We start from the raw sequence: 144,179 nt of genomic DNA, 5'->3' as shown, positions 1-144,179 counted from the left end.
CAGATAATAGTAGCCACAGAGCCTGTGGCCGTTACAACCTTCACACATGCCCGCCATCTTCACTTATATTACCTTTCGCACAGCATTACTATCAACCTGGGGTTGTCTCCACGGGTGTCGACTGTAAAAACAATGCAATCTGTCAACAAACATTCTTGGCGTGTGAGGCTGAGCCACGTCGAAGAGGTGAATTGTTCCAGCGTTTCGCTCTGAATTGCACAGGCATCTTCAGGGTTGAGAAAGCAACTGAGTTGAAACTTTGGTACAATCTACCTCTTCAACACTGTTCGACCTCGAAGGCTAAGAGAGTTTGTTTGATGGGCATTTTGTTTACTTGCCATCAGAAAGATTTGAGCTAGTCTTCCAGTACCCACCAGTGTTGTGTAACATCTAATCTCGGTAACAAGCAAATTTATGAGTTCGCATTTTTCAAATACACATATCAAAACACGGACACGATATTTAATATACATTTCTTCTAAATAATTCTGAGCGTGATAAATATATTTGCATATTCTGTTTTCAACTACATTTATTGACGTGAATCACACTTATTTTCCGCACCCGCCGCTAGAATTCGTTGCCAAAGCAGCTACGTCGAATATCGAATCATTTGATTAGCGTACCAAAATTTAAATTATATAATGAAACAACTCCGACAAAAGTGAAAAAGACTCGAAAAAATACTAAACCCCGGCTTTAGACCTGATTTTTGACCAATAATTGTATTAAAATACTGCCCATCTTGTTAAAATTCATTAAACACTAAATACTGTAAAACTTTTACTTTGTGAACTTTGCTTTGCACCATCCGCCACAGATGGTAGCACCGTGGTTACACATTTCCGTTCCACACGACATCGTTGCAGTCACGGTATTTCTCCTAACAAACACCATATACCGAGAGCTATGATGTTATACATCAAAAACAGCGCAAAAAATTGATGTTAGTTAGCAAATACGTGTAACTTAGGTAGCCTATTTGAATGGATACTGATTGTAGTCCACATTAATAAATCGTTGGCATAAAAGGATACAAATCCCTGCATTTTTTGTTGTATTTTTGTCTCAATTAAAAAAAGTTTTTGTGAGAGTATAGTTGGCAGCACGGTTTTTGTCGCCGGCCGGCAGCGAAGATTATTTGCACTGTCGTGAAACCACTATAAATTTAGCTGTCAACTTTCGTTGTCGGGCACGTAGCACCGTGACACGTAATTGTTCCTTGTGCATTTCAGCTATAAGAGGAGTACCTTCCACACGCATGTGTTTGATAAAAACGTATTGAGGCCACCTCGTACTGCTGAATTTCACTTCGCGGTCTGGACACCCAGTGGACCCGCGAAAAGTCTCACGCGACAGAATGCTGCCCGTAACCTCTTCTAATGATTTCAAGAATTCTAATGTTCATCGTGGTAAAATGAAGGAATTTATGAGACAACTAGCCGTGGGTCCGATTGCAAGTATTTGATCCTCATTTTAGATATTTTACAAAACTGACTTTCATTTATAAACAGAAACCTAAACACCAATTTCCATATTTCTAACTTCAAAAATGACAAATTTCCGTACAAATTATCATCAAATATTTAACCCCTTTAGAGGATAAATTTTCAAAAGTCATCTTCTTAGCTTTCACCTGTGTCATATAGAAACTTCAAAGCAAAATTTAATACTTCTAGACTTACCGGTTTAAGCTGTGCGTTGCTTGTCATTCAGTTGGTCAGTGTTAGAGTTTTATTTAGTAGATGTTGTGTAAATTTTAATTTAACTGAACGGCGCTTGGATCCGGGCTGTGTTGGTGTTGCACAAGAGCCTAGCGGCAGGATTGCAACCCCTAGACTACAAGTATACCAATGTTCAACGTAAATATCAAATATTCAAACCACAAGAGCCAAACACCTTTCAAGTTTTGTAGTGCTGTCTCTATTCCAGCATTTTTCGCGATGATAGTGAGAGAAAAGGACGAAGTTTCTTATTAATAATATCACCATGATCATATATTGGCATGGATCCAAAATTAGGACGCAATTATTATTTGTGTAGTCTTTGTAATTTGGTCCAAAACTGCATTTTATTGTTAGTATGATTAGTTTATTTTAACACGATATTTAACGTTGGGAAAAACATTTAACTGATTTTTTCTTTTATTTTTTCATCATAGATGATTATATACGTAAAGGTTAAACTCGGGGCTCATGAATTTAAGTCATGCCCAAAGTTGACATCGAACCAAGCATCCTAATTCTTGAGAATAAATGTAGGGAGAAGTTCCATCCGTGTATCGTTGTCAGTTTTGCACAAGAAATTTTCTACAGGTGTTCAAAAACCCAATCACGCATCTACGTATGTTGGCACGCACCTATACCGTGTTTGTCGAGGAAGGTCTAACATTCATTAGCCCCGGGTCAGATGTCCGAATAATTCGCGTTCGTTCATATTTGGTTACGTTTCTATCGTAAAGGCAGATTTTAAAAATGGACAGAACCATAGGAAAAGGGGGGAGGGGGCCCGGTAAAGTTTAGAGATTTTTTTAAACATGAGATTACCCTAATAGAACGAAATTACAAGTTTAGGTATTAATAATAGAAAAGCTATATGTAACATAGTGTAGGCGTCATATTTATAGCTGTGGCGACGGTAACGTTTACATCATTTAGATTTTCTTAAGTGTAGGACTTGATTATTAGTAGATTAAATGATGGTGAGGACCTTAGTTTCTCCCGATGGTTCTGGATTGGTTTAGACGTATTTTTGGGAGGATGTGTTTTCACACGTCAACGTGATCTTTACTAAAGGTTTAGGTAAACGAAATTTGTTACACTCCAAACTCGTGGAAATGTGATAATTATTAAAAGGCAAGTCGTTGTAGCTACCGCCCGCGCCTTATTGTTTGTGGTGCCGTGAACCGACGGAGCACGTGCTCCCATCCAGTCACGTGGTCCCAGCCGACACGACACGGGCTCCTGCAGCCACTGTGAAAATGGATGCGCCATTTCACCGAAAATTGGAAGTGTTTGGGGAGAAGCTACAGTGAAGGTCTGAGGCAACTCATCCAAGCATAGCCGCCACCACTCCCCCTTATCTATCAGGCTAACCTGTGGCTGACTCGAGGAGTGCCATGTTCCAAGAGCATCACAAGGCGCTTGATTAGGTCCGCCACGTGTCTGAGACTCCCCAGGACACCAGTGGCTTGGCTGAAGTGCATCCACCCTCTCCTAGGTGTCCAGGATAGTGTCGCTGTTCACCGCGTCACCACATGTCTGAGACTACCACACAACCGTGGCCTGGCTGAAGTAATTACAGCCACTCCTAGCTGTCCAGGCTTGTGTCGCCACTCACCGAATCACCACATGTCTGAGACTCCCCAGACAACCCGTGGCCTGGCTGAGGTGCATCCAACTTCTCTTAGCTGTTCAGGCTAGAGCCGCCATTCAATGTTTCACCACTCTTCTAAGACTCCCAGGCAACCCGTGGCCTGGCTGAAGTGCATATAACTTCTCCTAGCTGTCCAGGCTAGTGTTGCCACTCACCGCGTCACCACATGTCTGAGACTACCGGACAACCGTGGTCTGGCCGAAGTGCATCCAGCCTCTCATGACTGTCCAGGCTAGTGGTGCCACTCACCGCGTCACCACATGTCTGAGACTACCAGACAACCCTTGGCTTGGCTGAAGTGCATCCACCCTCTCCCACCTGTACAGGCTAGTATCGTCGCTCAACACGTATGCTCCTCGCAGGGCAGGGCGCCTTTCTAGCAGCTCCACTGCCAAGTGCGAGTCTGACAATGCCAATTTTTAGTGACTCTGTGGGTTTCAGACTATACTTTTTGGTTCTAATTAGCTTTCAGTAGCGTTGTCAAGACGCTGGAGTGTTGGCTAGCCTCAGTACCTTCCCCACCCCCCTGTACCCGTGCCCAGAGGGTTTACAGCCGGTTAAGGCCCGAGTGCATTTGACCCCGCCAAAGTTCCTCTCAGACCTCTTTGAGACAGGTCTTTTGGGACCCGGCAGACACCGGTGCTCTTTAGTTTATGTTCCGGCCGCTAGGTGGCAGGAGCGAGCGGCCTGAGTGGATCGCGGCGAGCGCGTCGCTGTTGCGAGGTTGGGCGCGCGGCGGGGCGCGACGCAGGTGTCTCGGGAATCCAATAAGGCGTCGTGACTAGACGAAGATGGCGGCGGCCGATACGAGGCGGCTCGCGAGTCGCCTGATCCCTGGGAATACAGCGGTGGGACGGAACTGGTTGAGCCCAGCGTCTCGTACACCGTTGGAGACGGATAGAGGCGATGAGATGCTAACTGGGCATCAGCTGAATGAGTGAGTGGGGGTGAACGGGAGTACCCCGAGAAAATCCATCGACGCGAGGCAACGTCCGCCACGTTTGCCTACTTGTGAAAGATCCCGTGTTCGACTCAACCGGGAAAGGACCCCGTACTGTCTTGGTGGGAGGCGTGTGATCCTAACAACTCGACCACAGCGAGGCCACCACGCACGCTAAAAGCGCAACTTAATGCCTCGCATCTTAAAGTTACAAATATTTTGATACAACCTGCAATGAAGCTTCCTTGATAATTTTTTTAACATGGCATAGGACTAAACTTTGGTTACTTGAAGTCAACGCTTGTGAACCAGTGTGATTATGTTTATAGTACGAGTAACCCGTGTGAAATAATAAATTATTTCCTCGTGGCTCTTACAGACTAGAGCCTGTTACTAAATATGTGGTTGCAACAAGGCATAGAAGGTCTGGGAGATACTATTTATGCCTCTACATGCCAAAACTTGGGATGAATATTTCAAAATTAGGATTATAGCAAAAATATGGAGCGCTCGATGGTGTGCAAGAATATGTTCATGTATGTGATTAAGGAAGTTGGGCGGTAGGCAAGTGTGGGAGTATGCAAGAGTGATTTAAATTTAACATTTCATCGAGTGCCCCACTCCTGAGCCCCCTCATCGCCTTCGTTGCGCTCTTTTGAGGTAATCCCCTCAACTTACCTTACCAGCCATATTGAAATTTTTACTTCAAAAATGATAATGAATTCTCGGTTACTGAGTGCACATAATTTGACGTTAACTTTCCCCACGAATACGCCGTTATGGGGGTTGAATCATGAATTATTTTGCTTCAAACCTTTCATGTATTTGCTCATTATTTTAAAAAAAAATTCTAATACCGCCATAATTAATTGTTTATAAAATAAATTTTTTTTCTAGTGAAGTCGATGTCAATTCAAATATTTACGTTATTCTGCAATTTACTGAAAGCATGGAATCATGGGGTATACGGTTTCGGATTAACTGTTCGTATGTAACCTTCGTTTCAATTCTATTTATTTTTAGTATGCTAATAAAAAATAGTGTTTCACAAACCACATAAAACTGAGTTTTTTCTCAGGTTTTTGGTAATGCATGATTTTTATTGATCTTCGAATGTTATACTAAAAATAAATAGTTTTAAGACGAAGGCTACATGCGAACGTTTTATCCAAAATTGCACACAATACGATTTCTTGCTTTCAATGCAAGCTAGAACTGGCATAAAAGATTGTTCTGTAAGTTCATAAGAAATATTATAAAAGGACTTATTTAGCAATAAAAGCCTTTAAAAAAACTATTAAATGTGGTTATAAAATAAATTTATTTAAAACCACTTACAAAAACACGGAAAATTAGAAGAAAAAAGTTAATCAGAAAATATCCCTTTAAGTTGGTGGCTGGAGTAAGACACTGGGAATCGTTTCCGTAGGACACTGATTGCCGCCTCCCGGAGTCACTACTGGCAAAGTCTGGGATGGCTCGGCATGGAAAGCCGACTCCTTCCTAGAGACGACAATAACCAATACGAAATAATGGAAAATAACCCTTATATTGGCGCAATAATTAATAGGGACAAACATACCTGAATTCTACTACACATTTTTATTTTTATTTTTAGAATGAGTTATTTTGTACTTTACAACCCACTAAACCTTCCAAAATAGTTTGAGGAGGTTAAAATTGTCTAAAATATATAAATATTCGCTTTTATGAAAACCACTACTAGACAAATTTGCAGATTCGTTTCCACATTAAAAATAAATCAAGCTTCAGCTTGAGTCGAATAACAGCTTTCAAATCTGGTAGATATGATAATAACGATTTGACATACAGAAGTCATAATGTAGGGTCACCCCATTAAGTCCCAGGGTCATTCGTGGCATTACAGAAAGACCAACCAATAGTAGACTGATTTTGTGTGTAGAGGCAACGCTAAGTTTCCTCTGCCGTTGCTTCTTCAGTATTGTTAAGAGCCCGATTGTTTTCAAACACCGGCAATACGAAAACATATTTACATTTTTCTTCTTTTAATAACATCTTTTTTTTAAGAACTATCGGAAACTTCTTGAAACTAAGCTACACCTTTGTGAATAACGTTTCTTTCAACAAGGTGTTTCACCTGAAAAACAAAAAGGTTGACAATAACCATTATCTCCAGTAATTAAATGGACAATGGGTACCCTTATTTTGGCATTTAATTTTTAAAGGAATAAGCTGCAAACTATTTTTTTAAATATTTTACTAACAAGTGTATAATAATTAATTAAAGGGGGAGTCATATTTTTTGAACTGTCAGATAAGCCGTTTCCTTAAAATAGAGCCTGAAAGGAAGGCAACACGCGCTACTCACAATGCATCAGGGCGGTGGGACACCAAGGCGGCGCCACAGTAAATAGAAGAACAAAAGATGCAAGATACACAGATTTAACTACTTTCACACATGAATGTATTTCCAATGTTCACAACATGTAGACTACGTCTGTAGCCGATCAAAATCCACAAGCCACCCATATTTCCAGTTAACTGTTAATATTTGACACGAATGCGTGGTGTTGTGTGGTCGGTGACAATTTTATTTGGTCCACACTTTTTACAAAAACGACTGGCATCATGTACCCAGCATTCCTCAACGAGAATATCTTCATAAATCCTCAAAACCAAGCTCTGCATCCATAAAAAGACAGATCGCCTATGATTGGCCCTTCTGCCCAGCCAACCATAAGAGAAGAGGCCACTAATTGGCCAGCAACCCCAATCAATCACAGGGACCCAACTCCGATTGGCTAAACCAACCAGCCAACCAGAATAAAGAAAGGCTCTGATTGGTCCACAGCTGCAGCGAATCAGGAAAATCTCCCCTCTCAAGCGAGAGTATTTCAAGGCAGAACAATTTTCAACTGCTACTCTGAAGCTGGTGACTGCAAGATCGACCAGAACGTCTGTGAAATGTTTGCCTTCAACGCGGCTACAACTCACAAGCCAAGCAACTGGAGACTTCGTGAATTCTTAGAGAAAGGTTCCTCCTCAGTATTCGTCGCGTTACTTAACTGCATCATGACGCTTCCGCTCACGTTGCAAGATATGTGCGGGTGTGTTTGACAGACATATGTGGAGTCAGCAGGATTGGTCGTTGTGGTCCTTCGACGTGGTCTGTAAGATCACCCAATAAAGATCAACCTTGAATTTTTTTTTCGTGAGGAGTAACGTGATATGTGTCACTGGATGTCACTCGAGATCTCGTACAGCGAACAAGCACATGCCATGCCTGGCACGTCCGACAATAGCGGCGATGCCGTGCTTGTATATACTGACGCTCGTGGTCGAACAGTTCTTGTAAACAGTGAGAGAAGTGCACAGTTGTAACTTGTTCAATTTAGCCACTTAAATTAATTACGTTCATGTTTTGTGTTTCCACTTTGCCGTCGCGTTTGGTGCATTTCAGCCGCATCGCCTTAGAATATCCTCTGTAGTGCGTGTTGTATGCTCGTCAGGCGCACGTATTTAGTGTCGGACTCTTTTATGTACGAAATATTCTAAAACATCTAAGCTGAGAATATTTCAACAATACGTCCTTTTCTTTTTCGTTTCGATAGTTTTCGGCACGACATACTGAAAAAAAATCTCTGGTCAATTGTGTTATATGAATGTAATAAATTGTGTTATATGAATGTTGTTAAGAAGCATTATTAGCCGATTTATGGCTTATGTGCGAGTATTCTTGGCTTGCCACGTCAAAAGTGGAATTGCTATCGTCATTATCAGGGTTACAGTAGGAGACTCGCTCTGACGATGGAAACTGCAATGTAACGACCAAAGATCGGTGAACTCGTCACTTTTGACGTTGATAAATCCCATGAGCCGAGAAACATCACACAATGGCCGGAAAGCCTGAGAGCAGCAAGTATTTTCCATTAAATAGTTTTAAAATTGAATTTTTGATTATACATAATACCCTTCGTGGACATTTTAAATAAAAATGTGTGAATAACTTAATTTCTCATTTTTAAGTAAGGAATTGTCTGTCGGTCATTTTCGGGGTTGTTTACAAACATACCATGTATAGTAGATGTACACACAGGCACTTATATATGGGCAAATACAAATCATAACGACGTACAGTATATAAAATATTTCCTGCAAAAGAAATATATACACACACACATACACACACTCTCCCACACACACACCTACACATACACACACACTGTGAATACCCATACTTGTGTTATTGCTGATCACGTTATTGATCTTAATAAATATGTGTAACTAACAAATGTCCAACCAACCATGTTTGTTTTTTACTTCAGAATGAATTATATATGTGTATTCCTATAGTGAGTTGTAATAAAATTGTAGAACTATTCCCAAAATTAAATATTAGCACATCCTATCCCAGTTAAATTTCATTAGGATTGAAGAACTCATACAAGCAGTGCGTCATTTCAATTAAAAATCCTGCTATATTTTTCCCCCATAAAAAACACGGTCAGTCACTTATACGAAATTCTGCCAATTTTAATTCTTGAAGGACTGACACAATGCTCTTAACTCAAATGATACTCGCTAAATTAAAGTTAAAATGAAGGTTAAAATAACCATGGCTTACATTTTGTAATTTAGTATTCGCTTTAATACAAGTATAATGCCACGTTTCGATGGATCCAAATATTGCGACGGTTTGGAATAGTTACAAGAATATCTAAATTTTTATAAAAAAAAATGTCGAATTTGTAATATAGATTGAATAAAACGTACATATTTTATACATCTATATATAGCCTATACATATATACTAATTGCAGTCTAGCAGCGATCTCTGTTGTAACCACGCTATTTTTTATACTAGTTAGTAGTAACTGTCTAAGGCACCCGTTGAAAAATGATGAATATAACAAACATTTTAATATAATATACACGAAATATTTATTAAAAATTTAATTTCTTTTAAAATTGTGCAAAAATAATAATTTCTGATACATATATGAAATGACTAGCTGCAGTACCCAGCGTTGCCCGGGCTGAACACAGGGTGAAGGGCAACTGTTTAGAGATCAGATGTAGTTAGTAATTGTCTTCTTAATTTGAATGTCAAGTGTGCAAAATAATTTATATCACTTTCAGATCCCGACAGACGTTCTGCCAGTTTATAGTTATTTACCTGGTCTGTATGTAATCTAGACTCTATAAAGCAATATATAAAAAAACTGAAAAATAAGGGATTACTAATATTGAAAAAATTCTATTATCTAGCTAATGCTCGGCATGCATTGCAATGCCTCATTCAGTTTTATTTTGTAATATGTTTGAAGTAGTTACACATATACAAATAATCTGTCCATGTCTCTAAATATATATTTATCTCTATATACATCTATAGTCCTATATATATGTATCTCACTATCTGTATTTATCTCTTTATATCTACATATATACCTCACACTATCTCTATGTATTCTATATGAGGGTACTTATTGCTTCGTTGTTAATATCACACGGGTGTTTTTTTTACTTGTATGGGAAAATTAAGAATGATATGGCATCTAGTGCGTGGCAACAATGTTAATAGGCAATAGGAAATAAACTTTTAGCGCCTGCGGCATTGTCAACACACACTTCGTACGTGTACTGCATGTTGTATCTAACCCCCTCCAACGCATTTGATTCTAAATTGGACTTTTAGTAAGGATTCCTAATGTTATTGATAATATAATATAGCCTATAGCCTTCCTCGATAAATGTACTATCCAACACTGAAAGAATTTTTCAAATCGGACCAGTGGTTCCTGAGATTAGCGCGTTCAAACAAACAAACAACCAAACAAACAAACTCTTCAGCTTTATAATATTAGTAAAGATAAAAAAAATAGACAAAAGTTTGTTTTTATGAAGAAGAACCTTTTTCCGAGAGGTTAATTTTCTCTCGTCATCCAATAATCTTTCTTGCTGTGGATTCGATTTAATATACACCAGGATGGCAACTATATTGGCAGTGCGGTTCGTATGAAAGCGCTATATTGAATAGAGTTCGCAACAACATTTGCATGCTACAATTAAAATGTGTCTTAACATCTATTTGCGATCAATTTAATCCTATCATTAGAGCTGCAAAATTTGCATAACAATGATTGGTAGATTCATATTTCCAAGAGAAGACCAACAACTTGAAATATATTAAACAGATATACGCGGCTAAAACGTGGCAAACTAAGCCCCGGATCGCTAATTTATCACTGAAAAATGCTGAAACTATCGGCCTCGTCCAAATATGAAGCTATGCCCCCATACATATTATTTTTGCGTTCCGGACTCGGCAGCAATGCTATGAGGAGCAGGTTAACAAAGAGCAATGAAGATGTTACACTGTAAGCGCGTGCAAACAGAATTCATAAAGCGTTATAGAGTGAGTCAGTCAGTGAGTCAGTGATGAGCGTATTTATATTATTCATATATGATTGGTGACCATTCAAGTGTAGATGGGCCTTAATAAAGACCGCACGTTCCCTCCTTGAATGAGTTCTGGATACGCCACTGGACACTGGACCGCAGCCCGAGCCATCGCCAGGCATTCAATAATGGATCCAGAAGTTCAACTCGGTGGTTTGCACTGTTTGTGCTTTTATTTGTTATTTCCCCCCCCCCCCCCCCCCCCCCCCCCCCGCGGAAGGAAATCAATTTATCCGGGAGCAACGTGAGGGCATTACGCGCGCTGGGCTCCCTCGCCCGTGACGGATGTGGAAGTTAAGACCCGGGGCGTCACGGTCCGCGGCGCGCGAACAGTGCTGCTATCTGGCGGCGCGGCCGCGCACCAGCTCCCCCCACCACCGGTGGAGGGGGTGGAGGGGGCGTGGCCCGGACCGCAGCGCGCCGTCCATTACCGCTGCGCTGGGACCGCGACACTGCGCCCTGCAGCCTGGCGAACAACGGCTGTTTGCGAGCAGCAGCCCAGACACACTGCCTGGCTTTCCTCGTGTATCACCCCCACAAAACAAACGGGAAGAATTTCAAATCAACGGTAAAAGTGGTTTTACCACCCCTTCCCAAATCAAATTCTGCGTATGCTCCTGCTTCAGAATCCTCACAAGGGATGCTCATGCGCATCCTTTCAGGGTGCACTAAACTCGAGATTACTACATCCATTTCAGGGCCATAACCATTTTTTATTTTGTTTTAATCGCTAGAAATTTTATGACAGCCACGCTAAATTAAAATGTTGTAATTATAAATGCTCGTTTTTTTGTTTATGTTTCGCTAAACCTCAGTAGATATTACGACCCAAAATGTCTCCGTATATGTGGTGTTAGCAGTAAAAATATTCGGATATCATTCATCCCTTATAAATACGTCTTTTTTAATGTGTCTGCATTTGATAAGGGATGAAGGGACTTGTACGCTATGGCCGCAACCCTAAAGGCCTTGTGACACTTTCAAACTTTCGCTTCCAACACCATCCGATATATTGTGTCAAAGTTGGGAGGTTTTTGTGACACCGAGAACGTCATAGCGCAGCCATGTTTGTTTGACAAGTTGGATGACTTGAGTTTCCACCAAATATTTTGCATATAGGACTGGTTCTAAAATGTTGGATGTTGAATGTAATTAGTAGAGACCTGCAAAATTCGCGGATTCATTCGGTGATAGGCTAGAATTCAAACACATATACCCCTTAGATATTTTTACTATTGGCTTACTGTTCATCTGGACGAATCTCAACTAGTTATAAACCCTCAACCAAAGAAGGATCGAATCACAGACAAACAAGCTGAGACGACTTACAAGTCGGCAGCCAATGAACTTGCGTTATTTGCCCGAGTGTACAGGGGTATGTGCAGTATATCCTGAAGGCCATCGAAACCGCGAATTTTGCAGGACTCTAGTAACTAGCCAACCAATTTGGTGCCTAGCGAAAACGAAAAAAAAAAAAAAAAAAAACTGTCTGTTTCGGTCTCAACGAAACTTTAAAATGGCGAAGAACACATGGGCAATAAAGAGGTTATTAGTATGAAATAACTAAAATAAAGTTAATACGAATTTCACATGCAAAATAATTTTATGTGTAAAAAGTTGATCACGTGTCTGTAACTTTAAAAAGATAACTCAACATTTATTTTATTATATGTAACGAGTATTATTGTGCGTTAAATGTATAGATGTTTTAAAAGTTCAGAAAATCATCAAGAGCATAACAAAACTCTGAAAATTCCATCCAATACTGTAATGCAATATTTAATTTTAAAATAAGATAGAAATTGAAAAGTTAGCGATAGCTCAGACCAAAAATAAATTTTGATAGTGTAATTTATTCAAAACATATGTGAGGTTATCTGTCCAAAATTATGTGATGGAGAAAATTGGAAATCATTTTTCATCCGATATTATCATTCCAATTTTATTGTCAAATATAGTTGGAGACAAATACATACATATTTGACAGTGTGACAGAGCCTTAAGTAATTTGGAAGCAGCCAATATTACGCCAGCGAACGTCAGAGACTCATTTTAAACAAGCATTGCACTTGTGATGTCGTGTCCTAACGCTCCTGGAAACTGGAACCGACAGCTATGTCCAAGTTCCCGCCCTTTGCGCGGTAGTTTCTTTACTGCCCCGACCACACTTCTTCCTGGACCACCCTTCTGTTTCCTGCACTCAGCCTGCTTGCCTAATGCGTGGTTACTGCGTCCCGCGGCACTGAGCCCATGGTGTTCCCAGTGTGTCTACAGGCGTTACCTGGGGCCAACTCAACTAGTTGTTGTCCAGATCTAAGATAGGGGAGTTAGTCATTGCCATGGCTGGCCAATCTCCACTTGGCACGTGATGCATGGCTGACCCCTGCACGATTAGGCATTTAGGCTTCGACCTGAGACGCAATTAGTCATCCCTGACCCAGACCCCTCCCAGTAAACTTAGCTTTAGTTAAGTTGAGGGGGAAAAATTTCGTACACATGTGCAGTACACTAGGCTGAAATAAGTTGTTTTCTACGTGTGCTGAAGGTATGTGAACCACAGTAATAAATAATAATAATTTCGCAAAGTAAAAATTAAAAATAAAGCTTCAATTGGTTTGCTTAACTGGTTCAAAATTTAGTTTGCACGCGGTGCACGTGCAGACTTTTATGGAAGAGGGGTGGCGGGGTTATTGGCTGGGGAGGGGTTTTTTTGTCTGCATAACACGGAACCACCACCACTGAAGTTGAGCACACGACTACGGTCGTGCAAGTTGTCAGAGCACTAACGGATACGGACAGTACCAGACGCTCTATAGCAATAATTTGCCGAGGTGAACACATTTCGAATACAGCTCAAAATAAGGTGGCATGGTAGTGCTGTAACTGAATTTTAGGGCTGGAATTATGTGTGGATAACTTTGAGAAAACTTAGACACTTAGGCATCGGCTGAACCTTTTCTACTTCAGAAAATTATATTTATTCAAAAAAAGGCTACCAAATGAATATAATGTTTGAGCCTTGAATCTATTCAAAAAATTGTCATTCTTTTCGTTTTCAAAAACCACTTTACAGTGATAGTGATGAATCGAAGATCCTATTAGATTATTTTACTACAATTACCTAATTTTCAAACAATTATAAAGATAATTATAAAAAATACTACTTCATCAATTAATTTTTTTTATAAATTTATAGTCGAAAAATATTTCATAACATCAAAGTAAAAGTCATTTGTTAGAGACCTCAAATTTAAGGCGACCTATTAAAATATAATATTGATTGTAAAATTACTTCTTGTTTGACTACAGTCTTTGTGAGACGACATTAGAATATAAGATAATCTTAAATGTAGTAAGTTAATCTCGAATAAAATACGCTTTTGAGATGCTATCGAATTAAATACGACACCGAAAAAAAAAAGGTGACCTCGAATAAAATAAGACCAGAAAAAGATTGTTACGAATAGAAGTTGACCACAACTACATTACTTTTTAACATGATTTAGATTTGTGAATGATTTATTATAAAACATAAGTGTCAATGTACGAGGTGTGATTTAAAAGTAACGAGAATTTTGTAATTTCGCGGATTGTATTTAGTGCGATTCACGCAATTTTTTAGTTTTTGTGTTGGCATACGTGTCAGAAAAGTATCGGTACATTGTTAGCCATATTGGATGTTTAGTTTGTTGTCAACTGTCAAAAAGGTTGAATTATTGTTTTGGTATCATCGGCGATTTGCTATATTATTTATTCGTTTAAGAGAATGGAGCAGAGAGTTTGCATTAAATGTTGTTATAAGAATGGAGTAAAGTGTAGCAGAGTTTTGTAAATGTTAAATATTGTTTTCGCAACAGGAACACTCAGCTTGAGCGAGGAGCAAACGCAGGTCACGCGCCAGCAAGCGCGGCTGCCTGCAGAACGCCAGCGTGCTGCGGGAAGCCGCCAACCAGGCGTCTGGGGCCAGACTCGGCAGCATCCCTATCCCCAGAACCGTCGACAGGGTCCGTGTGTGATGGGACGGGAAGAAGGGTGGGTGTCGAAATCCCCCGGTGCCGGGTGCCTTTGGGTTACCGGTTGAGTTTCGAGATTTTCTAATGCTTGGGGTTTACCTTGATAGGAAGAAAATTTCAAGTGTAATGCTAATGGGATCGTCACAGGAAACCGCGATATGCACATATCACGTTTACAGTTATGGTCACCAGGGCCGCGAATCTGTAAGATTCTCAAGGGGGTCCCCGCGAAATTTTTTTAACGAATTTACAACATAAACAAACATGGCTACCACCGCAGCCAAGTGCTCGGCTTCTATCGGTCGCACGGAGCAACGTAAACGGAAGAGCTCAGCATCGCCGAGCTAATCCGTGCGGGTCCGTATCTTATCTGCGTGCTATTGTGGAAACTCTGTTCCGTGAGATCCGTCTACGTGTCCGTGAGGGCTTGAGTCCCAAACGCCATGCACGCGTCTAATGATGAGTGGAAGCGAAGACACGGGCGCGAATGGCTCTGATCGCGGGGGAGGCGCTAGTTCCTCCGCGGAGTGGTCGAGGCGGGCGGCTGGCGCGCGGACAGGCAGTAACGGTCGAAGAGACTCTCCGCGCCTGAGCGGGACAGGGGGACGGGGGTGGGGGGCGGTAACCGCAGAGGGACGGCAGTCCCGCGCCATCCGTCAGCCCCGCGGCGCGCAGGCAGGTGCGCCCGACAGGCCGGCCACTTCGCCGCGACTAATGTCCCCACTCGGCGACCTGCAGGCCTGCCAACCGCCGCGCCGGAAACCACTCAGGTCCTCGTCTGGGCGCGAGCACCGCGGCGATACCAACACTTGGATCCCAGCACGCTGCAATTATGGCTCCGTCTCGTGCGCCGTCCTCAATTTATAGTTTTTTTTTATCGTCATTACTTTTTATTTAAGTGTTATTTCTAATAAATTAAATATATACCTTTCTTTCATTTGTTGTTCCGCCACAGATATTTTCAACAGATATTCAATTTTTGCACCAATGATATTGCACTAAGTAAATATGTGCTGGAGAGGTTTGTGCAGAACAACAGATGCAAGGGAGGTATCTAGTTAAATATTAGAAATTTCCCTTAAATAAAAGTAATATCGAAAAAACGAGAAAAAATCAACACGACGTGTAAAACCGAGTCTCTATTCATAACCGCTTAACATAAAACCGGAACTTTGCCTGTACCGAAAATTCTGGACCAATTAACAAGTTCTTTGTCTGGCAAAATTTGCAATGTTTGATAAATAATTTTAACTAATATAATTTAGTTTACATTGATAAAATTATTTGTGAGAATTCAAACGCGGACACACCCTGTATAGCTGTTTGTATCACAGTCGCAGTTTCTTATCACAGCATCAACATAACGACTATCAATGGGTTTGTTAGAGAACTTTATTAGTTATTATTACATTTCTTAATATTATAATGATGAAGAAAACTCTCCAAGTCGTGTGTTAATAGATATGTAACAAGTAACATACTTGAAGTAACTTGTATTTGAGAGAGATATTTTCGGGTAGCTTTATATTCATTTTTGGCATTTTTTCAAAGGAATATTAGGAATTATTGAGGTTGTATTACAATCGATTATTTAACTTAGTGTCACGAACACAGGAGACAAGGACACGACGCGCGCCAGATACCTACCCGGGCGCCTGGCGGCCCCGCACGGCCACTGACGTCAAGAGCGCATTCCTTCTGGGATTACAGCGGCCCGGCCTCAACTCCCCTTTCCCCGCGCCCCCCCTTCCTCGCCCCGGGATGACGCGACCAGGCACACCACTCCAGTCGGTTCCAGAAAGACTGCCCAAGGTATAAAAGCGGCGACGCCGGCCTCCGCGGGAGCTCCGAGAGTTCCAACAGGCGAGTGGAGTGAAGTGCGAGTCCGGTGAGGTGGACGAGAGAACCACCCCCCCCCCCCCCTTTTTTTTTGTGCAAGCGGCAACCTTGCTTGTGCGACCGAGTGGCGCGAGAATCTTTGTGTTGACAGATGCGAGGTAAGGGCGAACTACTGTTAAGCCTAGCTCCAGTGGACTGGACAGATAAATAATTAGTGATTTGTGAAGAGACATTCTGTGTGGTAATTTAATAAGAAATGTTAATATTAGTAGTAAATAAAACTTTACAAAAATTAATTGGGCTAATCGTACGAACCCGTTTTCCCCACTCGTAACAATATGCAATGCTAATCAGTTACGTGTTCTTGGATATTTAGCTTAATTCGTGTTTTAAAATTCTGATTATAAGATCCTGATTGTTAATGGAAGAAACGTTATAATCAAAATATAAAGGAATCTACTTGACTCATCATTTAAAAGACGGTTCATCGACATTCGGATTAAGAAAATAAATAAACTAACTGCCTTTTTGGTTAGAAAGTACAAACACTGCTGTGCATCAGCAACATGCATACAACACTGTTTAAAACTGTTTGCGTTATATGTATGAAGAGTGTAATCAAAGAATTCAAAAACTTGTTTAGATTACTGAAGGAAAGTAGTATAGTTTGGAGGCTCCGGCGCCAGGCTTCTAGGATGTGGATTGTGGATGGGGTCAATGACCAATCGCTCTGGCATCACGGCGGACATTTTGGACTCAAAATTCCTCAAAATTACAAAAAAAAATACCGTTATCGAGGGAAAAATTCCGCTTTGAGGGAAAATTTCCCGCTTTTTTCCTCAAAAATTCAAAAATTAGGAATTTGAAAAACCTCAAAATACTTTCGCTTAGAAAGGAAGAAAATTCCTCGAGATGGCTTAAATTCCCCATGGTCAAGCCGCCCCTAAGCCGCTGGTGGGGAGCATTGACCTTGACCTCGACCAAAAAATTTAAATTCTTTAATTTTTAATAAAAAAAAATTCCGAAAAAAATATTTTTTTAAAAATTTACTTATTTCAAATGTTTAGTTACGTACTTAATCGGTGAGGTCAAAAATAAAAAATGTCGATAGATCCTTTCTCCATGGAAGCCACCGGCAGACTGACCTCCCACCACCAATACCAAGCTATATATCATGAGCTAGTATGACGTCATGTCCACCATATTGTTTTCGTCTGCTGGAGGCTACCATTTTGTTTTCGTCTACTAGAGTGCGCTACCGTCATATTAGTTAAAATTTAACCCACTAGAGTGCAGTTATCATTTATTATTATTATTGTGGAACCCACCATCTTGACATTTGGACGCCATATTGGAAATTCGTAATTATTTGGCTATAAATTCGGGTAGCGACGACCCTCGTAATCTGGCCAGGCGCGCATGTGGACCGTCAGTGGACCGCAAGTGACACGGCGTCATTGGCCGTGCAGGGTCGCCAACCAGCTCAGAACCTGGCACCGTGGTTTGGTCTCTTGCGTTCGTAACAATATGTCAATACAGATTAAACTACTACTAAAAATGTGTAGGCAACCAGAGGCGTTAATTCGTAATAACTTTTTTAAAAATACAATCACCACTTTAACAAACATGGCTTACATTATCAGCAAATGGCGATGATTGAACTATGTTGCACAGCTACAGAAATGTACCAACATCGCTCGCCATTACAACCATGACTAGTAACATAAATAAAATATGAAGAAAAAGAAGATATACTTGAAAATATTATACAGTTATAATACTAATAACTCTAGCCCCAATAATAAAATTCGTTATTACCAAAATATCAAACAAATTTATGTGTTGAATAGGACTGAGCAGGGGGCGTTTACGAGTTCAACAATCGCCTTAAAATAGTAGCCGAGATGTCCCGTCGGGAAACCACAGCGAGTGGTCTTCTTCCAGCTGCTCGCCTGCCGAGTAGCGCCCTTCTTCCCTCGCGATGCTCCACGTGGACTTCCATGGCGGTGGCAGCTCCCGGGACTCCAGCATCGACTCGTTCGCCGCGATTCTCCAGGTGCGACTCCAAAGCGAGTCCAACTCGCTCGCTCCTTCGACACACTGGTTTACCCTCGTGTCAGTAAAAGTCTGCTGCACGGTCCTAATTGCCTGCGGTGTTTTAATGACGTAGGAATGACATGTTCCAGGGCGATGACACTGTCCGATATCTACTCCTCGAGAACTATTGACCAACCAGCCCTTCTTGCTCATTGCCGCCACGCTTCGTCCTTATTCGCGAGTCGAGTAACAATTTTTCTTCGTTGGCGCCGACATTTTGAGATAGCTTCAGGTACTCTTTCTACATAACTAGAACCTTTGAATTCCGAGGAGCGAGTTTTTACCATTTACTCGCTGAGCGAGTCTACTCATAGAGAGAGTGGTATCCTCCAAACGTAGAGCGAGTTATCTTCGAAGGTCGCTGGCACCCTCCACTGCTGCTGTTCTAAGTCCGTCTTTATTTGTAACAGAAATGGCGCTTACCGATGTACGATAATAAACGTACGTAGTCCACACTTCCAGACCGTCATCGATTCGGGCAGCGTGACGTCTTGTAGGCGGGCGGCGACCAAGGCAGTTGCGGAGCGGTCTCTCTTCCTTTTCTCTCGTGCTCTCTCGCGGAGGGGTATGTATACCCGCCCTGGCTAGCGAACATCGGCTCCCAGATCCGACCAGAACGATCGACGACAGACTCAGGGATGAGCTGAAATACACTACGCATTTAGCGGAGAGTGGCGGAATGGTATGCCAGCAGGGGTTAACACAAGTCAAAACCGGGAGGGAAGGAAGAGTGTTACATGCAAGTGCCATACCCCGCGCATTGAAGACTCTTTCTACTCTGTCCAACTCTTCATCCAGACCAACCACCGTATCCTGTATTCTCCCACACTTAATGCATGCAAATTTGCACCCCGCATGACTGTGCCCAGGGTTTTCCCTGTGTCTATGCAGGTTTTACCTGGGCCCAACCTATCTCCAGTTATAGCCTAGATTTAAGAGTGAAGGGAGTTAGACATGGCATCAATCGCTGCCATGGATGGCCAATCCCCTCCTAGCACACGATGCATGCGACCCTCTCCCTGTATGTCTAACCACAGCATGACTAGGCGTATAGGCTTCGGCTTGAGACTCATCTAGGTCCCTCCCTAACTCGGACCTCTCCCAAATACACTTAGTTTAAGTTAGGTTAGGAAAAAAATTGTGTTACATGGTTAGCATTATTAAAGAAATATATAATACAAGTAAAAAGGCTATGATGTTCACCTCCTATTTAAAAACTCTTAAATTGTTTAAAATCGAAAACTAAGATCCATAGTTAAGAAAAATATACAAGATAGGTGATACAAGATCAGCTGTTGAAACCCTGGAATAACAAACCACAAAAGCATACATGTTGAGAACGATGATCTGACCAAGCCTAACCCCCTGTTGATGACGTAAGTTTTTTAATACAACTTTTTTTACAAACCACTTGCCAAAATAAATTATGATATTCGCCACTGCATATTTTGTTCAAAAAATAAACACACAATTCGCTCTTCCTGTGCAGTAATGTAAGCAGTGTAAAGAATTTAGACACTGCTGACACAATGCACATGTTAGTCTGAGTCTCATGGGCCGCTACGTCTTCTACTTTACCCTGGTTTCACAGTGGTCTACCTTTCATTCGTAACACCACCTGCCAACCACCTCATTGTCTGCCCAACTGACAGACTGCTTATCACAGAACTGACACATCATCCACTAGGAGAGCAGATGTAGCTAGGAGTAGGGCATCAGAAAATAACAAACAAATGTATCCAGTGTTAGTTGTGATCAGAAGGAAAGGACTCCAACCCCTAAAGACCCTCCCCCTCCAAGTAAAATCATTTTACACCTTCATATTTTATTTCTAGTGCTGTTTATCCCCTGACATGCCTATGAATACCAGGACATAAGTATAATGCCACTTATAAGTTTCATGTACATAAAAATATTTAAAAAAACTTATATAAAAATTACTTTCAGATGAATTATAGAAGTGAATTTATTTGCTTGTTCCAACAAGCCATAAAACTTCCCAGATATGTAGTTACTAAGGATACAAAACTAAATTAAATATTTTTTATATGGCAAAAATCTTTAGTGTACTTGAATATAAGGTACTTTATTTTGTTATCTTACAAACAGTTTAATCAGTAGGTATAACTAACAGTCAGGATTAGACCCTGTCAAGTTGGCAATAAATAAAGAAAAGTAATTCTGACTTACGGCTTGGTCTTACATGCCATGGCGATGTTTTCGTTTTTTTTTTTCCATCTTTTATTTAAGAATTTATTTATAAAATATTCACTTGATACTTCCTTTGCATTTTTTGTTCTGTCACAAATATTTTCAACGCATATTCACTTAGTGCAATATAATGGGTGTAAAAAGGTGTGAAAGTCTTTGTAATTATCACCACTTGCATGCTTTTTTACACCCATGATATCACACTAAGTGAAAATCTGTTTTGAAAATATTTGTGGCAAAAAACAAATGCATGGGAGGTATTGCGTTAAAATTGTAATAGCCCTTGAAAAAAATTCATAACAAAAAAAATGAAATATAACACGTTGTGTGACACTGAGCCTTAGAATCTTAGTTTAAAAATGACTGGCCATAGCATTATTTTCTTTTTCCAACTGTTAACATATTTGGTGTAAAAGTAATGTACCTACATATTAAATGTTTTGTTGTTTTAACAATTTAAAAATGTTTTGTTGTTTTAACAATTTAACATTTCCACATGATCAAAATATGCACACCAGGGTGGTCGTTATTTTTCAAAGTCTTAATTTCAAATCGCCCCCCCCCCCCCCCCCCCAATTTTTTTCCTTCTGTTAAAAGATGAAAAACGAGCCCTCACTCATTAGGATCACAGGTCGGGAGTCTGAAGTTGGGAGGACGAAGTGCTTCCCGGCGCGAGCCGCGACACGCGCGGGCGTGTCCGTGCAAGTCTCGACATGTCCGTGCAAGCCTCGACATGTCGGAGCCTAGCTTCTCTCGCACTTCTCAGATCTATATTTCTCAGCTTGTCTCGAGCTGCTGTGCGTGTTACAGGTCCCCGCTATGAAGCAAGTATGTGTTCCAATTTGAGAAGTGCCGATATAAACGTTTATTTAGTGCGTTCAGTGTCTCACCAAATTCGTGGTTGCAAGCTACCCTCAAACAAGCAAGTCCTTTCAGTTTTATTTTATAATTTACGGCTAGTGAAGTTGTTTCTTGCCGAAAGTCCTAATTTAGTGATAGGGGAGTGTTTAATTTTTTGAGAGAAGGCAAGGATCCCTACTAGATCACTGCAACATTGCCAGGAAATACTCATTAAATTACATTCTCATTGGCGTAACCTACAAAGGAGTTCTCATCGGTCATCGGAAACGCAGCGTGAGGTTGAGAATGAATTCATATTAGATTTAAATAATTTATTTGATATCGCGCATGCAAATGCTTTGGAGTTAAATAAAATAGAATAAGATAAAATATTTTTGCAGCTCCAAAGAGAGGACGGAAAGGGATTGACAAGAAGACGACAAAACGGGAGAAACGGTCAATCGAGAGAGCCATTATATTTGATGAAAGGAGGGCCAAAGAACAGGCACACCGCGAGGGTAATATTAAATTTCACTTTGACGCAGAAAGTAGTTATGAAGAGTCTGATTTATCAGACATACCTTCATCTAGTTTGTCCCTACCTTGTCCCACCCAAATAACAGGACCCGCCGAAGAAAATTCCGATGAACCGGATAAAGTAATGCGCGGTCGGAAATGCATTTTCACATCGAAGTTAATGGAAGCCTTGGATCATTGCCAAATAAGTCAACGGAATGCAGTATTCATTTTAGAAGCAGCAGTTGAAGCACTAGGCCTTAACATAACAGACAAAGCTCTCAATAGGACTTATCTACAAAGATATAGAGAAAGGTTTAGGAAAAATAACTATCTGAAAATTAAACAACTATTTCAAGAGGATGTGCCTAAGTTTGTACGTAACTGTGCATTGGGACGGTAAGCTACTTCCAGCATTGAATGTGCGAGATCCAAAGCAAGAAAGGCTGTCCGTTATAGTTTCCTATGATGGTAACAAAGAAAAATTGTTGGGGTTACCGAAATTAGAAAATAGTTCAGGAAAAGAGCAGGCCTCAGCTGTTTGGACTGTTCGGGGAGACTGAGGATTGCAAGAAAAAGTTCAAATTTTGTGCTGCTCCGATACTACTGCGTCTAATACAGGACGTTTCATTGGCACTGTAACGTATTTAGAGCAATATGCCGCAAGAGAGCTAATATACTTCCCCTGTAGACATCACATGTACGAGCTAGTTTTGAGGAGTGCCTTCGAACAGGAGTTTTCAAAGGCTTCGTGCAGTCCTGATATAGGTAGTTTATTTCAAAAAAATTAGAGAACAATGGAATACATTGGATCACGTAAATTATATCACGGGGTAAACTTACCTAAAAGAAATATTGGATGAAAATGAATATGCGAACATCACAAATTATTTGTATGATGCGCTGCAAAACCAAAATTTAAAACATGATTACCGTGAACTGACTTAATTGTGCATAGTTTTTATTGGAAAGGATCCGGAACAGAACTACAAAATTAAACCTCCAAGAGCTCTCCATCATTCTCGATGGATGGCGAAAGCTTTGTATTCCTTTAATTTTTTTTTTTTTTCCAGTCATCAGTTAGCCTTGAATGTGTCTGAAGTTAACAGTTTAAGAAATATATGTGTGTTCTTAGTGAAACTTTATGTAAAGGCCTGGCTGGAGTGTTAGTTAGATGTACAGGCGCCATTGAATGACTTACTATTTATAAAACAATTGAAAAAATATGAAACCATAAATAAAGGTATTTCGTCTGCTGCACTGACACTTGCAGTCACTTATGGTATTTATCAGAAGATTTGGCTATTTTAGCACTTTTTGATAAAAATGTTGCTGTATCATCAAAAATAAAAATGGTTGAAAACTTAAAACGGGAAAATCTGAACACGGAAAGAAATTATTCCGTTTCTCCAAGCGATACTTTTCACATTACAGGTAAGATCATTTCTGTATTTATTTTTGATTGTGAAATTTATGAAAATATTGTAAACATAACGGAAAACTGTCATTATTAACCATGCTTGGCTCAAAAACTATTTTTATATGGCATATACATAAAATATTATTGTTATAGAGTAGGTCTACATTAAAAAATGGTTAGGGATTTTTTTCTTTTTGTTTCAGATAAAAATATTGAAAACTTCATTTCTCAAAAAAATTTTAAAATTTCCTTAAACAATTGGAAATCAACACTAACTTTTTGAATCATAGCCCAGACTTTTGGGACGCAGACGATGACTACGGTATTTAGAGTCAAAAAAAAATAAATTAGTAATTTAAGAGTAGAAAATGACACGGCAGAGAGGGGCGTGAAATTAATATAAGATTTTAACGGACTGTTCACAGCTAATGAAGAACAAAGACAATTCCTTTCTCACAGTGTTGAAGACCACAGGAAGCAATTCCCTGATTGCAAAAAAAAACTTCATTAAAACGAAAATTTGTTTGTTGGAATTTTTATTTTACTAAGCACCTAAATGTTCATTTTAAAAAAAAATGTATTTTGAAAATAAAAAGATATCTATTAGCATCTTTAATTTATTTGCATGTTTTAATTTGTTAACATTTTTTTTTCCCATATTCAAGGCCGATGTTGCACGGGCTGAATTTAAATTTACTAAAGGAATTTTGTATATTGTCATTTAACGGAAAAGGGGAAAAAATAAGGGGTGGGGAACCTAGAATTACGAAGTTATTTATTTCCCCCCCAAAGGCTGTGTCGAAGATTATAGGAAGACATTCCTGGAATGCAAGAAAAAAAATCAAGACGTAAATTTGTTTAAGTTTGAATTAAGATGTTTTTATAAACATTCCAAATCTGTATTACTTTTACTAAAAAATTATTCATTGAAAAATAATAAAAAATATAACAGCATTTTTAATTTATTAGCGAGTTTTAATTTTTAACCCTACATTGTCATATATTCAATGGCGATGCGGCACGGGTTAACGTTAAAATTTTCAAAAGAATTTTTGTGTATAGTCATTTTAAAGGGAAAGGAAAAAAAATGAGGGGTGGGCAACAAAGTTTTTTTTTCCACCCCTATAAATAAGGACCACCCTAATGCACACGCATCACTAGGTCCTTGGCAATGTTTAATATTTATATCTGACGGAGGGATGCTAAGAGCAGTTTTTTAAATATGGCATCCAAAAATACTGTATTCTCTATTTCTTAAAAAAAATATATATTTACCCTATTTTCTCGTTACTAGGAACCAGATTAAATGGTCAATTGCGATAAAACCAAAATTACACCAAAAAGTGTGTCAATACACCATAACACCAAAATGCAAGTTCATACACCATTTAACATCAAAATGAAACTAAAATAATAAACTTAAGCACCGTTAATTATCAAAATAACAAAAATTTAATTTTTGATATAATAAATTAAATTATTGTAATTTATCTAGCAGGTTATTTATACCAAAATGTATGTAGTAAATACAGTGGATTTTTTTTTATCTTGCAACTGCTATGGTAACTCATTTTTACATTATGGCATTGGTACATTTTTCAAACACACAAATACTTGCAAATTTATTTTTTTTTATCTGAGTAGTGAAACATGCTCATTAAAAACTAGTATATTGCAAAAGTGCAATATATAACAGCATAAATCATGTGTCATATTTGTTCAATATTATTCTTTATTTATGAATCAATAAAATTAAAAAAATAATAAAAACACTAACACCAAAATCTCCTGCTTCATAAACAAAATTAGCCTAAAAATGAAACCAAATAATCTTGTGCCTACTCACACTTATACTAATGTACATAGGAATTTGGATACAGGCCATGTTTGAAGTAAATTAACATTTTCCATCTTAAAATTTTTTATAAATTTAATATCATAATTTCAAGTTATAATTTCTGGGACAACTGTCCACTTTGCAAATAGTTATTACATTCGGTGTGCAATATTAATCAAATAGGATCTGTACATATATTGGATTACACTTCAGGCACATGTTCCAAATGAGTTCCTTTACCAGATACAAGATGCAGTGCATAAACAAGATCCAGGCCACAATGCCACCTCCCCCTTACTGACTTACTGTAGGCATGTCCAACATATGCTAACATCCTTCAAGGCAACAAATAAATGGCTCTACTCCCAACTAAGACAACACCAGCAGGGTCTAAACCTGGCTGTTAGTTATTTGCAGTAAAGTTATGTGCAGTTATATATATTATATACACAGTTATATGCAGTTATCAATCTGTTTTGGATACAAGGTCTGGTCTTCGAACACTGTGAATGGTTATCTTGTTGACTTTGACTTGTATCACGGACAGTCGGTAACCAAAAATACTGAAGTAGAGAAATGTTTTGGTAAAGCAACAACTGTATTAGTACAAATGATTGAAAAGCTACCACCTACATGAAAAAATATCATTTCCATTTCTTCTACAACTTCTTTACTTGTTTCAATTCATTTTATTTTCCTTAGAGAACAAGGTTACGATAGCACTGTACAGTAAGAGGTGTGCCATGCTCTGCCATACGTAAATATGATGGTGTCCTAGAGTGCAGGTGGCATGAAGTTCTATAGTATGTGCAGCATGAAACACACATGGCATTCGCCCAGGTACGAATCTGCAGAGGTATTCTCAGCAAGGAGACACATGCAGGTTCCACACCCTACTCTCCTTCACAGAATACAATAATGTCTGGGTGGCACTGATCAGACGGATCAAAATGTCAACCAGTACAGAATGAAAATTCACAATAGAAATTGGTACTGAACACTTTTTTCATGGCTCTTGGACCTCAGAAATTCGTTAATGCCTGGCTACTTCACCGCAGAACATGAAATAGACCACACATTAACTTTGCAAAGAAATTGTACAGGTCAACTTGAAATATATGCAAAACCTACGAAAGGACCGGAAGAACACTTTTGGGATCAGCAGCCAATGATCTCCGTTTCGACAGACTAAACCATCCAATTGAGAAAATGCCAGATCTCAAGCATCAAAGGTGTACTGGGCACACATGCAAAACATCCGCTCGTGTTCAAGGTGCTAAATGTAACGTGGGATTGTGTGTGCACTGTTTAATTGGCTATCACACACAATAACTGTTTAAGAATTTCTATATATTGTGGATATCAATACTGGTTTTTCTCCAGTTAATGCCTAGTGTAACATATATGTTACAGCAAGTTGTAAACAAAAAAAAATTATTTGCTTCTAATTTTTTTTGTCTTATGTAAGTACAAATATTGAATTATTTCAAACAATTAAAGGGAAAATTTATTTAGTCATTAAAGGGTTAAAAAAAAAGTTATTTTAAATTCTTTATTTTTCTATTTTTCAGGGGGAGGCGCTGCAAATGCCATTCTTCCCAGGCCCCCCAGTAAGACTCCTCTCCAAAATATTAAGGCCACCCTAAAGTAAATGGCCAAGGGCCCTGAAAATTCTAGGACCGTGAAACTGGAATGCACTCTAGCAGTATTAATGCAAAAGCATAAAAATGTACTGACAGGGCTATTGCTGGGTGTAGGGAGGCGATGACAAACTGTTTGCCGATGACCTGTAGCACCAGGGTCATGTGTTGCAAAACAGTTTGCTACATCAGGTGCAAAGTAAATGCCCCGCAAATTTCAAGGACCCCCCCCCCCCCCTTTTCACACTGTGTGTGTGTGTGTGTGTGTTTGAGGAAGGGGGGGGGGGAGGGGCGCACGTGCGTGCATGTGTGTGTGTGTGTGTAAACTGACTGCAGAAATTCCTAACCAGTAAATCAGTTTCCCAACCCACGTTACAATCTAAAATAAAATCTAAATATGTGGCTATTAAGGAAAAAAACCAGGGGAAAAACAAAACAAATATGAACAATAAAAAAACTGTATGACAAGTGAAATGCCTGTCTATTTCTAGCCTTGAGTACTAGGTGGATCTATGTAAATTTATCACTGTCTGAACAGCGAAGCGAATTGGTGCCATCGCAAGACACTTGTCTCTCAGTCTGGACGGCCTGGGTGTGAATACCAGTTCCGCGGCCCCGCTCTCACAAGTTAGATTTTCCAGTTTTTCTCAGAATCAATCCAGAAAAGTGCTGGTAGGGCTCCTTACCGCTCAGGGCCGACTTCTTCCTCCAACATCCCTGATTGTAACTGGTGTTCTGGGTTTCCTTTTTTTAATGATATAGCTGCACCAAGATGTAAAAAAATTAACTAATTCATATCTATTTTAGGATGAAAACTAAACAAATCCTGTTAAATACATCCAATAATAATGTTCAACTGAAAATGTTAGAATTATTATTCTTAATTTTAACTGTCTAACGAACTGTAATGTTTCTGATTATATTCCGAGTAAAGTACCCAATAAGTAAATGCATAACATTGTATTTTTATTTTAGCAAAATTGAATGAATGACTTATTGCATTAGCATTTCATAGACATTGAGGTCACTGGAGGCGAACGAGGTATAGAATTGAGAGATGTAGCAGCGATGAAATTGCATTGTTCAGATTACGGTCTAGACGGAGTCAATAATTGACTTATTTTCATTCATATTCCACTCTACAATCAATCCACAAGCAACATTAAACAATGAGCAGCTAGAGATAATATCAGCGCACATATCAATTAGATGAATAAAAAAAATCCAATGCCAAAATCCACAAGTTATTATTTTTTAATTCACAAAGAATTTGCAGTGTTTACACAAGTAACTAGCATTTCTGCAGCAACAATGTATTAACGAGGTCATGTTTTTAAAACTGAAACATACTGCAATTTTATGAACATTTCACAACACTTTTGAGTAATGAGAAAACATTATTCAAAGCAAAATCCAAAGACAGAAAATAATCAACAAATATTTGAGATGTTGCCATCTTCAGTTACATTTTATTCACTATAGAAAAACTAAACAAATAACACATGCCATAAATATACAGCTAGCTAAACTTCATGATTCATCTTAGGCACTTCTGCAGGCAACCGAAGGCTGTTTCCAAACCTTCAGGGTAGTTTCTCCACAAGCACTACACAGAAACACTACAACACTAAATAGTGACTAACGTAGTGTTTCTTCTACACCAATTCGCTCACTAATTTTGCAAAATGAGACGGTATCCTTCACGCACTTTTGCCAATGTTTCAAAGTCAATTAAATTACAATAAAACATAAACAACTACACTTATACTATGAAACAATATAAATTATAACCTCAAATAGGGCTGCACGAATGACTCATTTTTAGTTTCAGAAACACTGGAACATCTTAAACTTACATATTTTATACTTCAATACCAAAATGTCATTCTTTATCAGTCTATGGTGAACAGCGATAATACTGAAGTAACACCAAAATACAAGTAAACACCAAAATCCCACATAAAAACACAAAATGCAACAAAACTAACCAGAAATTCCTAATTTAATCTATTAAACTTTTGAAAGTCAATTCATAAATCTTTAGTTTTGGCTTTGATTAAAAAACACCATTACTAATGTAGCATGTACAAAAACATGTTTAATTTCTAGTGTTATTTTTTCAAGTGAGCATATTGAAAATATTAGACAGAGACAAAAATTACTGGAAAAATTAAATGTCAAGTAAATAGAAGTCATACAATATCTGAAACAGTGATAACATATAAATATGGCTTGAGGCCTACAGAGAAACCTTGTGCTTTAAACATTGCATATTATTTTAGGTGATTCATATTGATTGTACTGTAATTAGACCTGTGCGAATATTTGAACTTAAAATATCAAACTGAGTAGTTTTTTACTTGTATGCTTTTCAATTTTGAATACTATCACTTAAAAAAAAAAGGAATGGTTAGTCATTTACAAATACGGCTGTGTGGGATTTCGAAAGTCTGGAAAAATTTCGAGATCACAGAAGATTTTCTCATTGGGTGGGGACAAAATTTCCACAGGACTTTCGTAATGTTTTAGGGTTATTTATGTGGAGTTTCTTGCTACATTTGGTCACATAAATTTTGAGAAGACTAATACAGCAAAGCAAGATTCAACACAGTAATTCGAAACCATTTACTAACACCCACATTATCAGCTAAAGTATTTTATGAGAAGTCTCTCCGGCAAGTCGTTACAAATAGATTAGAACTGACCGCATACTAAGGATAAACACGGTAAAAATAAAAACACTGCGCGGGTGTTAAAGTTGAAAGTTTTCAGATCAGAGGGTAGAAACACGGCATGCCGGCTCCCATGATTAGTTTCTTTCAGAACGTGGCAGCGAAGAGAAAAAACTTGTATAGCTCTCGTCAGGGGCAGATCCAGGATTGACCTCTGATTAGGGCACCGGTAGTGTGGAACTAGTATAATACCTATTTATTATTTCTAAAGTCATATTATCCATTACACATATACCCTTCTAGGGGAGGGGGTACATGCCCCTGTGGCCCTCCCCTCTAAATCTGCCACTGGATCTCGTGGAAAACATAGCAAAAAATTCAAACAAACAAGTTTTAAATTTTTTTTACATCTACATCATATTTAAATCTAGATTAAAACTGCTCCCTCTGCATTCTTTTTTATCCCATCCTCTTAAAGTTTCTTCATACATACTACAATTGCCTTACAATTTGCTTTGCACTGTTTATTAAAATATCTCTTTTTTGCAGATCCTATTTTGAATACTACTAAAAATTATGATTCATATTTCCCTTTCAAAATTTGAATATTTCAACTAAATTTTACCTATAGTAATTGTAGCCGACTTAACCTAACCAAACTTTCAATTAGTATTATTTATCTAATTTCTCAGAAGCCACTACACTAAATAGTTACTGTTTCTTTCAATATGTATTTATGATATGAGAAAACTAATTTTTTAGTGGGATTCTAATTCTTACTATTCAAATTCGATATTCGTATTCCATTTAAACTAAAAAAAATTGATATTTGCACAGATCTAACTGTAATAAGATAGTGACAGTAAGTTTTAATTTTTTAATATGTATGTCAGCACCAGAAAAAAATTTCAGCCAAGCAAACACTAGCATTTTTTTTACACTGCTAATGAAGTTACGTAATTGTAAAGACACAGATTATGTTTTGATACATAATACATGACATACATCACAAATTGAATGATTTAATATATATTATTGCACAATACTAGTACAAAAATCATAAAAACAACAAAATCTAAAAATGTTCACAACAGGATTGGTCAAAACATAAAACCATTAAACTTGTTTCTTTTTATAAGTTTTAAATTTCTACACTTTTAACAATGTATACATACTGAAATGTATGACCCATGGCAATGTTTACTCTTCAATTTAAATCATTTTTGTTCCTTTCATGGATCAATATCATGAATACCAACAAAATACACATGCTGCACAGAACTATAAACAAACAGATGTCACCATGATATTCTGATTGACCAAATAAAGTTAGTTTTCATACAGCCTGCGAAAACATACATACCTAATGAGAATTTTTTTTTACTTGAGAAAATATTTAAATTATCTTCACATTCATTAATGACACTTATTTGACACTTGGAAAGACAAAACAGCTGCAACTTTCTTTGAACTCACGACCTCCGTTGCTTACATAGTTATAATTAAGTAGGCCACAACATCACATCTCAAAATGGCAAAAATTTAACTAAAAAAAAAACACTAAGTCGGACAGCTGAAAATAACAAAACCAGAAATGTGTTGTGGCTGGAGCCATGTATATTTTGTGAAAATATTTTGATACTAACTGTTAAAACACAACATTAACTTAGTTCAATTTCTTTTAGACACGTGTCTACTGTCGGCACACGAATCACAGCAATTCAGTGTGGAAGCAAATGTGTCCTGAATGGCCTATTCAAATAAGGCAAAGGTTTCTCTTGGAGACAGCCGCCAATCACTAGGCAGAAACCGCTGGCATTGCCATACCTTATTGTAGTCCAATAGGTGTTCAGATTTTTTTGCATTAACTGCCTGCTCCTAGTTGTGGCCAAAATTATTACACAGTGCATACTATTTTACGCAGTACCATTAAATACACTTTTCCAGTAGAACCCTCTGTGGTTTATCAAATTCTTCCCATGCATGCATCAGAAAACAATAATATTAGGTGCAAAGAAGTGTGTATAATATTTGTGCAAACAAGACCACATACACTTAATTTTTTTTTAATACTAATGACATTATACAAAATAAAAAGTTAATAGTTTTAAAAATTAAAAAACAATTGCATATGAATAATAAATAGACTGCTGGAGCACGCAAAGGGGCCATACTTACACTAGGCGCAATATAACTCCGAGCTTGAGCTACGTCACACATGAGGAGTGTTGACTGCAACACGTGTGGGGGGTCGGGTGGATGAGGAGGGGGTATAAGCAGATACGGCGACCTTGCACAGCAGGTAGAGAAAAGCAGAAAACATTGACCACTTACCACTGACGTTCCAAGCACTACCTCAGTTCTTCAACGCCGCACTGACTGTTCCATCCGAAGAGTCTGATGTGTAAACGTCACTGCTGTCACTGTTTGCATCACTTAACTGAACAATCGCTTTATCAATTTCAATGTCAAAACGCACATCCTTATCCCAGTATTCGTTCTCGAGTGTCTTGACGTGATTGCAAATCGGTATCCAATCTTCTGGACCCATTCGGTTAAATATTTCCTCGCAAAGTTTTTTTACATTTGCCAAATTGCAAGTAACATTTCTTGAAGCGACTTCTCCTTTAACTTTAGCCCATATGCTATCGGATTCAAATCCGGATGATAAGGGGGCAGACGAAGTAATGTGTGGCTACTATTTACCAATAATCTGTCTGCCGAGTACTGCACTTGCGAAGGTTTGTATTTATTTATGAGGTTATACAAGTTTGGTTTGAGCATGTCGCTAGTAAAGGAAATATTCTCCTTACTTAACCACTGCTGCATTTCCTTTTGTCGAGTTGGAGGTAGGCGTTTTATTTATTTTTACATTGTGATAGGGAGCATTATCTATCACAACAACACTGTTTGGTGGAAGATTTTGTATTAATTGTTCGGTGAGCCATTTTTCATATTGTTTGTACAGTCGTGCGAGACACATCCGTCGCATTAGCTGTTCTCAGCTGTGCTTTCTCTAGTGAAATGGAGGGTTCCTGCAATCGCGCTTCATTTTCCATAAACTGCAGAACGTTATAGACGATTTCCCGCGCCTGCGAGTGCAGTTTTTTACTCTTAACTTTTGACAACACTGGAGGCATTTTATGTATAAAGTTGTACTTTACTGAAGTAATGCACTACATATGTAACACTGGCTCTGAACAAAAGTGATACACTACATGCAAACAAACCTCAGATCCAAACTGTAAACGAAAACGTTTAGTAAGTACCAACATATTCGTCGGATTTCACCGAAGGACTAAGTTTTCACTCTGTGCAGTAGCGTGTAGCCCCTGTTATCAAGTTACGCATTATCTCTCACTGCCGCGCCACGTCTGCCTTCTCCAGTGTCGGGACTCACATACACACAACGATTTTCTAACCGTCACCCAGGCTCGGAGTTATGTTGCGTCAAGTGTACAGGTCCCGCCTACCCAGGAACACTAGTGTGCAGAGATCTTGTAGAAATCACGGAATTTGTAAACTACCGTACTCAACATATCCAAGTGGTGTCTGTTTACAAAAACGCCCTGAGGGCAGATGCATAGTTGTTTTTCCAGATTAAGTTTTTAAACTGTATTTTTAAAAGTGTGAAAATGCCTGAAATGCAAAATTCCGAAGTACTTCTTAGAAATGAAACACCTGGTACAGATTCTTGAAAGCACTCAAGGGCCTTGCATTACACCTCTTATCTTCAATATCCCATCATATAACGTTATGGATACCACTCCAACACCATAGCTGTCCTATGCACGACGATAAGGTTGTGGGCCAGTCCACAGCCTTTCACTTGGAGGCCACACTGCTCTAGACCAGCAAACATCTCACTTATCATCCCAACTCGCAAACACACACACAACCCTGCCTAGGTAGGCTTCTTGAAGTGAAAATTTATTTCATATTTTTCACTACCAGAAAGAGGATCTTGCCTTATCCAGTAACTAGGTACAATATTAAAAAGTAGCCTGCAGACAATAAGCAAGTGATACTTCTACATGTGTACCACCATTTGTAATTTAGCTGTTACCAAAACCTAAGTACCTAACCCAGCACTCCTGACATCACATTGTTCTTTTGCTGAAAAAGTATCAAACATGTTACATAATGTAATGGGTACTTACTGTAAGTAGTCAGTTCTTATATATGCAAACCTGAATAAGGAACCACAATTTTGGTGGTTTGTAATGAGTTTTTATCTAAAGTAGGTAAACTGGTAATTAGTTCAACACCCAAAACTTAAGATTTTTAAAAATTTGTGCATTAATAATACAAATATTTTCATGTGCTTTTACAAGCATTACATTATTAAAAATGAGCATTAGGTAGGTACCAATAAAATGAACTTCCAGTAGTTTATATACATCAAATAAAGTAGCTTTTGTTTCACGAGATAGAGGCTAATAGAAATAAATATCACTGGTTGATGAAAGCGACACATGCCTGTTCCAATATAAATAACTCCATGTTCCACATTGCACAACTATATAAACACCAAACACACAATAAAAACAACACAGACCCCATGTTCTCAATATTTTTGGATGGAAAGTGGCGAAATTTTTTTTTTGGCAGGAAATTGTAACAGTTGCTACATTTAAGTCCTTTGAAGTGAGGGACTTTCAGAAATAGTTTTTTCTGCTGTAGCCAATGCCTGTTATGAACAGTGCAATTGGAATAAAAAACCAGTTTCAAAATAGATTTTAAAAAAGTAACAGTTAAATATAAAAAAAACAGGGTTGTCTGTAAAGTCTGTTTACGGACGATAATTTTACGTGATAACGTATTAAGAAAACATTGATGAAAAAATGCATTCTTTTTAATTTTCAAATAATATTTACAGTTTTTGCAAATTTAATTTAAATAATTTGTTTAAATATAATCATGAACAATTAGTTAAAAAGCCCGCCTTAACCCGTTTGATATTATAGAAGATTTTCTCGCACGGTGGTTGGCCGGTTCTTGCACGCTCAGCTCAAGCGGACGTGACAATTTTTCGTGCATGCCGCTCGCTGGCGTTCCATCGATTTATAAGACGTTATCACGTCAAATCCTCTTATAAAATCATGTGCAAACTTTTATGAGACTGCTGTTTAACATAAATTCCTACTTTAGCTCATGGGATGTACTTAAGTTCAACATGTAAACAAGAAGTAATCTAGTTTCAAGTTAGGCATTGAAGTTGTGAACACACTTTAAAAATTGCAGACAATGTCAGTAGGCAAGTGGACAATAATATTTCAATGCTTAGCTGCAATTAGGTACAAGCCATAAAATTTAAAAATGTAATTTTTATTAACACACAAAAATTTCTTAAACACAACCTGGTCTTTGGTTCTCCCAGCAAAGAAATTTTACTGTAGTTCTATTAAATGAATTCATACACCAAGGCATATTCAGCATGTCACAAAAAAAAATCAATGACCGATGAATTTATTAACAGTATCCAAGTAACTTGAACAACTTACATGTACACAACTATGTCAAGTCCTTTGATCTTGTCCCACAGCCTTAACAGTGCCACCAACTTCAGAACCAAAGCAACTTTAAGATGATTGCCACACTTCCTGGGCAAGTACAGATGTGCAGCCACTCAAGTGTGCGGACGTATGCGGAATACCATTCTGTAGCATTTTCCCAGGTCTTTTACTTCAAATAATGGAGTAATTTTAGTTTTATAGCATAAAATATCTCTAAGTCTTGGCAAAACAAACAAGGGTGATAATTTTACAAAAAATCTAGAGAACAGTAACAAACTGCAATTTTTTTCTTTCAAAATATAATCAGTAAAAGGTAAAAGAAAAAAGATAAGTTTGGTTTTCCAATTAACAAAAATTAGACAGAAGCTAATCAAGCAAAAGTTTAATACTGGGTGTAAATAATATTCCAAAAACTACAATCTATTTAATGAAATCTCACCACTTAACACATAACTGTATCCAATAAAGTGCAATGTGATAAGTTTAAAATTAAATACAATTTGAAAATAAATCACAACTTATGTTTGTTTTGAACAATGAGGTGGTGAAAATTTGTGAAGCTAGGTACTATTAGAGTAACAGGTACCAACAAATTCACAAAAGCAGGTGGTGTGAATGTTTATACATATTTGATATTAAATAAAGACCAGTCTGATTCCACCCTTGAATATGCAAGTGTAAAAAAAAATTTTTTTTTTGTATTTCAAAACCAAGTAAAGTTTACTATCAAACTGCAAAATATAATTATTTAAAATACAGTTGGCAAGTAAATTATTTAATTTAAGTTTTTTTTATTTTCCTCAAATGGTCAAACAATTAATTTCCTTACCTGAAATGAGGCATTAAATGTGCAACAAATATGCGATGAAATAGGGTACTTGGTAAGTAGAATAGTGTTTTGTTTAAACAAACAGCATGCTGGTATGAACACACAAACTGTACCTAAAATGTACAACAATTAGGCAAAAGCAAAAGCTGAGGATATTAATATTTTCAACAAAGTATAAACTTCACAGGGCAGTTTTAACAGTGTGAAGTGCATAAGCGTTCAGAGAATACAATCTTCTGCTTGTGAGTGAAACTTAACACTGGCTTGTCATGATTTGCAATTCCACAGTTCTGAGGTTTTTAAAATTATTTATATCACAAAGTTATGAGAGTACCTGCACCACCAACATACCCATATTAAAATTTGTAATATGAAAATGAATCAACTTTCACATTGTACCAATATAAGTTAGAAATATGTACTATATGTTATATATTTTCTTTTTTTTTTTGTACCAAATTTTAATGTCAATCCACATTTATCCATGCACTTTTTGGATTAGCATTTAAGAACAAAACCTTAAAACTTAAGTATAAATGGAAAATATGTTTTCTACATTCAATGCTTCTTTAAAATTCTAATGTGAATGTCAGGTTGTCAAAAGCAACGTACATGAACCAGTGTTTTTTTTTTTTTTTTTTTAACTTAACAAATAATGGAAAAACTTGGGTATTACACTATCACCTAACTAACAAGTTATCAAAACTGACTATCAATACATTGTAACATGCTGGTGAGTGGAAAAGTGGAACTTAAAAGGTTATTTAGTCTCTCCAAATAAAATTACACACACTTTATTTTAGCACCAGTGATATTTTTACAGCAAAGGTAATTATTGTAAAACAAGAGTAACAAAAGTATCAAACAGCAATAACACAGGTATAATTACCCTTCCTTTCTTCTTTACAAAACAATAGTCAACACAATATCATTCAAACTATAATTACAATGTCACTGTGATCAAAATTTATATCAACACTATTTCATCATGCATCTTCACAACACATCTCCACTTCTACTAAAGCACATAAAACAACCATTTCTTTATTCAGTCTTAAAGGCATCTTAAAATAATTGGTCATAATACTTGATACTACATCCCTTCACTTGTTTATAACAGCTAGCTCAAACAAATCTGCATAATCATACAATAGGGCCTATAATGTTTAGAAACACGCACCAATCTGAAAGCAACATTAGTAAGTATTGGTTAACTTACACACTACATTACGTGCTAGTGAACTGTGCAAACAAAAGCATAAAAATACACAATTATAAAATTAATCAGTGCAATGAAAAAAGTTGCATTACTCGCAAAACACTTTAATCACGGAACATACCATCCCAAAATATAAAAATACATTATCTTTTCTGAAGCTATAACCTAGAGCATTCCATATATACAGTTAATAACAGCAGCACGCATAAAGAACCATTATAACATTTATTTAAAAATTCTAGAATTGCTGAAAAGATGAGATTCAAAAAGCTTTTTGCAGGTAAACAGTATAAATAAAAATTGTTTTAATCACGAACCATTATTCATAAAATTAACAAATCCATTACATTACTGTGAACATTTAAACCACCTATTTAAATGACACAATATTTTAATGCTGAACAGTATACATACTTTGACAAAGTCAAAAGATGTTAAACCTGAAATAGTGTGAATGAGCTGGTTACCAGGCAGTGCTTAAACGTGTTTCCCGTTCTCGAGCGGCACAAATATCTCTACGTCGGCTTGCGCGGTGGCCGCAGCTTTCTCGCGCATCATCTTCCGCCTCTGCTCCATCATCTTGCGCCTCGCGTCCTCGCGGGCCTTGCGCGCAGTCTCCACTTGCTTGGACGTCTCCTGACGCACGGCCTTGGGTGCCGCCTTCTTCGCGACCGACTGGCGCTTGCTGGGAGCGGTGACGGTGGGGTCTGACGCCGCTTCCCAGTGTGGCTTGGCCTTCACAGACAACCACAAACATCACTCCTGGCTGCATGTTCACCTTGTTCCCATGTCCATCATCTCCACAACAAGGCGGAACACAGTTTCACGAGGAACATCCCTCTATCTTAAGATTCACTTTTTATTTATTTAATTAGTATCTTAAGCTATCTCATCCATCAAAATTATTGGCAAAAGGCAAAACAATATTTTTTTCAAGATTCTTTACAGTAATCTTGCATCAATGAGCAGGAATTGACACTTACACCAGAAGGAAATCATTGGTTTTATTCCTTGGGCTGCCTTAGTAGTAAATGTGATAGTTACAATTGGTAAGGCCTGCCATCAAGATTAGTTTCTAAATTCTGTTTGTGGCTTAAAAATTCTGTTAAAACCTTTAACATTTGAAACTAGAGGTTAACATTTGAAACTAGAGGTGGACGGGAATGACATTTTTAATTCAGGACGGAATTCTGTCAGGAAAGATATAAGATGATTGGGATTGGGAGCAACAACATTGAAATTATGTACGTAACTTGGTAGGCAGAAAAAAATATTTATCAGTAATATATCTAAAAAAACATCTTATCCATCCTATAAACCAATAGTCCAAATGATTTAAAGTTTTCAAAAAAATATTGATACATACGTAAGTAACAAATAATTAGAGGTGGGACAATACCACACTTTCGATACTCGATTCTGTATTGTTTTTTCAGTTTGATACTTTTGATACTTTTGATACTCCAGGGAAAAATATTTTCCCATTAAGTAACTGTTATGTCCCTCAACACATATTTAGGTTGCAGTCCTCACTCCCGTATACAATCACCATGAACAACGACCGACACGCTGGCCGCCATCATTACAAACTGTCCTCTATTTACACTGCAGGCCTACCAACCTAACTACCCCACATTTCCTATATAACACTTCCCCCCTTAAGATTTCTACACATAGTCTTGCAGCTTCCCCGGTACCATCCTCGCCCTGGTGGATCTCCTGGGCGGTTGTGCGCGTATCAGCTCCATCTACAGTCCCTCCCATGGCTCTGGCCCATGGTCACGATGATGTGCAAACCCGCTGAAAGGGCTGCTGCTGTGGTCCGGTGTTGATGCTCCCACTGGTGATGTCCCCAGCAGCTGCTGCTGTTTACCCTTCCGCTCCTTCCAATTCTCTGCCGGTTGCTCCTGTACGGTCAATGGTACCTGTGCCGGCTCCATCGGAATAGGGTGCCGCTGTATGGTCGCTGGGACCTGCGTTGGCTCTGTCAGAGCCATCCCGTCAGTCGGCATGAGCTGACGCAGGGTGGTACTGCCACGATTGGTCGCAGCACAGCCATCAGTACATGTAACTGACACCGCCTGGCTTGATGGATGTGCCACTTTGTTGCTCAGCAATTGGTCCACGTGACGTCTATACACGTTGCCGTTCTTATCTTGGGTTGTGTATGTCACGGGCCCTTGTTTGGATACAATGGTTCCTGGTATCCACTTACGAGTCCCTCTATAGTCACAAAGAAGCACCTGCTGCCCAACTAAAAAAAACCTGCCCCTGTGGTGGTTTGTGACCTCTTGGGTCTCCTCACCTTGAAAACTTGGTTTGGGGGCGTATCTGGTCCAGCACCGTTCTTAATGGTCTCCCCATTAGGAGTTCTGCCGGTGTCTTATGAGATTCTCCCAGTGGTGTTGTGCGCAACGCCAACAACATTCGAGCGACTCGTGTGTGCCAGTCTCCCGCTCCCATTTTCCGCAGTTTATACTTCACCGTCTGCACCATGCGCTCCGCTTGACCGTTTGTGGCTGGATGGAATGGTGGTGTGCGCATTAGTACAACTCCATTCTTCGTTAGGAATTCTTCCATCTCTCGGGACACGAAAGCTGTCCCGTTGTCTGAGACCAGGTACCGGGGAATCCCATGGCAACTGAAGATCTCTCGTAGTGCCTGGATAACTGCACCTGATGACATGTTATGCATTGCCTTCACTTCTGGCCATTTTGAGTGCGCATCCACCACAATGAGGAAAACCTTCCCCTGGAAAGGACCCAGGAAATCCATGTGTAGCCTAACCCATGGCTCACTCTCCGGTGCCCATTTCACCTCCTTCACTTTGGGCGGGTTGGCTCGCTGCTGCTGGCAGATTGCGCACTGACCTACCATTTGCTCGATGTCCCTGTCCATTCCGGGCCACCACATATAGCTCCGGGCAACCATCTTAGACTTGACAATTCCGTCATGTGCGGCATGAAGGACCATCAACAGTTCCCTGCGACGCCCCTCTGGAATAACCACCCTATTGCCCCACAAGAGACAGCCCTTGTGAAGGGATAACGCCTCTCTCCTGTTCCAATATGGCCGCAACTCCTCAGAGTCTGCCTTCCTGCCCTGCCAACCTTGGCTTGTGTGCTGCTTTACTTGACGGAGGACAGGGTCCCTGTCGGTCAACTGCGCCAGTGTCTCAGCATCGATTGGTGGCTCTGGCATGGCTTCAAGCATGAGCACATCACCAACAGTTGGTACCTGTATGTTTCCAGTGGCCATGGGTAGCCGGCTGAGGGCATCGGCATGGGGTATCTTGGTTCCCGGCAAATACACTATCTGGAAGTCGAACATCGAGAGCCATAAGCTCCATCGTAAGAGGCGTGGTGACAGAATATCTGGTGTTTGCCGCTTGGGGTCCAGCAGTCGTAACAGGGGTTTGTGATCTGTCACGATAGTAAAATGCCGGGCTGTGACATACTGTCGAAATTTGGTCACACCAAACATCACAGCCAGTGCCTCTTTATCGAGCTGGGAGTAGTTCCTCTCATGCCGGGTCACAGTGCGCGATCCAAAGGCCAAGGGCACGTCTTTGCCATCATCGGTAACGTGCGCCAACACTGCACCTACTCCATAATCTGATGCATCACATGTCAGCGTTAAAGGCTTATTTAAGTCATAATGAGTAAGCACCTGATCAGACTGTAATAGGTTCTTCGCTTTGCAGAACGCCTCAGTATGCTCCGACCTCCATACCCACTTCGCTCCTTTGTCCAAGAGACGATGTAAAGGCTCCAGGACTGATGCCTTATTCGGCAGGAATCTTTCGTAAAAATTCAGAAAGCCTAAAAATGCCTGCAGTTCCTTCTTACATGTAGGTACTGGTGCCTCACGGATGGCTTCCACTTTCGCATCTGTAGGGCGCACTCCTACCCGATCGATTCTGTACCCCAAGAATATGACAGACTCTGCCGCAAATACACACTTTGCCTTCTTGAGTCGTTATCCTGCTTTGTCTATTCTCGCCAACACTCCCTGAACTCTGTCCCAGTGTTCCTCCATGTCCTTCCCAGTGACCAAAATGTCATCCAACATGACCACCACACCTGGAATACCTGCTAGCAGGGTTTCCATAAGCCGCTGAAAGATCGCTGGGCACCCGCTTACTCCAAAAGGTAAGCGCCTAACCCGAAACAACCCTTTCACCGTATTAACTGTTAAAATTGCAGCTGTCGCGTCATCCACCGCCACCTGCAGGTATGCATCTGCTAAATCTAGCTTCGTAAAAACTGTCCCTCCCGCCAAACTTGCAAAAGCCTCATTAATGGTTGGTAATGGATAGACATTTGCTCTGCATACTTTATTCACTGTAATTTTATAGTCACCACAAAGCCTGACCATCCCATTCGCCTTCCAAATGGGTACAATAGGCGTCGCCCAATCTGAAAATTCCACTGGCTCGTATACACCCTGATCAACCAGTCTGTCAATCTCTGCACTCACCATGTCCCGCAATGCGAATGGTACTCCCCGGCTCCTCCGGAAGATTGGCGTTGCTCCAGGTTCCAGCTCCATTGTCACTGGGGGCCCTACGTATTTGCCCAGCTCTACACTGTCGAACACCCGTGCATGGTGTTGCACTGCAGGGGGTACTTCCTGATGTGATATTTGGTAAATGCCTGCTACTTGTATACCCAGTGGTTCTAACCAATTCCTGCCCACCAGACTAGGCCCCTTCCCTTCCACCACCAACACTGGTAGTCTACATTCACTAGTCTTTGTCTGTACCAATACTTCAAGAGTCCCCCTAACCCCCAACTTTTCCTGCGACCACGTGTGTAGAACCAGGTTTGCATCTGTTAGGGCTGGTCGATCGGGCCACAGTTTCTTGTATGTCTCAAAACTGATGATCGAGAAATTTGCGCCAGTGTCAATTTCCATAGGAAGTCTCTGACCATTCAGCCACACATCTAAAACAATTGGTGGTTCACTCGTACAATTGCTCGCCGACGTCTGAAATACCTTGTAAACTGCTCCATCCTCTTCGTCACTGTCTGGTTGGTTTGTAAAGTTGTAGGTGCCAGCAGTGTCACTGGCACTCTTACTAGGCCTGCCCATCTTTCGGTCTCGGGACCCCCCATTCACTCCTGTATTACCTTTCTTCCTCTTGGTGATACACACCCTTTCCAGGTACCCTCTTTTATCACAAAAATTGCACACTGTCTGGATGTGTCGGCATTGGGTTGGGCTGTGGTCTCCATTGCACCTCCAACACGCGCGCCTGTCAGCTGCAAGTTGTTGGTCCACCTGGGCTTGACTCCGCTTCTGGTCGTTCTTAACCACCTTTTTGTCGTACCTGATGCTGATGCGTCCCACTTTCAGCACTGCCCCAGCGTCTGTGCCCTGCTGCACCTGTAGATCGTGGACATTGCGGCCTGTGGCTTCAGCCGCTGTGGCCAACTCAACCGCTTCCTTAAATGTTAAGTTGTCTTTTGTCAAAAGTGTGTGTTGCACCTTTGTGTCCCGCGCACCACACACCACCCAATCCCGCAACATAAGAACCAAATCCGCAAAATTGCAGTGTATGCTGAGCCGTCGTAAGTCCGCCACGAATTCCGCCACCGATTCACCTTCGCGCTGGTTCCTATTATGGAATTTGAACGATTCCACAATCTCACTCGGTTTGGGTTCACAGTGTTGCGTGAGTACCGCCAAAATATCCGGAAATGCCACCTCGGATGTTGACTTTGGGGCCACTAATGAGGTCACAAGGTTATAAAGCTCTGCCCAACAAATGGTGAAAAATATCGCCCGTTTTTCATCACTGTCTTTTATTTTGTTCGCCACAAAGTAGTATTCCAATCGTTCCGAATATGTGTGCCACGTGTCACGCCCTGGAACAAATTCACCGAACGCGGGAAACATCGCCATCGCGGTAGTTGTTTACGTTTCCCACACGCACGCCCGGGAAAGAATAATTTTCCTCGTCGCCACTGTTATGTCCCTCAACACATATTTAGGTTGCAGTCCTCACTCCCGTATACAATCACCATGAACAACGACCGACACGCTGGCCGCCATCATTACAAACTGTCCTCTATTTACACTGCAGGCCTACCAACCTAACTACCCCACATTTCCTATATAACAGTAACAATTATTACAAATAACATAAATTAGTTTTAAACTATATATAAATTCAATCTATCATACCAGCATTATGTCAGATTAAACTTAAATACATAATGTGTAAATAATTGCATTATATTAATGAAAGATATGAATTCATCATTATATATACATATAATAAAAAAACCAGAAATGTAAAATACAGTCCATAATCAAGTAAAGCTGACATGAGAAACAGTGGCCTTACAAAATGTTTGAAGTCCTTTCTTGGAGAGAGGGGGGGGGGGGGGGGGGGGGGGGAGTCACTAAGCCTAAATTAGAAATAAAAAAATTAAGCTATTGTAAATAGAAAATCAGATATTTTTGCTTGTTTCATTTTACAAACACCTTTCTGCAACAGAACAATTTTCAATAAAATTTTAACTTGAGAAACGTAAAATATAAAACAATCTGATCTTAAGAAAACAATAACAAACGGGTATATTCAGTTCAAAGATTAATGAATGCACAAAATATGAGATCCGTGCCTTGGTAAAGCAAGTGCACCATTTTCATAATCATTGCTAGTTTGCGCCACTAGTCTCCTTGGTGCTGGCCATAGATGCTACTAACGAAGTGCACAGTCTTCCTGATACTATCCATATCTATGATGCGATAAAGTTATTTTCTTATGTTTGCAAAGGTAAACAATGAACTTTTTCTAAATAAAAGCATTAAAACGTAGTTTATCAGGAGGAATATAACAAAAAATAATTGTGAATTGTAGGACTTTTCCGCTTCGTAAAAACGTATGAAACGGGAAATTAATGATTTTATAAGTGTATGTTCCGGGAAAGTAAACCATTGTAAATATAGTAGTACTTTCGGCGGGACCAAAATTAATCGGTGTATGACACGGGAAAATGTATGAAACGGGAACGTATCATCGAGGTTCTACTGTAGTTGTATTTTGTACGATGGCGACTCAAAACTTAATTCAATACAAATGAACAAGCATTCCAGTATCGAAAAAATGTATCGAACTTACAGTTTCGATACTCGATACTTTGCGATACCGTCAAGTATCGAAGGTATCGAAGTATCGAAAATCCCATCACTCAGAGATTGTCATAGAGTATTAAATTCTGTTCTTTAATCTATCATGCAGAAAAATAATTTGTTCTGCACGTTCAGGAGTTAAATTAGCTCTACGATTGGAGATGGTGTTTCCAACAGAAGAGAAGCATCTCTCGCTGGCAACCTGTGTGGCTGGAATGCTTTAGTAAAATTGCTTAACCTCAAAATTAGTGTCAAATATCTGTAACTTGTCATTAAAGTTTAATCAATTGAAAGTAATAAAAATAAAAGCATTTTACTTAATTAAATTTACACTCGCAAAAAAAAACACACAATAAACCTACATGGAAATTAAAGTCTTTTTCAATATCCTGAAGTCTGAAATATGTTTACTCATGTCATCAAATGTAGAGCTGTACTGAAGAAGCCAAATTTGCCAATACATATTTAGCTGAATCGGCATTTCTACAAACTTCCGATACGCTTGTTAATTTTCGGCCGATATTACTGAAAAACGAAAGAGACTGCCATAACCTAAAAATCCACGAGTACCTTTTTTACCTTTCGTAGTAGTACTGCATTTTTTCAGATCGCATTATTTCTTAGTAACATGTGCCAACCGTACATATCAAAATTTAACATCTATTTTTTTTTTCAATAATATTCTTGAATTTTAATACGTATGTCATAAATAAATACATTACCATCACGGTAAATATACAGCTCGGTTGTTAAGGTAACTATAGTGCAAATGTGGTAGCTATCATGCTTCTGTAGTAATTATAGTATATACAAAGAATCTTTAGTTCTTTTTATGGTAATTATCTTAAGATAACTATTGGGTTTGTACTGTAGTTATGGTACATCATCCATATATCTTTGTAAGTTGTTGTTCATTTGTCTTTTCTTCATATTTACGTGTGCCATTACTATTTAAGACAGGAACATTCAGAAACGCTTTATACGGAAAAACCTACCATGCGGGACCTCGTAAACGAGTTTTATTGTTTTTTTTTTCCCGTAAATAGTAAAACACTGTCACAATGCTTTCCGGCCAAATAACATGCTGCTGTTGAAGCTCGAAATTTTCGAGCCGAGCTAGAGTTTTTTTTTTTTGGACTAAGCATTTTGAATCCATTAAAATTAATCGGGGCAAGTTCTGGTATTCATGAAACCGAACCGAAATTGAAAATTTTGGGTACCCGCACACCCATAAAAAAATAATAGATATTTTATAAATCTTTACATTTTATTTAAGGCAACACTGTTTGTAAAAAAAAAATATCTGGTGATGACATGTTCTATTCTTCAAAACAAATCACAAATTTATTCAACTACCATGAACAATCATTTCGTTGAAAATATTTTAAAAGGCAAACAATTTAAGTAAAGAGCAACACAATGAGTCACCTGTCATTTCCACATGAAAAAAAATTTACCCCAAGGTCAGAGATATTGCTGTAACATTAGTGCCTATTTAAAATTATTAGGCCTGTACGGTTCCTCAATTTATAGATTCCGGTATTCGTTTACTCTAAAATACCAGACCTAAAACCAATTTCAATTCTTCGGTTTTGGTTATAGGTATTTTTTGTACGTTTCTGTTACTTCACGTAGCGATAACATTTATCATGCAGGAAAGGTAAACACAGTCTTTCAAGGTGACCAACGTCTCTCGATGTAATAACACACTAAAAATGCCTGTCAAGAGTATAGTCTAAAATAAATTTGGGGGCAGAGAGTTTCAACAATTCTTAGGCCATAATTTCTTCATTAAATGTTTTTCTTATTTAAAGCATATATTTAAATAAAATTCCTGACCTTCAAAGTAATTTGCTCCTTCAAAAGTTTTATTTCAAATACCAAACACAGTTGAAACAATATGGCATCTTACAGTTACTTTCATTGCTATCATGATTTGATGACTAAATATTGGCCTACCTATTCCAAAGTTTGAGGTTAGCTGGAAAATAATTTAAGAAATAAAGTTTTAGGCCCATGCAAAGAGTGTACTCATCTTTTGTGTATTTTTTAATTGTTTTTAGTAACCAAATTATGTCACAAAACCTCAATCATATTTAGTATTTAATATATAATATTTTTTTTAAAAGAACTGAACACAAGTACCGATAAAAAAGGTTCTTGATGTAAATACCAACCCGAACCAAACTGACCAATAGAAATCAAAAACTGAACAGTCCTAGATATGATGACTTGCCAATTCAAATTAAAAAAAAAAAAAAAAAAAATTCTTAAAAGCTCAGAGAAGTGTCATGGCACACCACAAAATGGGAGTGGTTTGCCATCAAACATCTTCGTTGAACGTAACTATTTACATAAAATTTCTGCCTAATTATTGTAAATATCTGAAAGCCACTGTGATGTCAATTTGTTTCAATTTTCAAATATCCACTGGATATGGATAAAGAGAGAAGAAAAAAAAGACAAGCCTGCTGACCTCAACCCAGTTATTTGCACGCAGTTCGCTGATCTCTGCAAACAGGCCATCCACTTGATCCACCTGCAGCATCACCATATCCCAGAAGCCAGCCAGGTCCTCGCTCGTGGTCGGGAACGGCTCGTCCGAGCTCTGGGCCTGCAGCCACCCGCATCACATGACCTCACACTACCAAAACATACTTCAAACTGAGAAACTGTTGTTGCAAGCCACATTTCCCAGCTAGCTCAAAATTGGTCTGGATTCCACATACAAAAAAAAACACTCCAAGAATGTGTTCATTTCAAAAATACTGTTCAAATTTCGTAAACACGTCACTCTAAATGGCTTGTGATGAAAATAAAGTATCTTGAAAACAATCACTTATTTTTATGCTTTTTATCATCCATTGAAAATTCACAACAGCACAAAGACCGCCATCTTCCAATCACAACACTGTTCCAAATAATTAAAAACACAAAGCAAAAACAAAAACCAAGGTTTGTTGCTTCCAGAAAGACAATTTACTTGAAAAAGGTACCGAAATGTTCAATGAAAAGATTTATTGCAGCTAACAAATCTCATGATTTCACACGAACTCACGATACAAAACCAATACTTGCATACTTAGATGACCAAACGATTCACATTTACCTAGTTATGGAATTAACACCAACAACTGCAGTCAACGAATTCTAGATGAAATGTCCAAAAATGTAGTATATAAATCGGCAGCACATTGCATCATCAGTCTTTCAAACAAAGGATAGTAACAATAGTACTATAGAAAAATATATGACTATTCACTTGAAAACTTAACCAAATAGGTAACAATGACCTTTAGCAGATTTAAAAATTTTAATTTTGTAAATTAACAGGAACTTAAAAACATGAACATATGAAAAATAAGGGCAAAACAACACATTCCTTACATATGACTACCTCTGAAACATTAACTCAGCCATTATTTACAATAAAAGAAAACATAACCAAGTACTGAAAATTATATATATATAAAAAAAATTATTTAACCAATAATTCATATGTAGAGATGGTAAGGGCTTGCAACACTACACTGTTAGCTCGCAATTATTAGGACCAGAAGAAGAAAAACACAGGATTATCACGCACATTCTTGATAGTCATGCACAAGAACATAAAACCCTACTAACAAATCTGTGCTACCAAGAATTAAATTATCCCAAAAATTCACAGCTTCTGGTCAGCCTTCAATAAATGGACATGGGTTGAACAAACAAATGAACTACGCATGGATGGTTTGATGTTTCATCATCAGATGCATTAAGTAGGGAAGGAAAGGGACAGGAGAACCACAAAAGATGTTTCCCACCGGCAGAAAGGCTCGACACAGGCGGCAACAAGCAGCTACTCACGAGGTTCTTGTGGCACAGCCCCTCGAACTGCTGCAGCTTCTGGGTCATGAGGAGTCGGGCCTGCCCCGCGGCCGCCCGCAGCTTCCCCAGCGTCACCTCCGACAGGTGTGCTCCCGCCTCGAGATCTGCCTCCACGACCCGTGCCTCGCCGTCCAGCCGTGCCAGCTCACGCTTCAGCAGCTGCCGACCCAGCGACACTTCAGCACCCTCCACACGTGCCAACATGGCATCACAAGCCATGTACCCTGGTTGCCAACTGAAGTCAGCAGCAATATTTCACTGATCAGGTCTAGTCTAGAAACCAAACACACTGCTATTTCAACCAACGGTTTTGCTACTTATGGAGTGATAGGCGAATACCACTTCTCAACTCTCAAACTAATTTCATTCTTCAACGAAAGCCTCTAATCAAAATCTACACTTCAAGAGTCAGGTATAAAATAATACTGCATTTAACTGAATATAATGCTATTAAAATTGTTTTTAACTAAACATGGGGGTTGCATTATAATCACAAACTTGTATCTTGCCATTGGGAATACATAGCTTATTTGAAAAACTACAGGCTCTGCCACTTAAAAGTGTCACTTCTGCTGTTACATACTGCCTTCTGAACCTCCACTTAATTGAAAAACTACGTCTGCCTGTAAACTGTATCCAACAATTGTAGTCTGGGGCTTCCTGAGCCTCTACATAGGTGTGACAGATGACACTAGCTGGATGAAGAGGGTGTAAATGGAGTTTGTCACTGGGTTGTTTCTGATTTTCTTCACTGTGGCTGCTGGGATGCCCTCCCTCTTCAACTTACCCAGATGTCCATCATATATCAACATTCTTTGCTTTCTGAACAGCCAGACTACTTTTGAACTACAGTCAAAAAACACAATGTAAATAAAAATCACTGACAAAATTGGCATCAGAAAGAGTCTAGTAACATGGAATAAACTTAATTTAAATTTTGAAGTTAAATTAAAGTTAAATGCTTAAATTGTGATTTCCAAACCATTAAGTCATTTCATTAACTCACTCAAAAATTTTGGGTTGGCATTAAGTATATTCAATTGCATTATGCTGGGGTACATACAGTACCAATATGTACAGGAAAAATTTTTTTTTTAATTGTTTTTAAATTAAAATAAGCAGTTATAAATAATTTAATGAGACCTTGTTCTGAACTCACATAAGTTATTCAATATAATAACTTCTATACTTATTTAAATCAAAAATGTGTGTACCCTGTTATCGCGTAATCGTCGCACCTATATTTTAGGCCGTCAAAATTGGGATAAAAATAACTTCACGCGTAAACGTCGCATGTTGTTTTTGGTCCCGCTATTAGATGCCGAACGCTTTGTGCAGGTATCTTTTCTGTATAAAACAATGTATTTTAAAGTAGAAATCTAATATTTATTCGGACATTAACAGTTACAGTGGAACCTCGTTAGTACGAGTACGGAATACTACGAGACCTTCGTTGTTATGACAGTTTTGCAATGCACCGTCAGTTTGACTACGTAAATCATACCAAATTAAACCAGTTATTACGAGTGCCTCCTTGTTGGCCCTTTCGTAAGTACGAGTGATTTGAATGGCATCTTCAAAATAGGAAAAACACAGTCAGTTGAAAAAATAATGTTCACGCGGTAAACAGACAGCTGCGTGGCTACGCAGGCGCCAGACGGACTGACAAGTCTAGCGGCAGCACCACTACTTCCTGCAACTGGCTGCAAATGCCGAGCCTTTCCGAAGTTGGCCGATCGGGAGCGCCTACCCCCTGGATGTTTTTTATTTTTACACACGCGTTTTATCTTTCCAGCCACATAGACTGTTTAGTGTGTGTGCTTTTTACTAAATGTTTCATCATGTACCTTTGTTTGTTTTCAGTTGTTACAGTGAGTGTTAAGCTATGAGTAACAGTAAGCAAATTTGTATGTGAAGAATGTGGACAAGGGTATGATTATAAGAAATACTTCGCCAACACGTGCGAACAAAACATCCCGGGAAAGTTGACGATGTATCTTTTTCAGAGAACGAGAAAAAAAATTTGGAATTCAAGTGCAAAAGTTGCGATAGGTAATATAATCTTTTTCGAAATTTAAGATACCATAAACGGAAATTTCACAGTGCGGAAATTGTTTCCACAAACAGTTTCAAGTGCTCATTATGAGAGTTCAGACCTAATACGAAAACATCATTTCTGGACCATCTGGAGTCGGAACACAGTGCTGGTGTCAAGTCCCAAGATCTCAAGTTTTCCTCTTTCGAAGATTTTGTGAAATGGAAGCAAAATGTTGAAAAGGAAACATTTTCCAGGTATGTGAAAGAACGTGGTTCAAAACGGTGTGCTGACAATTCTACTACGCATTATTTAATATGCCATCGTTCAGGCTATTACATGTGTCAAAGTACAGGTCAGAGGCACCTTAACTCAGGGCAGTAATAAAATCAATGGGACATGTCCTGCAAGCAAGTAATAGAATATGAAGGTGGAATGTGTAAAATTAGTTACATTTCAACACATGTAGGTCATCAAAATGATATAGGCCATCTCAATCTCTCTGATTCGGAAAGATGTGATTTAGCAACAGACCTTGCCAATAAGATTCCATTCCATGCCATTCTAGACAAGATACGCGATTCAGTTTATGATTCAAAACTAGAAAGAATTCACCTCCTAACCAGAAAAGACCTATATAATATCGAGCAGCGTTATAACCTAAGTGCAGATTCTGTGGGACACAGATGATGGGACTAGCGTGGAGGCGTGGGTTACCGAGGTAAGGGCAAGTGATAAGTCATGTGTTTTGTTTTACAAGCCTCAAAATACAGTCACTGAACTGCATCCCGAGTTAAAAAATGATTATTTTGTCTTAATTATTATGAACAATGCTCAGTGTGACTTATTGAAAAAATATGCAGTGACTGCATTTGTATCGATGGTACCTATGGTCTTAACAATTACAGGTTCAAACTGATTACATTACTCGTTTTAGATGACATGAGGCAGGGTTTTCCTTGCGCATTTCTAAAATTGAATAGAACTGATCAACATGTACTATCAAATTTTTTTTGAGTACATAAAAAAAGAAGCTGGAATAATATGCCCCAAAGTTTTTGTCTGACATGGCTGACTCATTCTTCAATGCATGGGTTTTAACCATGGAGCCACCGACTGAGACTTTACTGCTTTTGGCACGTGGACAGAGCCTGGTGGAAAAATCTGTCAAAAGTTAATGGTAGAGAGAAACAGGCCGAAGTCTACAAACTCTTGCGAACATTGTTGCAAGAACGGGACCCTGCTGCATTTGAAATGATGCTCCCTGCTGTAATAAACCAAATGAATAGAGATTTAGACACAGCTGATTTTGGGGCATATTTCAGTGAGAACTACGTAAAAAATGTTCAGTCATGGGCATATTGTTTCAGGTTGAATAGTGGCATCAATACAAACATACATATAGAACGCTCGCAGAATGGATGCCTTTCAGTCAGGAGGCCGTTCCGGGAAGAGAACAACTCAAACAAAATATAGTGCCACAGAAAAGACTGTTTCCTACAAAACGAAGATAAGTGAGTCATTGTGCTGGAATCGTGAAACCAAATGAAACAGAAATTCAAGACATCGCAATATCATTACTGCAAAACAACTAACATTTATATTTAACTTGAAGTGTCAAACTTAACTTGTATCAGTTAAATAATTGTAATATGTTCAGTGGTATGTTAGTATTTCTCATATTATTAATTCACTTTGTTAAGCATTTACAGTGAATTAATCTTATTCAGTATTATACTTATTATTTGAAGGACGAAATATCTCAAATTACAACTATCCATTTGTTTAGGATAACCAGTAAGCTTCATTTTGGTGCACATAGTTGAATAATATTTTGTTTATGATTGAAGCCACGTGTTTAGTGGGTGGCATTTACATGTATAACTAATATTATATATTTACTTCAAATTTTTATATTTCATTAATTTTACAATTATTTTTTTATTTATTTTGTGCTTATAAGTGACAAAATAGGTTTAAAGGTTTTTGTAAATAATTTGTTTTTTGTTAGGGTGTAAAGTCTGCGTTAATTGGTGCAAATAAAATTACATAATTATGCTAGTCATTCTCAGTATAGTTTAAAGTATAAACTTTCTTTTAAAGTAATGTAAATATTATTTAATTTTTTAAAAACAACTTTAGAAAACAATATGCTTTATAACGTTTTTTCACTACATTGGTCAGTGTTTGACGAACCTAAGTAAACTAAATTGAAAAGACTACGGTAATTACATTTCATATGCAAGTTGTTCTCAGTATTGTTTAAAGTTTCAACTTTCTTTTAAAGTACTGTTTTAAACATCATTCAATTTATTGAAATAAAACTTTAGATAACAATATGCTTTATAACGTTTTTTCACCACACTGGTCGGTGTTTGACGAAGCTTAGTAAACTAAATTGAAAAAGTATAGCGTTAGATCCTGCATTAACATCATTGCGCTCGCTGAACTCCGAGCACGCTGCCGGCCCCGGAACGAGCGTGAGCAGTGCGGCATTTGCAGGAAGTAGCGCTGCTGCCGCACGGACAGAGTCCTTAGCAGGTATAAGAAATGATCAGGACTGGTGACAAAATGCACCCTTTCCCCCCCCCCCCCCCTCACTCTTTCTCTCTTGACGGCACCAGTTGATTCCCCTCCCAGCGGACACACTTCCTTTCTTAACTTTTTTTTTTCACGGCTTCACATACCTTCCCTTCGTGGACATGAACGGCGCCCGTCTTTGTATCAGGCCATTACATTCGCGATTAAATCAAAAAATGTTATAGATACAAAAAATTCCATAGAGACACTTTATATTCGTAATTTAATTTGCTATAACTTTTATTAAATACGTTTTTTCACTATAGTGCACCGTTTTCAAGTTACGGTGTGAAATTGAAGACTGTTTGGAAGGTCCAGAATCTAACTTCACTTTAATTTTTTTTATTCGGTTATAACGAGTACTCGTTGCAAGAATTTTTTCCGCCATCGTCAGCTCTCGTAGTAACGAGGTTTCACTGTACTTATTTAATTAACGGAAATACGAAGTTGTCGGACGTGTACATTTTTCTTCTTTTAAAGAAGTTTTTAAACGTTATTACCTTTATCTATTCGTTTGCATCGTCACGATGTAACATTTACAAGAATGTAGAAAGCGCCAGTTGGTATCGTTCGTGTTTGGTTATGTTGCGTCCCGTAGTCGAATATCGTAATCTCGCCAATTCCTGCAACGCGCGCTCTCTGTCATCTGCCGAGTTAACTACATTTGATGGCCCACATTTTTTCGTGGCAAGTGTGTACTACGACATGTTAGTTCACATCACAGATTCAAGTGGTTTGTGTTCGCGTCACAGTTTTGGTTTTTCTATTTAAAGTTGAAGGAAGATTTTTGTTGCACGACTTATTAATTTAAATTGTTTGGTGTGCTCATTTAAACATCACTTTTTAAATAAACCTACTTTCCATGAATGGGTTTTGTTTTCATAAATAACTAGAGGTGGGACGATACCACAGTTTCGATACTCGATTCTGTATTGTTTTTTCAGTTCGATACTTTCGATACTCCAGGAAAACAATTATTACAAATGACATAAATTAGTTTTAAACTATATAAATTCCCTCTTTATTACAAAAATTCAAACTGCAAACAAGTTTAAAGATTTGAGTATAAAAATCAATATAAAAAATAAAAGCAAAATACAAACTATGTATCTCCAAGAGAGTTAACCCTTTATTTTCCAGTACACTTTTTTTTACCGCGAACAAATGTAAATAAAGATAGCGCTCTCTTAAATAAAATTTCCGCAAACAATGATAGTTCGCGCTGGTGGTGCCAATTATTTTTACTATTGCGACGGATTGCGAGTGGAGTCAATTAATGTGAGTTTTGTGTGCTCAATATTTCTACAATTTTTCTTCTTCAAATTTCCTGTGAATTCAATGTCAGAAGTGTTACGTACAAAAAACGTAACTTCTTGAACACAAAACAAAAACAACTTAACCTTACTTTACTGTTTGTTTACTATTGGCAAGTTGCAGTAACAACTTATATCATTATAATTTATTCTGATGTAAGCCTATTGGTTATCATAATTACGGCTAATAAGCTGTTCTAGTACATTAGAACCCCTGTCATACACTTTTCAACAGAGGGCACAAAAATGGTGTATGATGCGGGAAAGTGTATGAAAAGGGAATGGCAATATAAAATATTTTTTCAATATAGCATACTAGCACAATGTCAGATTTAACTTAAATACATAATGTGTAAATAATTGCATTAGAAACAGTGGCCTTACAAAATGTTAAGAAGTCCTTTCTTGGAATGAGGGAAAAGTCACCAAGCCTAAATTAGAAATTAAAAAAATTAGGCTCTTGTAAAGAGAAAATCAGAAATTTTTGCTTGTTTGTTTCATTTTACAAACAACTTTATGCAACAGAACAATTTTCAATAAAATTTCAACTTGAGAAACGTAAAATACAAAACAATCCGATCTTAAGAAAACAATAACAAACGGGTATATTCAGTTCAAAGATTAATGAATGCACAAAATATGAGATCCGTGCCTTGGTAAAGCACGTGCACCATTTTCATAATCATTGCTAGTTTGCGCCACTAGTCTCGCTTGATGCTGGCCATAGATGCTATTAGCGAAGTGTACAGTATTCCTTATACTATCCATATCTATGGTGCGATAAAGTTATTTTCTTACGTTTGCAAAGGTAAACAATGAACGTTTTTCAAAATAAAAAGCATTAAAACATAGTTTATCAGGAGGAATATAACAAAAAAATTTGTAAATTTTAGGACTTTTCCGCTTCGTAAAAACGTATGAAACAGGAAATTAATGATTTTATAAGTGTATGTTCCGGGAAAGTAAACCATTGTAAATATAGTACTTTCGGCGAGACCAAAATTAATCGGCGTATGACACGGGGAAATGTATGAAACGAGGTTCTACTGTATTTGTATTTTGTACGATGGCGACTCAAAACTTAATTCAATACAAATGAACAAGCATTCCGGTATCGAAAAAATGTATCGAACTTACAGTTTCGATACTTGATACTTTGCGATACCGTCAAGTATCAAAGGTATCGAAGTATCGAAAATCCCATCACTATAAATAACTTTATCTAACAAAAAAAATTTTTTCTTGCATAATCGTCACACCCCTACTTTTCAAACTTGATTTTAGAATAAAATTATGAGAGAAAACACTGTGTCGCACCCCTACTTTTCAAACTTGATTTTAGAATAAAATTATGCGAGAAAACACTGTATTAATTTTTTTAAAAATAAATGCGGGTGCCAGTGCAAAAATCGGAGCATATTAATACAGCAAGGTACTAATTATGCCAAGTTTGAAATAAACTATTCCCAAACTTATATCATTATGAATATCTATAATTCCCACTAAAATCATTTAAACAGCTCGGAACATAGTGACACTGATTACCAAACACTAACTTGGTTCAGCTCAAAACAAAATGACAATATGCTTGCAATAATGTTAAAGTTAACCAAAAAAATCAATACCTGCAACCTAATTTATTTTGTACCTGTCTGTATTGAGTAAGTGAAGTCACAAATATCTCATCTAGGTCAGATCCAAGAGCGAACAAAATGGGACTCTTTACTATGGTATCTCCTAGATGTATACTGAGATAGAAGCACAAAGTTATTTTGTAAAATGGTGGCAATACATAAATATGTAGCAAACAAAAATTCAAATGTAATAATCAGAATTATCACATTTACTATGAGAATTTGAAAATCAGGATGATAATAGTTGACAAATACATTAACATTTTCATACATGAATTCTTTTTACATACCTTTTGGTTTCTACAGCATGGAGTATAACTTAAAAATAGCTTTTTAGTATTTTAGTAGTACGTATTCATCTGTTTATCATACAAATGTGAGCTCGACTTGAAAAGTGTTCTCTAAATGATGGTTCCGGAAACGCAGTAGTTGGTGTGTTAGTTTTCTGACCCTACATGACAATTAATAGTAGTAAAATAATCACCAATCTTCTATCCTTACACAGTACAACCTAAGTTCACAGAGTTTCCTTAAGTAGCTATAGGAATAACTATCCATCAGATATTTAAAATAGTCCATTTTGAAAATAAGCTCTTGTCGATACAGCACTGATGGGTATCACAATTGAAACCACTTTAAGTCGGTCTGTCAATTGAAAATCATTTCAAATGAAGGATCCCTCAGCATCCAACTCTGACAAGAATATTTCACTTCAATGTCCAGCTGCACAATAATTGTATAAAATCAATATTCAATTATTCTAAATAATAATTTTTCGTTTAATGTGTACTACTGACAATATTAATACTTTCAATTAAGACTTAATAATCACATTTGTTTCAGTTGGTCAAAAGTGTACTGAAAATGTTCTAAAATGCAAATTTTTCTATAAACAAAATTTTTTTTTGTCAATTCTTAAAAGAAAAGATTTCAAAACAAATTAATGGCCTTTAATTATACACAGTAAATTAAAGAGAAAATATATAGTCATGGAATAACAAATTTTGTTGATAAAAATGATATTACTCTATGAACCAAGTTCATTCAAATTATATATCATAGCTTTTAAAACTTAAGTCTACACAGTTATACATGTTCAGGAAGTAAACAATTTTTTTTTGTCACAAATTTTCCCTGAAGTGCTACACAATCATTCTGAGAGTACTGTAGCTGGGAGCAAACATACATTTCTTTAATAGTTCTAAAGTAGAGGTGGGACGATACCACCCTTTCGATACTCAATTCTGTATTGTTTTTTCAGTTTGATACTTTCGATACTCCAGGCAAAAATATTTTCCCATTAAGTAACAATTATTACAAATAACATAAATTAGTTTTAAACGATATAAATTCCCTCTATTGAAAAAATACAAACTGCAAACAACTTTAAAGACTTGAGTATAATGTGTTCATCATGATAGTGACTGAAACCCTATGAAAAGGTGGGCAGTTTACAGTCAGAAATGGCCCTCAGTGAATCATTTTGAAGTTATGGTGTTTTAATCCATTAAGAAAAGGCAATCACAACATTAGGGAAAAAAGAAAATTAAGGAATGTTACTAGTTGGATGTGCAGTTTGTTTTCTGGATTGCCAAAGGGAGCAAAAATTTGTGATAGCTGTAGAATAGAAATTACAACATTACAAACTGCTGCTGCTGCTTCTTCTACTCACCAGGATAACGAATCAAGTTCAGATTCTGATAAAGATCCCAGTTTTTCTGCATCCTCAGAGGTGATTGGTTCATTAAATATTTCACTACAAGGGCTAGGAGAATCTCCTATTAATAGGAAAAAATTCAAATCAAAAAGTTATGCAACCAGAAAAATTAAAACAATTGACTCCACAATCAAAAGGAAACTTTTTGAGTTGCCAGATAATTTCTCTGAGGATGATGTTGAAGATTTAGAGGAATCAGTTTTGCAAAACCTCAAAGCCAATTTCTTGAGTTCAACTAGTAGGAGCAAGAAGTTAATGATATTAACCTGTTTACTACCAAATTGGGGAGTTAGAAAAATAATGTGAGAGTTTGATGCGCCAAACTACATGGTAGGACAATCAAAAAAACTCTTTGCTGAAAAAGGAATGTTAGAAAGTCCTAACCCCAAACCAGGCAAACACCTCTCAGAAGATGTAGTTGAAGCTGTCCATATATTTTATGAAAATGATGAAGTCAGTAGAGCGATGCCTGGTGTTAAAGACTGCATAATAGTCACTGAACCTAATAAATATAAATCAAAAATATCAAAAAGACTTACTTTGTGCAATCTGAAAGAGGGATACACTTTATTCAAGGAGAAATTTCCAAATATTAAAATAGGTTTTTCAAAATTTGCGGAGCTTCGTCCAAAGCATTGTATTTTAGCGGGTTCTAGTGGGACACATGCAGTGTATGTATGTACAATCCATCAAAATGTCAAATTGATAATTAAAAATGCAAGATATGTGATTTAACAAATGGAGAATTCAAAACCTACAAACATTGCCTACCAAAAATGGTACGCAATCCACCAACAATAGATTGCAATATTGGACAATGTACATATTGTCCTGGAACTGCAGCAATACGGACCGTCCTTGAGAAGTCATTTGAAGAGCACCTGATACGAAAGATCACATTTCGGCAGTGGATTTCAGTTGACCGTTGCAATTTAAAGACACTGCAGAAATCATCAGCAGATTTCATAGATTTACTCTGCGACAAGCTGTCACTCTTAGTCCGCCACAACTTTATTGCAAAACAACAGACCTCTTTCATGAATCACTTAAAGGAAAATTTAAAAGAATCTGAATTTGCCATCACACTCGACTTTTCAGAAAACTACAGTATGGTTGTACAAGATGAAGCCCAGACTTACCACTGGACTAAGGGACATGCCACAGTTCACCTGTTTGTGATATATTATAAAGGAGAAAAAAGAATTGAACATTTGAACTACGTTGTAATTTCTTTCTGCCTAGAGCACAATACAGTTGCTGTTTACACATTTCAAAGAAATTTGATTGCTTTTTTGATTACAAAATTTAAAAACGTTCCTCATAAGTTCTTTTACTTTTCAGATGGGTCTGCTGCCCAATATAAAAATAAGAAAAATTTCATCAATTTGTGTTTTCACAAGCAAGACTTCAACATATCAGCTGAATGGCATTTTTCAGCCACAGCTCACGGTAAAGGGCCTTGCGTGTTTACTTTTATTCGATTGAGCGCTATAAGTCGATAAGACCGTGTTAAAGTGAGATATATCAATATTTCGTCAACTAGCTCGTTGCTGTCCACAAAAAACTACAATTTCCAAACAGAATAACGAAAACTGCTTACGCTCGATACATTCCTATGTTATGTTCGCGCTAAAGAATCGACTGGTTTTTGTTTACGTGGCAATTACGAGACCTCTGTCTGACCGGGTTAGGTTCAGGTTCATGTTGCTAGGTAGGTAAGGTGCAAAGAGAAAGTTCGAAGTTTGAGAACTTAAATGCGAGCAATGTGAAGTTGAAACATGCTCTCCAACTACAACAGTTGCCTACTGGACGTGCAAGAACGATTCGTCGATTTAATATATTTATTCGGTTAGTAGTATTTAGTCGAATGTCGAGAGTCTTGCGGTGCTGTTATTCTGTGATTATTTAGTCTAGTCGTAGATCTGCTTGTTTACTGTTTGCTTTGTCGACTGCGTGTAGTCCGCGAAGGTTTAATGTAATGTTACAAAATAAAACGTTTAGAATGGTGGTTACAATTTACGACCGCGAGAAAGAATTCTCGCATGAAGTATTGTAACGTGCGCATTGAGTGGGCCAGGAAGGATAAGTGGCAGCGCTTCCCACAAAAAGAATAAAGCGTTCGCACAAGCTGCAAAACAATCTGAAGCAGCAAATACGTCAGGTGTTTAACGTCAGATTTCACTCACAGACGTAATTTCCCGCACGAAAAAGGCTAAAGAAGACAAACAAGAATTTGTTATGTCAACAGATTGTGCTGTCATGGAAGCCAATATTCCTTTAGAGAAACTTGATCATCCTAAATCAAATACATTGAAGGTAGGCCTACTTTTAAAAACATCCATTGATTTACAAACTTCATGATTTTTTATTATTGTTTTCACAGAAACTTGAAACTACACAAATTTGTAAAAAAAAAATTAAATTCCAGTCAATGAGCATAACATTTCAATACACAAGAACTGAAGTGCTTTCTGTACCTAAATAAAACTGAATAAAACAATTCTCATAATATTTTTAACAATTCTGGTTTTAAATTCCTGAAATTCTATCCAAATGGAAATGCCATAGGCCTAACTATATAACATTCCTGACTTTTCCCAGGTGCTGGTGATTTAAGTAATTATTAAATTATTGTTTTTTCTGCATGACTTCAATAAAACTAAAAATTTTAAAGATCACAAATTACCTGAGTTTTTAAAAATAAATTAAAAAAAGCATTAAAAAGAAAAAATATCTAAAAGCGATGAAAATTTTACCGAAATTAGTTTTAAAAATGACGAAAAATACACCGAATTCAACAAAAAAAATTGACGAAATCTGCCACTCATTTTCACCGCAAACAGGTGGCTCTAGCTATACTGCAGTTGTATATGACAAGAACTGGTGGCTAGCTTATGTTATGGAGAAAAACGAAGAAATTGATGAAGTGAAAGTAACATTTCTCCACCCTGCTGGACCATCATTCTTTTCTTATCCAGGGAAACCAGATGTATTATGGATTCCTCTCACAGATGTGTTATGTACAGTAAATTCTGTGACACCAACTGGAAGAATTTATGTGCTATCTGAAAATGACACTTTAAAACCAATGAGGAATTTTTCAAGTACTGTAATTGAAAATTGCAATCAAACATGTGAGTGCTAATTTCCTTTCTTCAATTTATTTCTCATTTTAAATTATTGTGCAGGGGAATCTTGCATATATTGTACTTCAGCATAAAGTATTTCTCATTTTAAATTAAATTCCCTGTAAAATTTAATTAAAAAAATTGTTCAGTTTAAGATACTTTCAGTGTACAGAATATAATTATCTGATTTTTTTTTTATTTTACAAAATTTTACTGTATTCTGTGTTATGCTTTCCTTTGCTGCCAACATTTAACCTGAGGTTTGACAAAAAGGGCCTTTGTTTTCAATTAATTTTACTATGAACCCATTAACTCTCCACTTTGAAACTTTGTAGACAATTTAATATTCGTACAAAAATTTGTATAGAATTAAAAAAAATAAAATAAAAAATGCACTTTTTCCAAAATTTTAAATTTAAATTTTAAAATTTATTTTGTAAATTATTTTTTTCTAGACATTGTGTTACATATCACATGAAAGGCCATACCAAATGCTGCAAAATGACACCTGTCTCACCTTTCTAACTTAATTTGGAGAAGAGTTATGGTAATTTTAAAATATGCCTGTCGTGCGATTTTGAGTGTTTTTTCGAAAATTTACAAAGCAATATTTTCAAAACGGATGGATATACTATCATTCTAAAATTTTATATTTTTGTTAGTCTGTATGGAGGTAACATCTGTGCAAAATTTCATCAAAACCTGAGATGTGAGGTAAAATGTGTGTGTTGATTTAACATGGAATGACACTCACGTCACAGATTCAAGTCGCTTACGTTCGTGACACAGATTTTGTTTTTCTATTTAAAGTTGAAGAAAGGTTTTTGTTAATGAATTATTAATATAAATTGTTAGGAGTGCTCTTGCATAGTACACCTTTTTCTTTTTAAAATAAATATACTTTTCATTAATGGGTTTTTTTATGAATAACTTTACCTAACAAAAAAAAATTTTTATCGCATAAATGTTGCACCCCTACTTTTCAAACTTGATTTTAGTATAAAATGTGTGACGATTATGCGATAAAACACGGTACTAACATTCTATAATCAGCAAAATCTCTACTCTGGCAGGGCAGTGATCCTGAAAGTGTTGCATGTAAGACAGACTCACTTGGAGAAAGTGGTGCCCATCCTTGGCACTGGTTGTGGTGACAGCATCGTCAGGATTGGTCTGGGGCGGGTCCACGGGCAGGACCACCTCTGGTGCGGCAGGCTGTAGGTCCGGCACGCTCTCCACGGACACTTGCTGCTGCAGCACGGGCCTGCGCAGACACACAACCACGTCAGACACCCCCCCACATCATTCTGTGGGCCCCGTTGCTAGAAGTCATGATACCCCCCCAACCCTTTTTTTCCTAACAGAGATAAAAGAGTTTTTTTCTTTATGCATATTGTTTTAGTTATATATTTTTTAACCTTATCACAATTATTTTTAAAACAAATTAAAACTAGTTTTAAGTCAGTGTTTCGATTGTAGACGTAAATTGATTTTGAATAATGGCAAATAAATTAGTGTAGGTGTTCTGCACTGTCAACATTCAGACACGTTCTGTACACACAGCATATTCCGAATAATATTACTCCGGTGTAATATTTCATCGGTAACTATATTTAGGCCTTTGTGTTTAATTGTTTTCTATGATTTATTTGATATTGTCTACTTTTTTGTTTTAATTTTTATTCCTTCGCAGGCCCCCTAGACCCATGGGCCCAGTTGCCATAGCAACGGTAGCACCGGCCATGTGGGGGGCCCTGAACCACGTCACGTCACCTGCCAGGGACACAGCTGGAGCACATGAAGATACATTGACATGTGAAATTCCATGGAACAGAGGCAAGCTTTAGCAGTCTCACTTGAAACACAGATTTGTTTAAATCATTTTTTTTTTAAATATTTATACCTACAAAATTTTTTTTTAAAAACTTTGAGTGCCACAGTACATTTTTGTAGTCAGTGCAAAAATATTTGGTATTAATCACCACATCAATTATATGTTATCACCTATACCAAAACAACACAGTTACATTTTTGATTCAACATGGGTTTTTACACTTGGCTATTATATAAAGTAAAAAACCTTCAGAACTGATAGCCTTACATCAAAAGTATACACTAATAACATATTACATAAATTACCTAATAAACAGCTTCATCAATCTGCCTTTCCAACCTCGCGCCATGATGGTGGGATAAACTAGCACAATCCTAAACTGAACATACATCTCTATTCAGAAAGTTGCTCCCCCATAAAAAAAAACTCTCATAGAATATAATTTCATAGTTTAGCCTGTGTCCAAAACATACTGTCTCCATTTCTGGGGTTCCAACATTCAACAATACCAAACCCCATTATTACAGCTACTAATCCATCTGTTTAGATGTCAAAGTCTTTCAGCTCCTTAACATACTAAGAATAAGTAATGCTATATCCCAACATAAAAAAAGATTAGTATTGTAAAGACCAACAATTTTATACTTTATGCATATAAAAGAGTAATAAATTTTAATATAGGCTTTAAGTGTATTGTAAAGAGTTCACTGTGATAAATAATCATTTTAAGTTTATGTCCATAATAAAACTGATTCTACATTTAAACTAATGAGAACGTCTGGTGCCTCCCTCATCGTCGCACGTGTGTCTCGTCTCGTGTGTATGTGTGTGTACGTACATGTATATATATGAAGTATGTTTATGGTAAACAAAAACCTTCACGTAATGTATGGAACCCTCTCTGCAACATCACAATTTTGGAACTTACGGACAAACCAAAATTTCAATCAACTTCCCCGAGCACAATATTTCTAATTATAGTTTTAACTTTATTCCTGTGATCAGTTTAAGAATTGGGAACAAGATTATAAAATCCAAATTACATTTATTTACTTCTGTTTTTCTATTAGAAGTAGTAGTATTTTCATTGTCAGTAACACTTCTACAATCATGGAAGTGTACCTATTACAATTATTTAATTTAAGAAGACATCTCATAGACAACAGCAGACATCCTGCAGGAAACATACGAGCACTTGACGCCAACAGGAACGGGCAGCGCGTACTCACTTCTCCACTTCAACAGGGATGACGGTGACCTTGCCCTGCGGGCACGGCTGGTCCTGTGGGCGGCGCGAGACCGGCACGGCCACCGACAGCTGTGCGCGGAACTCCGGCCTGAGGTGGCGCAGCACGGGCAGCGCAGGGCTGCTGCTGGTGACACGGACAGGCACCTCCGCATCCAGCGCATCCTCCGACACCTGACAACCATCAATCACTACATTTATCCCCATAGCACTCTTTCATATTTATTATGTTTTAGTAACTAACTCAGCTTGCGAGATCAAACCTCAATGATAAAGTTTAAGTCTGACAACAAGCCAAGAGTTTGGAACAGCTAAGGAAAGAAAGGAAACCCATCCTCCTCTGCTCCGGAACAGAACCTGGATCACCTCGTGGGAGTGGGAGAATGAATGAACCAACCAACATACCAGCCAACCAACCAACATACCAGCCAACCAACCAACAAACCAACATACCAACCAACCACCAACCAGAGCATCCCCTGCCTGAAGACCAGTCTCTGCAGATCATCAGCTTCATGTTCACAGAAGAGCGACTGAGAAACACCACCACTTTCCAATGCTTCACTAACACTTCATGGGTAGCTAATCCAGAAACTATTAATTTCCTAGATCCACAGATCTGACTGCTTCTTAGTGCTATCATACCTGAGCATTATGCAATTTTTTCCTTCTATTTTACATTTTTACAGCAAGGTTATTAAAGATAAATGCATACAAGTCAAGACAACTGATAGGAAATCAGCCATGGACAGAAGAAACACCAGCATTTGCCTTGAAAGACTTCAAAGAAGCAATATCACAAAGGCTGGAGGAGGACTGGGAACTGGGTCCTTTCCAAAATGCAAGTTTAAAAATTTATCTATGACCCTCCTTGCTCTGTATCACAGACTGCTAAAACAACTTCATAAAAAACAATGTGACTAGTATACATCTAGTCATTTTCGGAGGACATCCCATTGAAACAAAGGAAAAGTTGTAAGCTGCCCATGATTGCTAAAACATCAGTCATATTTAGGGACCAGATTATATGGTGGATTGGGATAAAACCAAACAAACACCGAAAAACATGTTAATACAACATAAACATTGAAATGCAAGTTAACACATCATTTAGCACCGAAATGTAACTAAAATCATCAATCAGAAATTTCACAAAACTTTAATCAAATCACAAAAATATAATATTTAATCAATGTAAATTCATTGAATGTAATTTATTTAGCATAAATTTTGTACCAGAATGTATAACCTAAATGGAATGGAAAAAAATTAATATAAATTGTTTACTCTTGCACCACTTACATTAGAAACATATTTTAAAATTAATGACATGTCGCAAGCACACAAAAATTAGCCGATTTATACATTTTTTTTCTGAGTAGTTGTTCTAGACATGCATATTACAAATTATTTTACTGTATTAGTGCATCAGGTGTCAAACAAAATTAAAATATTTTGGTAAAATAGGTATTAAGAAATATTTTTGTTTTGTACTTGTTTAATAATACTCATTTTTTAAATGAATAAAGACAACATATAAAAATTACATAATATCACCGAAATTTCCAGTTTTAAAAATAAAATTGTCCTAAAAAATAAAACCATAAAATCTCATCCTTAGTCATACAGCGAGAATCACAGGTTCATTCCAATGCCCTGGAACAACTAATTGGTGAGCACAGAGTTAGCACCCAAGTGGTTCCAGGTACACTGTAACCTAAAAGCTCTGTGCATGAGTGTTAAGAAGTGATGGGTCAAATCCAAATTTCCTTGAATCCCAAAGAGTATCTGAAATATACCCCTTGAATCCGAATCTAGATCTCAAGGGCCGAAAATAAAATACTGCACCAGAAATGAAAAACATTAACTATGGTGTTGAAACACTCTACACTTTAAATGTTTGTTTCACAAACTAAGTTTCCAGAATTGTTACATATTGTAATTTTATTTATAAATAATAAAAATATACCATCTTGGGGAATGGTAACATGATAGGTACCATGGAAATAAATTGACCTAATCAAACTTCAGAGGTTGAATTTTTTACTTTATTTGCTCTAATATTTCCCATCAAAACATTTCCTTGAATATTAAATCCTTTAAACACTAAGGATATGATGATATTTGAGGCCCATTTCTAGTGTCAAGTTAAACTTTATCAAATAAATAGATCTTGTTCCTCTATGCAATCAGAAAAACAGTTTAGGGTATGTACCAAAGTTTCTCTGAAAATGTTGCATGTAATAAAATTACTGCAACATCCAAACCTGTTAAAACTGGACTAGGTGTGTACCAGGAAACTTAAGTTTAAAAGTGTTATATAAGCTTGCATCTCTTTTCATAGCCAAACGTGTTCAAGGCATCTCTTAAAATGAAACTAAAACTATCTGAGCAACTCTTCAGCCTAAAAAATGCCTCAAACGAAACAATGTAGCTTTTACTTGTTTAAGATGATCACCTATTTATACCAAAAAAGAACGCAACTCACCAATTCTCTCATGTTGAATGCGACCTTTCATTATGCAAGATATTGGCACAGTGCCCATGCCTGTCAACACGTCTGAAAATATGCTCCGACGAAAACGAAGCATGACCATTAAATGCTCAAGTTTAAACAGACACAACATGCACAACACATGAATCAATGGGTTTCATTGTAAGAGGTACTAGCTGATCTCATAACCTTATCAAAATTTATTCCAGTATAAAAAATTGCTTCTACAATATTTACATATGAAAAATTTTCCTCAGTGTATGTTTACTTACTAACAGAACATCACAGGCTTGATTTCCAAACCCCTAAAATAGAGGCTATTCAAGAGATCACACATACCTAGTTGGTGAAACATTGCATGGTACTGCAACTTAAGTAAAACATAAGTGTTTGTAAAACTGGCCAACAATTCCAATTACAGAATGTAAAACAAACATATTGCAGAATAAAATATCTATCTTAAAGATGAAAACCTTCTAGCTTCTAAAAGTAACTTATTGCTGTCAAATAAATACTGTATGAAAAAAATATTTTACATGCCATTCTTGCAATAGGCTGTCTACATTCCACACAATATTTATTTATAAAATATGGAAGATGATTTAAAACTAACAGTGTTTGTGGGGAAAATGAAGTTTGAGTAGCTGAAGCAAGACTGTGGAGTTTACCTGGTCGTCAGGGTCTCTGAGCAGCCCCTTCGTGCGGATGAAGAACCCCTGAGCCAGGGCTCCGGGCCCATACAGGCGCTCCACTCTCTGCTGGATGAACGACTTGCAGGTGTTCACACTGTTCGACAAACTGCCGGCGTCATCCCGCACACACTGGTTTGGCATTGACGCACTCGCCTGTATCGTGGCACCATTTGCAGACACGGCCGTCACGTAGCTCTTGGTCTGCGACGTGAACTCCACCACTCTCACGGCCCCTGGCGAGCGCTTCAGCGGGGACGCCAGTGGTGCGCCTAGGGAGTTTTTCCAGTCGGTCTTCGACGTATCTGGAGAGTACTTTGCAGACTCCTCGTGGCTTCTCTGAGTGATGGGAGAACGAGTCGGTTCTTCTGCTCTGGTCCTGTCGAAACAGGACTCGCTGCTTATCGCCGAGAAAGAACTAGATGACAGCATTGATGACATGAAATGTTTCGAGGATTCTCTTATAGAAGCTACTGTATCAGACAATGATTCACGAGGAATAGGGTCTTTACTTAGCCTACGACCATCATCTATTAATTTGCCGTGGGTTATTTCAGGAGAACCATTCTTCACATAACCATCGGTAGTTATAACAGTACTTTTGTCACCCATGTCTTTTACTTTGATGCTAGAATCCAAACTAATAATTGAGTCAAATGTTTCAACACCATTTACAAAATTATCCTCGCTTTTATTTTGTTTTAATTTATCATTGAGCAAAAGAGGCTTTTGAGGTTCTATAAATCCATCTGACACAGAGCTTGGAGTGCCCACTGCAAACCTAGTGATGCTCTTCGTTGGAGGCACGAGATAGTTGCCACACACAGAATGCACAGTGAACCCCTCGCTGCTGTCGCTGCCCTGTCGCAGCGGACTCACTTCCCTACTCGCGATCAAACCCAACCTCCCGGGGCTCTGGTCTCGAGACCTGAATCCTTCGCGCAACTTGCTGTCGTACGTTGTTATCCCACTGTAACCACTTATGGAGCAGGCCAAACCAAGGTACGACGGTTTCTTCGCTGCTAACGTGGTACCGTTTGTTAGTTTCTCATAGTTTCCATCCGCATTTTCACTCTTGCCGTTCACCACAGCCGGGCAGCTAGCTGGTGACGTGGTCTTCTCGAACAGCCTGGCCGTTCTCTTCACGTACTCTGGGGTGGACGCCCCGCCCTGCGCAGGCTTGCTGGGACAGTCTGCTTCAGGGGTCCTGGTCGACAGGGACACACTCCTGAGAGTGCGTTCAGAAGCAGAGTCCTCGTTGCACTCTGCAACAACCACACAGTTTTATACTCTCATGTTTCAGTCTCTGAAACCCCCACAGAACACTTCTGACCCACCTCAACACATTTCAACACTTTCCCTTCATTGTGAACTACTAACAGTGTGATATGAATTCTGCAGGTTCCCAACTGGGTACAGCACTGTAATGACCACCCAAACTACATATTACCGAGATATGAAACCAATTTTTTTTTGGTATAAATAATGAATATAAACCATTCCTCTTAAAAGGTAAAGAAACACAATTTTCTATTTGCAATACCTGCAACATCATCTCTATTGAATTTTCAAACTAAGGCCAAATGTAGAGGGGTTTCAAGTAAATACTTCTTCACAAAAGTTTATGATAGCCTATACGACTTACAAACATACTTGAAAAATGAAATAAAGCTCATTTAATAAATACTTAATTGAGTGCATTTAGAATGTTCGTTTTTTTATAAAAAAATCTGAATAAAATTGTTTTAAATCGAAGTTATTTCATTACTATGGTTTTATTTGATAATGATAAATTACAGACTTTTAGCTGTGATAGTTGTGTGTTGACGCATAACTATTTGTTTTGGGCACTAGGTTACATTTGAAACAGTCTACCATGGTAAGGGGTGTATAGGTATGTTGGCCAACACTATTTTTAAATTAAACTGTTAAAATCAATTAATATGAAAAAAATATTTTTATTTAAATGTAAAAAATTATTCAGCATATAGTTGTGTAACAAATACTAAAACGATAGTTGTTTAGAAGAAATTTTTAACGTTATGGAAATTATTTGTCACTTGATTTGATTAGTTATTTCCTAGTTATTAGTTATGCCAATTTTTGTGTGTATTTGAAATCCTCCTGGAATGTTCTAGAGAAGCACTTGTGCAGTTCAGCCATTCATCTGTGAAATGGTGAGCTGATAGGCTGCATGCTGGTGTTCAGCAACTGGAATAATGCTGAGAATAAAGAAACGTGGAGAATTTTACAGTTGCCATAGCCCTTGTATGACATTTTATCAGCAGAGTAGCAAAATTAACAAAAAAATTTTATTTGGACCCAAGACTTCTCCAACCACGGAGAAACCCATCCAATAATCTATACCCAGAAACAGGCGTCCCTGGCCCTACCCAGTGATGGTTTAACTGCTAACTGCTTGAATAATACTTTTTTCAACGAAAGTAAATTTGTTTGGTACAACAGTTTAATCATCTTTTATTTTTTGTTCAAAGACATTTCCCTAAATGCAACTGTGAAGTTTCTTGTGCCTGTATTGCAGTTATTTCCAATAAAAACATTTGTACGAGTAATGTTAGGGTGATTTTTTTTCTCTGTAGGTACAGACTACACCTACATTGTTTCAGCTAAAACTCAATAGTAGAAAATTTATTTATTTTCCCGGTTTGACTTTGTAGAGGAACTTGTATTGCAAATTTGGGTCATTAGATAAACTGTTAACTCAGTTTTAAAACACATGAATATGACACTTGCTCTGATATCAATTTCTGGAAATATATTATGAATTTTGGTCTTTAATGGCTAGCAAAAGCTTTTCAGAAAATTATATATGTATATTTTTTTAATGCTGTACATATCATTAGAACCTGACAGCATTATTTTTGTTTTGAAACATTATGTATGTGACATGCAAATACTTGTTTCATCACAACTGTGTACTTTTCATGGCTCTGCTCATGGCGTGAAGTACACCGAGAGCAGGTGCCAGACACTTGCTTAGTCTGTAGCGTGTGTGCAGCCAAATTCACACAATGTCAATATTGGGTTTCGCAGTCATGGCATGCACAAGGCCATTCTACCCACCTCCGAGTGTTTGAATGATCACCTTTGGCTCTGCAACTGTGTCACTAATGCAACTAGTCTTTTACAAAGTGTGTATGCCACATATGTTCAAATGCACATACATAAATGTAATGCATACAATATCTGGCCCTAGACACAAGACCAGGTTCCAACAATACAAAACTTGTGCCTGCACCCAGGAAGGTTACTTAAAACCATAATGCACAACCTGTTTTTTTTTATTTTTTTTTTTTTAAATACTTCTGGAACAGTAACTTAGAAAATTTATTGTAACCCGTCTTCACATATGCTCAAACCAGACCTCAAAAACTTGTGATTTTGGGTATGACATTTTTATTTTTATTTGTAAACTAGATTTGTATTCAAACTTCAAAATTATTTTAATTTTTAATTCTTTTTGGCTTTTGCTATTTTCTTAAGGTCAAGTAGCCGTAAAGTTTTAATATGGTGCGGCCGGGATGAGCAGTAATGGGTAGGGTGCCACGAGGTGGATCAGCGGTATTCTTGGAATGTCCAGGCTTTCAGCTGACCATCTCAGTCTCTGTGGCCTTGAGCAAGGTCGTACTGCGTGCGAGGTGTGGGGTAGGGACTGCAGGCAGTTCAACTGTGCTTCACGCCGTCGAGTCTGGGCGGTGATGCCTAGTGGGCTCCGCATCACTTGTGAAGGCGCAGTGGCCACGACGGAACAGAAAGCAGTGTGTACGTGACGAGCAATTGAAGGGTTCTGGAGTTCTCTGCAGCTGAAACCATCAAAAATGAATTGAGTAAATTCCTTTTTGGTTAGTCTGGAGCTCTCAGAAGCTGAAATCATCAAAAAAATGAATTAAGTAAATTCATTTTGGTTAGTATTTAAGGAGGCCATGGGTTGAGGGAGTCATCGATGGGCATTTGGTGTGTGTCAGATGACCCTGAACAGGTCATCAAATCATGTAGTATAGTTATTTTTTAAAATGATGTATCCCATGTGACCACCATGGAATTTTTGTATCCCTGCCACCGTTAAAGCATAATTGTGTCAAAGTTTTTAAGGAGAAATGTTTGGTCGTAAATCTCATTCTTGACAATTTTTAAACTAAATGTACTGCTATCATTAATTTTTACTTCCCCAGCAAGTTCAGTACGATTATTTGGCGACGTGTTAGGGCTAGTACACTACTTGGTTGCTTTTTTTGTTATTATAATTAACTAAAAAAAATTAAAACTTTTTTTTTTTAAATATGGCTATGATTTAATTTCATGGAGCTATTTTATAGAAAGTTTTAAATTTTTAAAAGTTGATTTAAAAGTAACAGTTTTCTTCTGTAACACTTAACTTCCAGCTGTTATTTACATAGCTTATAATTCCCTGTTCACTGAATGAGTATTGATTTATTTAGATGGAATCAATTTCCAAAAGATCCCAGTATTCTCTCGAATTCCTTTCTCTGAGCTGCGAGGTGTTAGTTAACTTCTCTAGTGCCTTGGCAAGATCATTCTCATTAGAAATCAGGATGGTGGGGGGATTTGTATGAGGTTTAGCTCCTCCTATACACTTTGGTATTGTTGTATTGTTCTCCAGATAGTTTAAACCCTTATGAAAAGCATTTCAGAATACACTGAGGGCAGATGAGTAGTTTTGTTTGTGTAATCCTTTTTTAAACTAATTTCAGTAGATCCAAAAATGCTGAAATGTGTATAATCAGAATAAACTTTAGTACTGAAATGTTGAGTAAAGATTCTTGAAAGCACTCTAGGGCCCTGCATTACAACTTATCTTCCTTTTCTCACCATATTATTATGGTCAATACTCAAATTTCGTAGTCATATACACAACAAGAAGACTGCGCACCAGTTCAGATACCACGCTAGAAGCACCAGCGAGTGTCGCACTTGTCATTCAACCTCACTACACAAATACATGTCTGACTAGGCAGGCCACCTCAAGGATAGAAAACAGCTGTTATTACAAAATAAAGAATTGAAATAATTTCCTTATAAAACAAGAACAAGAGCAAAAAGATCCAGTGCAACAAATCCAACACAAACTATATATACATAAATAAAAAGTACACAGATGTATTAGTTCATTCTTTACTGTCACACAATATAATCGTTAGCAAATCATCCAACACTACTCATGCTAGGTGCTTGAAAACTAAAACATAATGCTGCAATGCATTTTACTCTGGACAAAATTGCATACAGAAATTACTACTACAATAATTTTTCAAGCTACTCAAAAAACTACCTATACTGTAATCCTTTAACAACACATGTCTGCTCAACCATTCCCCAACAAAGGCATTCAAATGAGTGACAATTTCCAAAGTATTGCATGAAGCTAGAAATACCTTTCTGCATGTGCAGCATTTCAGAAATCAACTGCAAGATTCCACAAAATCAAGTAACCCTTCTTTCAGAGACACAAAGACAGACACACGTTCAAAGAAGGTCAAGGAACCTGAACCCTAAACCATAGTCATGTTTATCAACCCTGCAGAGAGGCAGTTAACCAACAATACAGCATACTTGCCCAGGCAGCACAATATGGTTCTTCAAAAAAATTTATATAACATTGCAGAAACTGTTTCTCTAACCCTGTAGAAACATTTCTCCAACATTGCAGAAACTTTTTTCTAGTATTACTGAAACATGTCATTATCAAATGTTTCAGTACACTAATGTTACATTTGTAAATGTCTTGAAACATTCTGGGCTGCATGGGTGTGATGACAGAAGCGAGAGTAGCTCCATGCACAGACAGCAAGCATCAGCAAGCCTAACAGAGAAGGAAGACAACAGGAAGACGGGAAGGAGAGAGGGTACCTGAGGCCTCGCTGGCCGTCACCTCCACATCCAGGGAGCAGCTGCCGATGGACTCTAGGGACGCCATGCCGTGCCGCAGGGCGTCGGGGGAGAGGGAGGGTGTTGAGCGGCCCGGCGGGAGCCTCAGAGAGTCGGGTCGCAGGGGGCAGCCCACCTTGCCTGCGTCTCCGCTGCGTAACCAGCGACAACAAACATGCCGTGAGCAGGCTCCAAGCCTCGCCAAGCGCCTAAGTTACACACCGCCAAGCTCGAGCTTATCTACAGCTTCGCTCCCACTGGCAGCTAAATAAAACTGAAAAAAAAAAACACATCCTAATAACCAATGATGAGTGTGTTAAACCATGCAGTAGAGTGTCAGGCACACCTTTGAATTCATGGACTATCTCAGCTGCCTGCGCAGGGAGTGGTTTTCCAACCCACTAGGCAAATGCTGCTGATATTACTGTATCTACCCCTTCACAGAGCTAACGGCTGTCAAATAAAAATAAAATACCAGCACTTTGTGATACACCTATCCCTCACTTAGCACAACTAATTTGTTCCTAAAAATGCTCACGTTATTCGAAATCGAATATTCTGAAGAATTAGTTTTTATAAATAAGCTAATTTATTTAATTTGTTCCAAAATTGTGTAGGAAAATATAATTTACATAATATAAATGTGTAGAATAACATTACTATAAATATGTCACACCATTAATCTTTGTGCCTCTCATCGCACTTTGTATGACAAATACGAGACTGCGTAACGGGAGATACGGGTTATGTACTTTATCGTCAGACGGCTGGCTGAATTTCCCGCCTGGGCGTGACCAACCTACGTCGCGTATCTTTCCAAACCATCCTTTACTGACAGTGAAACCGATATTACTGTCCAGATTATTACATTTTATTTTTCAAAAATTAAAGTGCTTATTCGCGTATCACCACCTGGTTCACACCAATCCTGTCAGGCCAATTATTATTATTTTCATTGCAACATTCATTTAAAAACCTTTTCGACGTGAATCATCTGTTCATTTCTGTTTTGGTATCTAATGTCAAATATATTCCCGCTAGTACACCAACAGCATCAGACATATAAACTTTTGATAAGAGTCCTTATTTCGTACAATTGTGCGCACAATTGTCTTGCTTAAAACTAAAGTGCGACCAACATAAGCGTGGCTTTCATGACAATCTGCATGCCGTAATACTTCTAGTTTTGTCTCAAATACTTGAACATGATGCATTATGAGTGATCAAGCACGTACTGTTACAGGCAGCTGAATGGGCAGACCTTGCTTTTGTTTTAACAAATTTCCTGCCACTGGCTAGACTGAGTTCACGGCCCGGTTTGTGGCCAGTCGACAACGGTACGGCACGGCAGCATACGTGTGGATGTAAAAACATTTGGTCCTTTTCACTCCATAGCCTCAATTTAACTTGCCATAGCTGATGTTTGTACAACAGCCGACAGCGTAGACAGACCTGCACGTGCATCTCTTCCCCCCTTGTTTGGCTAACTGTATCCATGGCACATCTGTTGTTTACAGCAGTTGAAACAGACTTTGTAGCGTCGTGCTCAACTTTTTTTTTCTGTCGAGATTTCGTGCTAACTGAAATTTACAGACGTGCTATTCAAGACTGGGGCAGTAAAATTCACATCACGCTAAATGAATCCGCGCAATCTGAAGACGTGCTAAGTGAGGCATAGGTGTAAAAACATTTTATGGAGGTTTGAATTAGAAACTTAAAAAAAGGGATCAATTCCATATATTCTCAGCAAAGCTAAATTTACCAACCAAAACTATTACATTTGTATAACTTAAAAAAAAAAAAAAACGGAATATCTTGGGATAGGACTAAACTGAAATTATAACTAATTGAAAAAAATTCAACCATTTTTATAAACCTAAGCAAAATAAAACCAAATTTAATTTGAACACAGATTAATACATCACCAAAAGACAAAATATAAATGTATAATAATTTAACTAAGGTTCAGGTACAGCAAAATAGAATCACCATTGTTGTACCTAAACAGTCTAAGCCACATGCACCAACAATTGGCCGAATTATCTTCTTTGCAGTGGCGCAGGTCAGTAATTTTAGGATTATATCACCTCTCGCTGTCAGTAATCAAGCTAGCTGTAAGCAGATGTGATTTAGGCAAATACACTAAAGACTAATACCGAACAGCTATATGATGATGTTTTGGTCATTTTAGACCTATAGATGGCAGGCTGTCTGCCCAGCATGGACAATGTATCTGATCAATACATATCATATGGTACCAACATTATGACAATTACCATAACTTTTTCTCTTAGAAACTTTTTTTTAATTATACAGATTTGTAGGTAAAAATAAACCAACAGTGCATCAATTTTCTTACATTAATCATGTTTGAAACCAGATAATATATATACCTTTAATTTAACAATTTATCTACAAAATATTTTTGTGCCTAGTTGCACCTCTTACCGCTAGGATATTTTTCACATTCTTGTCCGAGTTAGCATAGAGCTGTGAGTCCGGTAACAGTCTCTAGTATATTTGGTTTAAGTCACTTTGCAGGCCTTTAAATGTTTCAGCTCTTCTGAAACAGCAATTGAAGTGTGAGAAACTTTAACAACAATTACCTCCACCGCTATGGCTAAGTGAATATTCAAGGGCTGTGCCCTTAAATCACAAAATAACAATCATAATAAAATTAAAAATTTTAATAATTAAGTTACAAATAATGTTACTAATCAATAAAAAAAAAACCAACCCTGCAGTTTGCAAATGATAGCAGTTAACTATTAGCATTTGATAATTTTTGATAGGTTTCAAAGTTTACAATAAGTTATACAAGTACTCCAGGATAGATGTATTGGCTAGGAACACAACTCACACCTTGTGCCCATTTCCTGGCAAATCGCAAACCTGGCCACACTGCTACATTAGATACTGTTAACTGGTCTGATAACTTACACTTGCTTAACATCAAGCTGAAGGTGCTAATACAAATTTTCTTGATCAACACACAACTATAGAACATGAACATATATTTTCTATGAAGCAATGCTTTTGCATGCAATGATGATTACAAATAATTTTTTTTATAACAATGTGCTAAGTTTTATCGGCAATAATGTTATTTTTTAATTACAAAGTTAACTACATGTAAAATAAAAAACTCAATTCTATGCTAAAGGCTTGGAAAAATATATTTAATTTTTTTTAACAACTAGGTATATTTTACTGTAGGATTTGAACTTTTTAAAAATATTCCTCACTTCAAAAAGCTGAAAATTTTCAGTTATGACACACTTGAAAGTTCAAAGGGGAAAACATACTTTCAATAATCTCAAAACCATAAATCGCACACACAAACAAAAGCAGACACAAGAATTTAATGAACATTATCCAAACTTACTACAAAATTAGATACAGAATTTATAAGGAATATAGAACTATCTTAACAAGCACTAAAAAAACAATATTCCCACTGGTTGCCAAGTATGAACGATAAAATAATTCTTTTTCAATACACAGATGATTGCTAAAGGTGACCTGGAAGATACTCAATCATGTCCAGTAATCTAGAGAACAATAACCACGGAACACGGCTCTGGCAACGAGAGGCAGGCGGTGCTGCCATCTATTGTGTTGGTGTGGCCCAGTTCCCACTACCGCACAGCCCGGGCCCGTCACGGCCTTGCTCCCACCAGACACGCCCGTCCGGCCATGCTTCACCTCTACCTTCTGCGCAAGCCACGCGCTCACGATGCTAATGACATTTCATAAATATTAACAAGCAAGTCCGTACTACACCACTTCTTGAAGTGCCTCTACATGCCAGCTTCACTGAAAAGAAAATGAACTTACCTAAAATTGTTCAAAAATCTATACATATTGTAAATTTTAATCAAAAAACTTTTAACAGTAAAATTCCAAATATTTTAATGCTTAATACTTTAATGCTTAATTTGTGAGGAGTGCTTTTTTGATTCTTGGGATGTACATTACTATCATATTTTATTAAACTAATATGTTGTAATATACAGCATCCTTAATATCCGATACTGGCTGCCAAAACAACAGCCATCAGTAATGCCAAGGACGGGGTGGCCCAAAGCTCACACCATCTTGGTGTCTTACACATATATTCCACATTATGTAATTAACTACAACTACCCCAATTCATAAATTCAATAATTATTATACCAGAGACTTTACAGCAAGAGGCATATTGTCAAAAGTAACTATGTAGTCAACTGCTTCTTGTTGGGTGTTTGAATGTACTGTATGTATTTTCACTTAAATGTAATATGGCTGGTCAGAAAATCACAACTAATGATTGCAATGATGCTAGAGCAAACTGCTGCTGAATTAATCAATATAACTGTATATCTAGACAATGCAACTAACAACAAAACAGTGTTACAATGTTGCAGAGCTGCTGAGATGCATGTTTACGGACTACTACCTGGATGGGTAACAAGATACAATGTGTTACGATATTGTGCCTGGCTGCTAGAGTTGACTTCCTTTAACATGTTTAAGACTCAGACTTGACTACCTTCCAGTAACTTCTGGGTGGAGCCCACATCCTTGGGAATAATGAAGTGCCCGATCTTTGGGCATGCCTTTCTTCAGGCTGCGACAAAGCATGTTGAAACACCGGGCACTTCATTTCTACGGACGGGGGCTCCACCCAGAAGCCAATAAGTAGTTAGCAAAAAGCCCACGAGCTAGATTTACCCTCCAATAGTTCACCTAGTGAGTTTTCATTCAGGATAAGTTTTGTTACTGTCCAATCTGAATAAAATGTTATTAATTTATGTGAAGATAACCAAATCATTAATGAAAGTGTTCAACAGCTCTTTCCTAAGTTAATAACCCAAGTTTTTTCAAAATATTTAACTGTTAATAAAATACACATTACCTACACAACTGAAACTATGGTAAAAGTTCCGTATCACGTATCCATGTTCATCCCTTGATCCTGATGGCATATCCTGTGGTAACCTGATTCTTGCCGTTTTAATTTAGAACATCAAAAGATCTTACACATAAAAACTTGAGATATAACAATGAATAATGATTGTATGTTGAATACAAAGTACAATACAATACAAAATATATTTATTATTTATTAATATTTTACTATAATACAAAATATATTTTCCTTTATATTCAACTTATTATAATTTGTAATATCACAAGTTTTTGTTATGTGCAGTATCTTTCGATGTACTAAATTAAAACAGCAAGCATCATGTACCACAGGATCATTCAATCAGGATCAAGCAATAAACTTGGATACGTGATACAGAATAGTTACAGAAACTGTTTCCAAAATCACCCTAGTATATAGCGAAAGCAGCCCAAAAATAAAAAATATTACTTGTAATTTTTATTACTATTCAAACAACTTTTTTTTTCTTTTACTGATGAACTGGCAATATAGAATTGTAATGTGTTCAAGAATTATTTAAAAAATAAATAAATAAATAAAGGTAGGAGGAAAGTGTAAATATTATAATGAAATACTAACCAGCAACAATATTGAAAACTCAGAACAGCATTCTGTAGATATTTGAATGCTCTAAGTATTTCAGTTAACCAAAATATAAAATAAAACCAATGGCAAAACTACACAGCACTATCTTGCACCCAGGGCCGGCACGTCCATATAGGTGAACTAGGCAACCGCCTAGGGCGCCAAGTAGCTGGGGGCGGCGCAGCAAGACACATAACAGCTGATATCATATGTTTAACGATTATTGAAACTAGTTGAAAATGGATTTTTGTAACAGTTTGGAATGTTTATATTGATATAAGTAATTAAGTCCACTGTGACCTGTTTATGATTTGTAATAAGAAAAAAAAAAGAAGAAAAAACACAAGCCTGCTTACATTTGATTGTTGACAAAATATTAGGCTTACGTGATGTATTTTGAGGCAAGGACAATTTTTTTTTGGTGTCTCCGAATTGGCGGGGGGGGGGGGGGGGGGGGGCATTAAGGTTTTTCGCCTAGGGCGCCAATTTACCTTGCACCGGCCCTGCTTGTACCATCACACAATGAATACTTAATAAAAGAAAAATGTTGTGGTTATGCACAGTTACCTACTTATAAATGAAAATGTATTTCAAACACTAAGCATATAACAGCAGTACTTCAAAACCAACATGGCCACAGCAATGAACCAGCAAAAAGCCAGGGTGGAATCCAGCAGCCATTAACACGTTCGATAACAGAGGATGCGAAGAGCGTAGGGAAGCTTTTAGTTTGTGATGGTAAAAGAAGCAGAAATCTTCAAACTTCCTTTGTAACAAACAATTGCAATCATGCCGTGCATGACTCTTCCAGAAATGTTTCAAATTTAGTCTGTGCTTTTGACAGCAGAAACCATCATTCAAGTTTAATGTGTTGGGAGTAATTTTAGAGAGTAGCAGTTTGTGAAATAAAGTGACTTAACTTATATGAAAAACTTACTGTAAATAAACCTACAATTGTTAATATTTAAATAATTCAAAAAAAGAATTTACCTAGGTACTAATAATATATCTGGCCTAAACCACCTTTTACCTGAAAACCCATGATTACACATTTACTTACCCAAGCTAATATTAACAAAAATTAATAAAATTGCTGAAAATAATTTGTTATAGCAATTTGAATGGTAATATTCATATTACATTGTTTTCAAATTACTTTTAATTTATAGAAATGCAGTTGTATTAACTATGCTTAATATTTATATTAATGGCGATTCGTTTAGCAAAATCTGAACGATTTTGTATCAATCCTGACCTAACAAGCATATATATGAAACTAACTTGGCACAATACATGTAATTTCCCAATGACGCATAAGTCACAGCAAACGTCACACATTAAATAGTGCCAAGTAACTTTAACTCTGCGGTTAAATATGCGTATTAAGTAAACAAATACGTTAAGGTTAGACATCCACTCGCATGACCTTTGTTACTTACCAGGAATATTGGTAAAAACGTTGCGAAGATGATTTTACGTTTACGGAAATGTATTTCTCAAAAACAGATGGAAATGTGCTACTGCTCTTAACCCAGTTAGGTACAGTATACAAATTATGCCACGGAAGAGACTAAGCACCGTTAGAACGTTAACGGTAAGTTAAAAATTGAAAGTTTAAAACCAAAAATACTTCCACAACAGGATAAAATGTAATTAAGTGGTACCACACACATTTCACGGTCTGTTTTAAAAAGTCTATCTGTCAAAACATGCTTTATCGCATCGAATAACTATGGAAGATGATCTGTCCTGTCAGGTAACACCGACATTCCTGAAGTTTCCAAAAAGAAATCCCAAAAAATATCACCAAAAATTACACAACACTTCGAAACCTTGCGTTTTAAAACTCGAAACATTAAATAAAGTCCGGTTTCCTAATGACTTCTAAAACGGGGTATACGTGGGAAGTGGCTCGCCTAGTACTTACCTCACATGTTCGTTGTTATTCCGCCCAGCAAGACTAGTTAACTCATATACTTACACAAAAACAATTTTGACTACACTTCAAGGATTCTTCATGACAAGCACTCTCACACCCCTGTATAATTTTCGAGTACGGACATCAGTAATTTAGAAACGGGGTGTGACCCATTTAGCTGATTAAACCTCACTCACTACCCACGGCCTCACATCCCAGAATGACAATGCGAGGAATGCGCCAAGGAGCCATACGCAGGGATGTTAGACAGTGGCTCAACGAACCTGGTACAGATGTCACTAAAAGCTGGTATCTGAAGAAAAAAAACTGGTACACTCCAAGATCTTACTCTGACAAAGATCCTGTAGGTTTTGTTTCATAGATTTTATATATATATATATATATATATATATATATATATATATATATATATAATGATATTTATATAAACTGCTTTAATACGATATATACTATGGAAACATAAAAGGTTACACAATTGTCAACAAATAAAGTATGATAAGGTTGGTAACCTATTTTTTATTCAATCCGCACGCCATGACGGCAATACGGCATGGCGCTGTGATCAATTTCTACAGAACTAGCTTCTGAAATTATAAGATGGCCATAAAAACTTTAGCACCTAGTATGCATGGTTTCAATTAAATTAGCACTTAAAAATTTCTCTTAAAATGCAGTTTTATTAAACGTATACAGATGGAATTATTAAAACGCAACTATTCGAATTATTCGTCCACGCCTAATGTTAATTGTTAATGCATGGCGCATCGCGTATGGTCGATGTTCAAAGTTGGTATTTCTGCATACCAGCACAATTTATACTTGGTACATGGTACAAGACCCTGAAAAATGGTATGTGTACCAACAAGTTGGTACGTCTAACATCCCTGGCCATACGCCATCATAGACCAGCGAGTGCCAGCGCTCCTACCGTCTGATGTCGAAATTAATGCCAGCAGCGTACTGTAGCGGGTTGTTCAAAACAACGCGGAATCCTGTGACTTTACAAATTAATCATTATCTCACCGATGTTAAGCAACTTGAAACTTCTGTAAAATATGAATTACTTATAATTGAATGCAAAATCAAATGGAAACAATCACTAAATTAAACTTATGAATGTATAAAACTAAATATTGTTTAAAATATTTAAATCTCAAATATATTTGAATTAGTTGGTTGAAAAATAAAATTCAATGCAATTTTATTTAGTGTTTACATTTAAAAAATGAGTAATTTTGATGAGTTTACAGTACCTTATAATACAGTATTTTTATGTGAGTTAAATTTTTACTTAGTTTATTTAACTTATTGAAACACAAATATATTTTTAACTGTTCTGGAATTTATGTGAAATTGCAAAAATGTTAAGGCATTCATTTATATTCAAAACCTGCCACCATGAAATAGCATCAAAATAAGCCCATTCTTCTAAATGATTTTCTTTCAAAACAGTGGTCCAATTTGCAACACAAAAACATCTTAGTTTCTAAATTAAATTGAAATTTAGGTAACTAAGTCTGAACCAAATTAATCAAGCCAAAACATTAATAAAAGCATTAATAATCTTGGAAAATAAAAATTTTGTAAAAAAAATTACTATGATGATAATACAATTTCAATGGCAAGCAATGCATAAAATATTATTTATGCCTCTTTAATTAATATGAAGGCAAATAAGTAGAGTAAAATAGGTAATTGAAAATTGCATTATATTTGAAGAAAAGAATGATAATACTTGTAACTGATTTTAGAAGAAGAAAGGTAGAAGAACGATTTAAAACCAAGGTGGTGGCTAAGACACAAAAATCCCTACAAACATGTTTTGAGGAATCGTCTAACATGAGGCACATGACACCCTTTTTTACCTTGCTCCCAGTCTAAGCTACATTCGTGACTTGTGACTTGAAGGAATAGTTAACCGTCTTGAAGTAGTTTAAAAACACTGTTCAGCGACTATACACCACATGATGTACACAAGTATTAGTGTATCTTGGGCAAAGCCTCTCCTTTGAAATTGGAAATATTTTATGATAATGTATTTGAAGTCAATTGTAGGAAAAATTCAAATATACAATTAAGTTAAAAAATTTTAAAAATAAAATACAAACATGAGCTTTTTCCATATTAAATTTTCACTTGTAAACATTCGTTACTAGTTATTGTGTATAAAAAAAAACTGAAGATAAAACTAAATAATCTTTTTTTAGTAAAGTTTTGATGACTAAGTATAGAGTAAAAAGATATAAAATGTTTGGCATGCTTCAGGCAGAAGAATGATCATTTCTTCGCAGATAGAAGTCGGAGAATTATTCAGATCCGTTCATACCAACTTCCATTTTTTAACATTCTACATCTTCATTACGTGCTCTCTTCCACATATTTTCTATTTTCATTTTCCTTTACTAGAAACTTACTACTAAAATGTATAAGGAAATATTTTGATATTTCAAACATGACTGTAATCCTTGAAAATACAAGTCAAGCCTAAGTATAAATGATCCCAGAATGAACAGCTATCTCCGGATGAACTAACAAATTAGGAAACATGATATTTATTTCTAAAATACCTTATTTTTTGTATAATTTTTCCAAGACAGTTTTTCTATGTTATAAAAATATCTACTTTTCCCTTCAGTGTGTTTCTGTCCCTATTTTAGGTTTATAAACTGTCTAAATTGTTTATGGAAAATATCATAAACATCAGCATAAAGTTGTTAAGTACACATTTTGCCACTGATAAACTACAAAAAGTATGATTCTTTAGTAACTTGTTGAAAAATCTAACTAATACCACTTCTCTTCATTTTCTTCTTGTTCACTCTAGAAATGTGTATCCTAATTTGTGAAACTACATCACTTTTAAACTAACTTCATGCTGTGCCAATGATCCTGAGCTCAGTTCTAGAGGTTAGGCCAGCGGTAAACCCAGTTTCAAACCTTGGGTAGGACGGACTAGAGAGTTTAGGCTGGTGTGGAATACATTGCCCCCTTCCCGTTAAATGGAGGAGTCCTATAACTCGAGGGGGGAAAAAATAGCCTCTTAAGAGTCTTTTTTAAAGAGTTTCTGATGTCTTAAAAATGATTATAAAAATATGTTTACATTTAATTTTTAAGAATACTGAAATTTAAAAAACAATTACAAATGGTACCTCAGAACTAAAAAAATGGAAAATACTTTTTTACAAAAAATAAATGTGGACAGGAGAAGTCTATTTTTTGCTATCTCTGGTAGGAGGGGGGGGAGGGGGCAGCAATCATCCTACCCATAGGACCGCCACTGGTTAAGGCCACAATGTTATGTTGTTTCTTTGGTTTCACATAACAGAAAGCAGTGGAAAACCACTGTTGAATTGCTGGTGAGCTAGCGATGCAACAGTCATCTTCACGTAGTGATGCCTGGAGATCCAAACCATCTTTCACCAGCACCATTACCACTGCCAGCACATTGATAAAGAAAGTAAATAGAAGCTATCAAAGACCAGAAGATGAGGGATGATTATTAGAAGTTTATTCCCAGTGATTCAATTAGTTGGGATACGCTATAGTCACTGCACCATCAAACAAGTCAATGCAACATGTCGCTACTTTAGGTACCTACCTCATACACATTAGAGAGAAGAACATGTTATTTATGAGTAAAACTGTATACTCAATATGGTAAGGAATGGCTGTATGAGCATTATACCAATGCTAGGCTTGGCCTGTGACAGATCTGTGCATTGCCTAGTGATAGCAGTCAGGTCACTCGGAAAAAAAACTGCCTTAGCTACATTTAGCTTGCTTTGCACCAGACATTGTATTAAAAACATATGTTACAAACAATGTTTTAGAAAAAAATTAGGATTGGAATATTGATTGCTGTTTGAAACAATATTTGTTAAAAAATTTGTCACTAGCATTACTCATTACTTAGTCAGTAGAAATGTTATTTAACATGTGTAAGTAACTTTTGCCAATAGTTATCTGAATTACCATTTGTCTTATGTTCTATAAAAACATGAAAATGTTCATACATTTCTGGCATACAAGACACTACAGCAAATAAGACGAGCTCAGCTTTTCATTAATGAAATTTGGAAAACAAGATCTGTTAACTATGTTGCTTTTAAACCTGTCTCACATGCCATTTTGAGTTTATTTTCTTTTCATTAATATTGTTTGACTGAAACAGAAATGTTTAAATGATACTTACTTGAATGTGTATGTTTTCTCTCACAAATATTTTCAGCAGAAATTGACAAAATGTAATTTAATTAGTGTAAAAAGTTGCACAATTGATAATATATAATCACAAATCTAGCACAACATTTTACACTCATTGTCATTATATCACATTAGTGAATAGCAATTGAAAATACTTCTGAGAGAACAACAAATGCACTTTTAGTAATAAACTAATAATATGATGAAGAGAAAATTAAAAATTCAACATGACATGTCAGATTCTGCCTTAAACAGTGCAACTTGAAAAAAAATCAGCCCATGTCATAAAGTAAAGCATAACAGATATTTAGCACTAACACAGGGAGGTGTGGACACATGGGTAAAATAAAAACAAGCTGAATCTAGTCTGTTCATTCTAAAAATATTTTTTTTTCCATCATTCTTTAAGCAACAGCCTAAGAACGGCAGGTGAGCATTATCATGCAACAGTGACATAAATACTGGCACATAAGAATGGTCAACTCATGTAAAATGAGTGCAGCTTTAAATTCTTCAAATTTGCATAAAATTATTGACCTTAATGCCAGAATAACTTTTAGTTTACCAGCTGCATTCAGGGGCATATGCAGATATATCCCTCCTCCCCCAAAACCCTAAAAAATTATTTATAAAATTGTCATTCCCAAAAAAATAAAAAATAAAATAAAAAATAAAAAATGCAGAGGCAATTGCCAACCATCGAAATGAAATTTTGCATAAGCTCCTGGCTGCATTGGTAACAGAAGTTAAATGGTAAATCTGAAGAGTGGGAAACGTGTATTGACAACTGTCATATTTTTATTATTTACTAAAATGTATTGTAACCTGGGTACTCTTCGTAACCTGGTTACTAAACTACAAATTTCTACTATTTTCTATTTTCGGCTTTAGTTTTTCATTTTTCCTAGCAAATCATGATTGTGAATATGTATTTGACATTGTATAAACAGCAGGTTCCATTATCACTAGGAACAAGATTATATGGTGAATTGCGGTAACTGAAATACATAAACCCGAAAAGCATATAACACACCATATAACACTGAAATGCAAATTAGTACATCATGAAGCACCAAATGCAACTCAAACAGGGGCGTAGCCAGGAGGGGGGGGTTCAGGGGTTCAACCCCCCCCCCCCCCCCTTGGCACCAAATCTTTAATTAATTTCTTATTCATCACTCAAACAAATTTAAAATTAAAATTAATAAAAATTTTACCATTACAATATTTAAATTTAAGTACCGAAACTGCTTAAATAGCACTATTTTACACCTTAAAATCCAAATTTTCCCGGGGGAGCACCCCCGGACCCCCCCACTTTAATACCGGGGGAAAGGGGGGGGGGCATGCTTCTCAACACCCCCCATACACAAATCCTGGCTACGCCACTGAACTCAAATCATGAAATTAGTCAGCATTATTCATCTAAACTCAACTCAAATCAAAAAGACATAATTTCTGAAAATAATAGATTCAATGAATGTAATTAACTTAGAAGTTTGTACCAAACTGTAGGGACTAAATAGATTGGGGGAAAAAAATGTGTTTTTGTATCTCATAACTGTTATTATGTAGTAACATATTTTTACTTACACATTGGTACCTACATTTTTTAAACTCAAAAACACTTGCAGATTTATTTTTAATGTTCCAAGAAGTTAGTAAAAGTGCATCATTTATCAGTCAAAATTACACTTTTCATAAGTGTAATAAGTACTATAAAACATTTATGTGTCATGACTTGATGTAAGCTTTTGGACATACGCCATTGCTAAGAACATGTATGTCTGTAGAAGAAAACTACAAAAAACCCAAAAGACAAAAACACAAATAAAGCAAAAAAATTGCTGTTGTCAACAGGATATAAACACCACATAATATTCCATAACATAAATATGGTCAACAAGCAAAGAAAAACAAAGAAAAATGGACTAACAGAATGGAAAAAAAAAAACCCTCACAAATGACAGCACAAAAATATTGAACCCCAAAAAAAACCTACGCACAGACCAATACCTTCATTTTGCATTCAGCCACCCCAAAACAACAAAAACTGGCATAATTCACACACTAACCAACCAAGCTGAGATTATTTGTTCTGATGAGAAATCTATTGCGGTTGAACACAATCATATAAAAAAGGAACTCATAGCCAATGGTTACCCTGTCAACACCATCAAACAGCATATGAAATCCAACAAAACACTAAAATCCACAGAAACCGAGAAACCGGCAGGAACCCTAGTCATTCCGTATGTTCAAGGGCTTTCAGAAAAAATAAGACGCCTGGGAAACAAATATAGACTTAAAACAGCATTCCGTTCTAAATCTACTATTAAAAGTATTGTTACCAAGGTGAAACCAGCCACAGAAAAATTACAAACCCACAACTGTGTGTATCAGATCCCCTGTGAATGTGATTACATGTATGTAGGTGAATCTGGCAGAGCTCTATCCACCCGAATCAAAGAACACAAAAACAACTGCAAGAAGGGTGAAACCCTAAAATCCAGACTTGCTGAACATACATGGGAAAATAGCCACAAAATTCTCTGGGAAGACTCCACACCACTCATATAGGAACCCGATAAAATAAAAAGGGAAATCAAAGAATCAGCCTTCATTATTACCTTAGCAATAAAAATATTTTCAGCCAGCAGAGCATTGAATTAAAAAATATGTGGATCCCTTTGATCAACCCGAAACGTCGCTTGTTTCTGTTTTGGAAAACTATTGTGTTTGTTTCGTCTTTTCGTTTTGTCGTGTTTTTGTCTCGTTTCAACTGTTGTGCTGAATTATTTTTTTTTGGGTTCAATATTTTTGTGATGTAATCATTTGTGGGTTTTTTCGTTCTCTTATGTTTTGGAAAACTATTGTGTTTGTTTAGTCTTTTCGTTTTGTCTCATTTCAACTGTTGTGCTGAATTTTTTTGGAGTTCAATATTTTTGTGCTGTCATCATTTGTGAGGGGTTTTTTTTTTTCATTCTGTTAGTCCATTTTTCTTTGTTTTTCTTTGTTTGTTGACCATATTCCTGTTATGGAATATTATGTGGTGTTTTATATCCTGTTGACAACAGCAATTTTTTGCTTAATTTGTGTTTTTGTCTTTTGGGTTTATAGTTGTTTTCTTCATGTGCTTAGCAATGGCGTATGTCCAAAAGCTTTCAAGTCATGCACTCCCATTGCACAAATCTTTCAAAGATAATTTAAGTGTCATATTCTTTTAATGATATGCTATCTTTAAGAATAAACTGAATTCATAAAAAATATAAACAATAACACTGAATCTCCAGTTTTAAAAACAAAATTAGCCTAAAAATAAAACCATAAAAACTGTCTTAATTATTACTGATAGAAATAGAAATTACTTATGACAATAGCCATGTATTTTCCATCAATAACAGTTACACTTTATCATTCATTTCAAAATGTTCGGCAGAGATTTTCATTTATATTTAACAAATAAAATAAAAAATTTCCTGTACCTTTAATTACTCTGATTATTAATTTTATAATTTATTTAAAACACGACATAAAAAATTTGTAGGTAGATATTTTTGTTTATGTTAGTAATTTTAAATATCTTCATTAATAAACTTTTTCATCTGAATATTTTGGATTATGCTGGAATATTACCAACGTTAGATACTCTATTTATAATGCTGTCCTACTGCACAGACACAAAGATTGTTTAGAGAACACATTAATTGGATGACACACCAAAATGTAACTTCTCCCACAACACACAACATACAAAGCTAGAGACACCTCTGTTCTCAGTAATCATTCTAGTCTCACAACACACAGTGATGCTCCTCAGAACTATCAGCGCAACAGTCGACATTACTGAAACTACTCGTCACGTCTTCACGTTAATATGTGAATATATGATTACATCACTTAAAACAATGACATTTTAATAAGCTATTCATATCATGACATGTGTTAATGTATCATATTTGTCATATACAGTAGAATCTCGTTATAGCGAGCACGGTAATAGCGAGAACACGGCTATAACGAGGTATTTTTGAGGAATTTACGGCGTGATGGCTTGAAGCGCGCTTTTGTTATTTGTCTTCTTTATCTCCACCCCTCTCGCTCGCCACTAGACATCTTGCCGTTGACGCCTGTCACATTCTTCAGCCGTGCAGTCGCCACCTAAGTGCGTGGCTTTAAAAATAGAATCCAGTCCTTTCTTTATTTTATCAAACTTCCATTAGTTATCTGTGCAGTGTGTAGACAAAGTTTGATATTGGAACAGAAACAACGTAAGAAAGTATTTTTTACAAATTAGAAATATGTATGTTTTTGTTTTTATAATCGCGTATATTTTCACGTTTTTTTTTTGTTATCTTAAAAGAGATAATATTAAAAAGCCGCTCTAATGAGATTTAATTGTTTCTTGGTTAACAAAAACTATTAATTGTTTATATTCTATTTATTATTATTTACGCGACGTCATACGCGTACGCAATACGACTGGATTCGTTGCTGCAACATAACATAGCAAATTATGCGGTATCAGAAGTAACGAGTAACGTAACGATAGTAACGAGTACTAATTGTTATAGTAACGAATACATACGGGTACGCATTTTTTCGTTACTTTTACACCTCTAGTAGGCACAACCGTTTTTATTTCCGAATCGCTAGGACAGTTTGCTTGTAACTTTTGTTTCGGTCAGTTGTTGGGATATTTGTCCGGGAAAGGGGTGCTGATGTTTTGAGTTTTTTAATCCCAAATTTATTTTCTAAAAAAGTTGACAGGTTTCTTTAAATGAAAAAAGTATAGTTTTCCAGCGACTATTTCTTTTGAGGCGTACGTGCGTTGCCGCAGCCGCACTCCTGCTATTTTGTAAGGAAATAAATTGTCGCGTTACACTAGCACCATCTGTTAGCTACATCCCGAACCAACATGGCCGCCAGCAGACAGCCCGCGTCGACACTAGATAGCAGGACAATGCTGCGTCGGCCGCGGGCTGAGATGCTATACTTACGTGGCGTGGTAGGGTATTCTGGTTATTTTGACGCAATCGGTGATCGCATCCGTATTTATGGGGTATCGTTTTAAGGAGAATTCACACGTCTGCTCACAGAAATTAAGATTTCGTTAATATAACCTGTTATTTTCCAATTATACAGGTTTAAACACAATTTTTATGCTATTTTCGGTTAATTTTTATTTTTTGGGGGCCAAAATTTGTCCAATTCGGTTATAGCGAGGATCAAACCCGGAACCGTGACACCTCGCTATAACGGGACTCTAGTGTATATATGACATGCCCCTTGTATATGTGTATAACTTTGAGTAAAGAACTTTTGGATGCTCAGCTCACAGAGACAAGTGTAATTCTCAGTTTAACGCATCACACCATCAAGCCGGCGGCTACTGCTGTTAGAAAGCAAAAATTCAGACTGTTTCTGAACGATGACACATTAGCAAACTGTATCCTTTAAAAGATTAGAAGTTTTTACTGACTTTACAATAGTTCAAACAATACTTTTAAATCTGTGTAGCGTTCTTTCATGAAAGGCTTTTTATACAGTATGTATTCCTGTTCATTATACGAGTACAAATATGATAATTATTGAATTTGTTATTTTGTTTACTTTTTTTATGCATCTTCATTTTTTATATTGATCATGCTTCAAGATGAGCACACAAAAAAATTGTAAAATTAATTGTGAAGACAATGTCACCACTTATCAAAAGACTGCTGAAAACCATTTTCTTCATTAATACACCAAGTTGCAAGAGAGCTGAAAAAATATTTATATCATTTACGTCTTGATTTTATCGCCTGCAGCGGCTTTGGGCAAGACCGCATTGGATAAGGATCTATTCTTATTAATGGATAAGGATCTATTATTATTATTATTACTATCCGGGAACAGCCACATTCATCCAAAAATATCAAACACTGCACAATAAAATGTAGTTGGTAAGAATTTCAATATTTATTATAAAATATCTAAAACCATTAGTATGGAATTCATGCAAATATTGCAAGCAAAACAATACAGCAAATTAGTCTCTCAATTGATGGTAACTAACAGATAACTACAAAAAACAATCAAATACAAAAATACATTTTAAGATTAACTACCTACACAAAATGTTACACATACAGAAAGACTAACACTTCAAAATGCATCATCATTACAAAAAATGGAAAGTTCAAAGTGTTTCTTCTTTAACATTACAGTACAAAAAATAATAAAACTAAATAGTCTCAGAGAAACTTGTAGTAATACAATAATAAAGTGAACAATTAACATTTAATTAAATGCTTGTAAACTCTCATGCAACATTTAAAAAAAAAAAAAAAAAAAAAAAGATGACAGCTACAAACATACAAGTAGAATACATTAAAATCAATACATAATATGTAGTATTAATAATTGCTGGACAACCAGAATATAATTTTTGACTACATTTATACAAATGATAATACTTCTCTGTAGATAGGGTACGTAACCTTTTCTGAGGAATAGTTTTGTTAGCAGCACAAGAGATACTGAAGACTGCCACTTGACTGTTTTGTTTATTCACAATTAACTTAGACTTTTAGACATTATGCATGTAGGTACCATGATATCCATAAATTTTATATATATTTTACAATGCTCTGAAATAGTATGGTTAAATCTTATACACCAATTCTGTTATTTTACTATAAAAATTTAATAGGTTTATCGGAAGTAAAATATTACATTTTTTTTTCATTCTTTAATAAAAAATAGTTTTAATATATACTCATTAAAAAAAAAGACAGCTTCTCTATTTGAACTGAATGAATATAACATATGTATAATATTTGTGTAATTATTTGAAACAATAAGCCTTTAACATGACATGATATTAATTACTTATCAAAAAAAACATAATAAACAATAATACCTTAGTATACGGGATAACCTGTAGGAACGAGAAAGCAGTCCAACAACTGAATGTTATTCAACTAGTTCGCAGACCATTGTGTTGTGTGTAGTGCATTTCATGGTCATGTCACTATATAAAATTTTGTGACAACATTGTCAGCAAAAATTAATGTCAGTAAAAACTAAAAAGTGTCAAAGGTAGCAAATAAAATTGATAAGTGTCAAGGATTTTGGAATTTTACCACTCTTAGTCTAGTTACTTGAAGAATAAAGATAAACTTTTGAACATGGTGAAATTACCTAAGTGAAAAAGATAAAATATGTGATGTTGCTGTCATTTTAAACATTCACTGTTCAATCTATGAAACAATTTTGTATTGCTGTTATGCATAGTTGTGAACCAAATCCCCAGATATCTCATGTAATTACTCTTTAAACCAATCATGGGCACAATGCAATGCAATTTAATAACTGATGCATTAATGAAGAACTGTACTTTAAAATATGATCTATTTGACCCTGTGTATTGTCACATCACACACATACCTTATGTCATAACTCATAAGAAATATGTTACTTTAATGTAAGGTGATTCAATATTACAAAAAATACTAAATTAGTTTTCACGCAAAAACATGACACTACATACTCCTTGTAACCAGACTACACATGGTTGGTGGTTTTGTAAGGTAAAAAAAAAACAACAATAAAATGACACAAGTTTGCCTTAACTCATTTTATTTGAAATTATCAAATGACTATAAAAAATGATAATACAGCTCAGATTTTCAACATTTTTATCAGTAAAGAACTACAAATGTAAAGGTAATATGCTTCATAATATAAATAAAAAAATTCTTAAGTGGAATGACAATTCCATCATTTAACTACAACAAAATAAAATAAATAGCAATGATTATGACAACTAACAAACATTTGTAACAAGGATATTCAGAAATAAAACCAGTTGTTTCGCTACAAAATGCACCAACACAAAGTGTTAGTTTTCAACAAATACTTAAGAAAAAAAGACTGACACACTAGCGTTACTGATGAATAAGATCAAGGAGGATACCGGCATGCACCAACAACATACATACACACATCCAAGCTAGCAATAGACACACGCCGAGCCATGATTTAGGAACGTGTCACACTCACCCACTCATCACACTGCATTGCTGCGGCCCCTGCAACACCACAGCATTGCCAAGTGACCAACACATAAATGCAATGATCACCACAGCAATGCAGTGATAAACATGGCCTTGCAGAGTGATCACCACAGCAAACAGTGATCACCATATCGACAAGTGATCAACATGGCCATACAGAGTGACCACCACAGCGACAAGTGATCAAAATGGCAATAACACAGTGATCACCACAGTGAGAAGTGATCAACATGGCAATGCACAGTGATCACCACAGCAAACACAGTGATCCCCACATTGACAGGTGATCAACATGGCAAAGAAGAGTGACCATCACAGTGTAGTGACAAGTGATCAACATGACAATGCAGATTGATCACCACAGCAAAAAGTGATAAACACAGGAATCCTGAGTTATCTATAAAGTGATGTCTCATGTTCAACACAGAGATGCTGCTTCCAACAGCAATACGTAGTTATAATGTGATATATGTAGATTATTTCCCACATAATTCCTGCTCCACATTTGTAAACTTAGCTGAACCACTCTAGTGAGTTCATAGGCTGATTATAAGGCCAGAAGCTTATCATCCTTTGAACTTAGCAAGTGATTGGGTTAACAAGTATCTCGTGTTTTATTTCTAGCTCAGGGTCATCCAGAGTTTATCAAGGGAACTTTGATCCAATCATTAAAGTAATGCAAATGTATACTAATTGCTTCAAGTCTAGTTTGTTACCAAACGAACCAGCAAAGATTCTTGTCCTCTAGTCATAAACAAACATTACTTCGAAACTGGTGAATGAATAACATCCAAGCTAAGTAGCAAACATACACCAAAATCAAAGCCTAAGTCCATGTTTAGGATAATAACCCTCTCTTAACTGAGCTGCATTGCCTGTGTTCGTTCTTATGCATATTCCCTATCGTGGAGATATCATTGGCTTCTCATCCACATAGTTGTTGTTACTTCTTCATGTTCAAGCATAGCTCTTGCAAGTGTTGAAATGTACTTACTCAAGGTGTCTACAAATATTTGGTGAAAAAATTTCAGGACTTTTTCAAGTTCTTTGTTCTTTTAATAAAAAATTCATTTTTTTTTTATCACAGCTCATCGCCACAAACGTACATATTTCTATGTTAGAAATTAAAACCTTTTTAGGGATGGTTTCCACACGTTTTAAGTGCACAATTATTTAACATGCAACTGAAGTGAGATTTCAAAAAAAAAATATATATATATATAAAATTTAGCAAAAATTGCTGGAAATTTAAGTTTAATGATCTCCAGCACCATTACAGTTTATTCTTGGACTTTGTGACCAGTACTTTTAAGTATGCTACTTCATGTAATTTTACCAATAAGCCAACATTAGCTGTGTCAGCAATACTTACAGCTATACTTTTCATTACATTCACAGGATACTGCACCATCTCTTACACAAATGTCATTATAAATAATCACAATTTTATATTCAAAGAGGATGATCGAGTATGAGCTATGGTTGCCGACACAGATGACCTTGAGAATGCACTCACCGGCCGCGGCGCAGGGCTGGGACCCGGGGACGCTATCACTATCCTGGGGGCAGCGGGTGCCTGCTGGCTCGGCTCCTGCACACGGTCGCACACACAACACTGATTCAGCAGCACATGGGCAGCGCGGTGCGGGCTTGTGGAGAGACAAGGACGGGGGTCGTGGCAGCACAGTGAAGAGGAGGGGACTGGGGCTGTGGCACACCCTTGGTTGAATCAGCTGATACAGCCACACGTTGGAAACAACACCGGATCAGAGTAAAGAACAGGGGTGAAAGGTGGCTATACAAGTAAAGATAGAAGTGTGCAAACTTTGGAAAACCACATATGAATTGAATACTACCTAATATTCTTCCACTGCTGGTAATATAAAAAAATGTTTGAAGATTCTGAAGGTTTTTTTTTTAAAGCAGAACATACTTCCAGTCAAAATTAATGCAATTGTTTGGGCTAAAAATAACTTCCTCACTATCAGCAAGCTACGTCAGACCATGATACATTTAACTGGTAGATAATAATACATACATACTTTCTCCCTCACGATAAAAAAAAAAGGATTCTCACACCGCTAGAAGACAAAAAAAATATTGGCAATTTTTACATAAGTACACATAACGGACTGCCATGAATTTTACTATCATCCACATTCTTTCCCTTTAGTTAAATCTTGTGTTGCATTACGGTTCCGATTATGGAACCTGCCAATTTCATTGATTCTAATGGTATTGAAGGATTCAGAATCCAATTGTTTTGAAATTTAATTTGGATTAACTTGTTATTTTAAAAAGAACATTACAGCCAATCTGTCAATCCTCATATAAAAATTGTCTGATTAACCAGAGGATTCCTGAATAATAGGGCAATTGCTGAATAATAAGTGATTCCTGACCAAACGGGCAATTCCCGATATATCAGGCGATTCCCATATGATCTGATTATTTCCAATTAATTGGAATTTTATATAGGATCATTTTAATTCAATTAACATTGGTTTCAATAATAACTAAGAGGTTTTCATAGTTAGTCAAGGTGTTGTTCTATCAGTCATGTATTTATCCAATTAATTTATTTAAATCTTTTTAATTACTATGGTTTCTCATTTGATGCATTTGAATTAGGTATCTTTTGTTGGATAAACGTAATTTAATTATTTAACTTAATTTAAATTAGAGATGGACGAGTCTGCCAATATTGGGGTCTGGTCAAGTCAAGTTCACACTTCATAATTTTTAAGTTGAGGCCAGTCCTTAAAAATTGTGCCAAATTCGAAAATTGCATAAATTTTCAAGAACTGTTGTATTAATTTTATTTTCCTAGTGTTTATGTTAATGAACCATTAGCATTATATTAAAGTTTATGTCTTCAACAAGTTAGTCATTTGTGTCAAGTGAATTAGTACAATATAACTATTAACAATTCCAGTTTATGAGATCTTTCAAAATTCAGTATTTTATTTTTTATTCCTACTGGATTCTGGAAAACTCAGTAGATGTGAAAGCCTTTGAAGTAAAGGAAAAGTGTATTGTTTAGCGAATTAAATAATGGAAAAATGTTGACAGTAAATTGATAAATATTTTCTCAATTTAAAAGATTTTAACCCTATAATTTCCTAGATGGTAATACTAAAGGAGGAAATCTTTCCTTTTAAAAAAAAAAAAAACTTTTTTAAACTTGCCATTGCTTAGCACATGCATGTCTGCAGAAGAAAACTACAAAAAAACACAAATGACAAAAAACACAAATTAAGCAAAAATTGCTGTTGTCAGGATTTAACGCCACACAATATTCCACAACAGGAATATGGTCAATGTTCAGACTGTGTATTAGTGTATATAATTTGTGTTAGTAACATTAATGTTCAGACCGTATTAGTGCTGGTAATTTGTGCTAACAACATTGGTTAGACCTCAACATATAAGAGACACTTCAAGTTTGTATTTCCCGCGCTGCTGTGTAGTGGCAACCATGCGCAAGCTTCCTCTGCCAATAGTTGGCAGCCCTGGACTTCCGGCTGGAAGGCATTATCATCATGGCGGTGAGTAGTACAATGGTGTAGCCTCACTGTTAATTTGTTTCGTTTTAATGGCATCGCTATTTATTTTCGTATACAGTCCACTCAGTTATCGCGTCATAACATTTTGGTCCATCTAGGCCGGATAGTTCTGGTGTTAAAATTGCCGGTTTTCGAGATTTGTTTGTGATACGTGACACGTGCGTGAATATTGCTTATTGTGTCCGGGACCGCCTTTGTTCAGTGAAATACGTTACGGGCAGTGAAATGACTATTAGCCCTTGTACGTTGGTCGGATTGTGTTGTACCTTGCTGCACGAACGGAGTAACTTTTTTTGGTTCGTGCATTAATTACCGCGTGTTCGCGTAAGCAAGTTTGAGGTTATAGCAGGAAATCTCGTAAATAGCTTCAGCATGAGTGAACTTAAAGCGTTGGGTTTGCGGCTGCAATTAGCCGAGGGACGGGTGAAACGTGCGTGTGACTTAGCAAAAGCGGCAGCGAGTGACGCGACCAAGGTGCCATTGCTTCTTGCCAGTGTGCGTGACTTGCCGGAAGTGAAGCGCTCCTATGAAGCGGATTTCATCGAGGTGGAAGCTTCGTCGGACAAAAGGAAGAATTTCAACAGTGAACAGCATCAGCGACGTTTGGTAGACTTTGAAGAGCAGTATTACACAGTCATGGCCGTCGTCGACTCTGTGAACACGAAGCCTGGGTTATCACCCGGGCCTGAAGGCAGTGCTTCAGAACTCCGTAAGTTAAATGTTGCATTACCGAAAATCACACTTCCCAGCTTTGACGGAACCCCGCAGCAGTGGTCGAATTTCTCCAATTTGTTTTCCACATTAGTTTCGGACAACACTGCTTTGTCATCTGTAGAAAAGTTGGCATACCTGAAGGGTGCTCTCGTGGGCAATCCGCTTGGGATGATTCAGTCGCTACCTTTGTCAGAGGCAAACTTTAAAGTAGCTTGGAACTTGCTCACGGAACGCTATGAGAACAAACGTTTGATTGTGTCGGCACATGTTGAGGCCCTACTACAGGCACCTGCAGCCTCTGTAGACTCACCAAGTTCTTTACGGCGGCTGTTGACAGTCATTTCTGAAAATATATCAGCACTTAAGGCATTGCAGGCCCCGGTAAACCATTGGGACATGATCCTGCTCCCTATACTGAGCAAGCGCCTAGACTCTAAGCTTCGAGTAGAGTGGGAGATGACATTAGGTCGTGAGTTTCCCAACATTAATTCCTTTTGTGCATTTCTGGAAAAACACTGTAGGGCCCAGGAAGTAGTCAGTGGTACATCTCGTACTAACACTTTGGGGAGACAGCCCTTTAAGCAGAAATACCCGACTCAATCTCAGTATCGTACAAATGCTCTCCTTACTTCAACGCAGTCTTGCTGTATGTGCAGTGCATCTCATATGTTGCACCAGTGCCCCGACTTTCATAAACTGAACCCTCAGGATCGTTTTGCTGTCGTGAAGAAAGAGAAGTTGTGTTTAAACTGCCTTGGTAAAACACACCTTTCGAAAAATTGCTCGTCTACTTTCTCGTGTCATAAATGTGGTAATAGACATCACACCTTATTGCATTTTGTAAATGATCATGTTCATGACAAAGTAGCACAAGTTTCGGATGCAGACCAAACGTCTTCTGGAGAAACTGTATCCGCAGTCTCCTCAGTCACGTCAGCTGTTGCGAGAGCTGATCACACTGTTCTGTTGTCAACAGCTCAGGTGCAGATTTTAGATGCTGCAGGTAATCCATGTGTTGTTAGGGCCTTGTTGGACACAGCAAGTCAGGCTAGTTTCCTTACTGAGCACTGCATGCAGAAGTTGCGGCTACATCGTGAGAGAACCCAAGTGCCAGTCAGTGGGTTATCAGGCACTCAGGTGAACGTTGCCAAGGCCAGTGCTTCAGTTGTAGTTATGCCAGTTGGTAGCACTGGTCCTCAGTTTGCTATTGATGTCTTTATTCTTCCACGTATAACTGGTAATTTACCCAGCATAATGGTGTCGCCCAGTGTCCGCAAGGCAGTCTCTAGCTTAAAGTTGGCGGATCCCTCATTTGATGCGCCTGGCCCCATCGACCTGCTTATCGGGGCAGATGTGTTTCCCCTATTGGTTACGGGTGGCAGCATGGAAGGCCCCCCTGTTGCTTTAGATTCAGTGTTTGGCTGGATCTTGATGGGAAGGGTACCCTCTAAACCAGCTCCTGCGGACTCACAATCCTTCACAGTCTCTTTGTTCTGTTCCTCCCCTCCATTGGGAGAAGTCATGAAGAAATTCTGGGAAGTTGAGGAGTACCCCACCATTAAGCATCATTCACCTGAAGATATGCGTTGTGAGTGAATGTTTGTTGAATCTCACAAGCGCATGGAGGATGGGCGCTACAGTGTATGTTTGCCATTCGACACATCCCCTGAGTTGGGAGACACTCATGCTCAAGCCATAAATCGCCTGCTTGGTTTGGAGAGGCGCCTTAAAGGGAACCCAGATGTATCAGCAATGTACTCGGATTTCATGAAGGACTATCTGGTTGCAGGACACATGGAGAAGGTTCCTCCAGAACAAATTCATTCAGTTCCAGCATACTACATTCCTCACCACGCTGTAGTTAAACCTGACAGTTCGACCACCAAGTTACGTGTGGTGTTTGATGCCTCCGCTAAGGGCTCTACTGGAAGGTCATTGAATGACTGCCTGCTTACTGGTCCCAAACTACAGAGAGAAATAATTGATGTTTTGCTTGGCTTTCGGTCACATGCGATAGTATTCACTGCGGACATAAAACAGATGTACCGACAAATTTCTATCCATCAAATGCACCAGGATTACCAACGCATTGTCTGGCGGTCCTGTGACACTGATCCTGTTGAAGACTTTCGCTTGAGAACAGTTACTTATGGAGTATCTGCAGCCCCCTACCTAGCTCTTCGTACAATACAGCAGCTGGCTAGGGATGAGGCTGCAGCCTTTCCTCTCGCATCTAAAGTCCTGTTATCTGACATTTATGTGGACGATGTGGTCACAGGATCGAGTTCCATTGATTCAGCACTGGATGTTCAAAGGGAACTTCTTTCTTGTCTTGCCAAAGGTGGCTTTAAACTACGGAAATTCATGAGCAATCACCCCGCACTTCTGGACTGGCTTCCACATGAAGATGTTGAAACACCCCAGATGTTGAGCTTTGATCCTGATTGTCAGGCTATTATCAAAGTCTTAGGACTGCAGTGGAGTCCAGGGTCAGATACATTTGCGTACAAGATTGAAGAAAGTTCCAACCATGCCACAAAAAGAACCATCCTTTCAACGATTGCTAGAATATTTGACCCACTTGGTTGGCTTTGCCCTCTGTTAATGTTCGCCAAACATCTGCTGCAGATTCTCTGGCTGCAAACTATTGACTGGGACGCTGATCATCCATCTGAACTGGCAGACCGTTGGCAGAAATTCAAACAGGAGCTCCCTTGCCTCACAGCTCTTGCTATTCCTCGTCACATACAAGGGTCTGAGGGGTGTGTTTATGAAATCCATGGTTTTTTGGATAGTTCTGAGACCGGCTTTGCTGCTGTGGTGTACTTACGTATCATAGAATCGAACAACAAAATCAACACCCATTTGCTAATCGGAAAGTCGAAAATAGCACCAGTCAAGGTCCAGTCTTTGCCTCGCCTGGAGTTGTGTGGTGCCTTATTGCTGGCGCGCCTGCTCAAACGTGTCGTTACAACTTATCAAAAGGAGTTTAGTTTGTCATCAGTTACAGCATGGACGGACTCTCAAGTCGTTTTGGCCTGGATCAACTCCTCCCCACACCAGCTGAAAACCTTCGTGGCCAACCGAGTAAGTGAGCTTCAAGACCTGACATCCTCATCCTGGTGGCGACATGTACCATCCGAGCACAATCCGGCGGACTGTGCCTCCCGTGGCCTCCTACCTACTCAGTTGCTAAACCACCACTTGTGGTGGACAGGGCCAGTATGGTTACAAGAACAAACTCAGTATTGGCCTTTAAAATCCCAACATGCTGTTGAAGCGGACCCAGTCCTTCTGGAACACAAGGTTGTGACGTTGGAAGCCATGACCCATAATCATGACATAGAACAGCTGGTGACCAGATTCAGCCGTCTTACCAAGTTGTTGAGGGTCACAGCATTTATGCTGCGTTTTGTTCACAATGTGCGTACTTCCCACTCAGCACGCGTATTTGGGAGCCTTACACCCTTGGAATTGGATCATGCGTTAAGGCTTTGGCTGCTTCGCACACAATCTAGCTCATTCCAGAAAGACATTGATGCTCTCAGAAGAGCTCGTTGCACTTCTTCCCGGATTCGAAAGTTAGTACCCCTTTTGGATGATCATGGATTGATTAGGGTGGGCGGCAGACTGCCTCAAGCTACAATTCCATTCGAGCACAAGCATCCGGTGCTTCTGCCAAAATCCGATCCTCTGACTGATCTCATCATACGCCATTATCACGACAAAAATAACCATCCAGGAGTTCAGATACTCAGGGGTATTCTGAGAGAACAGTTTTGGATCTTGGGTGACAAGGATGCCATTACTCGTTTACTGCGTACTTGCTTGCGCTGCTTCAGGCAAAGGCCCTCCTTTGCTCAACCCAAGATGGGAGATCTTCCAGCCATGAGGGTTCAGCAGATCAAGCCCTTCGCTAAGTCAGGAGTCGACTATGCTGGACCATTTCCCATCAAACTTGCTAGATTGCGCAGGGCACCCATCCTGAAGGCTTACCTTTGCATTTTTGTATGCTGTGCTACCAAAGCCGTTCACGTTGAACTTGCCTCTGATTTATCCACCGAGGCATTTCTTGCTGCTTACAAGCGCTTCATTGGTAGACGAGGGAGATCTTCAGACATTTACTCAGATTGTGGCACAAACTTTGTTGGAGCACACAATCACCTCAAGGAAGTTCAACAGCTAGTGTCGTCACCTGTTCATCAACAAGCCATCACAGATGTCGTGTCTCAGCTCGGTATTACATGGCACTTCAACCCACCTGCTGCTCCTCACTTCGGAGGCCTCTGGGAGGCTGGAGTCAAGTCGTTCAAAACCCATCTTCAGAAAGTGATTGGTGAGCAGGTGTTGACATATGAAGAGTTGTACAGTGTACTGGTCCAAGTGGAAGCCACCTTGAATTCCCGGCCGTTGTGTCCATTGAGCAGCGACCCCAATGACGTCAACGCATTGACTCCTGGTCATTTCTTGACATTGGAACCATTGGTAGCATTGCCAGAGCCTGATCTCCAGTGTGTTCCACTAAATCATCTAAATCGTTGGCAGCTTGTGGAGCGGTTACAGCAGGATTTCTGGCATCGTTGGCACAGAGACTATTTGCACACTTTGCAACAGCGAAATAAGTGGCACAAACCCGCAACGCCTCTTGTACCCCATCAGCTTGTGTTGCTCAAGGATGAGAGATCACCACCTCTACAGTGGCGCCTGGGGCGTATCCAGGACCTTCACCCTGGAAAGGATGATGTGACACAAGTGGCTACTGTGCGCACCACCACTGGATCTCTCAAACGCCCAGTGGTCAAGCTCTGTCCTCTACCATTGTGTTGAAATGACATTTCAAGGTGGGCGGAATGTTCAGACTGTGTATTAGTGTATATAATTTGTGTTAGTAACATTAATGTTCAGACCGTATTAGTGCTGGTAATTTGTGCTAACAACATTGGTTAGACCTCAACATATAAGAGACACTTCAAGTTTGTATTTCCCGCGCTGCTGTGTAGTGGCAACCATGCGCAAGCTTCCTCTGCCAATAGTTGGCAGCCCTGGACTTCCGGCTGGAAGTCAGTTATATTATCATCATGGCGGTGAGTAGTACAATGGTGTAGCCTCACTGTTAATTTGTTTCGTTTTAATGGCATCGCTATTTATTTTCGTATACAGTCCACTCAGTTATTGCGTCATAACAGGCCGATCAACTGACTTCAGGTGGATGACCTCGCCTTTATATAGGGAGAAATGCGCGGGAACGAAGAAAAGAAAGGGAGGGGCGAACTAACTCCTCTTTGGAAGGGATGAGATGCGCGCGCACGAATCTCGCCGAAATTTCCCTGCCCTGGTGGTGGAAGTATAAACTAGATATCAATAATTAAAAAGAAAAGATAAATGTGGCATGAATAATTATATGTACATACATACATATTCAATCCTAGGTATTAAAAAGTATTTAAACTTTCTTTCACAACTTAATTAGTTAAATTTATACTTTTATAAAATATAAATACAGTTGGTAGATCGCCGTTCACAAGATGGCGTCACAATGTACATGTTTAGCTGTGGCAAGAGAAAAATATACATTTGTTTACACAACTCGTCCATATTTAGTATTTACTATTATATTCTGAAGTGCATTAATATGTCTGGTTATAGCGACGTGAAAAATAAAGGGCGAAGATGGTTGGTTGCTTTAATGAATTATTCTATTGTTCGTTGTTTTGTTTATAACCTACGACGTCGCACAGATTCGTCGCCGCATATTACGTGAGTAGGCCTATTGCCGAAATACATTTTTCCCTGAATTGCTTCTGAATTTATTAAAACTATTTTTGGGTTTAATTATCACGTAAAGTAACGTGATATTTAATATAGGAAGGGCGGGCACGCGTCAATGTTTACATTGCTAAACGGTAATTTCTCGATGCAACCTTATGTGATAGTCGATAATAATGCTAGTTTTCCGCAACAAAAACTTACCCATTGTAAATTACAATTATTAACTGTAGTTCAAGTTGTTTACAATAACAAATATGACTAGAAGTTAATTTTAATTTACACTTTGCAATGACTTAATAGTGTATTTTATATATTTTTACACTGTTATTTAGTGGTGCACCGATGCGGATACCGATGAATCGTAATCGGCGATAATGGGTACTTCCCGATTAATCGTAATCGGCGATTATTTTAACGATTACTTTGCCGATTATTTACGTCCCGGCGTAATTAAGTAGGTTTTTACCGTGTAATATTTTGTTACAGATTTTAGGACGACATACCGTAATATTTGTATATATTACAAAATTCATCTAACTCCGTCATATCATAATTACAGATATTTCGTTAAGTTTAATAAATCTCATTGCCTCGAACAATAAAAAATACATTTTTCCTACACGTTTATTTACGTTTCGTCTTTTGTTTGTTTAGTGGCCTTGTTCATTACCTATAGCCAGAGACGTAAAATAGATGTCACGCAATCAAAATACCACGAACAGATGCAGTGGATTCTATGACAATCAATCTTTTCGAGTCGTAGTAGTTGTTCAATATTGTGGTCCCGATACCTTTTATAGTTTATCACTGCATTTTACCAACTCGTTATGGGCGTCTTTGGTAACATTATCCGTTGTTGTGTTATTTGTATGTGACGTGAAAAGTGAAAAAGTATTTATAATTTTATATATACAGTTAACATAAATAAAATCACATGTGCTAGAATTGGTTCTTAGTCATTTTTATATAATTATAGTGAGATGGCGAGTAGGGAGGAAAAAAATGAAGTGTGGAAACATTTTTCTATAAACTCAAGTGAACAAAATAAAGCAGCATGTTTACATTGCTAAACTGTAATTTCTTGATGCAACCTTATGTGATAGTCGATAATAATGCTAGTTTTCTGCAACAAAAACTTACCCATTGTAAATTACTATTATTAGACTAGTTCAAGTTGTTTACAATAACAAATATTTGTGTGCATTATTACACTTAAAAAAAAATTTCTTCATTATAATCGGTAACTGAATCGGTATCTGCCGATTATTGCTCTCATAATCGGTAATCGAATCGGTAATCGGTAAAGTCATATCGGTGCACCACTACTGTTATTTTAACTGTATTCTCAATTTTACCTAATCTTGTTATTAAATTCAAATGGGAATAAAAAAATTTGTGTGCATTATTACACTTAAAAAAATTTGTTCATTATAATCGGTAACTGAATCGGTATCTGCCGATTATTGCTCTCATAATCGGTAATCGGTAAAGTCATATCGGTGCACCACTAGTTTTTATATACTATACATATATTTTCAAAACTAGTTACGTGGCCATCGTAAATAACTAAAATGAGTGCATAACTAGAGATAAAGTTAATAAGAGCTACACTAGGCGCAATATAACTCCGAGCTTGAGCTACGTCACACATGAGGAGTAGGGACTGCAACACGTATGGGGGGTCGGGTGGATGAGGAGGGGGTATAAGCAGATACGGTGACCTTGCACAGCAGGTAGAGAAAAGCAGAAAACATTGACCACTTACAACTGACGTTCCAAGCACTACCTCAGTTCTTCAACGCCACTGACTGTTCCATCTGAAGAGTCTGATGTGTAAACATCTCTGCTGTCACTGATTACATCTCCTAACTAAAAAATCACTTTATCAATTTCAATGTCAAAACGCACATCCTTATCCCAGTATTTGTTCTCGAGTGTCTTGACGTGATTGCAAATCGGTATCCAATCTTCTGAACCCATTCAGTTAAACATCTCCTCGCAAAGTTTTTTTACATTTGCCAAATTGCAAGTAACATATCTTGAAGCGACTTCTCCTTTAACTTTAGCCCATATACGTACTTTCTATCGGATTCAAATCCGGATGATAAGGGGGCAGACGAAGTAATGTGTGGCCACTATTTACCAATAGTCTGTCTGCCGAGTACTGCACTTGCGAAGGTTTGTGCTTCTTTATGAGGTTATACAAGTTTGGTTTGAGCATTTCGCTAGTAAAGGAAATATTCTCCTTACTTAACCACTGCTGCATTTCCAATTTTGTCGAGCTAGAGGTAGGCTTTTTATTTATTTTTACATTGTAATAGGGAGCATTATCTATCACAACAACACTGTTTGAAGGAAGATTTGGTATTACATAATTATTCGGTGAGCCATTTTTCATAATTATCATTATTCATGTTTTTGTAATAATCCCCCGTTGCCTGGTGCGACTTCTACATTGCAAGAGCATTTGGGATAAAACCTTTTTCGCCACCTGCGTGAATCATTATTAATCTTTGACCCTTCGCGACTGGCACTAGTAAACCATTTGAGGACATGTCACTCCACATTTTATTTTTTACTTGAGACGACAATATGTACGACTCATCCATGTACAGTAGAATCCCGTCGATGCGACCCCCCTCTGATGCGTCCATTCCGTTTATACGACCGTTTTTTGAGAAACCGTGAAAAATATGAGCAGATAAAGTCGAAAATTTGAGTAAAATCGGCTGAAAAACAAGTCTGCTACACTTTGTTGGGCGCTGTGTGTTCACATTAACTTGGCGAGCGCTGTACTGTAAGCAGGCAGGCATACAAAAGACGGCTAAAAATAGATACCACCCCTCTAGACTGTCCAAGCTAGCCAATACCGGTAAACTGCGCGCATCACCTGATAGCATCTACGCGCGCGTCTATTGCCGTCCCGGTCCCGGTCCCGTTTGACGATTGTGACTCGTTTTTCAATTTTCACGGACTCGTGGATTCGTGAAAATGAGTATAAAGCGAGCCAGCTTGTCGCTAATGAAAAATTATGAGATTATACAGCAAGTGGATAAGAAAACAATTTCCAAGACGAAGATAGCACAGAAATATGGCATTCCGAAGTCTACTCTCTTCACGATTCTTAAAAAGAGAGAAGAAATTATAAATGCAGTACAGAAGGAAGGCAGCAATTTGCAATTGAAAAATTTGTATTTGTATTAGGTGCTTCAAGTGTGCGTGAGAGATAAGATAAAGAAGGTGAAGAGGGCGAGACCTGCCAGCCAATATATTTGTGGGAGGGGGAGACAACAGAGATAAAAGAGAGCGAGCCCTGCAGTAAGCGGAAGTGCAAGTTCAAGGTCTACATTTACCGTCACACTCTCGCTAGCTAACGATGCTTCTGGTCGCCAGCCTCGCACGCGCACATACGCGCGCGCGCCGCCACCAGACAGTGGCGACTGGCGAGTAGATGCGTGCGCAGCCAGCAGTTCCGCTCTCCTTCCCCTCATTTACCCGTTCACACGTGTTTTTTTCTTTTTTTTTTTTACGCTGTGAAGGGACGTGGAAAAGATAATTGCTTGAGCTGTCAAAATAAACATCGCAGACGGCAAGGGCGGGAGCGCATCCTGTCGGTCTGTCGCTGTGATTATCTACTCCAAAAACTAGGGTTGTGCGAATGTTCGGTATACCGATACCGAAATCGAAATTTTGCTACTTTCATTTTCGATTTCGGTAAGAATTTCATCTGTCGAAGTTCGTTTTTAGCGAAATATTTCGAGCCAAACGAAAGTTCAATAGCTTACCGAAGTTCGTTTGTTCTAGTTGAAAAAGAAATCGTAATTTAATAAAAATGTACAGTATAATACCGGTACAATAACGTTCCTTATTATAAAGTATATTTCACTTAACGAATTTTTTTTAAGTCCCCGCCAAAAATCGTATCTTCGCCATGCAAAACGGTTTCAGTTTAAAGAATCATTTTCACTATAACGTATAAATTCTACTAGTAGCGTGGCATTACTACACCAAAATTTACTTAAACTGGTAAATACATTTCCAGCTAAATGATTAATGTAGTAGAACAAAGATACACAAATACCACCGCAACGTATTTTCTAACCTCTAAATTCTCAAAACAAAGTTAACAAACAGTTGAGCGCACAACCATAGATTATACCGTACGTAGTATGCGACGTGAGCAACACAACACCATTCGATACATCGAAAGACGGAGGTTTGAGAGAAGTATTAATTATTTAGACAAAAGTGTTATGCTACGCTAAAAATACTGTTTGATGTCTGTGCCAGGATTGTTTATTGTTATTGTTGAGTTTTTTTTCAGGTTACGTTATTTAAACACCGCATTGTATTTGTGCTAGAATATGAATGATCCTGGAGATAAAAAGAAACGAAAGCAATTCACGCTTAAGGAAAAAGTGGATATACTCAGAGAACTAGACACGGGGAAAAAAGCAAGTCGCAGTTGCGAATACATATGGCATTGCGGCTCTCCTGTAGCTATTTTTTTTTATATATTTTTTTTCTCTTTGTAAAGATATGTATGCATGTTTCAGTGCTAAGTACAAAAACTTGAGGTACCTGTAAGTACTTAGCACTGAGATTCTACTGTAATGTCTTCATATGATTTGCTTGTTATTACTAATAATTAGAGTCCCGTAAAAATGGTTTTATTTTTCCTTAATTTCGTTTTGAAAAAATCAAATTTCGGTTTTATTTCGCTGTTTTGGTTTTTCATGTTTACTTTAACTTTTGAGAATGGTTTTATGACCTACAAGTTTTGCTTGGCTAAATAATAGTGGCACGTCGTATACTCGTATACTGCACTCTAAAGTCAACACTATTGGCAAATAAAAATTGTAGGCTTGAAACAGCTCGGCACGGCCCGGTGCCGCCTAGCGCGCTGCCTCGGCACGGCCCGGTGTCGCCTAGCGCGCTGCCTCGGCACGGCCCGGTGTCGCCTAGCACGCTGCCTCGGCACGGCCCGGTGTCGCCTAGCGCGCTGCCTCGGCACGGCATGTCTCAACTTAGTATTCTTTTAATATTTCTTGCTGCTGTTCTTTTTCCTGTTGACGCCGTATTCACTTGCTCTGCGGTCGTATTGCATTTGCTGAGAAGTGTAGTTACGGCAGTTAAAGGTCACTGATTTTGCTTATCAATCGGCGTAGTGCCATGTGTTCATGTTTACGAGTAGTAGAGGTGTAAAAGTAACGAAAAAAAGTGTACCCGTATGCATTCGTTACTATAACAATTAGTACTCGTTACTATCGTGTCGCTACGTTACTCGTTACTTCTGATACCGCATAACATGCAATGTTATGTTGCAGCAACGAATCGAGTCGTATTGCATACGCGTACAGTATGACGTCACGTAAATAATAATAAATAGAATATAAACAATTAACAATATTTGATAATTAACAGTTTTTGTTAACCAAGAAACAATTAAATCTCATTAGAGCGGTTTTATTATATTATCTCTTTTAAGATAAAAACAACAAAAAACGTGAAAATACGCGATAATAAATAACAAAAACATACATATTTCTAATTTGTAAAAAATACTTTCTTATAAACAGTAAAAAACTTGGACGACAAATTTCCATATTATACTTAATAAACAAACATCGTTCTTTGTAACGTAAATTCATCGAATATGCGCGCGCATGCGTAAAACATACGAAAAATGCGAGTAACGAAATCCAGCCGTGTGTAACGTTTCGTTACTCGATACTAGATGGCGCACCCGTTACTCAGTCAGTACCGAATACATACGGTTTGCTACACCTACAGCTCTAACGAGTAGGTTGCCAAGCCAGTCAAACGTAGTTGAAAGCATGAGGTTGTTAACTGTTCAACATGAAAGGAAGAATTAAAATTTTATATTTCTCTACAAGATTAATGTGTAAATACAGCGGGTTGAAAATCATGGCAGCTATATTGTGTTGAAAACATCGCCGGTATTTTTTATTAACTTTGTGTTGATGCTCAGGTACATTTTTCTCTTTTTAATTAGTTTATGATTGCAATTACTGCTTTCGTTTCAAATTGTAATGATTACGTGACGGGAATACTGTAAATCATTATTTACTTTCATTACTACAAAGCGGCCATGTTGAAACTTAGAAAAATGGCGATGTGCCGTCAACGTCGTGTTTACTTGTTTTTCGCAATGTCTTGCATGGGTGGTCTAATTCATTATTATCAGTTTTATTTCTCGATGCTGTGCGATTTCGGTGTTTTGTCGCGAATTAAGGTAAATTGCGGTGTTATTTCGCGATATCGCGATTCGCGAAATTTCCGTGTCTCTACTAATAATGTAATAACATATGCAAATCATATGAAGACATTAATTAGAAAAAAGATTTCCATTAAGATTAATTTACGTGGTGATGAAAAAAACTCACGTTAATGAAAATACGGTAAAATCATAATTTGAACAAACATGGCAGATAAAGTAAACAAAATTCAACCGTGATTACAGTAGGCCTAGGTATCAAAACAAAACCATGCAATATTTGAAAAATTACCTGATTCATTTGCTTTCAAACAGTAGTGTAGGTACTATATTCGTAAAACATACATTCCAGACCTGTTAGTACACTATTTAGTATTTACCGTATACACATAAACAAAGAACGTACCTACTTTTATTCGCGCACAGCCAAACAAAAACATTGTCGTCTGCTTTATTTAAATTTTACATACTCTGACTGGCATATAAAATCCTCATAATATACAGCCAATTAGACAAAAAGGTCAACAAGTCACTGCATGTAATGACCACTTGGCAGCAACCATTTGTTATGTTTTGTTTTGACCATGTCCCTTGCCTGGTTTACAGCTTCCTGAGCTAGCCATGTGTGACAGTGGTGCAAGATGGCGGCCGTTCCGCAGTATTCACGTATTTTTTCATCAGTACCATGCACGTGATAAATATATTATCATAGACTGCGACATTACGACTGTAAAGGAAATAGTCTGTGCGCTGAAAGATCTGGATTGATTCTTGAAATTTACGAGTGACATGGGGCTGTGTTGTGTGGTCTAGGGCGGATGTTGATTTTTTAAATAGAAATATTTATATATACATCAAAAGGTACCAAAATGATTTATGTAATAGAATTTATTACTGAAGAGCAAATTTTGGGCACTTTTTTTCTTTGTTAATTAAAAAATTTCGCTTAACTTTCGTTAAGAATATATTTATCTCATAGAAAAATTCATTTTCGTTTCACTTTCGCGAAACTTGATAAATTTTCTTTCACTTTCATTTCGTGTGGATAAAGTCACTTTCGCACATCCCTACCAAAAACATGTCACAGCATATCAGGATAGCATTGTTCTTATATCTTTCGTTTATAGCCGAATGTTTTCTACCTGATCCACACAAGTTCCTTCGCCATGTTTTGAACGAAAATAACAACCAGCCGGCTAGTATAGCCGAACTCGCGTGACGCAAATTCACTTTATAATTGGGGGGGGGGTAAAATTGGCCCGAATTCTCTATTGCGACCATTTCGTTTATAAGTCCGTTTTTCTGGAAACCGTGAGGGGTCGCATCAGCGGGATTCTACTGTATATAATTGTGCGTTCATCGTTTCTATATTGATGCATACTCTTGAGATATTCTATACGTGTTTGCCGAAAATCTGATTTTTCTATTAAAAGTAAGCGCTGCGATTTGGTTTTCTGCCACCTGAATCCTAGCTTCTTCAAAGTCGTCCTTAAGGTTGTATTGCTACCTTGGTAATTTATGTCATTCTTTAGTTTACGTCGTACAGTTTCGACAGTCGGCACACGTTTTTCAAGTAAGTAAAAATTGTACACAGTACGTCGTACCACAGCTTCATCAAAGGTGTCAAGTTCGTGTTTACATTTTTTCTTTCGCTTCTTGTTGGGCGTCTCGAAAGATGTTCCTTCACCAGCTTCATTCCTCTTAGCCTCCCTTTTAATTGTTTGTACAGTCGTGCGAGACACACCCGTCGCCTTAGCTGTTCTCAGCTGTGCTCTCTCTAGTGAAATGTAGGGTTCCTGCAATCGCGCTTAATTTTCCATAAACTGCAGAACGTTATAGATGATTTCCCGTGCCTGCGAGTGCAGTTTTTACTCTTAACTTTTGACAACACTGGAGGCATTTTATGTATAAAGTTGTACTTTACTGAAGTACTGCACTACATATGTAACACTGGCTCTGAACAAAAGCGATACACTACATGCACACAAACCTCAGATCCAAACTGTAAACGAAAACGTTTAGTAAGTACCACGGATGGGTTAACGAACGTATTCGTCGGATTTTAACGAAGGACTACGTTTTCACTCTGTGCAGTAGCGTGTAGCCCCTGTTATCAAGTTATGCATTATCGTTCGTTGTCGCGCCGTCTGCCTTCCCCAATGTCGTGACTCACATACACACACCGATTTTCTAACCGTCACCCAGGCTCGGAGATATGTTGCGTCTACGGTAATTATGTAACTTTTTGCATTTTTATTATTGAAATAAATAGTGGTAAATAAAAATGACAACTCATTCTAGTGGACTTCTTTACCCACCCAAAATTTTCCAGAATCCAAATTCCTCACCCTGCTGCTTCAACAAGGACCCATCGAAAAACCTTAACTGCACAGCACTAGCCCTGAGCACGACTGTCATGGAGACAACACCTTAGCTTGGAGGGCAGACGCTAGCGCCTGCTGCTTGCGCTGTCTGTTGATCCTCACGGCCACCGCGAAGCTTCTGTCAGACGCAGTCGAGTCCTCGGAGTGGCAGCGCCCGGCCAATCCCACGGCCTGTTGCTCACTCCTCCGCCCCGCCAGCTCCATCACCACCCAGGGGAACACGTTCTGAGCTCGGAGCACCTTGCTGGTCAACCGCCTAGGTCTCGGGGACAGCTTCTTCAGGAACGTAATCAGCCGGAGCCTAGAGGCACACATCACAAACTGCAAGTGGACACACACACACATCCACGGCACAACACCACGTTGAGGGCGAAACACAACAAAAAAAAATTAACAATCCATATACATATAGTGCAAGATAAGTCAATCAGTGGACATTTTAGTATTTTTAATAATGCTCATACTTTTTAATTTTATATATTTTAAAATTTTCTACAGTAGAAGAGTGCACCAATGTATCACATAAACATAGTTTTTAAATAAAAAATAAAAATTAATAAAAAAAAACTTTGCAGTATAATCCAATGGTAATCACAAACCTAAAATTACAAAAAATAAGATAATCACATAATATGTATATGCCTATATATCAGACCCCCACATAATTCTGTGGGCCCCGTTGCTAGAAGTCATTATGACCCCCACCCCCCTTTTATTTTCTAACAGAGATAAAAAAATGTTTTTTCCTTTATATATATTGTTTTAGTTATATTTTTTTAACCTTTCCACAATTATTTTTAAAACATATATAACTAGTTTTAAGTCAGTGTTTCGATTGTCAACGTAAATTGATTTTGAATAATGGCAAATAAATGAGTGTAAGTGTTCTGCACTGTCAACATGGTGTCACGTCAATTGGTGGTGGTTTTGTTACTCACAGTTGTAGATTCTGACACGTTCTGTACGCACAGCATATTCCGAATACGTAATATTACTCTGGCGTAATATTTCATCGGTAACTAAATTTAGGCCTTACTGTTTAATTGTCTACTTTTTTGTTTTAAGTTTTTTTTCTTTCTTTCGCAGGCCCCCTAGACCCATGGGCCCCGTTGCCATAGCAACGGTAGCACCGGCCATGTGGGGGCCCTGCTATATATATATGTGTGTGTGTATGTGTATATAGGTGTGTGTGTGTATGCATGTATATATGTGTGTATATGTATATATATATATACACATATATATATATATATATATATATATATATATATATATATATATATACATCTACACATATATATACAAATATGAATTATTTGTTTTAAAAATTCAAAGGCACAAATTATTAACATACATTTGCAAATTTAAGATAAGGTTAATTTATAAAACTACAAATCCTTTGTAATGAAAGTTATATGATGTTACAAAGTTTGTTTTCTTGTTTAATAACTGATAAGTTATTTTGATTGAATACTTAACACTTTGACTAATAGTCTATAATATTTCTGCAACCAAAAGAAAATCAGTAAATTACTTAGCTTTATAATATGCATAACCAAACCAGTGAATAAGTTAAGCTCTTAAAAATTTAATTATGTTTTTAAAATGTGTACAATTATCAAGCAGGAAGAACACCTTGTGATAAAATGGAGATATGTTGATTAGATTATTTACAGGTCTTGTTAACGTCTCCAACTTTAATGAAGACAAGCTTAGTTGCAGAGGAGCCTATTTACGTATATTACCCCACTCACCCCTTTTGGGTATCAAACCTTGGCACTTCCAATTATCGAGCAGATGCAAGCACCTCTGGCTGTTCAGCTGCTCAGGAAACATCAAAAGAAAATTCTTGCGCTCCATTTTAGAAACAGAATACATGTTGGCAACTGTATCTTTGGTCTGCTCATGTAAAGACAGTTAACAGTTGTCCCTCCCCCCTGCCCAACCATCCCAACATCCTCTTTCTCTGTCACTCACAAGCATCTTATTATGACATATCTTTTTTCCACCAGCGGCACTCTGTCACTACTCATTTACTCTTCCCATACCTCACCCTTTCTACGAATCAGCTAGAAGTCCACTGGCCACAAAGCACCACTCACCAGGGACATTTACTATATAAATTGTTTTTCAATGATAGTCATAAGAAATATTACTTTTAATTTGCTTACAATGTAGTGTAATAATTATATAAGGATTTTCACGTGATGTTAATGTTTTAGTTTCTTCATCATCCATTTCAGTGCTTAGTAAAGGCTACAAATTCATCAATGCCTTAAATCTTAGTTTCCACAATTCTGTAAATAAAAACAAAGTTTATTGAGATTTTTATAGCTTTAAAACCATCCAAAAACACTTTAATTGATCAAATCAGTCATAAACAGTCAACTATGGTTACATTCCAGTCTCATTTTAAAAAAAACACCAAGTTATTGGTAAAATAATCAAAGAAACTATCTCTTGAGTGAGCAGACACACAGAGTGATTACAAAGTGCATGCACCCACCTGGTGGTGAGCGGGGCAGTGGTGGTTGCCTGCATGCGAGTGATCTGGTGGATGTGGCCTTCGCTCCGGGTGGCCTCGCCTGCCGGTAGGGTGGCGCACCTGCCACCAAGCAATATTACCACTCACGGAACCATCCAAGCATTGACCTCTTACGTGCATCCAACAGCAGCAACAGCATTCGCAGTGAGTTCAAACACACACATATCTTTAAGTTTTCACATTAGCTTCAAAAAGCATCTCGCGGAGGGTCTTTTCTGATCTAGTAAATACTTATTGAACATTTTTATATGAAGTCACCCAATTAATTTTTATCAGATAAAAAAGCTGCAAATTAGTAGCATTTTAAACTGTACACGAAAAAAAAAATTTGTCTTCTAATAATGAACTATGATAGTACCGTATATACTCGTGTATAGCCCGCCCTTTTTTCCCCTCAAGTAAAGGAAAAAAATAAGGATGCGCGCTATACACGGAAAAAAAAAGTGAGTAGATGAGGCGGGGAGGAGTGGAAGTCGTTAACTGCCGGGTGACGGGTGACGTTTCTGGCCAGCCCCCCCACACATACGCACAAGCAACAAGGCCTCTCTTTCACACACACACACACACACGCACACGCACACGCACGCGCAAGCTCGCAGGTCTCTTGTTTATTTTTAGACCTCCCCCTCTACAGAAAGCCAACGCAGCTAGTAAAATAAAAGTGAGAGAGAGAGAGAGAGAATGTTGACACCAGTCCCCCCTCCCACTTCCTTCGCTTCGTCGCAGCTGCTACCGGTGAGTCATCTAGTCCTCCGTGTCACATTCCTGCCTGCCTCCCTTCCTCCCGTCCACGTACCAGTTGTGACGATACAGCGCTTCATTATCTTCCGTCTACACAGCAGAATTTAAGTATTTTCCTGACACATCACCACACATCAATTTAAATTATCATTTGTTTCATACGTAATTACTTAACAGGTACCACAAAATGTTAGTACAATTTATTTACGGGGAAAAAAAAATTTTTCTTTGGAATTTGTAGCAAAAATCGTGGTGCGCGCTATACACGAGGGCGCGCTATACACGAGTAAATACGGTAAGTAGAATAAGATATTTTTGGTTTTTCAACCTACAGTCATGATTCTTTCTTATATCGCAATTCTTTTATGTGCAGGATCTTCCAACATACTGAACTATAAGCATTTTGTACCACAGGATCTATAAGCAAGAATCTTGTACTACAGGATCATGCCATCAGGATCTTTCGACGTACTGAACTAAAACAGCAAGCATCATTTACCACAGGATCAAGCCCTCAGGATCCAGGGATAAGCTTGGATACACCAGCCACAACAAACACAGAATATACTACGGCTGTAATCAAAGAATTTCCTGGAAAGACTGCACAATTCAATGTGTCAGCTACTTCATTGCATAGCACGTAATTCTCACAAAAAATGAACGATAAGAATTCAATTCAAATTTTAAGCTCCAATTAGACTCCATCATTACAATGTGACTCAAAATAGTACGTACTTTAAACACAATGTAATAAAACAAATGTTTTGTAATACAATTCCTACAGTCATTATTTAAACAAACTTCATTATTACAACACCACCTACATTGACTAAAGTTCTCCAAAAAAGATTTTAAAAAACCCAAACAGATAAACATAAACAATGATTGTCTGTGATTGCTTGAATACATACGTATTGTAGTAAGCTATAAACTGTTATTTTTATCACAAGCCAGTAGGAATTAAGAAACCTTCATTTCATAGTTAATTCAGGAACACCTCTTGTATATGGAAAACATATATTCCTACTTATTGCGGCTAAACAATGAATGGTGAAGGCAACATAAAAGCACAGGTATTGATAGTAATGTAAGATATAAAATTTTATTTTTTTCACAAACAAGTCAGAATTATGCAACCACCTCTTGGGAGTAACTTTAGAGACGTGTATAGTGTGTGAAAACTATGTTTTCCAAATTTTTTTTTCTGTTCTAAAAAGCAGCAACGTCCGATAATTGCCCACTTGATGTCACCATGACAAAAATACCAAAATGATTACATAAAAAAAGCCACTCCCACCTCTTACATCATCTGAATGTCACATAATTGAGACTTGTATTCCTTATCCCCATTCATATTCATTTTACCTAAAAATTAATAAGACTACCTATCTATAAAAGTGGATTGTGACATCACTAGACTGACCAGTAATTAGGTCTATGCAAATATTCAAATTTTTGAATACAAATATGAATAAAAACTATTTGTATTTGTTTCAATCTCAAATACTAACACTTCGCACTTCGAAATAGAATATTCGTTCACTGTCGAGATTAAGTCATTTGTGAGTTTTTGATGTTTTACTGGGAAGTCATAATCAAAAATAGGAACAATAGATTACGTTTTAAACATGTAAGAAGTAATCAAATTTTTTTTACTACTGTCTGGCTAATCTGTAACGAAAAAATCGCATGAACAATTCAAAAGATGGTATTTTTTTCCTTCGTTTCAAACACAAAAACAAAATATTATTCACATTCATTTGGCCACACGCACCAGAAGTGGTAAAAAAATAAATATGCACAACAATGTATTAAAACACGACAAAACAAAAACACTCCAATGTGATGGTCATTAAAAGAAGTAAACGTCATAGTTTCAACAAAAAACAAATCGATAGTCAGAAACGATCTAACAACATGTGACTTAGTAGCAGCTTACTTGCTGTTATGTATCTCTGAGGAAACAAATGTTGTGACTCAAAAAAAATATTTTCAAAAAAAACATAATTGTTCAAGATTCCAGATGAAACTAGCAGAAATTGTGTTTGTAATATTGTTGAACTAAAATAAAATTTACCTGGCTGCTAATTGTAAATACAGCATTTAAAAAAAAAGTTCAGGTTTTTCATGCAATTGATTGCAATGGATCTCATGGTATTTTGCGGTTCACTAAAATTTTCTCCATCAACATTTACAGTAGCAGGTTCTGGAAATAAGACGAATAGGAAATGAAGGGATTATGTTGGTTAAGTTAAGTTAGGTTTGGTTAAGTAAGGATAGGTTAAGTTAGGTTAGGGTAGGTTAAGTTAGGTTAGGTTAAGTTAGGTTAGCTGCGTAATTAAAAACAAAATTTTTTATTTCATAATTTAAATATTGTAACAAACATTTTCCATATAATTATTGTAGTTGACCTAATATATCGACCCTTTCACTTTAGTACCTATTATTTGTCTAATTTTCCAGGAGATGTTAAATGGTGTGGAAAAAATTTTTGACGTGATAACATCTTATAAATCGATGAACACCGGCTGCACGCACGAAAAAGCATGACTCATTGTCACGTTCCGCCTGAGCCGAGCGTGCAAGAACCGGCCTACCACCGTGTGAGAAAATCTTCTATAATATCAAACAGGTTAAGGCGGGCTTTTTAACTAATTGTTTGTGATTATATACAAACAAAATATTTAAATTAAATTTGCAAAAACTGTAACTAATATTTGAAAATTAAAAAGTATGCAATTTTTCATCAATGTTTTCTTATGACGTTATCATGTAAAATTATCGTCCGTAAACCAACTTAACAGACAACCCCCCTTGTTTAATGGTATTATAATCCTCATTCTTACTACCTATTTGAATTTGATATTTGTAATTGAGAATTATTTGATATTGGTATTCGTATTCATATTCAATTTGAACTAAAAAACTGATATTTGCACGGGCCGACCAGTAACTGAACATTCCCCACTCGCAGCCGCTTGCTACCTGGTTGTTTGCAGAGTAGAGTCGATGGAACAGATAACGGGATTAAAGATTAAACATTTTTTATGGTCAGATGGTTAATTCCTTTGTCAGACATTAAGTCTTAATGTTGTAAACAGTCTCCTTTCCTCTTCTATTGAAAAAACAATAAAATGTGACCTCCCAGAAATTACAGCATTATTATGAGCATTTTTCTTTGAATTATTCAGGACAAAATTCAAATTGTATGCAATAACAGAAAATTGTGATGAAACTATTATTTTTTAAAGGTATTGAAGGTAATCAACTTAATAATATTATGAACTTAATCACATGCGTATTAACATCACTCTTCAACCCAAATATGTACACAGAAACTTACAATACTTGAAAAGGCTAAAATAATAAGTCGAAGAACATATGCCATACAAAGACAATAGTGTAATAGTATTTAGGTTGACAATAAATTGTATGATTTAACCACATCAATAATTAAGGAAAAAATTATGAATAATCAGTAACAAAAAAATAGCAAATTACTGTATGACAAACATGCCAATCCAGTTAAGTTGCCTGTACGATGCCATACTACTCCAAATGTCCCCCGAATTCTTAATTTTAAGAGTGAATTAAACACGATACCAATGATAATTAATAGTTTATGTGCTTAAGTATCTCTGGGAATATTACTTTAATTTACTCTGTTAGCACAGTCATCTTTGCAAACCACTGAGCTGGTATTAATGCCTATTTATGTATGTAGTTCAACTTATTGTAAAATACAGAAAAGTATTTTAACGTACGTAAATTTTATATTACAACTTTTTCAATGGTCTGTGTGTGATTTTAGGCCCTTTATACTAGATTATGTCACTGGAATTTATAGGCCTAGTCCATGGTAAATGAAAAATGGCCTCATCTGGACGTTGACAGACAATACCAAAATGCTTAAACACACATATTTTTACATTTTGGCAAAGTCCATCTTCATAAATGTGCACAAAAGAACGACAACATTTAGCAGCCATAACGATGCAGTAAATCACTAGCTGCAATAAAATCTGCACTTTATGGGTCAAAATTCCACCTCCCCGATACACAGGAGACCCTTCCAAAGCCACTGGACCGAACGCTTGTCTTCAATTGCCCCAGATCCCATTATGCCACGAGCCGGACGCCTCAAAGATTCCATTGAAAGTTTGAAACATCCCGCTGCCACGTTCCAAAATAGCTGCAAAACCAAGGAATTTAAAAATGTAAACAGTCATATACAGCACTGGAATGGGCTTCCCAACGTAAATAAATAACGTTTCAGTGCTTCTGTTAAGGTGTACAGAAGCCTAAATATATGTACCCTTACAAAATTCATGAGAAAAAACAAACCTTTCAGAACTATTCATGATTTTTAAGTACAGAAATTAAGACATGTACCGTATTTACTTGCGTAAAGGCCCCCTTTTTTTTTTCCAAATTTTCGACTCCAAAACGCCTATACGCGAATTTGGAGGAAAAAATTGATTTTTCTTTTTTTCAGGTATGAAAAACTAACATTTAACAAAAGCAAAATGAAATACCGCCACAACTGATTTAAACGCCAATTAAATTTTGATTAAATGAAACAGCTGGCAGAACGACTGGCAAGTCGTGCGTCTTTGTTCTAATGAGGGAGGGTGGGGGAGGCAGCGACGCGGCAGGAGGGAGAGAGAGGCAGCGAGTCCGCAGGCGGGAGAGGCAGCGCTGCAGCAGGGGGGGAGAGAGGCAGAGGCGTGGCTTAACCTCCCTCCTGCCAGCTAGCCAGCCAACCAGACACCACTTCCCTTCCTCCTTCACTTCCCCTCTTCTTCCCCTCTTCTTCTCCAACAACACTGCACATCAACACAAGCATGAGAGTCCAGCTTTCTTTATCTTTATGTCATTTGAGATACGACTAACTGCGTACGTCTGTCTGTCACGCCTCACGACAGTCCTACTGAGAGCGGACAAACTATAATACCAGTCTCTGTATCACTGCCGCTTACAAAATCACCTTCCGCCGCTCACAATACATGGCTTGCTGTTTGATGCATGCCAGACCAAGCTGCCCTGCCCTCAGATATACCCAGAAAAACATGTACATTAAAATATCCTGGAGTTAAGGCTTACATAATACTACATATTCCAAAAATTTAGAATATTTTGAGGTTGAACAAACATCATATTGAGTGTTTTCAAGAAGTATCAATATAAGGCAGGGGTAAAAACAAAATATTGTGTACAGTGTACACTACTATCCTAAAACTAGATGCTGCTTAAGTACAGCTAACAACTGCAAATACATATAATGTCAGGTAGTTATTATATTATCTTTGTAAGTTCCTATACTTGTATATTCAAAAAGAATCTGGATATATCTAATTATTGGTTGCACAGAATATTAAAATTTTACAGAAAAATAAAAAATTTTGAAATACTTGAAATAAAGACAAAACTATAAAAAAAATTAGTATAATAGTACAAATGGTACATCTTAGGGCCTAATACTGAAAATAGCGAAGAGTTGGCAGATCTGCACTGGCTGCATCAGCAAGATGCTGGGCAGCCTCGGAACACCACTGACCGTGCATGGGTGGCATCGGGGCACAGGTGCTCTGCACTGCGAGTGGCGTCCTGCCAGGTGAAGGGACTGCCACTCAGCTGCCCCGCGAAGATGTCGTCACACGACTTGGTGGCCAGGGGCGGCTGGCGGCCTTCGGACCCCTGGCTCTCATACCTGTGACACACCCAAAACAACTGCCTCTCTCTTACTTCGGGCCGTCTGCAGAACTCCAAGGATACAACATTAGTCATGAAAGATATGCCATATACTATTCACAGCAAAATTACTCTAATAACATACTTTAAATTAAGTACATAGTAAATCATGTTTAGCTTCAACAAGATCTGAATGATAAATATAATTTAATTGCATGACAAACCTTTTTTTTAAAAAAGTTCTCATATTTTTGAAGATATTTTTCTTACAAATTAACTAATTAAAATTTTGAGTTTGATATCCCATAAACATTAAGAATGTATGAGAAAATTAAATGAGAATTTATGAACTGGATCAGTGAATGAACACACATGTAGTTGCAAGGCTATCTTATGAACTCTTCAGCTTACAGCAATGTCTGGCAAGTTTACCACTAATGAAATTACCAGGTTTATTTCTTTATGGTTTTCACTGTCACCCTAGGACGCAATTAAGGAAACAAGTGCCTTTTTGCCATTAAACATTATTACATTATTTTACTCTGCCACAAATTGAATCCATATCTCTTTGCAGGGAGCCAAGCAATATAAAAACCAACCTTTTATATGAATTGTGATCTTAAATATTTTTTTTTGATCCAGGAGATGCCTTAAACCCTAATTAAGAAACTATAAAATTGTGAGCTTGGAGATGCAAGTTGATCATTAACAAATATAAGGGCAAGCATTAAATTGTAATCTCAAAGTTCAGCACAAACGTTATTGTTATTACTACACATCATGCTGCACAAACAAACAGATGAAAAACCATTTTATTCAAGTGAAACATTTTTATAGCTGTTAGGGTAAGTTGAGGTAATGAATCATAAGAGCATAATGAAAAGTACAAAGCTCGGAAGTGAGGTCATCAATGATGGAGTGGGAGAGGTAGAGGGGAATAATGAATAAAGTAGAGAGTAAGAAAACTGTAAGACTCTTCGCAGATTTTTCATTGTTATTTTTGTTATAATTATTGTGAAGTTCCAGTGTGAGTCATCAGTGTGTACTTTATTGTTCAGTTTTATCATTAACTGAACTATTGAATATTTTGTTTTATTTTTCAAGTGATATATCGTGAAATTCAACTTCTAACACCAAACATTGATTTTTTTTGTTTGTACAGTGAAATCTCATTTCAACATACTTGAAAAAAATGCACCTTTTTAGAACTTAATAATGAAAGTACTTTATACTGAACTGTTATTAAATGTAAAACATCTTGTTTTGACCTGATAATCTTTACAGTGAGGTACTTTATAATGAGGTTTCACTGTAAAAGTATAAGTGAAATATACAAATGTCTTAAATACAATTCACATGTTTTTTTTTACACATAAAAGGTACCTATGTTATGTTTCACAAACCCAATTTTACAAGAAAATACTTAAGAGATAATGGGTGATATGAATAAAATTGAGTATATACTTTTGCGCATGATTTATAAAGTTTAAAATGTTTAAACTCAGCATTGAGCAGATACTAAATGAGTGGGGTAAAAAGCTAAAACAAAAAAAGTTTTTACTCCAAATAGATATGAATAACAATTGTTTAAACTCAGTTTTCTGAGTTTGAACTCAGTTTTCTAAGTTTGTACTCAGTGTTTCCTGGATCTGGTATTGAGCAGACTCAAATGCATTTACTACAAGTTGTTTAAAATGACAGAATTTACACTATAGAAATAAACTTTAAGATACTATACAGGTTTAAACTTGAGAATGTATCGTAGCTGGCCAACTATTTTCTTGGTCAGTATGAAAACAGAAGAGGTAAAGCACTATCGAGCAAAGAGAAAAATAGGCTATTCCTTTTTATGTAGGTGACAAAGGCTTCCAGTCAGGTGTTGGTGAAGACATAGGTATTCATTGGTTCCTCTGTGTCTAATACTATAGTTTGGCACGAGAAAAATAACAGAGAAGGCAAATGTATGGATTAAATATATAAGTTCTCAGCAGGAACTAGAGGATGCAAAGGCAACATGGCAATATAAGTACAAGTTTACTTGTGCTATAGCAGCTATGGATTGTAGACATATTCCTATAGATGAATATATTAACAGAAAAGGTGTGGCAGCCTTGAATGTGCAAGCAACATGCAACACGAGTGAGGAGTGCGGACTGTGGAACTTGTCAGATACTGAGTGACTTGAGAATAAACATTTTTTAAGGGCAAGTAATTGGTGATTAGGCATTTTTTAAGTAAGATTATTTATTAGTGATGTAAATATTAGTAATCAATTAAACTGTGAAAAAAAAACTTAATTGGGCAATCCCTTACAAACCCAGTTCTTCCCACATTATAATTCTGTAACATTTTTATTTATTTTCTTTGATATTCGTGCTTCGCTAAATCTTTTCCAGACACACCAACATACTTCTCACATATTGACTGTAGACAAATTTCCCTCTTTTTTCTTACCTCTGGAGTTAGCTACTTAAAAAAACTGCAGGATAGTTACAGACTATTTTCACAAAGGTAAGGTCAATTTCCCTGTATTTTTACACTTTCACTATCAGATGATGACATATTTCCTGCTATTTTTAGGATAATGTAGGGGTAATATGAGTAAATACTAAGATATTTTTATTCATACCAAACAGAATATAAACTAAAACAAATTCTCAAACTCAAGAGTATAATATACTTCTGAGATTATAATCAATTTTATTCATATCACCATATGTATGGTTTTGAGATTAGAAGGGAAAGTAATTCAGTAAAAGAATCAATATTAACTTTGTAACGTAGACATTATGTATCAATACAAAGAATGTTTAAGGGGGTATACTTAGGAACTCTTACAAAGTTCTAGGAACTTCTTACAGCCTCCCAAAAAAAGAAAAAAAAAAATGCATAAAATCCAGAGTATCAGCTGTGTATTTCAATACATTGGTTATAAAATGAAGGGCAGGAACTTAATGTTGAGGACATGCATTATTAAGGGGCCCAGCTAGTTAGAGGTGTATTTGAGTTAGTGAGGCAGGCTGATAAGTGCAACTCACTATGGTGCTTCTGGCCCAGACTCACCTCTTAAACACAAGGCTCTGAACTGGGATGTCTTTTCGCCGTGTATAAGAATACTATGAAATTTGTGTGCCAACCATAATATTAAAAATTGGAAAAATGAAGATACAGGTGTAATTCAAGTCCTTTGAGTTCAAGAATTTGCACTGGGCATTTCTTGTCTAAACATTACTCTAAAAATTTAAAAACAAAATATAGAAACCAAAATATTCAAACAGCCTCAAAATATTCTTAAATGCTTTTCTCAAACACACACTACAATGATGTCTTGAGCAGTTTTCAAATCATGTGGTTTCTAATGAAGCTCTGCAAACAGTATACATGCATAGGTACGCAGGGCTCTTAATCTTCCAATGCTAACCACAATTTCAACATCTTTCCACTTGTGATATTTCTCTTTTTTTTTTTACAATACTCGCAAAATATCATTCATCTTATCATCTTATTTTGTTACTCTTACATTTACATAGTTCATGTAACAATTTGTAAAAATAATCAGTTCAATTTTAATTTAACAAATTCAAAAATATTTTTGAAGTGAAACTTCTTCAGGTGCGATGAGAGGAAAATATCAAGACCGAATTTTCATGAAATGTTTCTGATGCAAAAAAGACAGAAAATAGGTACTTGGCCACATAGATATAAAGAGAGCACTATGCCATATATGTTGCTGGGCTCTTTTTTGTTCTCCTCTTTGTGCAATGATTAATCCCCCACCAAAACAAATAAGAACAGAAAGAGATAGATGAACGAAAGAATAATGCAAATGTGTGTGTGTGTGTGCATGCACTTATTTCAGAAAATAGATATAGGTATCCTATAGTCAGCTGTGAGTGCCTTGAATTTCATATTTGCTACAAGCACGCTCGTGTTCCTCCTTGTTCATCCAGAAACTTATAGAGAGTGCTGTTGAAACAGTCCCTGCATTATCCCACATATATAGCCCAACTTTTTATGAATTTCATATTTCGTTCAGAGATTTGGAGTGTTCCAAATTGGCAGTTTTAATTGCCAAAGAAGATTCTCTCCTATCACGTGTAGTGGTCAGAAGCGTAATTTTTTAATAAACACGCTATTTGCGCTTGCAAATTGTAAACACTTGTAGCCAGTGAACTTGGAACTTGAAGTTTTTTTTTTTTAAATAGGTCTAAAGGATACTGGGAAAGCAATTGCAATCGACCCACCGATAACAAAAAAAAAACAACCATAATTTGCCTAGAATGTGCGTACAGTATCTTACCACTGTGGTATCTTGCTCCAGCCCATCATGATGATACAGCATTAATTTTGTAAAATTCAAAGGGGGGCGGTGGGGAAAGAGAGAGAGAGAAAGAGAGAGAGAAAGAGAGAGAAAGAGAGAGAGAGAGAAAGAGAGAGAGAAGGCGGACCTGAGGTGGCGGCAGTGGGCGTCGTCCAGGCTGCCGCAGCTGGCGTAGTTGTTGGACCGGTGGTGCTTGAAGCGGGCCTGCAGCTGCACCCCGCCCTCCAGCAGCGGCCGCAACTTGGCCCGCTCCGTCGACGACACCCGCACCACCTCGATCCTGGGGCGCCGCCCCCCGCTCATCCTCGCCTCACCCGATTCACATCCCACTGCTTGCAAACACAACAGCTTTGAAGCCAGCGAAGGGCCACATGGCATTCAGATCACAGAGTGTCTACAAATAAAGAAACATTAAACTCCAAAATACATTTTTCTCTGATGAGCTGTCGAGTAACAAATCACCAGCTTTACTACAAAATGAAGTCTAAAAATTACAGAGCCATGCCTTTTAATTTTTTGGGGAGCAAAGACTATACATAATGGTAATTACTATGTAAAATCATAAGCAAACCACCCGATATGTAATCCTTCACTGGTAAACCACCACTGGTAATTTTTCAAGGCCACTTTCAGTAAAAAAAAAATTAATTAATTATAAATGCAGATGAAATTTCTTTCCTTTATGTATCACAATGGTTCCTAATAATATAAGCTGTGACTTCCATAACTCACCCATATGGTGAATACTAAATAATAAAAAAAATATTTAAGTTGGTAAAATCTATATTTTATAGTGAACTAAGTTAAATAAATATCTTACATTGTGGCTTTTCCGCAAGGTAAAAATAAAATTAAGAAAATACCATTTTGCAACACTACAGATGTTTATGTACTTACCATGAAAACAGTGTTAATAAATTCCTACTAGTTTCTGAGAAATCTCAGTTTTTAGCTCACATTTTAATACCTGTGCATTGCCACTGCTGCTGCTGCCATTAATTTTTACCCATGTGGGTTTGTGTGTTGGTTTTGATGAACTTTATTCAAATACTGTGAATGGTCGATGAGCTACGGTTAGCTACATTGAAAATACTTTCAAACATTGTAGACAGTCAATTGTTTTAGTATAGCAACAATAAATATACTATAAAATATTTATTATGGTTGCTTTGGAATTACAAATTTAAGATGTAGTTATTCTGACCTAACCAACCATTCACATGACTTTGCAGTATTTTTAAAGTAACTATACTACACCACCAACCATCCACAATATTTTTAAGTATTTTTTACGTCAAAAACATATTCATTACCTATGAATTGTTCATTGCTACATGATTCAAAACAATACTTGAAATGAATGTTAAAAAAATTACTTTCTTAATTTAATGACATTTGGACAAACAACCAACAAACAGAAAATATTAATATTAATATTTTTCCAACAACTGCAATGTGCCACCATATTAACTACTATTATGATTAAAAAATACCGCCGTTGACTAAAGATCTCCAAAATAAACCCAGAAACACATACAGGTAAACAATAAAATGTGACAGCACCGTCCATGCACCGGTATTGTAATGGAAGTTGAAAGTGTGATTTCTCAAAAATATTACCTATGTATGAATGCTGTTTTCAGGGTAAATATAAGAACATCGCTATGGCTGGAAGATTGTATTTTCGTAATTTTATTTTTACTTTGTGGAAAAGCCACGACATAAGATATTTACCCCCTTAGTATTAAAATATGTACAAAACAGCTCTAATTTCTCAAAAACTAACAAAAATGTAAAAACGTATCTCAGGAAAACAACATAATCATACAAAACACTTTTTTAATATTATTTATTAGCCCTGGATGTAGGTATATAAATTCCTAAGAGGTAATGATTTACCAATTTTTGATAATCCTAAAGAGAGCCATTTATCTGTAAAAATGATAATTATTATTCCCAAATTATTTTTTTTTTTACCGACGTGTTTTCTTATTACTTTATAAGAAGGTGGTGTGATACTTCAAGATAGAAATTTAACAGTAATTTACCATTTTAAAGAGTACGTATGTTAGGTTAGACCAATAAACACTGCATAAAATCGAATGGTTGGATATGTATTTAAAGGATATGTATTTATGTAGATGGTAGGTTGGATTAGGTTAGCGACATTTAAAATAATTATAAATAAATTGTGTGAACAGTTTTGTTAAGTAAAAAAAGTGGTTTACCATAAACGAATAAGATTTAGTTATTTTCCTGATACGTTTTAAATGGTTGGTTGAGTAAAGTCAAACAATCATCCACGCAGTTATAAAAAGTATAGTTAATATATTTAACATGAATTAACAGACCGTTATCGCAATATAACAAATGCGACAAATTCCAAACAAGATTTGCACCAACGCCTCACTATCTAGGTTTGTTTGACTCGAGGTCTCTCGTGCTCCTCGGGAGTTGAAAGAGTTGAGAGCAAGTTGACCTGAGGGCAAAAAGAGTCGGTAACTTTTAATACACGAAGAAAACGCGATTTGTTGTAAAACAATGATGGCGGAAAATATAGCAGACATCGTGAGAAATTTGTTTGGAAATGGAAGGTTCATCTGAAGATGAAGTAGCTATTGATTTACCATATATTGGACTACAAATTATGAGAGAGCTTGATAAAGGTAAAAAAAAATATATAATTATTGCTTTTTGACTTTAAACCGCCTGTGGTATGCATAAGCTAACCTGTACTAGGAAACTATTGCAAATCTTTTGATTGTTAAATAAAGGACGCCGAATAAGTTATATTGTAATGTTTTTCCGCTTCAATGTCGTCATCTATTAAAATATTACCGTCATCACCAAATGTAGCTTGATAACATATTGACTCCATTGTCAAAGTCGCGCCAAAACAACCAGCAGACGACTTGCCCTCGCAACTCTTCCTCGAGAGGAGGAGCATCGAGAGCATGACCTGAGTGACCTGAGAGCAACTTGCCCCCGCGAGTAAAACGACCATCCACCATACTGCTTCCGGAAAAGGGCGCCCCGAGAGTTGACAGGTCAAAAAGAGACCTCGAGTCAAACAACTTCAAATATGTAGTAGCTTGTATGCTCGTTGGTATTAACATGAAGTAATTGACGTTCGATTAGACACATTTCTTGTGTTCTATATATATGATGAGCAGTAATTATAAAATGGTTCGAATTAATAAATCCAACTATTACACATGTAATAATAATAACTATTTATTTGTCAGGGCAAAAAGTTAAAATTTATTTTAATACCAAAAAAAACTAAATTTAATGTTAAAATATTTGAATATTTTAACCCTAAATTTCTAGAAGAAAACTTACATTGTTGTTTCAATAAATTTGAGGTATGATTACATCTACATATACATTATGCGACCAATTGGACAAATAATTGACCTTTGGTTTTAGCAAAGTTTGACCGCCAATGCTCCTCTATGCTGCATAGACCGCTATGCCTCATCAACGTCTCATGAAGGCGTGTGCACCGAACGCACTCGTGCGCGCACCGGAGTGTAGAAAGTGCAATGGGGCGAACGCCAGGTTACAAGTGCTACGTCGGCGGAAGGATCCGGCCGGGTGTGGCGTATCCCTCCACCGAACTACAAAAAATGTTTATGTATTTTTCCACAGGATATTATTAGAAATTATTTTCATTATTTAACACTTTATTTTCTCCAAAATTATGTTTCACCATGCGCCTTGTCCCGAACCTGATCGGTTCAGTTTCCCGCGAAAATCACACGTTTCCGCTGGAGGGCTGGCGGGAGAGGGGGGTCGCGCGCGGTGATAGCGACAGTATTCTTCCGAAGCTCACTAGGCCAGCAGCCTCCGCGCAATACGGGACCAGCATTTTTTATTTTTCACTGATATATAGTTTTTCAATAGTTGTATAATTCCGCAAACCTTTTCTTTCAATTCCGTGGTCGGCCTCGACTTACCGAGTGGTATTTAACCTAATTATTCAGTGCTCCAAGACGAGCGTTTGATGTGATACGTAAGTACTATGTGCGAACTACGAGATGGTACATCGGCGCTTCACGCGATATCCTAGCCAATCGGCTAATTAGTTTCAGCCCGCACGGAGCAGCCAGTAGGCAACACGTAACAATCAATCTTACTAACGGGTCAATTTCTGTGACAGTCCTAAGATTCATGTAGCGTCGCCGGAGTTACGGGCCTACGTGTTCTTAGCCCAGTGTACTACGTAATTATAGTTGTGAAGTGTAATCGTGTTCAGGATTCTAGTGTGTTATGTTAAGGTTTGTTTTTGTAATCACTGCATCATGTCCAAAGTGAATGACCTTACCGGGTAGTAAAATCGTGAGCTGCCACTGAGTGAGTGGTCGCGCGTGTGACGATTCGATTCGGGACAACCGTTACGGCCAGGACGGGCAGCACTATGTATAGGGCAGTGCCGGAATAAATTAATCAGACATCAGCCAGTATTTTCTTGTTCTTTTCAGGCGTCCCAAGTGGCCTAAACAGCTCGGGGGGCCCTACTGTGTCGAACCACTGCCTCTAGCCACAAGGCCGAACCTACCCTGAGATTCCGAACAATACTTCAGTCATTTAAATTCACATAGAGGTAGCGGGGTTCGTGTCAAGTTCATGACTACAAAGAATGTTTGAATAAGTAATTTCTGACCGTGATGGTGTTACGGGTGTAAATGTGACGCCCATAACGTTCCAGTTTTGGTGATCCCGAATTTTGACACATGAAATTAGCCCATGCTGGCATACCTCATGCAATGCTTCTAATAATGCAACAGTGTGTTACTTTTATGCCTGAAGTTTTATACTACACGCCTTTCTCCGTGTCTCAGTCACGTGGTCACAAATGGGGATTCACCGCGAGGTCACAGTCGAATGTTCTCGGACGAAAATTCATTGCCAAGCTGGGTATATATGTTCGGCAGGCAGTCAACTACAAGAAGCTACCATCGCGCTGCCCTGGACTCCGCCACCCTGCGCTACCAGTGATGTCATGCTGCCAGCACAGCTCTAGCAAACGCGAAACTGGGACTTAGACTACGAATCTGGTAAAAAAAAAAACCTCATCCTTATATTAAAACAATGAACTTAGTAAGAAACCGGCCAAGCAGTGGAACCATCGTCCAGTATGAGTCGTGGAGAGAGTAGTTGAACTAATTTGCCCAACCATGAAGGTAACTTGCTCAAAGGATATTCAAGGTAATTGGTACAGCGAGTGTTAAGAGTAACTCGTCGCTGCTCAATGTGGAATTTGTTGGTTAACGAGTTTTTTGAATGGGGCTTGAAACAAGTTGAACTTCTCTGTTATGCGCAGCGTAGTTAAGTAGTGGTTAGCAACGTCAAAGTACAAGTTTTTAACGGCAGATTGCTTGCACAGCACACTTAAATAACCCAGACTCGATTCAGTTGTCAGCAAAGTTAAGTACAAGCTTTTGATGTGCTTGAGGTCGTTATATAAATATGCTAGTTGGTTTTATGAAGATGTCACAGTGGATGCAGCGTGACTCGATCAAGAGTAACCCGAGAACAGGTTTGGGGGAGACACAGACGAACAAGTATCAGTGCGGTGATCCTGTCCCTGGACGACTGCAAGGGGTCGTCAGATAGGCAGGCCGAAACTACTCTTCATGGTGGAACGAGTGAACAACTCGCGTGGGCCAAAAGTATGAGTGGACGACTCGTCGAATGCAACTGAACGAGTGGTGAAATCGCAGAGAAGCACTCACTATCAGCATCTGCGACAGTAAAAGGCGAGTGATGTTTTGGAACTCACCCCAGATTGCCGAGGGGGTTGTTCTCCACACGATAAATATTTTGAAGATATGTAAAGTAATTCCTCAACCAGTTGAAGAGGCCCAAGAATTTTTTGCAGTTGTTTGAGCATCTGAAAGGGTTTCTGCTATGACAATCTTTGCTAAGTGCACCAGGAGGGTATGATTTCCAACTGCATCAATGTGTCTCAGGAAATTCACTACCTCTCTCTGTTCAATGTGGCACTTTTGCATGAAGCAAATCAGGTGTTGCATTTCCAGCAATTCCAGTAGCGAAAACAGGCAATGGACATGGTCCAAGACTTCGACTACATTATCGAGGTAGCCTTCACAAACATTCCAATGTAATCTATCGTATGTAAACCATTATGGCTTGAAATGTTGCTAAGGCATACTTGAACCCAAAGGGCATTGCACAAAACTAAATATATACCATCGGGAATGGTAAAGGTGGTCTTTTCTTTATCCATCAGTTAGATCAGCACCTGCCAGTAACCTGACTGTAAGTATAATGTTGTAAACACAAGGGCATTTAACCAAGTCCTTTTCCACAGTGATTGTTAGGAGGTGGCCGACTTACTGTCACAGATTTCAGATATCAGGGGGAAGAAATCGAGGCAGAAACACATGATAGTGTCTCGCTTGATGGCCAGTACAATGTACGAATTATATGCATTAGTAGATGGTTTAATGACACCAGTCCACAAAATTTATAACACTACTCATTTATCACATGTTGACTCGCGAAAGCCATATCCCCTGGGATCCTCATACACCATCTGGTCATGGGTGCTTGGGAGTCAATGTTCTGTCACCATAGTGGATATGTGGTGGCGAATATGCCATGTATTTCCTCAATAGCTGCATTAATATGATGCCACTCCCACTGCCTGATTAAGTTTTGAGTGGATATTAAGTTGAAAATGATCTCAGGGGACAAAAAAGGGGGTTCGACCTCGTGGCTGCAGGCAGGAGTACGTCGTGATTTTAAACTACCTGGGCTGTTTAGGCCACCCAGGATGCCTTCAAATAAAACGGAAAACTGATCGAAAAACACTGCACTTTATTAAGACTGATACACTTGCTGGCCGAGTGTGTTGTCAGACCGTCGCTTCACGATTAGTTCAACACATTGACGTTGCGCGCGAACAGGATAGGTTGCAAACTCGTGTATAATGATTTATCCTGTGACCATTACTAACACGAAGGCTGCGGCAAATTACCACGGAGCTTATATACTGCAACTGTTTATATGGCGAATGAAGTTAAACATACAATGACAGCAATATATAATCAACGTTATTAAAGGTGATTGCATTCTAACCCACTACAATGCGAATGTTTCGAATTGTTCGTAAGGCCGGCTAGATGAAAAACCTACGAGAGTCACAGTCAATTCTTACAGATTAACAAAGTTAATACTTGGTTAGATTGCAAATACATATATTACACAGTTAAAATCAGCTCAATTGAAGACACGTATATTAAAAAGTTAGTACAACATGGCACTCGAGGCTTGCTAGAAGCCCTTAACAAATAACGATTCACTAGCATCGAAGCCTGGAAACTGCGTATGACTCAAGTCCGCTGTCCGAATGTTTAGGACGTGAAAAATTATGTAGAATATCGAAATGTCCCTGTTGGGATTAAAATGATTATGCGAAGAGCCGCATGTAAGAACGTACGGCTCAGTGGGGTTGGGCGCAGAGCTAAATGAAAAGATTTGGTAAACTTACGACTATTGCGATAAACTGGACGTGGCGCGAAAACTGTAGGCTCTGCGTTCGACGGCAACTCGCACGAGAGCGCCGCACGACCTCGCGCTAAGACGCGTGTAGCACGGGAAAAAAGCTCCGACCAGTTTTGGACTTAAGGGCTCCGCCTACCGGGGCACACATATGGTGTGCAGAGCTTCAGGAAAAACAATGCGATTTCAAAACTACTCAAGATATCCGAGTGGGGTCTGCTTACGAAAAGCATTTAAGAGTTCGCTGAGGGCCGAAAAGTACTTTTGATTTTGGATTAAGTTTTAAAACGGTATTTTTAGAAGAGTTAAAATGGCTAAAACACATGTTTTCAGAGTAATCTTTAGGCGTAAAACAACCGGTACAGATTCTTGAAAGCACTTAATGGACTTGCATTACACCTTTATCTTCATTTCTCCGCCATATAATGTTACAGTCACCTCTCAAATTTCACAGTTGTCCTGTGACGACGAGAAGACTACGCGTCAGTTCAGAGCCTTGCTCTTAGAGGCTATACCGCGCTTTAAATACTAGAGAGCGCCAAGCTTATCATCCCGGCTCACTAACACACATACACCGCTGACGAGGCGGGCCCCTTAAATGTTATATTTGATATTACATGATTATTTAACAATTGTAAATAATTTCCATATTATTTCAGTATCTTTTATTTGTTATTATTTTGGTTTTTTAAACAGAATAATTACTGATTTAATTATACATTAGCGCATTGCCATACCCGGCCGGGCGCTGAAGTCAACTTGCTGTTTGTTCGTGGCGCACTTTCACTCACACGGCGGACATCACGCTCGGGCGTGTTCGATGCACTTACGAGTAAGTGTTGTTGGGACGTAACGGCCTGTGCGATCCAGAGGGAGCACCGGTGGTTGGCATCAACTACATCCTGATAATCTGCAGGTACCTACATTATTGCCAAAGTCATTTAACACAGGGAATCCCAAACAAATGTTGCACTCCTTAGTATTAACATCACCAGGTGTTTGTGTCCAAGACCAGCTCGGTCACTGTGTCATGCACTACTAACCTTGGCTATTTGAATATTAGGTTCTCCCAGAGATCCTCTTTGGTAACTGATTGTAATTGGGTGACCAACTCTCTCACACTCTTCTCAATAACAGTATCCCCGATGGCTGTCACCACTTTAGTTCTCATATGGCCAGCTTCAGTACACAGCATCTCAGTATGATATCTGATGGCAGCATTAACTGTTCGGCCACAAACACACGGCTCACCCTAGTATCCATGTTTGCGACCATCGGACTTGTCGTGTAAGACGTGTGTAGTGGAGAGGTTGGTGGCCCTGCGGGGGTTGGCTAGATGGTGTTTGTGAAGTCGTTCGGTTGAGTGTGTTGATATCGGGTTCGGGAGTAAGAGGACACAAGGAAGATGTTGAACAGCGAGCGAAGCACTTACAGCATGTCAGGAAGGACACAATAGTGGCGACGAGGATTTTTATTTTACAACCTGGGCGTGCGTGCGGGGAAAAAGTAAATAAACACTGCGATGGCGATGTTTCCCGCGTTTGGAGAATTCGTTCCAGGGCGTGACACGTGGCACACATACTCGGAACGTTTTGGATATTATTTTGTGGCGAACAAAATTACAGACAATTATGAAAAAAAGGCAATATTTTTTACCATTTGTGGAGCAGAGCTGTATAACCTCGTGACCTCATTAGTTGCCCCGAAACCAACGTCCGAAGTTGCATTTCCCGACATTTTGGCGGTACTCACAACACTGCGAACCTAAACCAAGTGAGATCGTGGAATCCTTCAAATTCCATAACAGAAATCAGCATGAAGGAGAATCTGTGGCAAAATTCGTGGCGGACTTGCGACGACTTAGCATCCACTGCAATTTTGCGGATTTAGATCGTATATTGCGAGACTGGGTGGTGTGTGGCACTCGTGATACAAAGGTGCAACACCCACTACAGACAAAAGACAACTTAACGTTTAAGGAGGCGGTTGAGTTGGCAACAGCTGCGGAAGCCACAGGCCGCAATGTCCATGATCTACGAGCACAGCCGAGCCCAACTGTGGGGGCAGTGCTAAAGGTAGGGCGCATCAGGTATGACTAAAAAGAGTTTAGAGACGACCAGAAGCAAAGCCCAGTTCAGGTGAACCAACAACCTGCAGCTGACAGGCGCGCTTGCTGGAGGTGCAACGGGGACCACAGCCCAAACCACTGCCGACACACTCAGACAGTGTGCAATTTTTGTGCTTGAACAGGGCACCTAGAACGAGCGTGTTTTACAAAGAAGAGAAAGAAGAATGCAGGAGTGAACAGCGGAGCGCGAGACCGGAAGGAGATGGGCAAGTTTGGGAAGCATGCCGCGGACATGGCTGGGACCTACAATTTGAAAAACCAACCCGACTCTGGAGAAGAGGATGAATCAGCAGTTTACAGTGTGTTTCAGACAACGGCTAGTAGGTGTACAAGTGAACCACCGATTATCCTAAATGTGTGGCTAGATGGTCAGAGACTTCCTATGAAGATTGACACAGGAGCGAGTTTCTCAATCATCAGTTTCGAAACTTACAAGAGATTGTGGCCGCACCTACCAACACTAGCAGATGCAAACTTAGTCTTGCATACTTGGTCACAGGAAAGATTGGGAATCAGGGGGACCCGAGAAGTATTGGTAAAGACAAAGACTAGGCAATGTAGACTACCAGTTTAAGTGGCTGAAGGCAAGGGACCAAGTCTCATGGGCAGGAATTGGTTAGAACCACTTGGGATCAAAGTGGAGGGCATTTTCCAACTAATACACCAAGAAATACCACATGCAGTGCAGCACCATGCTCGGGTGTTCAACAGTTCAGCAGTGTGGAGTTGGGTGACTATGGAGCTGGAACCATGAGCCATGCCAGTTTTCCGGAAGAGTCGGGGAGTACCATTCGCATTGCGGGACTTGGTGAGTGCAGAAATTGACAGACTGGTCGATCAAGGAGTGTATGAGCCGGTGGAATTCTCCACTTGGGCGACACCTACTGTGCCCATTCGTAAGGCAAATGGGAGGGTCAGGCTTTGTGGGGACTATGAAATTACAGTGAACAAAGTATACAAAGCCAACATCTATCCAATACCTACAACTAATGAAGCTTTTGCTAGCTTAGTTGGAGGGTCAGTTATTTTTCCGAAGCTGGATTTAGCAGATGCCTACCTGCAGGCAGTGGAGGATGACACGACAGCAGCAATGTTAACTGTAAATACAATGAAAGGGTTGTTTCAGATTAGGCGCCTACCTTTCGGGGCAAGCGGGTGCTCGGCTATCTTTCAGCGGGTTATGGAAACTTTGCTAGCAGGGATTCCAGGTGTGGTGGTCATGTTGGATGACATTTTGGTCTCTGGGAAAGACATGCAGGAACGTTGGGACAGGGAACAGGTGGTTTTGGCTAGGATTGATAAAGCAGGGTTGCGACTCAAGAGGGAAAAGTGTGTATTTGCTGCGGAGTCAGTTATATTCTTGGGGTAACAAACTGACAGTGCAGGAGTGCATCCTACATATGCGGAGGTGGGATCCATCAGAGAGACACCGATACCTACAGGTAAGAAGGAACTGCAGGCATTTTTAGGTATGTTGAATTTTTATGAAAGATTCCTGCCTAATAAGGCTACGGTCCTGGAGCCCTTACATCGCCTCTTGGACACAGGAGCAGAGTGGGTTTGGAAGCCAGAGAATTCAGAGGTATTGTGCAAGGCGAAGAACCTGTTGCAATCGGATAAAGTGTTGACTCATTATGACTTGAATAAGCCTCTCACGCTTATATGCGATGCATCTAACTATAGAGTAGGTGCAGTGTTAACACATGTCACAGATGATGGAAAAGAAGTTCTTGTGGCTTTTGGATCGCGCACACTACAATGTCATGAGAGAAACTATTCTCAGCTAGATAAGGAGGCACTGGACGTAATTTTTGGGGTTACCAAATTCCGGCAATATGTAACCGCCATCGTTTCACATTGTGACAGATCACAAGCCGCTGCTGCGATTACTGGACCCCAAGCGGCAAACCCAAGACATACTATCCCTACGTCTTTTGCGGTGGAGTCTATGTCTCTCTATGTTTGAGTTTCAGATAATTTACATGCCAAGATACCTCATACAGATGCCCTCAGCCGGTTACTTATGGCCACAGGAAACGTGCATATATCAACATTAGGCGATTGGCCCATGCTCGAGGCTATGCCAGAGCCACCAACCGATGCACAGACACTGGCTCGGCTGACGACCATGGACCCCATCCTTTGTCAAGTCAAGCAGCTCACAAGCCAAGGTTGGCAGGGAAGACATGTGAGATCCGAGGAGTTACGACCATACTGGAAAAGGCGAGATAAGTTATCCTTGCACAAAGGCTGTCTCCTGTGGGGAAATAGGGTGATCATCCCAGAAGCATGCCACAGGGAACTGTTGATGGTTCTCCATGCTGCACGTGATGGTATCGTAAATCCAAGATGATCGCCCGAAGCTATATGTGGTGGCCAGGAATGGACAGGGATATTGAGCAAATGGTAGGGCAATGCCCAGATTGCCAGCAGCAGAGAACCAACCCACACAAAGTGGAGGATGTAAAATGGGCAATAGAGAAGGAGACATGGATTAGGCTACATATAGTCTTTCTGGGTCCTTTCCAGGGAAAGGTCTTCCTCATTGTAGTGGATGCACACTCCAAATGGCCGGAGGTGAGGAGGACGCATAGTGTGTCGTCAGGTGCAGTAATCCAGGCACTGCGAGAGATTTTCAATTGCCATGGGATTCCTCAGTACCTGGTTTCAGACAATGGGACAGCTTTCGTGTCCCGAGAGATGGAAGAATTTCTGCAGAAGAACGAGGTGGCACTGCAGCGAACACCTCCATTCCACCCAGCCACAAACGGTCAAGCAGAGCGCATGGTACAGACAGTGAATAATAAACTGCGGAAAATGGGAGGAAGCGATTGGTACAAACGAGTTGCGCGAATGTTATTGGCATTGCGTACAACCCCACTAGGTGACTCACGTAAGACACCAGCAGAACTCCTAATGGGGCATTCATTGAGAACGGCGTTGGACCAGATATGTTCCAATCCCATCTTGAAACGAGAGGAGACCTTAAACGAAGTCACAAACTGCCACATGCGCAGGCATTTATCAGTGGAGCAGCAGGTGCTTCTTCGAGACTACAGGGGGACTCGTAAGTGGCTACCAGGAACAATTGTAGCTTAACAAGGGCCGGTGACATACCCTGCCCAAGACAAGAATGGCTACACATATAGACATCACGTGGACCAATTACTGAGAAGCATTGTAGCACATCCAGCACACCAAGCATTTCCATCTACAAGCACCAATGGCAGTGTGTGGACCAGAAGTGGTGGTGCCAACCCGCGCCAGCTTATGCAGACCAACGAGATGGTTCTGAAGGAGCCGGCAAAGGTATCAGTGACCACACACAGGTGCACTGTTCCGACGGAGCCAGCGAAGGAACCAGTGTCCAGACAGAAACAACCGGCAGAGAATCTGGAGCAGAAGGGTATGCACCAGCAGCTGGCCGAACTATCGCTAGTAGGAGCACCAACGCCAGTTCACGGCAACCTTCCTTTCAGGGGGTTTGAGCACCCTCACGACCAGGGACGAGAGCAATGGGAGGGGCTGTGTTTGGAGCTGGTACACACACAGCCAACTCGGAGTTCGAGCAGGGCAAGGAAGGTACCCAGCAGGCTGCAAGACTACGTGTTGGGATCTTAAGGGGAGAAGTGCGTGTAGGACATGTGTAGTAGTCGAGTAGTTGGTGGCCCTGCGGGGGTGCCTAGATGGTGTTTGTAAAGTCGTTCGGTTAAGTGTGTTGATATCTGGTTCGGGAGTGAAAGGACACAAGGAAGATGTTGAACAGCGGGCGAAGCACTAACAACATGTCAGGAAGGACACAATAGGACTCCAGTTCAGTATGACGTGGATCTGCACCAGCTGGTCGTTCGGTGGAGATAGCTCTATCCCAGTGTCAGTAGTGTTACATGTTACGTAGTATGTTTGAAGGGGGTGGGGGTGGGATAGAAATTTTGGGCTTACACCATCTTCCGCTCATTTCCCGTTCGAGGTAGTTCACGTCCAGTCGTACTAACACTTCAGACACTATCTGCAAAGCGGTGGTCGACCTACGTCACACCGGTTACTCACCTTCCTCTACTCGAGGACAGTATTCTGCTGCATCGCAGCGGGTGACCCTATTATTAGCCCGTGTCACCATTTGTTGTAGACACTCAGTCTCCGAGTCATTATCCGGAAGTCCCGATGTCCTTGACTAATTCCTTGCCTAGTTCCTGGACTCTTGCTATCCCTTGGTAGGTAGCATTTGCTGTCTAAGAAGATGCTGCAGGTTGCTCTCCATGGCCTTTGCTTACCTCACACATTTTCCATTGTTTTGGTATGTACAGTCTAAGGGATGGTGTAATTCCTTGTACACCAATGGTCACATCTGAAAATGTTCGTTCAAATGACTCTCCATGAACTATGCAGTGGTACAGCTGAAGTTTTCCTGCCACAAACTTCTCTACAACTCCAGGTTCCTCTGCATTTAATTGTAGAAATCATGCTTACAGTTCAGGATCGGCTGGCTGACGCGTCGAAAGGTTGCGCGAGACGTGTTGAATTCCCACTATTACATGTCATGCACCCCTACATGGTCAACAATTCATGAGTTTCTCACACAGCAGCTCACTTTTGAACTGCACCAACTCTTCCAACATATCACCACATTATTATAACATGTGTCTTTCACACTACACACTACTGTAAAAACATATGCAGGTACTCATTCGAGACCCCTATAAATTGTGGCAGCAATAGGCAAAGTGCTCCTCTGTCAACCTACACAGCATATGTTACCTATGGCACTTCTGTCATTGAGGTTCGGTAATGGTGATTTCTGTACCAGCACCACAGGCCCGACAATTTCCACAGAGTTTCTTTTATTTTCGTGGGCATGCGGCACGGTGTGATCGATACCATACTTCGCATCTACTTCGTTGATGCCTGCATAGCTGACCACCACTTGTCCTCTCACTTGGTGAAGCTCATAAGTTCCATAGTAACACACCCTCGGCTTTCTCTTGTTTCACATCGCTTCAGCACATTGTCGAGCACACGCGCGGGTTTCACTACCCCAGTTCTCCTGTTATTAGGTCCATATTATTTGTAAAATAAAACATTGCGCTTGTGACAGTTCAGAAACGTGGCAGAATTGTTTACAAACATGGAACTGACTGTTTTACTGCCTGCACAGCATGCCTGCCCATCCGAACGTACCGGGAACAGTGCGACAATTTCCTAAGTTGGCTGTCACTTGTCTGGGTGATTGGGGGAAGAGGGGCAGGTCGTGTGACTTATCGTAAGGGGCGAAGGAGGTGAAAGGGGAGATGGCGAATAGGGAAGAACTATGGGACAGTTTGAGTCCAAGCAATGTCTGTGAGCGAAGTATGGTAGCAGTTGCACATTTACACTTGATATGAGAAAAGGGAGTAGAGTGGCTAAGAGTAATTTATTAATTTTTTCCATTAGCAGGAAATAATACAGAATAATGTGAGAGGGGGGGAGGGGGGAGGTGGTGTGAAAACTTAAAGAGATAACAGAGCAACTGTTGCCTATAGGGGTGTAACTGTAATAATTCTAGCTGGCATACCCACACTGCCTAACAATGCTGGCATTATTCCTTTGCCTTACAATGTCTTCGTTCTTCTGTGGAAAACCATTGTTTTCACCATACATAAATGGATGCCAAATGACATGGCCTTGTTTCCAGGCTGTGCGGAATGGCGGGGAATGTCTAAAAGTGGAAAAAATATGCTAATTGTTCTTTCTGCTGCTGGCAGCTGTAATAGAACGGCCTCCAATGATCGTTCGATCCATGTGGTCAACTGGAGTTACATCCACACCACACTGTCGTTGGGGGGGGGGGGGGGGGGGGGGGGTTTGGATGGACTGAAACTGAATAACTTGGGCGCCACCATGTGTAGGGGCACGTGGATCCGGCCGTAGACTCCTCGCTCGGGGCCGTGACGTGACCCGTGTGGGGACTAGGCTCGACTCCCCCTTTGTGCAGTAGTACTAGTGGGCTCTTAAGGCGTCCCACACGCCTTGGGACTCAGAAGATTATGCACACGGCTGCTCAGTGAAACTCACAGAAGTCTAGGGAAAGCTCTTTATTGATGTCGAGCGGCACAAGGAAATAAAACGTTACATAAGTAATTACGTGAAAAGAGAGTTATTAACTGATACACTGAAATAACATGCCAACAGGAATATTACACCAGCTTAAAGGCCAACCAGGTCACCTCGTGGCCTGGCCTCGAAAGTTCGTTACGTATTAAGACGAAATAAAATATCCAACTGGATTTAAATAATTATGTTAAAGAGCCATCCTCCCGGGGTAGACCTTGAGGAAAAGAAAAAGGTTTAAAAAATAATTACCAAGCGACGGATGTTACCAGATCAGTGAAACTAAAATTGAAGTTGACGAGGTGAACGCAGGCCTTCTACCCTGGGCGGTGAACGGAAGCTGACTGACGAGGCCAGGGCATCATGGCCGCCGGGAAGCGTTAAGTTCCCGTTAGGTTACCAGGTATCCACCTGGTAACATATTACATGAAAAACCCTCTTAAACCCTAAGCAAAAACTGACCACAATGATTTATCATTACCAAACTTAACTTATTTTTAATTTATTTGTTAAAGTAAAAAAAAGTAGTTGCGGGTAGTTCCGGGGTTGCCCGCCTGGGGTGCTGCGCCGTCCTTACTAACTAAAAACTTAAAACATAAACCTTTGGGCATTTAAAAAAAAATGAAAATAAAAGGTTTACATTACAATTACTTATTATTTTAATTAAGTTTTTACGGGAACATGGCACTGAAGCTACTGCCTCTTGCAGGGCCAAGGCTCACACGCACACACGCACGCACTCGGCAGTGGGAGGTTTGAAACAGAGGGTGGTGATGGGAGGCGAGGGGGCGGCGACAGTGTGAGGCACATCGGGCTTCCCCGGTCGACGTCAACACCTAGAAATATTGTTGTTGGGAGCAGTAAAACACAGCTAGCTAACTTGTGTTTGGGCTCGTGAGCACTCCCTTTTCTGCACAGTACACCAACACTCTTGTCTCCAACAGTAGCTACTAGGAAAGGATGTTGATGCTGGAAGTATATACTCCGTTGGATAGTTCAATTGTTGGTTTATTTCAGCCTTGTGTAAACTTAAATGTGCAACATTTTAAAATGTTCTAGAAATTATCATATTTTAAATTTAGTTGATTTTGCAACAATCCCAAGCAAAACAGTCAACGCAGATGTTTTCGAGGTAGCTAAATAAACACTACCAGAGTCAGCTGGCTCCAAATGTAGTTGGCCTGCCTGTGTGCTAAATTGTCAAAGGATAGAGAGATTACAGTAATGGTTACCACAAAATAAAATTGATGGTGTGAAAACTCGACAGAAAATGGCTTTAAATAAGAACCAACACTATTTAGACTTTTACACTATGAAATCAGTTTAATGCAAAAAAGACCCAACCTGCATTCACATCACACATATTTATTGAATTGAAACAAGATGATCACCAGTCTCTATTGGGATGACCTGAAAAAGAGCATTATTATAATCTACACAATCTAGGCCTTCCAGTTTTTTCTTTCAATGCATTTCTTCAAAATGTTAATTCACACAAGGTTGGCAGATGGTGGTGGCAGTGTTGCTGGTGGACATTCTCTTGACACTGTGGCACAATACTGACAGGAATGGGACCCAGGCTTAAACACGGCCCAGGGCAGTAAGACGTCAACTGTTTCTAATACAGTATTTTTAACCACTTACAACTACATATTTGTCTAGCATACTATTATTGCAGGTGTTCCTGGTGGCCTTAAACCAGGCCCAGAGTAGAAAGTCATTTTCAGTTGGCATCATAGAGTTTTACAGTGAAGGGTCACTGGTTTGAGTCAACTCTTATTCACCATGTCATACTAATTTTATGACGATGTCATGACCTTCATCGTCCGTTCATGCTCTCTGACCATGTTCCAAGATACAGATGTTTTCTTAACCTTCTTTGGATGGCACACTATAAATTAGTCTTTCACTCCATCCTTATGTGATTAACTCCACCAGCACTTTACCACATTCATTTACACATGAATAGAGCAATAATAATATTTTAATGCTCATTTTGTCCTCATACTCGCCACTCTCAAGGAGCATAAATAACACTATCAAACCAGTCTTTCTATTTACCTAACATGCCATCTAGTGCTTCTGCTGCCATGAGTTTTTTCACTAATAAATTGATAGTTCAAAATGTTTACAATGGTCAATGGATATTCACAATAATTGTAACAGTAATGGTAACGAAACAACTGCAAAGAATATTACAGTTGTCAAGAGTTTCAACTGTATTCTCGTAGAATGTTACCTTTAATTTTGTACACTTTTTCTTTGCACTCTGATGAGGTTGATGCATGAGACAATTAATAAGTACAATTAATAAGTACAATTGACTTGGGTGCAACCATGTGGATGGGCCGAAGACTCTACCACGGTATCGTGACCTGGCCTGTGTAGGTGCTAGGTTGAATTTTCCCAATGATATTATTTATACACCTACCAGCCCACTCTGAGTGGCAATCACGCTACAATTATAGAGATTGACGGTCGTCATTGGGCTTTCTAGACATCCTGCATGCCTGGGTCTCCAGACAGGTACGCATGTGGTCGAGTGGACAATGAGCTTCTGTTAGGAAGGCTTTTATTATGATATGAAGTACTTCGCACGAGATATGCAATTACAACTCTTAACACAATCATAAGGTAAAATAAACAACGGCAATTAATCGGCTTAGGTGCAGACCAGGATGCCACATGCATGGGCAAGAAAGTCATGTTTTGTCATTTCATGTTAAATATCCATTATTAAAATGAAACGATTAGGTTAAACAGTTTGCCACCTGGAGTAGGCCTCCAAAATATAAATAAAAGGGGGCAGGTGGTCATAGAGGGTGTTGATGGGTAGAGAGGTTGAGATGTGTGTGGGGCAAGGAACATTGGGCTTAATGGAGGACGTAGCCCTGGTCGACGGCAAAACATTGTCTCGCCTTACCCTACTAGGTGAAAGGAAGTTTCACTTCAAAAAGAATGATTCAAGAATGACCCATGTGCATTTTTAGGTGAATATATACACATTTACAATTTCTCCATTCATAACAGGTTTCATTATACTAAAAATTCAAGAGCTAAAAACAGGTTATTACGTAGAAATTGAGAACTAATTACCTACTTAATTGTTAAATTTAAGCCTGTTTTGTCCTAATAAAGAATTCTATTCTCAACATTATGAGACACAAATATAATTCAATGTTGTTTGGGTTCTGAACTCTACAATAACAAATGCAAAATTATATTTTCCCATGGTTGCTAGCTGCCTAGTGAACACTATGTGCACGCAACCATCCAGCCAGATGAAATGTGGTGGGAAGGGGGTCCAAGTACATCACTCGCATTTTCATCTAGTGCCAAGACTTTGCAGCAGCCACTCTTCTCCACTCCTATGTCGTGAGTATATAATGCTGCAATGAACGGGTAATGGACTGGAAGGAAGAAAAGTGTTCTCAATAATAATTCTAACAAAGATTCCTTGTTTTTGCTGCAAGAAGCCACTGGGAATGGAATTTGTGCACACCTTATTTAGGGCGGTTTTGATGAGATGGGGAGGTACTACAAGCACTTATAAGTAAGGAATTTATGAAGAGTGATTGGGTAGAGTTTAAATAGTTTATTCTGTCGGGTGACCACATTCACCCCCTTAATGCAGGTTTACCTGGTTCTGGTTGTTTGTGAGAACATGTATAGGTTCGTACCTGCCAAAGTGATGCAATATAATTAATAATTATTATGAAACACACTTATTAAAAAAAATGCTCTGTTCAG

The 144,179-nt window shown here is 38.1% G+C and overlaps 2 protein-coding genes across 11 annotated transcripts; both read right to left on the bottom strand.

Annotated features, from left to right (window-relative positions):
• Window positions 1-36,967: 36,967 nt before the first annotated feature.
• Window positions 36,968-80,806, bottom strand: LOC134530941 (uncharacterized). Its single transcript, XM_063366273.1, has 8 exons — window positions 80,716-80,806; window positions 72,981-73,150; window positions 67,071-68,356; window positions 63,892-64,082; window positions 61,942-62,092; window positions 48,401-48,580; window positions 47,028-47,165; window positions 36,968-38,143 (listed from the first exon to the last, which is right to left on the bottom strand). The coding sequence occupies exons 2-8, from the start codon at window positions 73,045-73,047 to the stop codon at window positions 37,886-37,888; spliced, it is 2,271 nt and encodes a 756-aa protein (XP_063222343.1). The 5' UTR covers window positions 73,048-73,150; window positions 80,716-80,806; the 3' UTR covers window positions 36,968-37,885.
• An 11,455-nt stretch (window positions 80,807-92,261) lies between these two features.
• LOC134530939 (uncharacterized) lies at window positions 92,262-127,140 on the bottom strand. 10 transcript variants are annotated; one of them, XM_063366270.1, is made up of 7 exons: window positions 127,036-127,140; window positions 124,812-125,013; window positions 120,230-120,382; window positions 113,893-113,991; window positions 111,432-111,687; window positions 94,232-94,306; window positions 92,262-92,730 (listed from the first exon to the last, which is right to left on the bottom strand). In XM_063366270.1, exons 2-7 carry the CDS (start codon window positions 124,985-124,987, stop codon window positions 92,698-92,700), a joined length of 792 nt encoding a protein of 263 aa, XP_063222340.1. In that variant the 5' UTR covers window positions 124,988-125,013; window positions 127,036-127,140; the 3' UTR covers window positions 92,262-92,697. The 10 variants fall into 10 exon arrangements, with proteins under 10 accessions (XP_063222340.1, XP_063222342.1, XP_063222338.1 ...); XM_063366272.1 differs by having other exon boundaries at window positions 124,812-125,016; window positions 127,036-127,134; XM_063366268.1 differs by having other exon boundaries at window positions 124,812-125,016; window positions 126,913-127,131.
• Between the last annotated feature and the right edge of the window lie 17,039 nt (window positions 127,141-144,179).

Source organism: Bacillus rossius, chromosome 3 (genome assembly GCF_032445375.1).
Source record: "Bacillus rossius redtenbacheri isolate Brsri chromosome 3, Brsri_v3, whole genome shotgun sequence".
NCBI lineage: Eukaryota > Metazoa > Arthropoda > Insecta > Phasmatodea > Bacillidae > Bacillus > Bacillus rossius.
The sequence above is the reverse complement of the archived record's forward strand: the minus strand, read 5'-3'. Positions and strand labels throughout refer to the sequence as shown.

Bases quoted from the DNA above. Each gene is read 5' to 3' on its own strand.
- LOC134530941 (XM_063366273.1), bottom strand. From the start codon at position 73,047: ATGGCGTCCCTAGAGTCCATCGGCAGCTGCTCCCTGGATGTGGAGGTG. The intron at 62,093-63,891 runs GTGAGTACGCGC...GTGTCTGCGCAG, and splicing joins ATCCCTGTTGAAGTGGAGAA to GCCCGTGCTGCAGCAGCAAG. The intron at 47,166-48,400 runs GTGAGTAGCTGC...GGGTGGCTGCAG, and splicing joins GGCTGTGCCACAAGAACCTC to GCCCAGAGCTCGGACGAGCC.
- LOC134530939 (XM_063366262.1), bottom strand. From the start codon at position 125,062: ATGCCATGTGGCCCTTCGCTGGCTTCAAAGCTGTTGTGTTTGCAAGCA. The intron at 120,383-124,811 runs GTCCGCCTTCTC...GGTGTGTCACAG, and splicing joins GCCCACTGCCGCCACCTCAG to GTATGAGAGCCAGGGGTCCG. The intron at 113,992-120,229 runs GTCAGTGGTGTT...GCTTGGTGGCAG, and splicing joins CCCGATGCCACCCATGCACG to GTGCGCCACCCTACCGGCAG.